We start from the raw sequence: 144,179 nt of genomic DNA on the forward strand, positions 1-144,179 counted from the left end.
GAGTAATTAGGAATGGTTTGGAGGCAGCGTAGCCTGGTAACTATGAACATGCACAGGGTATAAGACTGAGTCAGACTTCAGTGCTGCCAGATGGTTATGACAATTAAATAGACTGCCAACAGCCATTGCCGAATTACATCTTTGGGATCGGTTGTGTGCTGAGGGGCAATGGTAGCACGAGGGTAGCTACAATGGAACAAGCTGGTGATAGAATGCTACTGCAGTGGCTCTTATATTTATTGCAATAGCAGTCAACACCCAACGATGATTCATTGCAGTAACATACTAGGACCAGTGTGTATTGTGACAGGACCGCTGTGTAATATTAGCCTTTTATAGACAGTGCCAAGTTGTGTGGTGATTTAGTGATGTGCCCATATGACTGGATAATTTGAGACTTGAGCCAAACCCATAGTACCATTGACAATGCACCATCTTTCCCCAATGTATTTCCACTGTTTAGAGTTTGGAGTTTATTATTAAACGTTAAAATAGAACATTCATTCCTCTGGCTGTTTGTGTGACTCAAACCTCAACTAACTTGATTCATTATTTTGTCAGCAAAATTTTAATGAAAAAAAAAAAAAAAACCCTCGAAGGGATGTATACACAGTAGCCCACCTAGACCGGTACAAAGACAGGAGTGATATAGTAATATATCTTTAATATTTGTTTGATGACATTTGCAGGCGTAGATCGTGGTTTGTTTTCTTAAAAACTAAACAACCCGTTTTCTTATATGAACGCACACAAATACTAAACACACGTTTTATATAAAGTGATTATGAATCCGTGGGATACATTTCTCTCGCAATTCTCTATATTTTGCGGAAGAATGAGGCGTCAATTTAAATGTAGAGCAACAAGGGAGAGCAGAAGAGGTTTAGTTTAAATTGAATCTACCCGTACTGTTTATTGGGGACAATAACCAAATATATTTAAGCACGTAAAAAATTGGATATTAGAAAACTCGGTTTGACAAATCCAAGAGGGTGCAAATTCAAGCAATAGACGGCGCCTGAAACCTTCAGAAAAAACCCCCACAATTTTATTAAGCATGAAAAGAGAAGTCTCTAGAACACCAAGATCTCAAGACTTCCCATCCACTTCCTCCTCCCCCTTCTCTCTCCTTCGAATCGCGAATAGGAAAGATGTGTGATGCAGGAGACGAGCGCACCGTGACTGGGAGATGGCGACAGCGCGTCTCAATCTGTCACTGCACGTAACGGGGATTTCGATTAGTCACAGACGTGTTCTTTCAGGATTAGGACAATATTAAATTACTTTGAAAGGGATTAAATGTATTTTCTGTCGCTGAACTACGACAAGGGAGATAACACTTTAACAAGCGTGCTTTTTAATGACTGTAGACTATGCGTTTTAACGCATGAATATGCAAAGAAAACTAGTGGCTGTTACCGTATTTTGGACGCAGAAACTTTGCAGTGGGACAGCCTGCATAACATGTCCAAAATAACGTATTATAATACAGATTATTGCAGCGACACTGCAGATATCTTGGGGGAAAAAGTGATAAGAATCAATGTGATGATATTTCATAGAGATTTACACAAACGTATTTTAATTGCTGTTCTATAATTACTTGAACTTCAAATCGGCCACAAAATGCTTTATGAATGGGAAGGTTTTCAAAGTCAACCAGACAACCTCACCCACTAGGTTTATTTATTAGCTTTCATTTACCAATAGTGGAGTGAAATTGACGGGCGCCTCCACACAGGAGATCTCTGTGAATTGAAGTGCTGCCCCTGTATTGTTAGATATGACGAGCATTAACGTGGATATTGATCTTCTGATACTGTAAAACGTGTCCTCGTTTTTAATGCATGTGAAGAGGAGGGAAAGTGCAGTAGATATCACTTTACAGGTTTTAAGGGAAAGTGCATAATAGGCATATTTTGACGAAATGACATGTAATATAATCATAATCCTATTGGACAAAATAATAATAATAAAAAACCAAACCAAAACAAAAAACAAATGTCGTTCCGTTCTTAGAGAATTTTTGTAGGAAGCTGAATATATGATATTTGACCTTAAAGTACCGAAAACAGTGTTGGGCGTTCAATATAGAATACATGAGCCATTGAAGTCTTGAAACCTGGACTGTGTTTAAGTAAAACCAAAGTGTTCTAAATTCTAATTATGGAATCCCAAACGGATTCCTCACGGTTTAATTCCATGTGGGACCCCGTTTATAAACTACAAGTGTATATTATTTGGTATGTAAGCGTGAACGGTTCTGTAAAGCTAGAAGAAACCACACTGATCTATTATAAGCGCCCAGGAAACCACTTATTTTATTAAATCTTCCAAAGGTGAACAGAGGGCTGTCTGTTAGGCGGGTTGTGATGGAATCATATTGATTCGTGCGGATGATAAATATTGCGTCGCATGCAGTACACCGCCGACTATCCTTTTGCAAGGTTTGTGTGCATGACGTTCACCGCTCCTACTGCTAACACCAGAGCTTCATCCACAGCATGCATTCTGTTTAGAGTACTGTATACCAGCATGTGTCTAATATATTTGACATGCCCAGGTATTTTAGGAGCAGGTCCATCTGACCGCTTGATAAATGCAAACACCTTGAAAAGATAAAGTAAATCAAACGTCTGCTGCTATTCTGGCTACTGGCATTTAATGACCCTCCATTTAGGTTCCTGTTGTAAATGGCGCCGCTGCTTGTTGCAGGGAAAAAACAAATCGTCCTGCCTCTCTTTTGTTTATAGCTTTTGAGATACATGGTGCGACTATGACTCTTCCTTTCCCCCGGTTATCATTTAACGTTTGATGCTTTTGTATAGTTGTTTGGTTAGGACCCTCATCTCCAATATTCAAATCCCTTTACAGCTTATACATGCAGTAATTGCGATGGGAAGGCGTCCCGATGCATAGGAAGGCAGTCCAGATATTTTACCCATAGACAAAAAAAAATAAAAAATAAAAAATATTGTGCACAGTAGAGTTAATAAAGACCACAAGCTGTGCTCTTCGTGCGGCTGCACATCTACTGATCACTAACTTATACAAAGGGAAGAACGCTTCATTATGTCTATTTTTACTGTCTGATGGTCGTGTGGTGTTGCGTTTGGGGGATACGTCTATTATATGATAATGAGTGTTTTTTGCGTATGACTCCTCCCATGTGGATGATGTCTATATCTATCTCTCTATCTATCTATCTATCTATCTATCTATCTATATATATATATATATATATATATATATATATATATATATATATATATTATATATATACCTATATGCACCCAAATATGTGATGTAGTAAAAAAAAATAAACTATTTTAATACAAGCGCCGCAAGAAAGACTATTACTAGCCCGTGTTATCCAATTCCCAGGTGTCTTCTACATAATGGAAAAAAAAGAAAACACGGTTTTGAGCACTTTCAACAATTCAGTAGGTCATAATTCCCATGGTTGCGTTAGACAACCGAACGCATTCACGATTACTGTGTGGGTGGTGCCTCGTGTGTGTATTGCTGCTTGAATACAGGCGCAGACTGCAGGGCGAGCCCCCCACGCCACCCCCCCCCCCCCCCCCCCCCCCCCCCCCCCCACCACCCCACCCCCCCCCCCCCCCCCCCCCCCCCCCGCTCCCGCCCCCCCCCCCCCACCCCGCTCATCCCTCCCCCCCCCCCCCCCGACCCACTTCGAGGGGGAGGGGCACCGCTGATCCTCCCCAGACCCCCTCGAGCACAAGAGTGTTGCACTGGCTGATGAAAACAGAATTGCCCCTCGGAGACGCCACGAGTAGAATACTACTGGGCATACAGTGTAGTTAATTCAGTACAGAGGTTGTATGTGATCCGAGAGCACTATCGAGACACTGGCTTCCACCAATGCATACTGTCCAGATTACCTAGGGCTTGGTTTCCTCACCAACCAGCAGTTTTTCACAGCCGACACGGCAGCTGCATTATATCAGCGCTGTAACATCGTGAGCAGCAGCAGCTGCTTCGACACAGGGGCACTGCGAGTCTGCAGCTGCACGAGTGACTACGGAATCAGTGTGCTGGAAGCCGAAGCTTATCATTAAAAAAAAAAAAAAAAATTCTAAAGGATTCCAATTGTAGTTTTTTTTTATCCACCCACGGGACCTCCTTCATCAAGCTTTGTGTCGCTCGATTTCAGGTACACAAAATCTTCTGTAGAATTAGTAACAGTGCAATAGTATGTGTGTGCTTTCTTCAACTTAATCTATGCAGTAGCAACCGGCGCTGTTTCAAAGCAGCGATCAACCCCCCCCATATTGCAAAACAGACGGAAGGATACTCCGAATGCGCTTTGTAGCACACACCGGATCTAGATGCACACCTGTGGAACTACCACTGTATCTATATATAATGAAACGAAGCTCGGAATTCCAATTTCTCCACGGTGTACATTAATTTCTGGGGAACCGACTTCGGTGAAATTTCCATAAACTTTGATAAAAAAAAAAAAAAAAAAAAAAAAAAAACGGAATGTTAAAGGCTCAGGAAGAAAAACAAATCCTAAGCATCGTTTTTGAAACATATAGTTTGGATCTTCTCAACAATTCTGTTTTTTTCTTTCCGGCGGTGGCAGAGTGGAGTGTGAAGAACGGACTATTTTCACAAATCATTTGCAAGATGTGTGTGCATGATGTTCTCCGCTCCCACTTCTAGCACTAGAGCTACATTCTGGAATAACAGAAGTGGCAACAGGGCTTGAAGTACTGTATAACAGTATTGTACGTGTCTAATGCATTTGATTTGACATCGACATCTGCAGAGCTGAAACCAATGACTTACTAGTCTAGTTCAGCTTCAGCGGGGGAGTGCGCTCTGCTAACATCAATCATTTCTCACTGCCAGTCAATCTCAGCATTACAAGATTAAGTACAGCAGCTTGATAGAGGATTTCATATAGTAAACCGTAAAGGGCTAATTTTCAGCATCGTAAGCCAGGAGCTCTGAAGGAACGCTGCACTTAAAAAAAAAAAGAAACAACAGAACACGCTCATTTCAGTCGAGTTTCAGCACCACTGCTTCGTGGACAGCGCATCTCATTTTTGTTTTTTGTTGTTTTTCATTTTTTTCACAATAATCTCTGGCCCATTTTATAGCGGGATGTTCGTTTGGACATGCATTCAACTGGCTGACATAGAAGAGGGCAGAACGTATGACTGAAACAAAAGCATATACATTCAAACAAAGCCACAAGTTTTTCGCTTCAGCATCTTTCCGCATTGAGAAGGCAGAGGGGCACTGCAAACGGCTTGAGCAAGGCGGGCTTCTATACTGACTGGAACGCTGATGAATTGTAAGACGGGAGAGGGAACGTATTGTCAATGCATTCGCCCCAGTGCTGCTCATTCACGACTGTAGCATCATCCCTGGAATTTTGGATTGCCTGACATGACCCCCCCCCCCCCCCCCAAGGAATTCGTATCAGAGGTATGATATCATTCCCTTATTATATGCACTATACTTTATCAAAATGCATGACAAACTAATATGTAGCATATGTTCAAAATATTGCAGATTATCCTGATTAAATATATCGTTGCATTGCACATTTTGAAAAAGCAGTACGAGGCGTCTATTCTATATCATTGTGGAATGAGTATTTTAAGCAGTAATACAATAGTAAGAACAGCTATACAGCGGTGTTTATTAGCAGGATAGGAAACCCGCACCTGGGCTAGTCTGATGCACCGGTAAAGGATGCTAATTTATTTTCCTTCTGATTCTCGGAAACGCTGCATCACTTACATGCAGAGGTCTGCGGGTCCCCTGATACGAAGCAGCAGAGCATAATCTTTTAATTTGTGAATGCTCATAGTTTAAGCAGGCCATCGTATACTGCTGTTCAAGGATGTGATCCTGCATGGGATTACCTCAGCAGCGTTACATAATGTGAAACAACGTATCTATTGCATGGGATTAGTTGTGGATTAAGCAGTCTACATATCCAGCTTTTTTTAAAATTGATCTTTTGCCTTAGTCGAAACTTTTTCACTGGACCATTTCACAATGTTTGGAGTGTTTCCTTGCCAGTTAGCGTTTCCAATCCAGTTGTTCGTGTTCATTTGTAATTGTTTTTAAAATCAAATTGCACGCTGAACAGTTCTGGAAGTATATAACTGCGCGCGCTGTTGCAGAGACAATTGAAATCCTACAATGGAACTGAAGGCGCCCTGATAGTTTTTACTCAACACCAACCACCCCCCCTTCCCCCCCTCCCGGTTTGGATATATTCCGGCTATTTTTGATAAAGCAATTTAAAATTTTCATTTAGATGAGCTATTCCCGGGAACCCAATAGATTATTCTCCTCTTTCATTCTCTCCTTTTCAATTCGAGCTACTCCTATCGCCGCAATTAATCCGTGCACACACCAGCAAACCAGGCGAAGCAAAAGAACTGCATCTTTTCATTTTTAAACACACTGGTTTATCTCTGACAGAATAGCAGTATTCGCAGCCTCGTTTACCGCGGGGTATTCTTTGGTATGCAACATGCTTGGCTTGGCTTGCCAAAGCAACCGTAAGGAGCAGCACACCGTAAGTAATGAACACAGAAATCAACAGGAGCCAGTGGAGCACCGCTCACTTTCTCGCCCTCTGGAGTCAGAAATTGACTCAACAGTTTATTTATGTATTGTAAACATCTTGTTTAAAAAGTTGTTATTTTATTGCATTTGATTACCTCAGGTCTTCAGTCAGGTACTCGAGTTGGGGAAGCTGTTTATGTAAAATAATAATAATAATAATAATAATAATAATAATAATAATAATAATAATAATATAATAATAATAATAATAATAATAATAATAATAATAATAATAATGACATATTCATCATTCTTACTATTGCAAAATCGATGCATATATTCAGTCTTCACATTACGTTGTGCACGTATTATAGGCAGTGTGCTGGTAAACGCGCCAGTTCCCACCAGCATTTTGGTAATGAAGTGTAACACGTATATAAGTTTAATTTGCATTACCCCTGTTAAAAAAAAAAAAAAAAAAAAAACACTGGGACTTTACTATCAATTAAAAATGAAAGGGAAGCTTGTGGCAAATTTCTTTTAAAAAACCAGAGCAGTAAAAATAGAGTGCAAGAAAAAAATAAACCCTATATCTAGCAAAGCTGGGGTCACATATACTTATAATGCCAGTTAGTTTGTTCAATTACAATTACAATTACACAGGTGTAATTAATTACATTGTAACTGTGATAAATTACATTGTAACGGCAATGAATTACATTGTAACTGCAATGAATTACATTGTAACTGCAATGAATTACATTGTAACTGCAATGAATTACATTGTAACGTAAATTAATTACACTGTAACGTAAATTAATTACATTGTGCAGCTCAGGTGTGTCTTTCTAAACTCACAGTCAAACCAGCAATAGTTCAAACTGCAGTGCAGTGGGAGACTTGTTCTCACCCCTCTGCATGCACCTTGTTTAATAGACAGAGTGCAGCACTAATAGATGCTATCTTTGCAATCGCTGTTGAGTTCACAGCAGTGAACTGTAGTCACTTAGAGAGCTTCTGTCTCTCTCTCTCCCTCTCTCTCTCCCTCTCTCCCTCTCTCTCTTCCTCCCCCTCTCCATCCCCCTCTCTGTTTCTCTCTCTCTCCCTCTTCCTCCCTCCCTCCCTCTCACTCCCTTTCTTTCTCTGTTTTTCTCCCTCTCTGTTTCTCTCTGCATCTTTCTTTCTCTCTCTGTTTCTCTTTGAAGAGAGCTGATTCTTCACCAGCGAGTATATGCACGTACTGTATATATGGGCATCCACACCATCTGCTGGTATTACAGTGTTTCTGGACAATGCAGACAGTTATCAGAATTTACTGTTGGAATGCAAAGCCCATCATCTCTGTATTGGATCAGCTGTAGTCAGGGCAGTGCAGTCACTTCCAGGGCAGGCAGCATGCTTGCTATGTGCATAGCTGATCAATGCAACACAGCCCAGTGATCTCTGCAAATCATAGCTCGGTCACTCCAAATGGAGGTTTACATTCCAACTATGGGTACATTGTTACAGTAATCAGTTCCAAAGAGTAGCAGTGAATATATATTTAAAAACAATGAAGTGCATATGCCTTATCATAAACTTTTGGAAAGGATGGTTCCTCGTGTGTAATATCTATGTGGCTGGAGTAAACAACTCCTTTTTCTCTAAAGCATTTTCCTTTTCTTTAAAGTCTTTTTCTTAAAGCACCCGCCCCCCTTACTCATCATAAAAATACGTGTTTTAAGTTCATTTTGAGGCATTAAAGAAAGTTTGATAATCATAAACGGATTCTTGACTGTTTCTTCTCAGCCAATGTGCAAGTCGTGCTCTGTATTTGTGGTCCTAGAGATTTTGAAGCTCATCTCACCACCAGGGAACAGAATCTGTTACTGCAATGCATCTCACAGCACTGCCCAGCCACACCTGCAAGCCTTTATTTAAACTGTCAAGCAGAATAAGGCCCATGGGGTGTTTGAATGTGTTGGTTGTTGCGGTGTGTGTGTGTGTGTGTGTGTGTGTGTGTGTGTGTGTGTGTGTGTGTGTGTGTGTGTGTGTGTGTGTCTGTACACAGCACGGGAAACTCTGAGACACATCATGTCTTATTTTGTAAATGAGCTCCTCGGGGGCTGCAGGAATCTTGACTCCACTGCATCAGTCATCCTAACACCAGTTATTACCTGCGCTACAGCAGTTAACACTCAGCTATTTACAATAAAGAAACACATTGCTGAAGCAATCAGCTGATAATGAGACGGGCCATTGAGAACATTGAAGGAAAAAGGGTTTATATGTAAAACATTTTGAAAACCGGAACAATGAACAGACATATACAGCACATACAGGGCTGGACAGAAAATTAGACCCCCCCCCCCCATGGTCTGTAGCATGTACTTCAGTTTAAACACTGTGCCTCTGGTCTCCTGGTTCCATGACACCACGACTAACAGACACTTTTTGATAGAGGGCCAGTAGTGGCTTTTCAGTTGGCATATGCTTACGAATCAGGAAATGCAGAACATTTAGCAGTTCCAAAAACTCGTTGTAAACCAGCTGGAAAAGGAGCTTTTTGCTGTTGTGCTCCTCGTTTGTGGAACTCTAGTAGGCAGGTTGAAACACTGGATTCTTTTACGTCGAAATATTGAAAACGTTCTTTGCTTTAACATGCGTTTGTATAGCTGGCTGTAGCTGGAGTGTGTTGTACACGTGAGCTCTCTTGCCTTGTTTTTAATTTTGTACAGCGCTCTGAGATGCCATGGTGTGAAATGCGCTATATAAAAACACATTTGTATTGGATTGGCTTGTATCCATAGCTAAACAAATTACAGAGAAGAGGCCATTCAGCCCATCAAGGCTTGTCCCTCCTCAGCAGACAAATTGTCACTGCTAAGAGGTATCTAGTTTAATAGGAAAGGATCTTCTTGAGCATTGCTGGTGTTTTAGATGCTCCTTCTTCCCATCCATGCCTGGTGGCCATTGGTGGATCTCCACCCCAGTGACAGGATTGTGTCAAGGGTGTCCAGTATTGTGGACAAACTGTATCGTTCATTGCTGCACACGAACAGCCACCTCATTAAGTAAAATACTATATTGCACATTACATTTCAGAGAAGCCTAATTTCACACTTCATTATCTACATTCTGTTTTGCAAATCTACAGGAAGCAATGTGTTATAAATACATGTAGCATCAAAAAAACAAAAAACTATATATATATATAAATGTTAATTTAGTCAGAGTGAAATTATTTACAACTGTGTGCAAATTGTTTTTTTTTTTTTTAATTGATTTATTTTTAGCTCAGTCTGAGGATTGTTTTAGGCCAATTTCAGAAGCTGACTAATTTGTTTTCTATATTTGATTGGCTGTTTTCCTGTTTTCTGTGCTTAATTTGCTATGGTTTGTAGTTTACCGGGGAATAGCTGCGGGGTTTGTGATAACTGCAATAACGGAGACACAGAGTGAACGGGCACTAGACCTGCAATGAGCTAACAGTCCATTATTCTGTCCGTTCCACAATATTGGGATTATATGTCAGTTGCTGTTCTGGCATCCTTTTTAATTTTACGTGATCTTAGCTAACTATAAACTCAGACAGGAAGTAGCTCCTCTCCACCTGGAAATGCAACATAGAACAGCCTCTTGTAAATCTATTAAGAGCCTTAATCAATCTCCCGAGCCCAGCCAAACCTTATTATCAGGCCATACGGTAGGGAAATGTATCTTAAAAACGAATGGGGCTGCACAGGATTCGATATACTTGGAAAGTGTTCACCTGCACCATGGCAAAGCTGCCACCCTTCCCTGGCACGTCACCTCTGGCTGTGGAGCAGTAACCAGGCAGAAAATCCAGGGAAGGAAACATGGTTCCTCCTGTGCTCTCTGGCTCTGCTAGAGCTGATTCCCATTAATATTTCACAGTAGCACTGCACTGATTTTTATGCAAACATATTCTCTACTAACACAAATGGATGCAATATGCTGTGCTAGTATTTTGTAAGCAGCACAGCAGCTAAGGGGTGGGGTGGGAGGTGAGGTTCAATAACAGTCAAAATGAAATACAGCACTGCTATTTTATATATATATAAGTAAATCAACCAACATCTTTTATTTTGAAAAAAAAAAAATCAGAATAATTGTGACAGGTCCCTTGAGAATTACCATTGGAATAATATTTTAATACCAGTACGTTACCTTGAAGTATCCCAAGCAGAGTCCTAGGCTAGCGCTGTGTTACCTTTCTACTAAAGCACCCACGTGCTACTCTTGTCATTTAGTACAGAATGTGTGCCGTGGCACTTTCATTGAAGATAATTCCTTAAACATCATTTGGAGGTTATATTTGATTCCTGTTTGTTTTGAGGCTTATACACTACCCGTATTTAAAAAAAAAATACAAAAGTGTCTTTTTATCATCTTTGAAACCTCGACAAATCTTTTCTTTCTCTGTCAGATGCTCAGAAGTCACGTCAGGCTTTTGTTTAGTTTAGACTTGAGTATTGCAATGCTTTATTCGCTGGACTTCTGGGTCCTTCCTTGTCACGTATGCAGCTTGTTCAGAATGCAGCTGCTATGGGTCTCACTAGAGCACAGAAACAGGCTCATATGACTCCTGTACTGGCTTCCCTGCACCGGCTTCCAGTGCGTTTTAGAATTGATTTTAAAATCTTACTATTGACATATTAAGCACTGAATGATCTTGGCACTGGATTCCCTAAGAGAGATTCTGTCCTCATATAAAGCCCTGTGCACTTTAAGGTCAGCTAACTCTGAGCTTTTGTGCCTCCCAAAGATGAAATTGAATCGTACAGGAGAAAGCAGGTTTAGTTATACTGCCCCCAGATATTGGACCTCCCTGCCCTTTTCTATTAGAGACGTCTATTTTATATCCTTATCTCTGTGTTTTCAGACATTGTGTTTTATCTATCGTTCTTGTTAATTTCTTGTTTTCTTCAATTGTTTCGTTTAGATTTTTTTTCGTTGTTATAATAATGATTTACTATTCGATACTACTTCTTGATATGGCATAGTTTTGTATCTTTCCCTGACATGTAAAGCGCTTTGAGATGCTGTGGTATAAAATGTGCACTATAAATAAAACCCATTGAATTAAATTGAAAGTTGTCCGACTACCTTGGGATCTCCGAATTGTCACTACAATGCTCTTAACGTAATCCAGATCGGAAACAGGCAGATTAGGTTCCAGTTTTCAATGTAAGGAGAAATAAAGAGTTCAGGGTAATGGTCTTTATTTCCTGTTTTAATTTTGTTTTCTGTGTCTGTAGGAGTCAAGGAGAGCATCATTTATTGCCACTACAGCTGCTTCACAAAGACCTGCAAGAAGATCTATAGCAGCTCATTACATTTAAAAGCATGCATGTCCTGCCTCTGCTCCTTGCGACTTACAGATAATTAGATTTCATTATTTACTTATTAATCATGATTAATAATGGATGGTGGCAGCGCAGGCAAGTTCTTTACTAACGTCTGCCTGCAAGCAGGGGAATGGTAATTTTTATAGCCCACCACCACAAATAAATGAGCCCCAGTTTTTAATCACAGCGCACACCCTCGTCCTTTGAGGGTTCATTTAGGAAATGGATTAAGATGCACTTCAAAACCGCTGTCTCAGCCGAGAAGAAAGGAATGCTAAACAGGGACAAGCTTTTATTTTTGGCAATGTTTTTAAAAGTTTGTATTGGAATTCCATTGTACCGGAGCATCACAGGCAGATCCTTCATGCAATAAGGATAAGATTTCATTTGTAGCATTTCCCGTTAAGTTTTCAGACCCGTGGAATGTAAAGCACCTCTGTGTGGTCCCATTAGAGCTGTCAGAGTCATGTCTAACCCCTTAGTACATCTGCTACACCAGAGAAGCAGAGAGTTGCAGGGGGTGCAGATTAATTGTTACACTCTGGTGTACCCAGTGTACTTATGGTGCTAGACAAGATTTTGAGAGCACAATTATTAAGGGTACAGGGGTGCTGTGAAAGCCACTAAAAGTAATCTTGCAATTGTGCTCGTAGCGTTTTCATCTTATCCCGTGAGATTTTATAAGCAAGGTTGGACTAAATTGCACCTCTTCCAATTTCCCCAAAAATCGGCATTATAATCTGGGACGAAAAAATAACGAGCAGAGCTGTGATGTTTGCTGGTGCAAACTACGCTGCCGCCTTTCCATCTCTAGGGGGCGCTGTCTCACAGTAGCTGTAAAGCACCTTGAGACCGCTCATGTCATATAAAGTCAAGCTCTGCTTTACTTCTGCAGTGAAATATGAAATAATAATGGTAATGCAATATAAGCACAATGCAGTGCCGCTCGCAGATTTTAAATAAAACGCTGCGCCTGGGTAACAGTTGGTCACATGGCATGATTGCAGTGGGATCATTTGAATTGAGTTTGAACTAGGACATGTGAAGTGATTGAACAGCAGGAAACAGCTGCAAACTTCTCTTTGATAGCATTGCCTTTGAAATATCTGCAAATTCCAAGCATCAAATACAATCGAAATATCTTCGGAAGAAGAAAAGGAGGAACAGTAATGATATTACCTCTACTGAGAGCACTCCCGAACTCTCATTTAATAAGATGATCCATTCAGTAGGCTGCTTTATATTAGAAGTCGTTTCTTTCACAACGCAATTCATTATAAAACATTGTTAATATTTAATCTAGATTATATTAGCATGTGAATAAGGCTTGCTAATTTATTAATCATGCTGCGTGCCTGAAAATAAATAAGTCATGTTTGTAGATACACATTTACAAAGCAAATGGCACAGGCTGTGAATTATTTATTTAATAATTGCTAGTAAATCATCTGTAAATGATACCTCACTGTAATAGCGTCCTGTGGAGATATGTAGGCAGAGTAATTGTTCTGTCTGTTTACAAACTAAGACGCCCAGTGCTCAAGTTAGGATGAGCGGAGAGTGAATCTCAGTCAGCCTGGGTGGTGGGGTCCTCTACTGTTACACAGCTTGCTGTTAAGTTACTGTAGTCTTGCTGTGATGATTGCAGTCTTGCTGGATGATTCTTATTGCAATTATCCAAATATTGTACATTTGTATTTTTTAATAAGTCAGTATTATTGAGTTCAGGAGCTCTTTGGTTCTAGCTGCCTGCTATAAACATATGTAACATAGACCAGCCAAAACATCTTTCCTCTGTATTGCCAGAGAAGCAAAAGCAAACTTGGATCAAAGCAGCAGATGCTATCTAGCCAGTGGTGTAGCCATCGTTCCAGTGCTATTTCTATAGCAGCAGTGGTGTAGTTGAGGCTGAAATCGCAAAATAGGCAAGCTGAGTTGCTCACTTCTCCCGCACAACTGTCTCGTTCTTCTTGATGGAATGAAAGGAGCATTTGGAGCTTCTTGTATTGCAAACTACTTCTTCAGGAAGGCTGCAAATGCTGACGAAGGTGACAGCAGCAGAGCGTCGACTGCGACTCTGGACCACAAAAGCGAACGAAGCCACTGACACACACAGCCGCGGAAATAAAGCAAAGCGTTCAGACAAGATGGAGAAAGACACTTTGTTGAAATACTTGTAGAAATAAGCTAGATGGATTATTAGAGGTGTTACTAGGAGTTCAATGTAATACACAAATAAAATGAGAATTTGTTTAATAGTTCTTGTTTAAGAAATCTATATTTTAGTGGCGTTCCGGCATCTTCAGATTCAGGACTACACCACTGCATGTACAGTAATTAACTACTGATTTCAATTGGTACTGCTGGGGGAACGTAAACCAACTGCATAGTCAACAAAGTCTGGTATCTGAAGAGATAGCATTCACAGGAGGGTGGCAAATTGCCAGTGGTTCCTTGGGAACTGCCCATTGCATGCCTGCTGGCCTGCTGTTGAATTTGGTGTGGCAGGACCAATGAAATATGTCCCCAGGGGTGTACAGGCAGGCAATGATATAGAGGCCAGTCACGGCTGGAACAGCTGTTGATATTTCCTGACGGCTGACGCGCACACACCAGGAATCACTCTTCAATCCTCACTGTCCCCTCAGCTGCACCTTGCTGCTCAGGGGGCAGAGCGAAGTTAACATGATTAGTAACCAGGCGCTGCATCCCGCTGAAGTAATGAATGAATTGCTGGCCAAATATTTCCTTCTGATTTCTAAAAGGCTTGGATGCTAAGTGTTCAGTAAACAGCTTGTGCTGCGCTGAGTGGTTCACAGATATACTTGCACATCTTGTTCTGCTTTCAGCTTTTTATATAGTCAAGGACTTCTCCCTTTTCATTTTCAATACACCCTGTTGTTTACCAAGGTTACTGCAAAATGTCACATGGCGTAAGTCGGAGGAGTGCGGTTAAGCAAAGCCAATGCATAGGAAAAGCGAGGTAGTCTGCAAACAAACAGTGCAAACTGGACAATGGTTGACTTCACACTAGGGCAGGGTAAATAGTCTGCTTTTCTCACCCAGGAGAACAAAATCAATTCCTAATCTATCTGTATAGTAAATACAAATAAGGAAGTTTTTTTAAAAAGGAAATAATGCCAGTGTTGGGATCCTTTTGAGTAGATTCTCATTGGAGAAATGGTGACCCCTCTCACCCAGGCATTTCCTCAGTTCATTCATCTTCTGATCAATGGTCACACCAAAACTACTAACAGCTTGATAGAGTGCTTTGTTTGGCTGCCAATATGCAGTCTGCTCTGACATCAAACGCCAGATTACAGTGGTGCGAGAGAGAAGGTTATACTGCTGACATGGGCTCAAAGAGTTGCTATTTAATAGAGCAGACCATGCCTTTCAAATTGCATTTGGTAAATCTGCAGCCTGAGAGGGGAAAGTCTTCTGTGGAGGGGATTTCTCTCGCTCCCCCTCTCCTTTGCCATCTTCCTTCAACTCCCCTGTACATTTAGCTTTTTCTCCTCTCAAAGATTTCCATGGTTTACCACCCCTTCACTATTAGATACTAGAGTAGCATTGCTACTCTATTCTTTCACAGTGGAATCCATCAGGGTCAGTGAACATTCCCCAGTGAATTCCGGATTCCATTATGAGATCTGTGAGTTTATTACTGTGTAATATCAGTGCAACATACCATGTGTTTGCATGGGTAACACCACACCACAACCTCTGTGACACCAGTGTGAAACAGCTTTAACATGTTTTAAAGGTTAGCTATGAAAATGAGCACTACATGCCATACAGAATTGCAGTAGAATCTATTCTATTATTTAAAGCACAGGCCTCTCTGTTCTCCCAAACCACAGGTCATCGTGTCAGACTGGCATGATGGAGCTGCAGGACGTGCACACGATTGCATCAGCGTGTATGAGCTTGCATACAGATTTCATGAATAATTCATTCCTGGTACAGTACCACCATGCATTGTTTGTTTATCCATTATGCAATTCAAAAACAGTATGTAGCCCTGTAATGAACCATGCTGAATATATTGGTTGTAATAGGCTACTGTTGGAAAAATACAACATGCTGTAAGTTGCATGATGACAGCACGACCCAGGTGGCATTGATTAAGAGTGCATTAGAAACAGTCTGCACCCTAGTCAACTGAACTCTACCCCTAGAGGCTATAATAGCAACATACTAATGGTTTGCAAGGTGCCAAACATTCATTATCCATAGCTGATGATCCATAAAGCAATTGTATAGCTTTATATTGTGGTGCAGGCATGCCCATGCAATAACATTGGTTTTTTATAACTTTCCTGTTTCCTGCTCTGACATGGTAGCTAGTGGTGGACGCTTGTTATTACATGGGTATAGTCTGTAATTACATCTGGTAACAAGAGAGTTGCATTGGGAATTACAATGTAATGTAATGAGATGACCACTCCGTACCCTTTTTGCACACACTGCAGAAATGAAAGATTTGGTCAAGGAAAAATATCAAGAGGTGCATTTGCTGTGTTGATGACAAACGAGCAATTCCACTGCAAATGAGCCTTTGTGTTATAGTTATATGTTAATGACCCTGATTAGTGGTGGACACTCTAATCTTAGCTCATGTCAGGTAGTTTAAGATTAGTCATAACTGAGTTACTGGTTAGGGTTAGTATCAATTTTCATGAAAAATCTGCTCAAATGGTTGTAAGCTGCTTGCTAAATCTTTGCAATCCATCAGATGAAAAAAACTTCACTTGCTCAAACAAAGAAAAAGACTTGCCTTTTGTTTCATTCGATTAAATTGCATACCACTTCAGCTCCAGACTATTTCAAGTGTTGGAGCGGTGTGTGGAGGGTGCTGATTGGAAATGGATGCTGATTTAAAAGAAACATTTTAAATACATATTTGGGAGACTTGCAGAGTCTCTAGACCTGAGGTCAATTACGCTTGTAGTTGTGCAATTCGTAATTCATTGCAATTACAGTGTAATTCTAATTGTGATAGAACCTTGGCACACCTGGTATAATTCTAATTCTGATTCCAATTCTGATTCCAATTCTAATTGTACCGTATAAATTGATTGGTTACAGTTCAGTTATGCATTTGGTTATCATTTGATCATTATTCTTGCATTTTCAACCCCTTTTGGTGACCCCATTTCTTTGATAAAAATTATATCGACGTTTTTATATTTGTACCTGTGATTATTGGCTATTTAGAAAAACAGAGTAAACATGTTAATTGAGCTGCTTGTGTAACTTTTGTGTAACAAAGCAGATTTGTGATGTGCTCTAAACTTTCAACTTGAGCGTCAGAATTTTACAAACTGACATCTGTTTAGCGTTACCAAGCGCAGCACGACTGGGAAGAAAAAGCTGCCGTGACCTTCTTTTATTGAATATGCCCTGCCTCATTAACTGAGCTCCTTACACAGGCATCAATAATGTACGAGGAAATGTCAATGTGCTGCTTGACCCAGCATCTCTTTAAAGCACCGTTCATCAAACAGGTTAGGAAAACAAGTCTGGGGCAATGAACCTGCTTCTGCAGAAGGAAACAGCGATGGGGATCAGAGCCCAGAGTCCTGCTGTGCTGGGACTGGAAGGCTCAGTGAATGTCTTTGGAGCTGCAGAACAGCAGCAGACACTGTCTGTGTGAAACTGGATTACAAGCCAAATTAATATTGGACTGTGCTGCACCATAACACAGCTAGTGCAGTTAATGCAGGGGGCCGATGATAACACTTTTCATGAAGAGTCTCTAATTACCGTGTATTTACATTGTAGTTACTTAGTAAATACATGTGTGCTTGAACACAATTATAATGTTATTATGCATAGTTACAATGTACTTACTGTGTCAATCTTTTTGCACGATATAACCCTCATCCTAACTCTAACCCTAACCCTAACCCTAACCCGTATCCTAGCCCTTTTTTGATGTAATTATGCACTTACATATATTGTGCAGGCTGCAGCATTCCCTGGGTCTGTGCTGTGACGCAGTGGGGGTGAGTGGTTGTGCTGTGAGGGGATGATGTCTCTTTCCTCAGTACACGATTACACCCAGTGTCCTTGATCCTTTGGGCAATATAGGTCAACCATGCCCCCTGTGTGGACACAACAAGATCAAAGGCAATCTCTGAAGTAGGTCTTGTAGTTTGGGCATGCTTGTAGTGACCTTTCTTTCCTTTATTGATGATGATGCCAGATTTTGCTTGGTACCCTACAGCAACATCAACTTTGACAGACTACGCAAAGGGAATCCATTTTTTTTTGGCGTTAGCACCACTGTCGCTCCTGAGCTGAATCTGTTTTTCTCGTTTTCTTGTCATGTTCAGATTGTTCTAAGTTCCTGGTGTCACGCTGAATGTTGTGAGACACGTCTTGTAATATAACATACCCTAGCAATTCCATTTATATAGCAGCCTTCGTGCACAAGCAAAAAAGAAGCTCTATACTGCAAAAAATATATTGATTGACTTTCAAATAGAACCTGGAATGGAGTTCCTAAGGGAAGGATCTTGACAACGAAATGTTTTTAGCTTGTTAATCGAGCTCTTCCAATTGTCAAAAGACTGTTACTGGCAGATTTTAGAGCTGTTTATAAGTAAGAAGTAACTTGTGCAAACATGGAGGACCAACACCAGCGACAGCCTTATAAACAAGGATCAATGTTACAAATCAATGCAATAATTCAGTGGAAGAACATTGACCTTAAAGCTGTGACACATAGACTTGCTATGTGTAAACATCCTGGCTGCAGCATTTTTAGCCAACTGCAACCTATTCCACGAGACGTCTAGGAGGCCAACAAGGAATTACAATTGCCAACCCCTCAGATTAAAAAAAGAGCTAAACAGTGTGTTAATAAATCCTTTTAAAGACTTGGTTATCCCACCTTCAAAAGCTGAATTCAAAGAGGGAATTTCCAAAGCAGAAAACACACTTGCCAGCCTGGCGTACTGGCCCCTGTGACGGTGGATCAGATTCTGCAGCCCCTCTTTCATCACGACCTTGGATCGCTGCAGAAAGATAGGGGATCCCCTTAGGGGAGGGGAGAGGTCACAGGGCAAGAGGGCTGGCATGCAATCTGGGAGTGCAGGTGTGAAACTCAGCAATGAGAGCCTTGGAAAACAAACCTTTTATTTCCTTTTATTCTTTACTGACTGGAAACCGATTCTATATCCACTCTGGTACTGTACTTCACTGTACTGGACTTCATCTATATACCACCCCACCAAGGTCCTAATCTTTCTACAATCATATTTGAATGTTATACACTATAGAGCCCAATGCATGCTGGCAGCAAGCTGTATTTTACAACACATGACTACACCAGTTCAGTCGGCTCTGGGAATGTGTGCATAGCAATGTGTTTATACTATTTCAATATATTATTACTTTTATATAACAGATATGCTTAGATTCAGCACTAAAGCAAGCAGTCACAGCATAAACTGTGGAGAGAGAGAGAGAGAGAGAGAGAGAGAGAGAGAGAGAGAGAGAGAGAGAGAGAGAGAGAGAGAGACTAAATGATGATTAGGTTTAATACTTTTTTTTCCAAATTTGTACCGAAGATAACAAACCATTATAAAAACACAAGGAGATAATGTTTCTGAAAGTGATGGAAGAGGAAAAAAGGATTGTTTCTGGGATGTTATTGAATTATACACAGTTCAAAACTGCCTTGATACTGTTGCGAAGGCTGCTGAGGGAAATAAGAAACGCGCGTTTGAAATGAGAAACACTGAACCCTGTTCCTGCTGGTAATGATGTGCAGTCAAAGACAGGCTGCCCTGGAACAAGCTCAGGGATGGGCTGGGAATGCACAGACCTTTCTGACAGAGTAAAGAAAACCTCAGATTGAGGCTAAATTACAGAAGCCATAGCTGTGGGCTTGTAGTGACAATTTCACACTCTGAACAAAAGGGTTGAGCTGTTTTAAACAAGAACAGGCACAATGCAGAATGCAATTCCATTCAGTAAAGAAAAAATACAATTCCAAAAAGAGAAAGTAATACCCTGAAGAAACCGTGACCAGACCACTGCAACAACAAACAAGCGGCATTTTACAACATAGCTTGCCATAACACTGTGTTTACGAAATATCAGAATGTTACCACGTGATACACTTTTACCAACGGCTTAAAGCGTTTCACTTGAGTGCCTTCGTAATGCCACAGTCTCTGCACACACAAGAGAGAAAACTAGGACTAGAAATGCTGATTGGAAGGGCTTTTTGATTGCATGGAGATGATACAACCTTTGAGCGGTTACAACCCTAAAAATGCAATATGGTTGTATAACCCCCAAAGCCATAGAGTACAAACCATCCCTTTCTCCCATTCCACTGCCTGTGAGCATTTTTCACTTGTACGGTTTAATATTTCTCATTGTACAAATCAAATAAATGATTCAAGCTTCCAGCTCTCGCAAGTTTGAATTATTTATTGTAACTATTTGTAATTATAGCAGTGCTAGGGCATGTCGATGGCTTACACCCTAGCCAAGCCATGCAGGAGTCTAGCCTTGGACAACCCAATGTTTCCTCTGGTAAGGTAGGGTGGGTAACATTATTAAACTGTATTAAACAGAAAAAACCCCTATGCAGACTCATCAGCATTACCATCAATGGCATCGCGATATTGTGTACCGGCTCTGATATGATTACACGCTGGCTGCTTCTGATATGGAACCACAATAGACTACCAGTGTCAAAATATCACTTCATTTCTTTGTAGATACTTTGTAGAAAAAAAACAGCAAGTAACGTTGCATGAACCAAAAGGGTTGGGAACTTGCTTCCACGCTCCTTAGCGTTTTGCTTTGAAACTGTGCTTCAATCCTGAGATGCAAAAACCTCTTTTAGGCGTGTTGTTTACACTGTTGATCGCTCTGCAGACCCCTTGGATCTGTGTGTAATTTAGTACCCAGGATGCTTCCATAATAATGGAACAAGGGGAAGAACTGCAAGCCCGTTCTGAGCGTGCTTTTCTGATGTCTGCTCTCTTCGGCCCCTTATCAGAGGAGACAGGGGGAAGGAAATCTCAGGGGAGGAGCTGCAGGTATATTCAAATACTGGGTACAGAATTCTTCTGCGAGGAATAAGAGACTGCTTATTGTCTTGTTTTTGAGTGATCGTTAGGAGCAGTGTGACAGCGCCGGAGAGCTGAGGAGGGAGTGTTTAGATGAGCAGGCTGACTGTGCTTAAGGTTTCAGTAGCGCTCATAAAGGAAGTATTGGCGCTTGATGGAAGAGGACCACACCTCTCCGGTAGATTCATAGGATTTGAATTATTCTCAAACGCCAGCAGTAAACACAACCACATTTTGGTGAAGTGGATTTTTACCTGCCCTTGGGCTCACCCCTAACCCCTAATTTGTTATTTTATTGCAAGGTGAATCAATTCTGTTTCCATAATGATCACTCCCTTAGGGTTCAGAGTCTTTTAAAAAAAAAAAAAAAAAAAAAAAAGATGATCCATTGAATAATCGTTATTCAAAGACATAATAGAAATTCCCTAGGCTAATTGTGCCTAGAAAATGGAAAAATAATTGCAGCAGCTGCTACATTATTAACCTAATAATTAATTGGAGAAACTGATTTTTATTCCTAATTTTACTGTGCAGAAGATTCAGCAAAACTTTTTAAATATTTTATAAAGATGAACACATTTGTGGATTTTATATTTTCTTTATGAGAATATCATTTTTTTTTTATGAGTCTGAGACTTGTTTAATATTAATTTAAAATCACACATTATTAAGAATTATTCCATCACCACATAATTTTTTTTCCCCACATAATTAAAAAATCTTACAGCTGCTGCAATCTGGCAAAAAAAAAGTTTGTATTTCTCTAAATATCTGTATCCTGAGATTCCGTAAAGAATCTGGCATTCTAAAAGAACAGAGTTTCACCTGGTTTAGTGTTCCGGAATGCGTGCCAGTGCCTTCCATCTGGATAATGATTATCTATATAGAGCTGGTGTCTGTGACAATGTGCGTTTGACATACATCGCTTACCTTTATTTGCATAAAGTAAAATACAAATATAAAACTCTGGTGTAATAATAGAACGATAATAGAAAAAATAATAGAAACCTGGGTTTTTACTTGTCCCCAAAGATCTAGAGTAGGAAACAATGGTCTGGATCGACCCGGAGCTGGTGGGTGTGGGGTGGGGTGTGTGAGTGAGTGATGGAGGAGTGGCAGCTGCAGTGAATTACTGGCTGTGTGTTCCTCAACACAAGCACCCAGCAGAAATCTCCCCGCATGGGCCGCGAAGAGGCATTAGGGAGTCGCTTGACAAGCTAAACTGCAGTGCTTACCGTATTGCGCTTGAATTGGTTATGGGCATACAGTACAGTGCTGGCCGTGTATCGTGCAGAGGGACTATAATGTCTGTTGGCCTCTTTCAATGCTGCTTAAACAGAAGAGCTGTGAAACTTGGCCCCAAACGATGGTCAATAAGTTTCTTGGCTATAAGTGTCTCTACTGTGTATTTACATTGTAGTTACTTAGTAAATACACGTGTACTTACACATACAATGTTATTAAGCATAGTTACAATGTACTTAATGTGCACATTATTTTACATGATATAACCCTAATCCTAACCCTAACCCTGACTAACCCTAACTCGAAACCCCTTTTCTGATATGTCGCGCAAAAATATGTACACGTTAAACACATTGTAACTATGGATAATAACAATGTAATGATGTGTAACCGAGTTTTGGGTAATATTGGAAATCAGCCAGGGTTTATCTCAAAATATTCTGACCAGGATAGATGTAGTATTAATGAAAATACGACAGAAAAGCTTTACTTTCGCTGCTACCCCGTGTCAACGAGAATTATGTCTAGGAATTACAGTTTATTGAGGCATTGTATAGATTTTTCCTTTTTATATAATAAAATCTAATAGCTATAAAGATCACAGCACTATTCTACAAACAGCTTTAATACATTATAAGTGGAGACAATATAATGTTACTTTAATGACTTTCATTTTAGCACAGCTTTGCTGAGGTAGGAACATTTTCAATAGAATTTGTGTAAAGTCAGTGTCCCATTCCCGTTACTACTGTAGTGTTTCCACAATTCAACTGTGAAAGTTTTCTTTGGCAGCCTAGCTAATAGACTGTGGAGATCTTAGGGTCAAGCCTAGTCTTTGACTGGAGAGTCAGCTCAAGGCAAAGGATCTCCTTAAAGTACCTCCGCATTCCACCAAGCAGGGCAGAAGCTTCAGGGCCCCAGTGGGGCTCAGTGTTTGTACCTCGGCAGATGGGCTGTGTTCATTCAATAACACTTTACATGAAGAGCCTCGAATTGCTGTGCATTTACATAGTAGCTACTTAGCAAGCACATGTGTAAGTGCACATGATTGCAATGTTATTAAGTTATTATTATTATTATGTTATTAATCTTTTTGCATGATATATGTAAGTACAGAATTATATCAGAATAGGGATAGGGTTAGGATTAGGGTTAGGTTTAGGTTTAGGGTTATATCATGCAAACAGGTTTACACATTAAGTACACTGTAACTTTGCATAATAACATTGTAATTATGTGTACGTACACTTGTATTGACCATGTAACTACTTTGTATATACACAGTAATTAGAGACACTTCATGTAAAATGTTACCATTCATTTATTTCTTATAACAAGCTACCACTGGAAAACTCAATGTGATAGATACACACTTCTTGTTGCATCCTGTGGACGTTTACAACGCAATACAGTGCTGCAGCCTGCTGTTACAGTACACAGAGGAACAGATAAGCTGCATTGCTGCCAATCTTACTGTGCAGCTTGTCTGCCTCCCCTCCTGCCTCCCCTACAACTTCCACTAACAACTACATCTCCCAGAATGCAATGTCTTCAGTTACTAGGAAACTGTACACAGACACCCCAGCCCAGCTATAAACCCAACTGGAACCATGGTCAGAGGCAACGGCTAAAAAAGCCATCCCTATAACATCAAACTAACTGTTTTATAACTTAGTAATGCATTGCCTTATTTTGTTTAACTATATGTCTTAATGTCGAAGTTTTAACATGTTCACTAAGTTTAAGAATTTCATGTTAAAATATAAGTAATTAATTTGCAGAGCCAGTGTGCTGAGCCGATAAAGAACACACGCGTTCAGTAGTTCAAAGTATCACTGTAGTTAAAATGGAAGGCTCTTTTTTAATGCCTACCCCGTTACCGTTAAAGATTGCACAGTTTTTATCGAGATTACTCATGACTTCAAGGTTGCATTTTACCACCTGGAGATCCATTTTACTCTCTCTGTGTTAAAATTAGAGGGTCAGTTACACCCAAAATCTTATCTGGAGCGCTGCTTCTAACTGAAGATTTCTTGGGTCCTGAACTTATCAGATCCCTGAACTAAGGCAAGGTCAAGCCTGGTCAGAACTTGGCGATCTTCAAGGAAATCCTCTGACCTGAGAATCCGAAGGCCAGGCAGAATGAATAATTTCTAACATGGCAACGCTGGTACTGATAAGACTCTAACACTGCAGTGAATTGCTATACTGTAAGGAATGGCCCATCGCTGGAGTGCAATAGCGGGGAAAAAAAACCTGACATTTGTGTTTGTATTAAATGTAATTTACACTGTACTATACAACTTCTGTCCTGTATAGACACAAGACATGCTGGTGAGAATACAAATATCTTTCTCTATTAAAGTGTTAACTGATGTACAGATAGATTAAACCTATTTTACTGTTTCTCTGAGGGTACAGGCTTTCTTTCGCCCTATTTCTCTACTGCAGTGCAGTGCTATATTATAAATATGGCAGCTCAAACAAGGAATGCTTGAAAAAAAAAAAGTATTTGCGAACATGAATTTTAATAACCTGAACAACAGTAATGATCAATAGACTCCACCCCCTAGCGAGCCCTATTCCGGATTCAAAGCTGAGCAGAAGGACTAGTTCCGATTGGCTGCTGGAGGGCAGGACTTCTCCTGCTGTATCTTGTTGTAGAGGCAGGTAGGCAGTGGATTAGGAAGAGGGGCAGGAGAAGGAAGTGTGCGAGCGAGTGTGTGGAGAGGTGCTGCTTCCTGGAGAAAGCATAACCGCCTCTCCCTACTCTCGCCTTTGATCAGCAGCATCAAAGACAACGACGTTCCCTGCCCCATAAAGAACACACAGCTTCACTTTGATGTTGCCCTACTTATGCAAATTACAATCACCGCTGCCTTGATAAGCAAGGTTTCAGAAGAAAGGGGGGGCTGTTGTTTGAGCACTGCCCAGCCCAATACAAGTGCTCTTGGCATAGCGGGGGGAGGTTGCTTCGCCTTCTCTGTTGCACCCAGATACTACATCTAGTATGCTGAGATCAGCTTAACGTTGTCCAATACATTTCTGATGGGGCAGTGCTGGGTACATACAGGAAGCTGTGGCTCTATCGTGTAGAGCGCTGTAAAAAGGAGTCTGTCACCTAGCTGTGGCTCTATAGGCCAGTCTGAGAACACAGCTGATACCAGCAGAAAATGCCATGCCTCTTCACATTCACAGAACTGAGATTTCATATTTCCACCCAGTTTTACTGACCTTGGGAGTCCTTAGCAAGCCTCAATAAAAACAAGAAATGAGAGTGAAAAAAAAGCAAGTCGTCTCCTCACCATCCCCATAGGAACGAAATCAAAACCAATCTCATCGTGTCATCTTAAGTTCGTTTTTTGTTAACCTCTCTGTCACTTTCTCTCTCTCTCTCTCTCCCTCTTTTTTCTTTCAGGAATTAATTCACAACGGATGACAGCTGCTTTCTGACCGGCAAATAAAGAAGCAGTATTTGTTTTACAATAAAAACACAATACAAAAATAAGTAAATTCCTGACATTAAACTTTGGATGAAAGACAAGGAGATTATAAACACCTTTGTTCTTCCTAACTCCTCCACCAAGAGCTCTTAATGGATTGGCATGTGTTGTGCACCAGACACTGCTTTAATTGCTTTCATTTGCTTGTCACTGAGGGGAGAGAGAGAACAAACATCTAAAAAAAGGAATTAAACCATAAAAGGTGTGATATGAAAGTCGGCCGTCAGAGAAAGGGGTTGTTTTAGTGCCACTTTTTATCCGAAGGAATTGCTGGAGCTTTGAGAGGGCTAGAAAGGGCTAGTTACTAGAGTAGATGAAGAATCCAACCCTTTTACCGGCAGTCACCATGACGTTTCTTCTGGGCTGGTCGCAGGACTGGCCCTGCTACAGGAAGCGGTCTCTGGTCTTTGCACTTTTCCTGGTTTGCTGTCTTGTCCCGTCAGTTACCCCCAAGCCCAGATCTCCGGGGCACACTCACTTGAATTCAATCCGGATAGACGGAGATATCGCTCTGGGCGGGCTCTTCCCGGTCCATTCACGGGGCAGCGACGGGAAAGCCTGCGGAGAACTCAAAAAGGAGAAAGGGATTCACCGATTGGAAGCCATGCTTTACGCTGTGGATCGTATCAATAACGACCCAGAGCTGCTGCCCAACATCACTCTGGGAGCCCGGATCCTGGATACCTGCTCGCGGGACACTCACGCGCTGGAGCAGTCGCTCACCTTCGTGCAGGCACTCATCGAGAAGGACGGCACTGATGTCAAGTGCCTGAGCGGAGGACCGCCCATCATCACCAAGCCTGAGAGAGTGGTGGGAGTCATCGGGGCGTCTGCTAGCTCAGTCTCCATCATGGTGGCCAACATACTGCGTCTCTTTAAGGTAGTCTTCCCTCTTCCATTCACTCGTTCTAGGTTGGGCTGTTTTATTTTTTACAGATGGGTTGCATACAGCATGCCTGGCAGATACACTACAAGGTTAAATAATTGGGCTAATGGGGCAGGTGTAAGCAGTCTAGTTAACTAATTTTCTGGATAATTGACTCACACCGGGAAAGTAACAAAGACACTTTGCAACAGCTTCAACCACTGCAAGCACCTAGCTCTGCGTGCCTTAAAAGCACAACGCTGACGGATAAAGATTGCCATTGCACAGTGCATATTGTTTGAGTCTTTGCAGGTTTTTTTTTTTAATGCAGATATTGTTTATATATTGCAATCCTATTGTAGGTTGAGATGTTAAAATTCTCAGCACAGTGCAGTAGTGAGGTGGGGCACGGTGGTTTACTTTTACTTCTGCATAAACTGTATGCATCCTCATTCAGATTTTTAATCATGAAGTAGTGCGATCGCTCAGATACTTTTATATCTGATACATTTGTCATGAAAGCAGCTCCGATGACCATTAAATGCATGGCGCGTGACCTCTTTACCAAAGACGCAAAGGGCAGCGAATAAAACATGAAATGGCTTGCTGTGCAATCTCTCCCAGCCTGGTGTTGTGTGTTTAGTTTTCTGATTGATTTTTGTCAGATTGCATTGGTGCGGAACGCTATCTGAATATCCCATATTTATGATCTTGTTGTGCTCTTTTTGTGAATGTAATTTGTGATGCAGCTGCTTTGCAGGGAACTTCCGGTGTCAGGGAAACTCCGGGGAAATCATACCTAAACGTATACCGTATAATAATCTTAACTGGCAATAAGGAAAGAAAATTATTTATGAATCTGGATCTCCGACAGTTTCTGTCCCACGCTTCTTCCCTACGGCTTTTCTTGCTTGGGGTTCCCCAGTTCACTGGTAACATGTTGGTGTGTATTTTTCTAATGAGGATCACAGGAATTGCATCATTTTTCTGAATGCCTTTTCCTGTTATTTTTGTGCTTTTGTGAGTGACTGGCTCTGTACATGATAAAAGCCAAACATATACCTGCTTACATTAGGTCACATACCAGAGGGAGCAAATTGCCTCTTTAATTTGAGATAGAAATCTGTGCTACAGAAATCCGATTAGCAAATTCACTGCCTTTGAGCAGCGAAGTCAGCGGGTAGGTTTTAATGAACTCCACTGGCAGGGAAGTGTTTCGCGACGCCAATGGAAGTGGCCCAGGCTTATATTTAACAATGCGTCTTCTGCAAGCCAACTAGCACCCCTTCGGGGTTTTGAATGAATGGGGTTGAACTAATGAGCAATTCAGAAAAGACACATCTAAAGCAGCAGACAGAATGCACAGGAAACGAGCCGTTGCGTTTTAATGTGATACACATGTCATTGAAAACAGTGTTGTTATTGCGCTGTCTATAGCTTTACACTAGTTTCAATTTACCACAACGTCAAGTTCAAGATGACAATGAAACAATGCAGAGGAAAGCCAATGTATGGGGTCCCTGTTTTCTTTCTTATAACTACAGGACTGCTGCACTGCACAGAAATGCATTGCAATGCCTAAATCATCAGGCAGCAGCAATAGAAAACCCAGTGCTTTAAAAGGATTCAGCTAAATGGGTTTCCCTTTAGCAAGTGAGAACTGAAATCGATTCAGAGCATCCTGATTGCTCAGAAAATGCCTCCTCCTTATAATTATAGTAACATCTCAACACGGCAGTCATAAACGAATAGGCCTGGGTGCAGAATTGAAAAAAATAGCCTCCACAAATGAGCATCACAGCTACAAAATTAGGAGATAATCAGAGGTTAATTAAAAGCAATACAAAAGACATTTGAATCTACCGACTCAGTAAGCATATGTATTCAGGCACTCATCAACACACTAATTTGCTGTATGCATAATCAATGCCTTGCCTGTATTAGTGTCTGCAAAGATCGCACCTCATTTACTGTGACAGTTGTATCTGCAGTATAGACTTTACGTATTACCAGCACCAAAACCCTGCATGATTTTTGCTTAGCATAAAAAACATTTTCTATACAGTGTTTGGGGATTCTTTTAAAATATAATGCATTATATGCACATTATAATTATTTGGATCAGTGTAGGTACATATGGGATGATGGCAGAGCCATTATCCTACCCCCTTCACCGCTATACTTCACGTAATATCTTTTGACAATCTAAGGGTAAGCTTGCTGTTCATCGTGCTTTAACAACCCACTCACAAACGCAAAGTACAGTACAGAAAACACAGGGGCGGCACCCGTCCCAGCCATTGGTAGACAAGCTGACAGGTCCCACTGTGACATCATGTCCTTTGTTGTGTTTGATATTATAATAGAATAAATACTCCGACACCTCCTCCCCTCCTCTTGTAATAAAACATGTTTAATAAGGTAAATAAGGATGCCACATTAGTTTTAGCACAGTTGATTATGTTCGGCTTTCACTGTTTTAGCAAGTTTCAATTATTTTTGAATGATGGTTTTACATTTCAGCAACAGGAAATGCCCTTAATATCTATATGTTTTTGTCGGTTCTGAGCAATCAATCAACGTCACAGTTTTTTTTTTTTTGTTTTCTCGAGTTGCTCCCTCTTAATTTCACGAATCAAGGATTTGGTTACTTTTACATTTACAATGTAAGGACCCTTCACAAATTCACTGTCATCAATATTTCACATGTTTTCTCAACTGGCAAACGCTGTACGTCTTCATTTAAGTTAAAGCATGACGCTGACTGTGTTTTCAGTGAATGATGTTCCAGTGAGAGGGGAATCTACCGTGTTTGAGCTTGAGGTGTGTTCAGTTTGCTGGTGCAGTGGGAGGGACAGGGTTAACAGTAACACTTTGTATGATCTGATTACTGTGTATTTACATAGTACTTACTGAGTAAATACATGTGCACTTACACATAATTACAGTGTTATCATACATAGTTACAATGCACTTAATGTGTAAATCTTTTTGCACGATATATGTAAGTACACAGTTGTATCAGAAAAGGGTTAGGGTTAGGGTTAGGTTTAAAGTTAGGGATAGGGATAGGGTTAGGCTTAAGGTAATATTGTGCAAAAAGATGTATGCATTAAGTACATTGTATCTATGCATAATAACATTGTAATTGTGTATAAGTACACATGCATTTACTAAGTAACTTCTATGTAAATACACAGTAACTAGAGACACTTCATGTAAAGTGTTAACGGGTTAACAAGTCTGTTTTTTTCTGACACGCTTCGCTCATCAACCTCAAGGTTCGCTCTACTCGCTCATTACCTGGAGGGGTGCCTTAGAATGCCACAGTATTTTCTTCCTCTTGGCATCTGAAGATCCATAAAGCCAATGTCTTTGTATTAAACAGGGCACGATTATTTCAGCAGCAGCTATTAACGTCTGTGCTAAAACTGATTGGGACTCTGATACAGCAGCCCCCCCTCTCTCAGTACATTTAAAGATTTTTTTTTTTGCTGTAAGGGGTGATTTCGCTGGATTCTAGGCAGACTTCGCAATCTATCAATTTGATACCACAATGTTTTAAGAGGCAAAGCTTTACATTAAGTGTCGTGAACTGCATTGTAACGACACTGTAATAACATTGTAATAAAACTGCGATAACTCACTTGCTGTGGTGCAGTCATTACAAATGCTTAATTGCAGCATGAAAAAGGCTGCCGGTTGCTAGCTTCTCTTGTGCTAACACTGTATTTACACATGTTGTATATTCACAATGTAATTACTATGTAAGCACCCATTGCAATTACAATACAATTACATTAGTCAGATACACTCTATGTAAAGTAATATTTGAATAACTTGGCAGTTATGTTAGATCATTCATTTTCCATAGGCAGGATACAGCTGATTTATAACATTTGTACAGTTTTATGGCATCATTCAATCCATCTTCCACATACAAGAGGACCACATTGATCAGCGCTGTGTTTTTATTCTTTCATTTAACCCACCCTTGACTTCATATTCCTACCCGAGCCTCTCTTAGAAATTCATCATTGTGTGATTCACCATTGCGCCAATATAACTATCAACACTTTATACCCTTTGGTGGATAGAGTCCCTCTTTACAGCTCCTTACACAGTGGAAAAGCACCATTAGACTGAGATTAGTTTCACAGCGCACGGAGCTGGTCATGTGACACCCCTCAATAACTCCTGTCAGGGCTGTCGAGGTGGTTTATAATAAAGGAATAATGCATCGCTTTGGTGTCCTGTGATGACTAAGGGCTCTTGTTTTCTTTGCAGAGGTTTGCTGCTGTGCCCCGTTGTATAACAGAAGCACAGTGTGGCAAAGGCACACATGGTGCATCGCTGCCAAGTATAGTGAAGCATGACAAAAAAACAAAAAAAAACAGAGCATGGTATTTTGCAAGCACAGTAAAAGCAAGGCAAACTGCAAAAAGACTGCAAACATTGCCTATGGTTTATTTTTTAAAAGGGTTGTACTGGAGATCAGTTTGCTCGAGTGTTCTCAGTACAGGACTTTCAGATCAAGATGTTGAATGAAAAGTAATCTAACAGGATAGTTGATCACTGACTGATAAATATGATTTAAATTCACAAGTGCTCTCTTCTGTCCACCTTTAATATCTCTGTCTTACTGCATATTACTGTCAGCAGTCATGATTTAAAGATTGGTATTATATATATATTTTATCAGCGGTTTCTAAAGAGTGGGGATGTTGACATTAAGGACTCAGTAAAAGTGTGCTACTCTTTTAGGACCAATGGGCAATACTTGTTCCCAATCCATTGTGCTGCCTTGGCTTTTCTGCTAGGGTTTCTTCAGGGTAATAAACTGGTCTCTAAGTGGTATTTTTATGAGCCTACTATGCCCTTACTGGACTAGTGCATTACGGATATAACTTCAAATCATGCTCTGGGACAGATTCTTGAACCATGTTCTTCAATGCAAACCCCAAATAAATAAATAAAAAAAAGAATAAAAAGGTGCTTTTAATGTTTCAAAAATGCAACTTTGAAATCCATTTTTCCTCACTGTGTTCACTGCTGGGAGGTCCAGCCCTACAGCACAGCTCTTTCATCCATATTGATTCACAAGAGCCCTCTGAAGCTCCCTTCGCTTGACAGCAAGTAAATGTCCTGTGGAATTCAAGAATAAGTTCCAGCAGAGCATGATGGGACTGCACATATTAAAGTGCGGCAGAGGATTTCTGTAAAAAGAAGCCAGTCAGGCCAGTCACCTTGAAATGAAGCAGGCATGTTTTGTAATGTTTTTTTCTTACCTGTGGAGCATTGTTTATGGATCACCCTGCAAAACCGTAAGGCATTTAGCAACACTGAAATGAAAAGTAAGCTTGTATACATGTTTGATGAGCGGTGGTTTTGCCAGTGTCTTTTGTTTGATGCGTTTATTTGGTCTCTTTACTGTTTTAGCATTTTATTTGGTGCAAGCTTTCCACTGGAGCTTTGTCCTATACTCAGAGTCTCCTCTTGCTGCGATTATCTGGCAAGCTGAGCTCTTCAGCAAACGACAGGTACACAAAGGTAACAAGGATAGTAACCCCAACCAGGTAACACTTTACATGAAGTATCTTTCATTTCTGTGTATTTACAAAGCAGTTACTTAGTAAATACAGTTGTGCTTATACACAATTACAATGTTATCATGCATAGCTACAATGTACTTAGTGTGCAAATCTTTTTGCACAGCATTACCCTATCCCTAAACCTTTTCTGATACAATTGTGTACTTACATATATCTTGCAAAGAGAGTGACACATTAAGCACATTGTAACTATGCATAATAACATTGCAATTATGTGCAAGCACACGTGTATTTACTAAGTAACTACTATGTAAATACCCAGTAATTAGATAGACTTAATGTAACGTACCACCCTTAATCTTACACTACAGGATCAATTCTCACGGCTACGCTAATTAGCTTGCCAGACTGCTTAGGCGAGGGGAGACCAGGGTGATGTAGAGACCAGGGTGATGTAGAGACCAGGGTGATATAGAGACCAGGGCGATGTAGAGACCAGGGCGATGTAGAGACCAGGGTGATATAGAGACCAGGGTGATGTAGAGACCAGGGCTTTGTAGTGAATGGTAAATCTAGAAGGAGCTCTGAAAAACAAGTTTCTGTCAGGAGCATGACTCTTTTTCACAATAAGTAAAGAAAAAGTAAGTGTGTAATGTGATAATGGGAACACATATTAAGTTGAATTTGATTGCTATGTTGAATTTGATTGCGTTAATAAACCCATCAGAGTTGCTTTTATTCAACTCGCATTAAAACATTACCCCTTATTCTGTTTGTTCATTCCATTAAATTAATGTGTTCTTAAAATGATTTCCCCCTTTGTTAAAAAGTAAAGTGAACTTGGCAAGTCAATCTTTTGGCATTGCATTCCATTTTTCATTGGGTTCTTTTTGAAGGATGGCAGCGGCATTGTTTCAGTTTAATCCTGGGGTGGGTTTTTTATTTTGAATGCATTTTGTAACACCTCAGTTTGTTTAATAAAAAGGTATTGAAAAGGAAGCACTACAAAAAAAACAAAAGATAAATAAATAAACACACTTGCCATAACAGTTTTATAACAATCTTTATTTAAATTTTTTGTTCTAGTTCACAAAAAAACGACACAATTGCAGACAAATTCCCCTTTGGGTCCCTTTGATTGATTTATTCTCCGGGGGCAAACACACTTTTCTAGCACATTACCGACATGAACAAGACCCGCCACGCACTGCCGTAGATGGAGAAAAAACCCCTCTGGTTCTCCATTGGTGTCCATACAGTACAAACAAGTTGCATGTTGAGTTTCTGAAAACATACAGCATTGCAGTCACGTATCTGCCCAATGCCAAGACTCAGACTTGCTGCACTGAAGTGCTTTTAGTGCACTGAGCCATTGTGCAGCTCAAGGGCCTCGTTAAATGCAAAGCCCACTGTTTCACATACAGAGGGAGTCACGAGTACACGCTTTAATGCAAATGGTCCTATTTTTGGCGGCTGATTTCTCTCAATAACACGCAGACGTCGTTATTGTTTAAATTGAAGCGTAGGGATTAATTAAGCCACCTGTACTCGAGAGACAATGTTCATTTTATCACATGAGCATCTAGAACAGGGGAGAGAGTTTAAGATTTGGAGTTCCAGCTGTCAGATTGCTTAGCAACCCTTTGTCAGCCTTTCGGTACCAACAGAGCACTGTTGCTGAAATTACTTTTTTTTTTCAATTCTGTGACAGACGCCTTTCATTGCTTGCAACCCATTCCTTGCTTGTGGGGTCCCCCCCCCCCCGTAGTGCAACAGCCCATATGAGAAAGTGAAGGGTAACTGGCTTGTAGGTGTCATTTAATTGATTGCAGATGGTCACGGTTAGAAACAGAGTCTGTTGAGATCTACTGATTTAAAGAGTGACTAGGACTATCCAGCTGATGTAAACAGCGGTGCCAAGGGTATGACACACAAACATCTAAGAACAACAGGAGGCCATTCGGTCCAACAATTCTCATCTGGTCCAAGTAGCTGGTTGATCTAAAATGCTTCCAATCCTAGTTTTAAGGGATCCTAATGGTTCAGCTTTAACTACATGGCTTGTTAACCCATTCCATACCCTCACCACTCTGTGTGAAGAAGTATTTCCTACCTGTCCTACTTCACTGCAAGCTATGTTTCAGTGCTGCTTTAAAGACCCTGCCTTCACTTATTTGGTTTATTTCATAAGTGTTTGGCTGTGTAAAGAAACAGGCAGGTAACAATCGTACTTGGTGGCTGTGTGAGCCAGGTTCTTCAAAGCTGGCTCATAATTGGGTGTAATCAAGATTCTGATCAGAGGACTTTATTACCTTTATGCGATTCTCGGAGGAACTCAATAATAATCTCATCATCCTCTTTTAAATCCTCCATCAATTTGTATGCAAATGAATGAGAAGTCTACCCATCTGTTGAAGATAGTCTCTTAGGAATGGTGTTGTATTCTTGGAAGATTTGCCAGTGTCTTACGAACAATGAAGTTGTAATGTGTAAGTAGCTTGGACTTGTTGTATTGCACACATTATTTCCTTGTGTATTCCTTGTGTATGGTGAAAAACCCCCATAACACACACTGAGGGGCAATACAAGTGAAAACACTTCATTTATTGTCTCAAACTAAACAGTAACTAGACTGTAATAACACAGTAACTGCACATACGGCTGTGCTGTTAAAATGCAACAACGGGTTTAATTACAAGATAGAAACCGCTGGCACGTTACAACGTTGTTTGTAATCCCACTCTGTTTTTTGATTGCAGTGCAATTAGGGTTGAATGTATTAATCATTGTTTAATTCATATGGACATCTATTCAATGTGAATAAAAGAATATCATAGAGAACCAGGTGTATATTTCAGGCCAGTAGGGAGACTATTTACATCAACGCAAGGAAGATCTAATTATGGGTTTGCATATGCACCAAACAAGCTATTATGTTTAATAATGATATATTTGTTCAGTATAGTTTTTGCATTAGAGGGATCTGGAGTAAATGAACAGTTTATTACACTGCAGTCATAAATTACTGAGCGCGCTGCTGTTCTATTAAAAAACAAACTGAAACCACTCTGTTTCTACACCACAAATATATTCATAGAATACATATTTCATTTTCTATTTTAAATGTAATACCAGACCCGCTTTTGTTTTTTTTGTTTTTTTGGTCTCATTAATTTAACAATTTTCCTTCCAGGTATTTGTTCAGGGCCCCTATCGCTGGAAGCAGTGCTGTTGTGACAATACTTTTTGAGCAGTGCAGCTTTGATTGGAGTTGGAAAGTGGGCCACTGGCAATGGTGTGGTAATAATGGTTTCATAAAATTCTCGTGCACAGCATGTATCTAAAGCACAGCGCGCATGCCGAGACATTGTTTCTCGATACGTGTCTTAAGAGGCGAATCGGATCGTGTGTTTTCTGAAGATGTAATGGCCAGTCAAAAGTCTTTAAAATGTAGAATTAATGGGGCAGTGTTTCTGTAAGACACGAGATTTAAAGTTCTTTAGCTAATCAGAAATGAAGCTACGAAATGAAATCGCAGTCGCAAAAAGATCTGGGTCTTATCTCATGAGATAATCCTATCACATCATCCTTTTCTTTTTCACAAGACACATTTTACGAGCTATATCTTGTGAGAAGAAATCCTGCATGCTTTTGTATCCATTTCAGTCCTATTGTCTGTGGAACACATTCCTCAGATCTTTGTGTGTTTTATTTTGATGTTGATCAATTGCTGTGCTTCCAGGGTGGCGTCTGATCTTGACATTGAAGCTTTCAACAGGGTTCTTGTCATTTTAACAACAGCTGTTGATATTTTTACAAATGTGCTGAAGCAGAGACATTGCTTTCAATTTTATTCTCCCTGAACAAATGAATATCAATTCCCATTATCAATTCAGTGGAGGTGAATAACTCGGAAATAATGTTTGATGAATTTCTATTTAATGAATTGGTCTATTCTTAGCAATAATTGAATATGCAGGCACATCAGAGCTGATGCAGAATTGCATTTCGAGATAAACAATTAATAATCCTAATAAGTTTTATATTAAAATGTGATTCCTGCATGACTTTTTATAACACTCTTTCATAACTGATCCACCCCTGTTGGCACTGGAAATAAGCACTTAATTGGTCCAGTAATTTAGGGTACAGTTGGAACAAAAACCCAGAGGGACACCGACCCACCAGGACCTGGATTGCCCACCCTTGAGATAGATAGATAGATAGATAGATAGATAGATAGATAGATAGATAGATAGATAGATAGATAACCACATCAGATACAGGAGATATACAGCACATGATAATTCATAACACCACACAAGCAAAGCCTGATTTTTCATGCTGGATAGACCTACGTTGTTTTTTTAAGTCCTACAGTGCTCCTCCCTTGTTGTTTCACGGTATGATAATTCACGGTCAGACCAGAACTAACTTACTAGCATATCATGTTTGCATGTTTAAAGTTATGTACAATGTTTTCAGAACAAACAGCTGGTTTGCCTGCCCCAGTTTAGCACTAATCTTGGACTACCTGCTGTCACTTTAGGAATGAGAGTCTTTCTATTGCCTCTTTTTTAGGCTTCCTGATATATTTAGGTCTGTCTGTCTCTTGTAATCCCATCTATTTTTTTTTACCCAGTAAAACATCTAATTGCTTTTTAATAGAAAATTAAATGATGGTAATGCATCAACATGAAGCACTTTTAATGGGTATCTGAAAAATAATTAATACTTCTAATTCTTTGGCAGCCAACTTTTTAATAAGCATTATTAAAACATTAAAGAATTGTGGCTGATTCATAGCTTGGTTCATTAAAAGGTGTAGTCCCTGAGCAGTGAGGAGAGGGCTCCTGTCTGTGTGTGCCTCACTGACCAGGAGGGGAAGAGGACTGACCTCTGCATCCCTCACAATTACAGAAGACAAAAATACAAACAATCCCGACAGGAGACTCCTAATCCAAGGTCGGTTGACCCAGAGGCAAAAGAGCATTACATCTCTTCAATACAATAAGAAAAAATAAATCCCACGCCAAGCAATAATAGCCATCCCATTTTCCTTTTCTGCAAATTCAATCAGCTGTTCAGTTGAATTTTAAACACATCTCATCCTGTGAAGCCAAGTTACACCGATCAAAAGCACAGTGGAAAGCTTTCTAAGCACTGTGGCTGAGTGGTCTGAATAACACTGAGCATGTTCTGCTATTGCTGTTCATTCAGCAAGCTGTTTAACACTGGCCCAAACTGGCAGCGACTTATCAACAAATATATCTTCTGATTTGACTCCAAACGCCATCCTGCAGCCAACTGCAACCATATCACTTAATAGCCATGCCTAGCCTCTTGCATCTGTAAGATGAGGACTCAAATCGCCTGCTGACTCCAATTCCACTTATAAACCTGGAATATTTTTTTTTCCTGTAAATAAACCTAGTTAGACCTTTCAAGAACTTTTTTTTTTACCACATTCATGGGCCAATATATATAAATGGCTTATGAACATGCTGTAAAACTCTTGAAAAGGCCATTTTACCCATGGAGACTCCTTGCTACAGTGAGTTTCCTCCAAGGATGTGTGTAATTGCTTCTCAGATGACCCCAGTTCTTGAGCATCTATAATTTCTCCTGGTAGACTATTCCACACTTATTTATTGTTCTGTCAGTCATAAAGTGCTTCCTAATTTCTTGTCCTTCTCCCATTCAAGCCCCTCTTACAACACTCTTCCCAAAATCATCTCAACACTGTTTTAATTAATGGTAAGGCTCGCTTTTCACAGTTTTCATTGGTACTTTTTAATAGATACATTGATGTCCAGGTTCCGTGGCTGTTTTGGTATTTGTAGCTCTGCCATGTTAACTACTGGAATGGTCTATGACTCACTAGTAGATTGCAGCAATAATGAAAACCACATCGCCATTAATGCGGTATTTGAAAAACAAAATCTCTAAAATCTGATGCCGCATTATGCGTAGCATGCAAAAAGACACTGTTAATTAAAATGTAATCCTAGGGTATGTTTGCAACAGATTAGCAAAATTTGCATCCGTATTTAATCACCTTCAATTTTCCATCTGCACATCTTAACATATTCACATTGTAACAAAATGTATACTGCGTAACATTGCAAACACAACTGTACTGCAAGAAATCCTAACACTGATCTACATGTGGCATCATAAACTGTGTAGAGAATATCTAAGCCCATGACAAATCAAACAGACAGAGACATGCAATGATTAAGGGACCGGCCAAGACTAACCGTTACAGTAAGTAACATTTCGGCTTGAGCCCACGGCATTAGCCAAAATGTTTTATCATGTCATTTTGGATTGACAATGTGCACATTTTTTAATGCCTTAGATTGTATTCAAATAAATGGTTCTCACTGCTGATTATTCAATCCATATTTGATATGGTAATATCTAGGCGCACGATGTGATGTTTACCCTGTGACCTGGCATGCTCCCTTTTGACACTGATTCATACTTGTTGGCTGGCATGGGAATGTTGTGCTTTCACATTCACATCACTTGACAAGACAGTTGCTAAGAATGCTGGATTTCCCCGGGCACAATATTCAAAGACAATCCTGCTGTCAAACACAGGAAAGAAGGTCCTTCCTTGACTGGTGACGACTCAGTGCAACACAACATGCTGGAAAGCAAACTGTTTTCTTGACGTGACATGCACTGCGAAGACCCTTGTGTGTTTGTTGTGTCTGAGCTGATTTTATACTGCTTTACTGGAGACCTCCGGTCATGACCCCAAAACTGACACCCTTTGTCAGCTTGCTCGCCAATCCACCCTGACACTAAGTGCTGAACCGGCCCCTCGGCTTTCTCTATCAGCTGCAGAGCTCTCAGAACAGTCTTGTGACTTTGAGGAATTGGAATGCGCTGGAACCAACCACCAAACTCCATTCACAAGTGAAGAGCTATCGTTGGGGGGTATTGGGGTTGATTGTCAAAGGCACTTTTATAAGACCCACCAATGAGCTGCTAAGGCTCTGGGAAGCAATACAGTATGTGGAATGGATTTTGTTTTTAAATTCGCATACAGTTTCATGTATGCAAAACATTACTTGATCCATCGAAACAGACCAACGTGATGACCTCAGCTTTGTGAATAGGCCCCACAGAAGAGCATTTAGCAACCTGGAAAGTGTATCAACCCCTTGGCTGGAACACAACAGCTCCAGCACCTGCACATCTCCCAGCTGCCCTCCCCCCAAGTTTTTAATTGCAATATAATTAGAAGTTTCAAAGTGTAACATCATTCAAGTTATTGATGCTATTTCAATGAATGGGATTCCAAAGCTAGAGAACGATTAACGACTCCAGCTCCATCAATAACCTCTGCTTAAAAAGCCAGGAAACAAACCAGCACTGGGAGACAATGGCACACCTTGGAAAACAAGTACATTCAGTAACCAATGAGCAACTTGATGAACAATTAGAGCCGGAATTAGACCTGTTGTATAATCACTTCACATGGCTCTGAGAGGGAACGCTGGTAATTGGAAATATGAATTGTTTTTCTCTGCTGTCTATCTTTGGCTCCACAGTTTGAGTTGCGATAAGATGAGATTAGATCAACAAAAATGAAAATGAACAGCTGAAGTTTTAATATCCCAATATATTAAACTTGAATACAGTATCTGCTGCACAATCAGAATAGTAATGTAACTTAGGTCATGAGTTTTTATCGCTTCTCACATGAAGAAGATACTTTTGTGGTCTCAAAAGCGCATCTGCTTTATAGGCAGCGCATATTCAGTGGACCCCTTTGAAAGGTACGTATAAAATATATAAAACCGCAACTCACCCATCAAGTGCTTCTTCAGTTTTGGGGGAATTCTGCAGCTCTGATGTTCTTTCCTTTATAGTCAGCACTTTTAGCCAGGAGATTCCAAAAAAGGGAAAAGACGGTAACACATTTATTATGCATCATAACAATTCACTTAATGTGCAAATCTGTTTGCATGATATATGTAAGTACACAGCTGTGTCAGAAAATGGCTTAGGGTTATATCGTGGAAAAAAAAGATTTACACATTAAGCACATTGTAACTATGCATAATAATATTGTGATTATGTATAAGTACACATGCATTTACTAAGTAACTACAATGCAAATACACAGTAATTAGAGACACAATACAACGTTTCACCGAAAAGACAATAGGGTGAATCTATACGGCATGTTAAGTGTTAACGAGCCAACAACAGTACTTCAGAGAAGCGATTTGCCATTTACTCCTCAGCAATATTGATTTCTTTTGGTGCTTGAGAATGGGAGCGAGAGTTTCTCACACCTAGTGATGGCTTGAGCGAGTCGTTTCAGTGCGCCTGGGCTGAGGGAAGTGCTGAGTTCAGTTTAAAGTCTGTAGGAGTGTTTGTCATGTCATATATCAATTCGGTTTTATATTTGTCAGGGCTACGAGTCATCAATCTAACACTTGCAATTGCTTTCGACATGCCTGCTAATCTTGCACACTTGTTGCAAGGAATAATTGGATATTCCAGGGATAAAAGTTTCAATCCAGCCCTCCAATTATTTCTGATTACTTCCACAGCCTCCACTGATCTGTGATCTGCGTTAACATCCCATAATAGAATGTACATTGTTTTTAACGATTTCATCCCTGCTGCGGTTAATCAAAAAAGTATAATGGAATGTTTTTTTTTTTTTTTCCCTCTCCAGTAAATGTCATTAAACGTTCATTTCTGCTTTTCATTTGTGGTTGGGATATGAAATAATGCGAAATTACATTTTTTAAATGTTCTTTTTTAGTAGTTTTGTTTCCAAACTGTGTTTAATAGAAATGCACTTGTCTTCAATGCATGTTGCTTATTCTACTGTAAACACATTTAGTGCATTTTAATATATATGGCTGGAAATGAAAGACAGACATTTTTAAGTTTCCATCGCTAGCGCAATACATGGCTTATCCAATGTGAACAAGAGATATGAGGTTCTAATTAAAATGATGGCATCAAGGATGGCGATGTAGGAGGCAGAGGTTATAATACAACGTGCTGGTAATTGGCATGTTGTGTATTGGGGAGTGGTGGTTTTTCCAAACATCCATTGCCTGTTTCAATAGCAAAGTGTCATGGCTTGATTGAACTCCTCATCTCCTGCAGTTGGTATGCAGCGCAGTACAGTAGTCATATTTGCACAGAGATGTTTTTTTTTTTGACGCTGGGGTAAATCAAACTAATAGCGCTAGCTCCTGAACATCAGACTGTCACCTTTTCCATTTAACAGACAAAGCTTCTCGGATAATGGAATTTGAGCAGCCCTGTCTGTGAATCATCAGTTCTCTGTGATAACATTATAGGCACATTAAGTAGTGATTTCCACGAGACGGCTGTCCAGCTTTCGCTGACTTCTTTATGGAGAGTTTTGAAGCCACGGTGTGCCTGCATAAATTCAGTGGCCCTTAAAATAATATGGACCTGTAGTGGCAGCACAATGGGCAATGCAGTTCTGTTAAAGCAATTAAAACAATCTTGAGAGACTGAGAGGGTACAGACTGATGCCAGCGTGGTACCATAACTGGCGAGATCACAGCTATAGTGGTGATAAAGAAGGATAAACAGTCCGAAACAGGGCATGCTTGGACGGCCTTGTGTCTGGCTGTGTGATTACTGGTTCTAGGGGAAGCATGTGACACTCTGTAGGAACTTATGTAGAGCATTTGGGGTCAACTGACCTGAAAATGATCTAGTACCGGATTCAAACCATTCTAGGACTTTCTAACCATGTAGCTTTTCCATCAAATCCGAGACACACAGTCATCTGACAAAATGCTATACAAATACTGGGCCATTGTGTCGTTTTGTCATGATTTAGATAGATGTGGCTTAACCCTTTTGCTGGAATTGGTTTGGACATGTATTTATAATCCATAAAATATGAGAGATATGAAAAGTGAAAACCCTCAGCAGATAAATCACGCCTGCCTGCTTTCTACTGACACTTGTTAGGGCTGATGTTTTCAGTGAGTAATGCACAGTAATGTCTCTGCTTTGATTTTACAGCAGCCCAGCATATAAGCTACAGCATCCATGGCAAGAATAGATGCACATGCAGTCTATATGTGTGGCATAAATTGCGTCTTGTCAAATCATGGTGATAAAAATAAATACAAAAAAATCCATGTTATGTTTTATCACTGGTTACTGCTGTAATGTTATCTACAGATACAGTTCCTGTGCCTTTGAGTATGTTGTATATAAAATATATTGCATAGTTATGTATACCAAGCATCAAAAGAAACTTATCACTATTATAACACATTTATTTAAAAAACAAAAAAAAAGTATATAAATGATCGACATTGATTTTTGGTTTCTTTTTAATCACTCGATCGTTCATGCTTGACCAAGACATGCTTGAGTGACTGTGACTGAGCATGTGCACTTAATCAAGTGAGTGAGATAGTTGATTGGACACTGGATATGGAGTGATTTCGGGTGTTGAATTGCAAGCTTGATTAAAAGCAATTAAGAAAATCACAGAAAAAAAAAACAATATGCCACAATCTGTCAGGAGTGCAGCGCCTTCGTGCAATCGACATGCTGGAGGCTGGACTAGGGCAGCGCAATGTGGCTCGCCCTCTTGGGTGCTCACAGCCAGCAATTTCAAACCTGGCGAGACGGTATAACCAGACACACTCTGTCAGTGACCGGGACAACCAAGAGTCACAACACCTGCCCAAGATCGACAGATCATTCTGCAGCATCTTCAATGTCAATTGTTAATCAGCACAATAAAAAGTCATTGCACCTGCTCTAAAACAGAGTTTGTCATTTTTCGATCACATCTAGTGAATTTTATCCAAATATAAGTGATAACTTTCTTTGATGCTCAAGTATAAGTGATAAGTTTCTTTTGATGCTCAGTATATATTATGATATTTATTCTACACTTGGGGATGCCCTGCCATGCATATATAAAATAGCTCATTTATGTTGCATTTCTGATACTACAGAAGTGTCTGCATTTGAACCTGTGCAGGTGCTTATTTTTATGCACACAAAGTTGAAACCCAAACTTGTATACAGCTTTTTTATTCAGATACTTATTTATTCCCATTAGAAAAGGTGACTACAGAATTTGCGTATGCCTTATTAACAGTTACAAAGCACAGTTACAAAGCATTTCCCAAAAACAGAGAGAAAAACCCTCCCACTGTCAAATAATAGGTCTGACAGTATGAGCACAACCAATTGCAAGGGCACATCGTCATAGTTTACTGTCTGAGGCAGAAAAACACTGTTCTGTTTACTGCAACACTTAAGCTGTGTTCATTAATATGCAGTTCTGTATTAAATTAGCATTGAGCACAAACTAGGTTATAACAAGTCATTCAGTAAACAGACAGAACCACCAGCTTGATTTTTTATAAGTCATCATTAATTCAAGAACAAGTTGCTGCTATGAGGTTTAAATTTCTTGCATGTACAATCATTGCTTGTGCATTTTTATTAGCTTTCTGGTGCTAATCTGACACAGATATAGTTAGATGTTACAAGCAAGTCTACAAGCTGTTCCTTACAGATCGGATTATGAAAATACGACTCACGCACTTAGCAACTGATTTATGAATTTGTGCTCATTAGCAGACAGAGACATCAGGAATACTTTTTATTAAGGGTCAGATTTATGTCAATTTAATATGAATTGTTTTATCACAACACATTTTGAAAATTGTCTTTTTAATGACAATGAAGCCAGCAACTGCCAACCTTTTTTTAAATGTTGTAATCAAGCATGTTGTTACAATGTAACTACACAACCATGTGTGTTATTACTATGTTATTACAGTGAAATTACAGTGGGCAGGGTGTAGTGCTTATTTTATTCTTCTTAATTTATTAGTTTATGGAAGTTTATTTAGGTGTATCCTGGGCAAGACGGAAGGATTCCAAGAGGAATCCATAGCAACACATGGGCAAACAGACCAAACCATTCACAAATCAACACTCCAATTAACAGGGCACACCATGTTGGGAAAACACAGTTTTAAGCAAAGCATGTTACAGTTGGACTGTCATCAATTTGATACTCAGAAGAAGAATGTTCTTTTTTTTTAACCTGTTTTAGTGAGAACATTAAATTTTTTTTTTAACCTGTTCTAGTGAGAACATTAAATTCTCAAAACAGCCTGAAACGTAAGATGAAGACTGCTGGAAAATATCAATTAATGTGGCAATATACCCAAGATGACTCATAAACAAATATATGACAAATATATTGAATTTTGACCCTGGTACAAAAACATTATATACAGTGCTACACACACAGAGCTTTAGTTTAGACCCAGGACTAGGCAAGTATTTAAACAGTTGAGACGCCAAGTTAACCACTTTATAGAACAACTCCTGAGCCACTGTAGATATCATCTTTAAGTCATCTATATTAGCAGTGTTTAATTGATGATGAATCGCACCAGCATCCCAGACCCGGTACCTTTTTGTCTGACAGGTGAGAATTATACAGTTTGCAAATTAAAAAACCCTCTATGTACATAAAAGAACTCTATGTACCTAATATGTTCAATAAAAAAAAAACCTTTTCCTGTTCCATGAATTGAATGACAATTACAGAGTTCTGTAATGATACAGTGTAGGCTATATATTTTTTCACAACCCAAATGGCAAAACACCAGAAAAATAAAGTTTTTTGCTCCTGTTCATTAGATTTGTCAGCCCGCCACCGCTATTGTTCAGACTTGAAGATTGTTAAAAAATGGCTAAGCAGTGGAGAAGCATAGATGAAAGCTTCTGTAAATCAAGGGCAGTACATCAGGTCTAGAAACTAAAATACTTTCCCTGTTCCTTAATTATAAGATCTGGTACCTTTATGTTTGCATATCAACACTTGTGTAGTGTTATTTAGGGTCAGTGGCTTATGGGCTCCCTAAGCCCCCTTCACAAAGGGGAAACCATTTACACATATTCAGGTTTTGAAAGGAAAGGTTGCCCTCAGTCTCTAGTAGTATAGTCACAGACTATCTACCCACCATTGGGAGGATCGCATTCCATATTCCAGGCAGATCCCTTAAAACACGATTATCCTGCATTAAAAATTCAGCCTTGGCCTTTTAAAATATCAGAATATTGTTATTATTTTTTTTTACCTGAAGATCAGGATACTACGTCTAGTTGTTCAGTTTTGTCCTCCCTTGGGGGAATCTCTGTAAAGTTTACCAGCAGTCTTAACCTGCAAAGGAATGTTGTCAAAGCCTATAGACTCAGCCATGTTTAGTGGTTGATGTGTCTGGAAATGTATGCAGCTAGCGTATATACATTATACTGCGCAAAACTTTGATTGGCTGAATTCACAAACAACACAAACGCCTGGTTTCACAGACACTCATCAGCACTAATCTTGACTACCTTTCCTTCATTAACATATGGTTGTCCAAAATGTGTGCTAATCTCGGTTTGTGAAACCAGCAGTAAGAACTGCTTAAATTACATTAAGAAAGAAATCAATTGCATAAAAGATTTTGTTTTTTAAACAACCAAATGCCTGTTTTGTAGCTGTAGGAAAATCAAGCCTCTGTTTAAGACCACACATTTGCCATGTGGACGCACTGATGCAATGACCCCCTTATGGACATTTGTACCTGTGCATTGCTTCTTGCAAGCATGGTCTCACTGCAAGCCTTTCAGGACACATTTACAGGTTGTATTAACTGACCTTCACTGTGATCTTGGGCTCTTAACATGAGAGGCTGGAGTTCTGCCAAGCAGCATTTTACGATTGTGAAAGCAATATGATGTCATACGGGCAGCCCTGATCTCCGTGTGCACTGTCGAGTTGTTCACATGCTTTCTTCTGTGTTGAGAGTGCTTTTTGTACAACGGCCAGCGGGTGGAAATGTTTTTCACAAGCCTGTTAAGTACTGCACATCCCAGCTTTAAATGTACTTTTAGTCTTCAGTCAGTGACCACCCTTTTACAAGTTTACCATATTAAAAGCATAGAAGAGTGTAGTAAATACATAGTACTGTATAACCATGGGAAAGCATGGGAAAACTACAAAATGACTGTGATAAACTTTTAGACAACTACATTTTCAGACCGCATCTGCATGTATTTATTTAAATATGCATGTATGTATTTATGTATGTATGCATGCATGTATGTATGTATGTGTGTATGTATGTATGTATGTATGTGTGTATGTTTACATATATTTAAAGAACTGCTTATCTTTTTGTGGTAATCTTTTAGTATTATTTTTAAACAACTGTGTAAATACGAATGCAAACCATTATGAGATGTCTCAATTTATTTAAATGACAGCCTATTCTACTCTATTTATGTAGATATTTATTTACATTTAATAATACAAGGCTGTATTTTTAACAATACAATTGAAGCCTGTGGGATCACATGATTACTGCAACCCTGTAAATGACAGCCATTGTAAACTTTGAAAGGACACCCTGCCTCATGAATTGGACCCAAGAGAATATACAGGCAGCTTTGGTATCCACAGTGTTAGCAATAACCAGCCAGTGGTGTGACGTACCAAATGCTCTCAGCTGTCATCGTAAGAGAGGGATGGGGAGGATTATATAGACACAGCCTCTTTTAGCCTCAATAGTGCAACCTTCCATTTAACGTATTCTTTAATTAGTCTCTTGATTATTGACCCTGATTTGGACAGCTCAGGAATTTGGAAGAGCCTGTTTCGCATTACTTTCACTCATTTGTTTGCACTCCTCTACTTGTTGGAGCAAATTGCCCTCCTGATTTCATTACAGGTTCATTAAAAGTGCTACGGTTTCAGGGGTGCTGGAACTAGGGTTGCTGGGGGTGTGGCTGAGGGGGCTCGGCATGGCTTCCATCATATTCAGAGGTTACAGTTTTGTCCACTGGCTTTCAGCACCCCCACTTTTTAAAATTGTTCCAGTGCCACTGTACACTTTTTTAAGTTGACTAAATCATTGTGTCTCTGACTGAACTTTAATACTTGCTGACCCCAGCAGAGCCTGGAGAGGACAGAGATAAGAGCCCCCGGGGAAACTGCCAGCTGCCAGCCCTCGTCTCTCCCTTTCTCTCACTCAGCTCGGTGCCAGCTCTTCTACAAACAGCTCGGCACTTTTTCGCCTGCACCTGTCCTGAATCATCTGGACTGCTGCTCCCATTAGCTCTCCAGAGTGCTTTGATGAGAGGCAGCAAACAAGCTCCTTCTGACTTTAGTTTCCAATGGGTTTTTCTCAGGGGCTGGGGAAAAGACAGGCCCACTGGAATCTCTGCAGATTCAAAAATAAAACGACTGGCAGCCTATATCTTAAGGGTAGCGTCATGCAAATGAAACAGCGTGGAGGCTGGGCACGAGCCAGAAACCTTGCACACCACCAGCAGGCATCTTACCTACTATCTGACAGAGCTGGGCTCAGCTGCAACCCTTGTTATGGAGCTGTTAACCTTTACAGTAATGCCCCATACAAGTCCGTAGCATAATCAGGATTATATGGCGCTGCTGCAAATTCTTAGTAAATGTGTCTGTATAAAGTGGTATGAGTGGCTCAGTTGGGAGTTAGGATCTCTCTCCCCTCTAGATCTATGGCGTTTCCCTGCTCAGTGGGGTGGGGTAATAGAAGGTCAATTACCTTGCATAATGGCAATTCAAGAATTGCAACCAGAGATCTTTATTATGCGTTCATACATTAAATGAACAGAGGGCAATTGCTAAATATATCGTAAATTACAGACAATTATTACTTAGGATAACATGACAGGAGGTAGAAGAGAGACAGAAGGGTGCATAACTTCAGGCAAATAGAAAATGCTTGTACAATAAAACACATTTTCAGCCCGGGGAAAAAAACGTTTTAGAGATGCTGTAAAGTTCACTGCTGAATCTGCAGCCCAAATCTTGGTCTGAATTTATAAAATGTATTATGCTGCATTTTGAACGCAGGACTTCCAACACTTCATCAGAAGTTATTTGGTAATAGCAAGAAACAACTTGAAGACGGATCACTGTCGTTCACTCATTAGCTTCTAGCATGCTCTGAACTGTGAAAATCAATTTATGCCCCCTATAAAAATGCATATTTGCCTTCCCACTTGCTTCATAAAACAGCCCATGTTGGAGCAACGTAAGGTTAACAGCTCTGCTCTCCACATTACAACAGTAAAGCAATCTCTGTGCCGCCTTTGTGGGAGTGAAGGAGTTTTAGGATTATCCGCGCTCTCTGTTATCTTTCTGAAGAACTCTTGCTTACTTGTGTGTAGCCTCGCGATCTCCACCCATCTGGTACTTCCCGACCGCGTTTGTGTTTCAGCAAAGGGTTTGCTACTGTTTTTAACACACTATTGGTTGAAAGTGTTTGTAGCTGGTGAAATAATCATGCATCGTGCCAGTTGTGCACCTCTATTCACTACATAGGTCTCAATAGTGATATTTTGAAAGAATCCAATGTTATAGTAGCTATGTATGTTTATTTAATACCTATGTTTGCCTGCCATGCTTTCAGACAATGTTGCACTTCCTTGGTTATTTCACTGGAGAGTAAATAGTTCCCACCCCTTCAATGGTTTCTTTCCTGTCATTTACCAACCAGCTGCTTCCCCTATTGACTGACATGCTTTCAGCCAGTAATATGCGTTGACCCTCAACACACACCTGAGGTGTAAAGACAACTTGTAACTTATTTCTTTAACCCAATGCAATATCAGTTCTCTTACTTGCAAAACCATGTGTTTCTTTCAAAACTCTACATTTTAAACCTATTTAACTAAATGAAGTGCAAAAAGCAGGTAAGAGTTATGGAATTATTTTGTTTGCTACAACAGGGATTCCTATTGCATAGCAGTTTCACACATGCCAGGTTTTATAACAAGCTTGATTAGCCCCAGTATGCAGAGTAAAACCAGGAATGCAATGGGAGGCTTATGTCCATCCCTGTCCAATCACTAAGGCAGTCTAGGATAAGTGCTAATCAGGGTCTCTGAATCCAGCTGTACACTCTTGACTAAAGTGGAACTTGTTATCTCTGGCTGCAGTCCCCCCCCCTCACCACCAGTCTCTCCATGCATTTAATCAGAGTCTGTGTAATCTAGAAAATAGCTCGAAGTGCTGTGGAGGAGGAAGCCGAAGGACGGGTCCTGATACTTATCTCCCTAATTAATAATCCTGTTTGACCAATGGGCTGTGAAAGTGCCAGTCGCTAGATAAGAGAGAACCCGGAACCCCGGGGTTAGCAAAACATGTAAGGATGATGGGAAAGTGACGTGCCAGGCAGCCCGTGTCAAGCCTCTTTCAAACTGAGCTCCTTCTCCTAATAGCAGCTCCAGGCCAACTGTACTGCACCCAGCTGTCTGATGATTTGCCTGCATAGCTGTGTATTAAAAGGCTATTCGCTATGAAGGAATGCTGTCTTCTAGTGCAAAATGAATGTTTCATATGCCCTGCAGAATACTAACACACCAGATTTTGACAACGAATATTTTTTTTTATCAGTTCATTTTTCCACATCATCGTTTTCCTGTTTACAGTTGCGCTGGACTAGTTTTGCTTTTACTGCAAGCTAACATGCAACCCAGAACCCAGAAAGCCAAATGCGATTGTACAGGCATTGTGTTTTACTTGTGATTTAAGACTTTGTGAAAAGCGTCAAATGTCTAATTATTTTCCATTTGAAGGGGGGGGGATACAACACAACGTGATGAAGCAGAGATAACATTGCGAATGGAAATCAAAAAGAAAACATCTGGACATTTACTGCAGTATTTGGCTGTAGATGTGAATTTAGCTGAAAGTTAGTTATAAACAGCTATAGGGGAAAAATAAATACATAAATAAAAAGCATTTTTGGAGCAGCAGAAGACATAGAAATCTTCTTAAAAGGGAAGAGAAAGTGTGTGCTTTCTGGTAAGGAGACTTGGTTAAAACAAATACCAAGTGTTTAATTAGAAATGCCATTCGTATCAGTTCTAATAAAGAGCACTTCTCTCTCAGCACACCCCTCTTTCCTGTACCTAAGCAGCTTGTCAACATCTTCTTGAGTAGTTTCATTCCATGTTAAAACTCGATCATTGTCAGCAATGTGTACTGGTAGCCAACGTGGTGTGCTGTGGTTCGGTGGTAGTAAGCTGTAAGTGTTACATTATGGTACAGCACACGTCCCAGGAGACCATTTTCTGGATTTTCTGTTTTTTATCCTAAATGAGTATAGATCTGAAGGATGGATTTTTAATTTTTTCTATCTAAAGTTCGAGTCCAGCTGACCATTGTTTAGCGGCTTGCTTTGTTTCATCACAGTGGGGGGGGGGGGGGGGGGGGTGGGTCATGCCAGGAGGGTGTTGGCGCTCTTTTAATTTAGATCGACTGAAATCTTGATGATCTCAGTGAAGGTGGGGGTGGTGGGGGGCCTTGACAGCGGTGTCAGTTGGGGTTCTGACACTTCAGAGCGGAACAAACAGAGTATCGACTAAGAGTTTGAGTTGGCTAGCCAGCTGATTCATTACACTGCTTCTATTATTGGCGTGAGGGATGAGGGCTGTGTGGGAGGCGGCTTGCACAGATGAGAATCGATTGCCTGCTGGCTCCTTAAACAACTGCCTGCGAGTTTAATTCAACACTGATACCATGGGAAATTTTAGGAAAGAAAAAGAAAATCAAATTAATAGATGGAGGGTCGGGGCGGGATAAGTGTCTCAATGGAAGCGCAGGGATGGAAATATGCCCCCCATTGCATAGCGGATTGATCCAGTTCTGGTTTTAGTTTACTAGAACACTCCTGAGCTTGTTGCTGTACCTATGCACTGTGGTGAACCGAGCTTGAAGTAAACCCTGGAATTTGCTGAAACTACTGTGCAATTTCCATCCCTGAGGTATAATAATAATAATAATAATATTTATTATAAGCCCCCAGTGGCTGGCAGCTACAGTATATGGGCTCTACCGTGGGTTCTCAGCCGTGGCAGATCTATACTTTGCCACTATTTAAATGCATTATTAGCTGCCTGGGTACCGCTATGCATAGGATTATAGGCAAGGCTGCCGATCTGCCTTGACAGGGGGCTGACAGCGAGCACAGATCGCATCAGACAGTTTTTCTGGACATTGGATTAGACTGTCACAGCATTGCACTTTATTTGGTTGCTAACACTGGCTGGCGTGAAAGTGGATTTGATGTCCAGTGAAAGTGTCTCCTTCAATCTGTTTTACCCCCGAAGGCTTGGAGCTGTAAGTTGAGTTAGGTCTTGGCTAGAGGCGTGCTTTATAAAAGCTGCTGTGTTTTTCTACTCTTGTGATTGATGAACACAGATTAGCGTGTTTTTTTTCCCTTCTCTTTACGTAGGAGAGCATCCTGAGCTTTCTTTGATTCATTTGTACTTTCCAGATTTGCTGATCTCGGCAGCTGTTGTTTGTAGGAGAGGAATTATACAGAGCTAATGTGTATTGCCAAGGGATTGATCATTTATATATTATCTATGCAATAAGAGTATTTCCATCCATGGATCTGACAAATGTAAAGTGACCATTCAGCCTTCATTTCACACTGTTCCTTAGTTTATTCAAGTCCTTTACCTATGCATGGGCCCATTCTCTCAAGCAGTTTTGGCATCAGGCACTGCCGTGTTAATATGCCAGTGACGGAATCACTTCCTAATGTCTGAGACTGCCCAGATGACGCCAGATGAGCCCAGACTTTCACAGCTGGCATTGCCAGTACCATGGTTGCTCTTTCAGAGAAACAGCTGGTCAATTTCAGCAGTGGGGGCTGTTGATTGGCTCTGAATAATGCCCGCATCCCTCCCTCCCTCTGACTTTTCCCACCCCTTTCACATTCCATGCAAGTCCCCAGGCAGAGAGAGCGAGAGAGTGGGGCCATTCTGTCCCCCGCAGGCAAGAAGGGCAGATGGACTACAGTCCTGTGTTTGATTTTAGGAAAACAAGCAGAGCAGTTCCAGATGACTTTGCTTACTTTTAAATAGACATTTGAAATAAAGGAAAGCAATTAACTCCAAGTTCATTGCTGTAAGGGATTTTAGCTCTTCAGTGTTTGAGAGCTAAACAAAACAAAACAAAAAAGACTGTGAGTCATAATTAATTTATTTTCTTTGTTTCTGCACAAAATAAAAAAAGACAGCTTGTGAGCAAAAATGGATCTTAATCAGTGTAATGACATTGATTGGTCTCCCACCTGTTCCATGCTGTCTGTCTGCATTCTACACATCACACATGTCCAAGAACCTAAGAGCCTCTAAAGAGTTAAGTTGGAGTTGAAAAAACTAGTACCAAAAATGAAAAAAAGCCCCCTTGGATTGTGAAAAAGCATTGCAATTCCTCGCCGTGTCTGACTGTGTGCGTGCACCCTGAGGAGACAGAGAGCCTCTTTCTCTTCGAGGGTCCCTCACCTATCATGAGTGATCCAGATAAATACTCCAAGAAATTAAACAGAGCGACGTGAAACAGAGAGAGCGTGCCCTGTCCTGCCCAAACCAGGAGCTCCATTACCAGCCGGGCGAGAGAGAGGTGAACGGAGGTGGCCACTGGGATGAGCAAAAGGGATATTTAATGTGCACGCCTCCCAGCCGTCCTTAATTAAAGAGGCAGTATTTGTACTAGTCAACAAATTATGCATATCAGCAGCGTTCTCTTGGTCAGGGAAAACACACCTAAATAATTGATAGGAGCTGATATCAATTGTTAAATTAAATTAATTAAATAAGAAAAACCTAGTAAGAGCCTGTGTTGCTCTATTTGAAAAAAGAAAGAATGATCAAGTCTGAGGATATATCAATTGCACTGCTGGATTCACAAATCTTTTTAATCTCATCCAATAAGTTACCAAACTGAAATAAACCACTCTCAATCACAAATTGACTGTAGGAGGCTATAATGGTTTCCTTTTAGTTTTAGATTTGTATCAGAAAAGGGATGAGGAGGGTTACGGTTAGGGTTAGAGATACACATCAAGTACATTGTAACTATGCATAAACAGATTGTAATTATGTGTAAGTACACGTGTACTTACCGAGCAGCTGCTATATAAATACACAGTTATTGCAGCCAACCAGTGTGCTGCCCATGTTACCACTGTGAAAGGTAAGAGCTTCCCAAGGTGTAGCTTTGCACAGTCCCCTAGACTTATTTTAGTTTTTTATATATACATAACACCCCAGGGAGGCAATTACTTTACATTTCAGTCAGCAATCTGTGCCTCACAGTTTTGAAAAAGATCAGCAGTTTGCTTTCTTTTGGGTAATGCTTTAAGCTATCAGCTTGATGAGTTCAGCAGCTCATAGACTTGGTGTAAACAGACCCTCAGGTGCTGTATATTCAGATTCTATTATATATATATATATATATATATATATATATATATATATATATATATATATATATATATATATATATATATATATATATATATATACACACACACTGTGGTTACTTAATAAGTATCAAAGGTTTGTACCGTCACAATATGGCTGTGTTTGTTAATCACGACATGATAATGTATTACATTGACTTTCTAAGATGTATTGTATTACATTGACACTCTCTAGAAATGTTCGGAAAGGGTGAGCGTGCTGTTTTAAACGTGCCGCTGAGTGCTAGCTCCTGGGTTTCTCCAATGCCTTGCCCTTTAGCTGAAATAACAGGTGCAGGTTATCATTTAAACCAAAGAGCAAGTTTGTTTTTTCTTCTTCCCAAAGGCATATGTGCAAACATGTTAACTGCATCAGTCAAATTAATATGGACAAGTTTATTGAGCTCCTAAAAATATTTTGGGTGCCAGATTACTTAAAATGGTAACATATCCTAGGCATACAGTACAGTTGCTTTTGCACACATGCTACAAGTGGATTCTGCAAAATATAATGAGGTTGACTGCAGATTCAATTGGCTCATTCAGAGTACAGTATTTCTGAAGCAGGTTAGCACTTTCTGCCCCCCACATCATTGGTTCAGTAATTTCAAGGATTCTCCTGCGTTTGTATCTCCACACTGACCTAATCGACAGCCCTATTCAGATGGTAAAACATGTGGATCTTTTAACCCAGTTACTGTAAACAGGGCAATAAAACAACAACAGCCAGCAGCCTTTCAGTAAAATACAAAACCTGTCATTGGGGTGTCAATTCCAAACAGCTGTTGCTCTTAATATAGCATTTTTGGAGAAATGAAAATGGTACGTTGAAGTTTAATTTAGAATAAAAGCAGCTATCACAAACCAACAGGTCTTGCTGGGCTATCTCTTTGGGATAGCTGGTAAAAGGCTTAATTTGCATGCAGGTGAGATTGCTTTTTGCAATAAATCACTGAAGGGACGTTTTCTCCAGTGGAAAATCCTGTTTCGTGTTTAGTTTTTTTTGTAAAATAAGGAGAACTTCTTTCCTCTTTTTCGGAGAGAAATGTTTGAAATATTTATTAACTCTGTCTCAAATTGACTCTCATCTAAGATTCACGATTTAAAAATAAATAAATAAAATGATTCAAAGTCCGTGTTCAGCATTTATTAATTCCAAGCCATGTTTCATAAAAAAGTGTGCACCAGATTTAATAATACAAAAAAATGTATGCACAGAAAAAAATGCAATGCATTTTTTTCCAGTATTGTGTAGTTAATCTTTGCTGCATGTATATATGTCAGAGTAGAGGCTTGGTCTATTGATACAACATGTCCTATTCAAATTCAATTTGCAAAAACTTAAGCTTAATTAATTACTTCAGGCATTTGCTGGAACCCATTTTTGTGAATAGCGCATACTTTTGTGTGGAGATGATGTTCTTACAAACCTTAAACAATATTTAAGCCCCTGTAAAGTAGCCATTGGACTGGAAATTGGACATTGGACACACACACACACACACACACACACACACACACACACACACACACACACACACATATATATATATATAAATATAATCCATCTTCCCAACATTTCAGTATGATTACCATACCTTTGTCAAATGTGTTTGAAAACAAACAGTGGAGGTACTTTGTCTTTGAAACCATGGTAGCTTCACTCACTTATTTCTGTTTAACTCTATTTGTGTTTGTGATGTCATTTACTATATAATCAATGATGTAACGATCTGCAATTTCTTTCTGTTTGTATTCTCTATCTTCAATGCTCTCTGCATCCCTTAACAAGCCCAGCTCTATCGATCTATCCGGGAACAGCATAAGAACTGTCACCGTGGCAACGTAACAGAATTTCATCCCTCTTTGACAGGGGTTAAAAAACACCATTTAAACCATGCTTATGTTACAGAAGAAGGGGTTCTCTCTCTCTCTCTCTCTCTCTCTCTCTCTCTCTCTCTCTCTCTCTCTCTATCTCTCTCTCCATTTGTCACTGTTTTGAAGAGACCAAGAGAGATGATTAGGCTCCATGTTGCTGTTTTTCCATAAGAGGTCATTCATGTGACAAACTTTGAACACATCCCGTTTAAAATTCTGGTCATACAGTGCAACTGGTAAATTGTCCTTTTGCATTTTAATAAGAGGTAAAGTAAGACACTAGGGGGTCAGAGTAATGTTTGAGTGTAAATTGGTGGTAATACTGTACCAGTGTTACTGTATTTTAACAATGTCAGCCAGAAACTAAACTGAGCCTAAGGAAATAAAAGAGGCTTCTGAAGATACAATACTGTAAAGACAGACACACTTTTCAGGGAAGCTGTCCCTCTCAAAATGCAGAGGAGCAGCACTTGTCATATTGCAAAATAAATGTCTTGAGGGAAAGTTGGAAATGAAAGTCAGTCGCACTGTTTGGAAAGCAAAGTGGGTGAAAATGTCTTTCAATTGTCATGAGCAATAATGTCACAGTGCTATTCTAGCGATACAACACTGGGATTTATTTCTCTGACAGTCACTGATGCACAATTCCTGGAAATATTGGAAAATAAATAAAAGTCACCTGGTTGTCTTAAATGTATCATTGCAGCAAAGCTTGCTTTTCCGGTCTTCTGTTTCTATAGTGCAGGTTATTTCAAGACGCTCTTCTGAAATGGCGTACAAAACTGTGAGAATTCCACTTCTAGAATTTCGGGATTATTCCAAATCTGGAAAGCACCACCTCATCATACAATATCATGGCCTCAACACCAAAAGGTTTCCATTAATCTTAAGCTGGAAATAATGTTATTGTTGCATAGCTGTCAGATGCCATTCCAGGTTATACTTCAAGCCTAATAAACACTACACGAGATTGACGGCCATGCGTTTTATAATTAAAACTAAATAATTAGTAAGTCAATCTTGTCAAACGCCTAGTGATAGAGTTGCATTGATATCAGATTTTCCCATGTGAAATATAAACATGTCCCAGTAAAAGGTCCTTTGGTTTTTGAAATGGTCATTCATTTTTAAGGCGTTAGAGAAGAATATTTACTGAACTCACACTGCAGATATTTCAGTGCTGTGCTTCAGGGAAACTTCTTAAAATCGCATGCAGGAATGAAGTCGCCACTGAAGGCACGTCAGTCAAAGGACAAAGAGTGATTGGTACTGAGATGTGAGCCAATGTGTCTAACGAGTTTAAAAGCATGCAAGTTATATTCACCAATTTTATTGTTTATAAATGCAATGAAATACCTTTACACATCAAAATACATGTTTAACATTGTGTGCAACTTCCACTGCATAGCAGTTTTATTCCGTTCCAGGTTTTACTGTGAGTTTAATAAGACACATCAGAGCTTGTTACCTATACACTGGGGCTAATTAAGTACATGTTAAAACCTGGAATGGATGAAGCTGCTATGCAAAAGGAATCTTATTTCTATCCCTGAACCTACCTATATAGAAAAGCAACCCACTATGGTATCATGAAATACTGCACTTTGATTTGCCATCATATAATATTTTACAGAATGCAGACCTTATGAAGGGTGATAGATTGGGACCGCTGTTAGTCGCAGTGCACTATTTTAGCCATAGATCAGACAACTTGTTTGCAGCATATAACGCAGTGCTGAGCCTAATTGAACTCCTTCAGTGTCTGGATACTGCATCAAACCACCTCATGCTTGAAATATGTGTCTCAGTGCATGTGCGATGAATTGCAAAAGCGTATTTTGGGCTAAATCATTTTCATTGGTATTAAGATGGATATCTGTGGCCTGCCATTGCAGCACACCTGCTGTGCCACCCAGCCCCCAGAAAAAGACGTCAACGTGTTCACCTTAAAAAGCTGTGCAGTTTCAGAATTACTGTCTTGTCATTCCCTTATCAAATAGTTTGGAGCCAGTGCATTTGTCAAACGATTGAACCAAGGCTTTAGAAATAAAACTGTATTGCCTTGAGAATTACTCATAAATACTAAAACACTTAAGAATACAAAGTGGGTCAGATTCCAATTCTAAAACCTACTACTCTTTGTAGAAACTTCTGTGTTGAGCCATTTCACTCGAGGACAATCCAATCTCCTAAATCAGGTTTAAATTAATTCCTCTTGTAATGTTTAAACTTTTAAATTCCTGCTACATTTTGAGTAGATTTGACTCCCATGTTAGACACTGTAAGCATGCATGGAAGATTATGTGTTGAACCCCATTGCAACTTTCCCAGCACTAATATTAAATTACAACAATCGTCTTCTGATTTAATTGAGTCAGAGACTAATCTAGGTAATAGCTCAGGTATTGTGTATTAAACAGTTTTGCTGTTAATTGTTCTGATCAGAACCTAAAATAAATGTATCATCAGGGGTGATAGATGGAGTGATTCTTCATCAACACTAATTATCATTTCATAAATGTGTGACAGTATCTTGCAGTAAATAAATAACATTATCATAACTGAGTGCAAATCATTTATCTATGAAAAGATCTTTGACTTACATTCAATATTTCCCACATGCAACTTGAGGAACCATTGGACCTCTAAACGGTAATTAATCAAATTTGATGAAATCTCAGTTAATTAGTACACTGTCCCAGGAATCCTGACATTAGCTTGCAGCAGGAATGGTTAGGTGGCTAGCTGCCTATGGCTAGGGGATTGAGACGTTTCTCAAGAATAGTGCATGATAATTCTTCAATCTGGTATACTATGCGGTCATCTCCACATCTCCACATTTACAATCAAGCTTTGGGAAGATTTGAGATGCTGCTTCTACAAATTAACCAATACCAAATAGCAACACATTTCTTCTTCTGGTCTGCAGTGCATTTGTATCTTAGGGTGCTGAAATTGAAATTGGGATACCATGGGTTTCTCTTTATTGGGTTACTTTGAACCATGCTGACTTGGCATCAGATGTGGGTTCATGCAATATTCATGGCCCCTGCTGCACTGTGTGTGGTTTCTGGTGCTGAGCAATACTAATCCCTCCTCTCTTTTGTTGTTCAGCGTTCAGTTTTCACACTAGTGATTAATTGGTATGGTTCCCCTTTTTGCTTTTCTTTTCTACAATGGCATGGTAAGAGACAATAGTGGCACAAGAGCAACAACGATATTATTATAAGCCCATGTTAGAATTGTACACATTTTTTAGTTTGACATGCCGATTGCAAAAGATTGTTCTTTGGTATTACAATGCTAACCCACTGCTTTTCTTTTCAATTCTTTTTTATAAGGGTCATTTCGGCCGCATAATACTGGCACACACAATCGCTCATCCACCAGTAGCCTTTTCATATTTCCATTAGAAGCCCCTATCCCTGCTCAACGTGGGCCAACAACTAAAGACATTTGGATTCAAGATCAAAAGGGTACCCTTTTAAACAAAGAAAGTAGAATGGTGTTGTATAATGGAGCTGCAGAGATTATTCACTGCACAAAAACATCTTCTGAAACATTTTCTAGCTTCACACCAGTTGATTAATGGGCACGAGGAATCCCTGCTTCCTATTATTTTCATTTACAATATATCAAACCTATGAAATGATTCTCTAAAAGCCTCCATTGACAACTTTATACCTGTTATATCTTCTATATAGTTATTCTGTCAAGCCAGGCATTTACCTAAACGACTACAAAATTTTGGACAAATCACTATGAACTGTATATAGCAAATTGCCTGGTTTTATAGCATCAAGGGGAAGACTGATGTAATTAATAGCCTAATGTGGAAGTGTGGTTAAAAAGCTTGGTTCGAGAGGTAGCAAATAATGCAGGGATGCATTCTGATAGAGGTTTTGTGTTTTGTCCCGACAGACAGTCCAAGTAGTTGTTTTTTCTACTGAACAGAGTATAGGAGCAACACATGCAGTGTTCTTTTTCCAAGCTAAAGTCTGTGAAGCGGGATTCTTGCAGTGTTAGGTGGCAGAGATGCATAGACTCCCATGCCTGTGTCAGAAACTTCTCTGTTCCTCCTGACTTCACGACCAGCACGGAGAGACAGCAGCAAAGAAGAAGCTTTGTTATGCCGTTGACTGAGTTTTTAAAATTTTCTGAACCAATGGGTCCTCACGTCCCGTGCAGTCTCATCAGCGAGCCCTGGCTGATCTCTCGGTGGAACCCCATGGTATCTCTCTCTCTTTCTCTTTCTCTATTCCATCAGCCTGATTAGACAGCACTGGTCTGCCATGGCATTGGGGACCTAGTTATTTCACAGACTGTGTATTAGTAAATATTATTATTAAAGGTTTTCAAGATTATTACCAGGGAGTAACAGTTTTACGGTATTTTCAAGCTGGCCTCAGTTATTTTTGGAATGACATCTTGCCATGGAACACTTTTACCTTTTGACAAATTCACAATTCACTCCTCTCTAATATTTATGTGCTGTAATATGGAAAAGTCCCATGAAATTTTTATGTTAGTTCTGAATTGACCCCGTTTTTTAACATGGTTTCATAATTGCCAAGCTTCATAACATTTCCCCAAGCCTCTAGTGCTTTATCTTGCTGGTCTGTGCTTAATTCCAACACACTTTACTGCACTTGTACCTTTGCGTACTGCAGAAATCTTCAGTCTGAGCCATGGAAGACATCTGGAAGCCAGTCCAAAGTGCACATTCATTATTTCTACCTGTAGGAATTATTTGCAAGGTCGTCTTCAGTTGCATTATGCAGTACATCTGATGCACTTATTTGTGTATGAAAAGTACACATTCTGTTCAATTTAAGACTCATCTTCAGCATGAATCTGGGAAGCATGTGCTTCGGGGATCTTAGATTGGCATTACTGGAGCTGGATTGTACAGTGGGGTCCGTCAATATTGCATTGTCTGACATGTTACTGCTATGATTAACAAGTCTTCCTAGTTGCTACTTGAACTAAAACCATGATCAATTCAGGTCTTAAAGAATTCCCAATGATTCCGCATCAACAGCATGACTAGATAACCCATCCCATACCTTCACTACTCTCTAAATGAACATGGTCTTGGATATTTAATGACTTCATACCCAAATCAGATCTTCTACTGGAGATTTCTTTACTAGGTATATTTGCAATTCTTCAATTATCTAACCAGAATGGGCCATATTTTCAAAGCGTAATCCTTATTTGAAAGATGAAAATTCAACAGTGATGCTCATGCTGTATGAGACCGTCAGTCACATGACCTCGGTGTTTGATATTAGCATTGTAAAGTGAATGGGTGTATTTCTCCTTTCACAAAATTAGCAGTTAAAAGGCTGCAGTAGACTCTTTGAAAATATCAGCCCAATGTGTTTTACTATAAAACCTGTAACTGCTGTACAAAAAAAAAAACATAGTTTTGCCATTCTGTAATTATAGCGCAATTACCAGCTTTGGAGCATGTGTGGGATCTTTTTGTTTGCAATTGGGACAGAATACAGAGGAGAGAATTACTGACGTTAATTATAAACTGCAAGACTGTGTTAACTACCTCTTGTTTTTTATAACTCTGGAATGCTGTATTCACAGTGGTATCTGCAGCCACATTACACTTGCCAGACTTCAGAGAGGAATTCTGGGTTATGTTTGGTTTGTTTCCAGTGCTAGTAATTAAGGCACAGGCTTCCATTGAACTCAGGGTGGAAGGAAGACATGTTGAGGCGAGTTGGTTTATGTGAACAGAGTCTGATTGGAACCGACAATCTGAGTTTCTGAAAGTGAAGAAGTCTCCGATGTTATTTGCTTTCTGGAGGCTTTGCAAGAAGGTGTGGTATTTACTTTTTTCAACTGAGACTGACATTCCCGTGCGAGGGTTATTTACAAACACTACAGAGGTAAATGCAACATGATGACATGATTCTAGGACTTCCATGGGTTTTATTGCATTCATTGACTAAGGAAGCTAAACATGTCTTGCCTTTTTATGATTCATTCTGAATGAGTTGTGTTTCTCTGCTATTGAGATTTGTCTGACATATAACCATCTGGTATAACAAACTGTAAAAATGTATATCAAACCTCCGCAATTTCAGGGTCTTATTGAAGCGCAAACATTTCATCTTTGCAGTTCATGCGAAGTTAAACTAAATTCAATATTAACTAAGATAGTACCCTTGAGGTGCGCAATTAATGTCCAGGTGGTGCCTGGAGCTCCACTGAGCACGCTGCAAGCACACAACAGTCAAAAAATAGCAAATTGGGTTATAAATCATTAGGCTGTCAAAGTGGCTCAACAGCGGGTACATCTCCTCCCATTCTAAGCTTTCGATAATGATGGGCTAAAAAATCTAAACCCTGTCCAAGATTTTTTCCTAACAAACCACTATTCTATGGCTTGATTTAAATCTGCTGCAAATTCACTCGAACGCCAAAGAAATATCTGCTAATCCCATGATATTCCATTGCCATTTACTATAACTTTGAGGCCGTTGTTTTCTAGAATATATAAGCTACTGTATTAGAAATCTTAGTGTTACTAATTCACAACCATCTTTTAGAGCGCTATATCTTTGATGCACCTTTATAATGTACTATGATGTTATTGGAAAGATGAAGCCATATTGATGGTGGGTTGCTGTAACTTCTCCCCAGTGCCGCCTCTCTTGCTCCCATTCTGCCCCCTGTAGCTCATATTTCCAATACTGATCGAAGCAAAGTGGTGATTGTGGGAAAGGTTGGATGTGTGGAGGGTTTGACCTTTGTCTTTTCTTTGTACAGGAGCCAATCTCTTTGCTCACGCCTCACTGCCTGGAATCAAAACATATGATTGATTTTCTTTTCTTTCGATGGTTCTGCAAGGCCTCTGGTCACCTGCCACACAGGTCACAGTGTGCACAGTGACAAAAGGCTGTGGTTTCAGCCTGGCTTTGTTTGAACACAGAAGGGACTTTCGATTCAGGGGCTCTCTCTCATGCGAGCAGTTCTAAAGACTGTCTCTTTAAAACAAAACTAATTATGTTGGATCTCTGACACAAAAAATAGTATCTTACTGCAAGACACAAAAAAAGTCTGAAATACATTGCAAATGTATTTGCCTATATTTCAGGTATATTTAGGTCCTGATATGCAGAATATGAAGCATACAGGTGATTCTCTTCCATATCACTTACATATATGGTATTACATTTCAATATTAAGATGTTGGCGTGATTCTTTGCTATAATTTATGGGACACGTTTTTAGCATTGCTTTCACTTCAGTTATTTAACCCACTATGAATAAGCCAGGTCTTGGTTTTAATGCAAAGGTATTACATGAAATGAAATAGTAACCCCTGCCAATAAAAAAACAGTGTTTAGAGGGCAAAGGAGTGATTTCCTACCGCTGCATGCAATAAATTCCAAATATCTTACGCAGACAAAACATACCTCCTGCACTAATAAAAAGCACCGGTGTCTCGAAATAATTTAATACCGCAGAAACTGTAAGTACTAACTCTCAAGCTAAACTGGACCAAGTGTGTAGGATAAGTGAAATCCACAGCAGCAGCATGCATTGCTTGTAACCAGGAGGTCGCCCCCCCCCCCCCCCCCCCCCCCCCCCCCCCAAACAATATATTGAGATTTCATTGGGTGTTTTAAAAAGAGGTACATTATGAGACTTCATCATGCAAATATATGCTAGATAGCCTTCTGCATTATTCATGTTATCCTGAATCTTGCCTTTGTGCAATCTGTATTTAAATAACACAACAAATCCATACCAAACATCTTAACCAGGGCTTTTGAGAAGAGCCCATTGTCTCTTGTTTTATTATTTACAAGTAATTTAATTTTGTTGGTAGTTTTTTTTTTTTTTTTATGGGTACTCGTTATGTTTGGTTCACAATTCTTGTCACATGCTGTGCTGCTAGGATTCAGTGATACAAGACGATATGCACCCCAAGAGCACACCACTAACTATACGAGACATAGGAGAACAATGACAGACTTTCTTTTTCACAGGGATGCCTTGATAGACTTAGGAATGCTCTCTGTATTCTTTCTGCCTGTTGAGACTCAAATGGAATAAACCCAGTGCTTTTGAAGGCTCGCTATAGATCTAAGAGTGAGGCTTCAGCCTCCTTCACTGAAACCCCTGGACCTCATTTGAGGGACTCATACATTCATTTATGTTTACATAAATCTAGTCCTTGGTAACACTTTACATTAAGTGTCTCTAATTACAAATGCATGTGTACTTACACATAGTTACAATGTAATTAACGTGGACATCTTTTTGCACAGTATATGTTACAGTATAGGCTTAATATTTTCATAACCAATGTCTTTAAAGCCATGTGAGGGATTGCAGTGTTCCAATAGATTTATATATTCTATATTGCACTCACAAAGTAATTACCAGCGACTAGTAAAGGGTGGGAGCCCTGCCTTTGGTGTGCTCTGGAAGCCATGCAACAAAATACAAAATGAGATATAATATTTCTACAGACCAGCACCGAATGGCTCTTTACAGGAGTCAATAAAACATTAGAAGTCGTGGAAAAAATGTCTTAATGGGATCCCTAAGCCTCTCTGGCCCAGATCTGACACCTATAAACTAATAAAAAATATGAGCCATTGTTTTCTCTAGCAATGCAAACTGGTACAGTAGGTACACTTGGATTTTCCATCCAATTCATACTTGACTTAACCAGATCTGAAAACTGTCATTTTCTCTCAATGAGACAAATTGATAATCTGTCTCCTTCGAGAGTCTGACCTGATTACATTTTATGGAATCCCATCTGACGGTAGTTTTTCTGCTGCCTATCGCTTTACGGGCCAGCTTCCTGAGAGCATAAATATGGAAACGGTAATACTTTTTTATCTGCTGAATTATATTTCACAGTACTTTCTCATTAACGTAATTGTATTTGGGTTGGCAATTTCTCAGATTTACACCATGGTGTTTTTTAGTATTCATTTCTGCTTAAATTGGTCACCCACATCTGAGAAGCAGATACACATTGACATATTGTATGTGTCTGAGGTTCACACATTACAAAGTGAAACGATATCTTTGGTGCAATTTTGTATGTGTAACTGTTTGAGTGTATGATAAGTTGTTCTGCCAAGACTTAAAAATACATGCATTATAAAATAGAGCAGAGATTGGAAACTTAACACTGAACACACAGGAGCCTATGAACAAAAGTGCTTTGCGCATATGTAAAATTGCGACCTGTACGAAAGGGAAATGCCCAGTGCATCTCGAAAAACGTGCATGCGCAATCGTAAGGGCAACGTTACGACTCTGCAGCAAGATGCTCCAGGGAATATGCAGACAGGTCATTAGCACCTCACTGACCTCTGAGATGCTCCTGATTACATATGCAGACCAGATGCGCCTCTGCATAATGATATGTACCAAAGTGAGCCTCTAATCACTCCATTACTTGCACATGCTTAACTTGGTGCCACTTTGGGCTTGGTGTAAATTAGTTGTGCTTGTGTGAGCGTGTTCTCCAGACAGTGATATTTTTGTCATGGGCACATGTGGCAATAAATGCCATATGCCATGGGCTTTAATGAGATTTCATCTTTATACCAAGAATGCATGCATCAGTAATATACTGTATATACAAATTTTGTTTTGTTTTAAACACATGCCTTTGGGGAAAAAAAATGACTCAGCGCCTGCATTTGTTTGGCTTAATTCGTTTATTTGTTAGGGCTATATTAAAAATACATTGTACATTTTATTGTAATGCGGTCTGTGTTTCTACAGTCGCTCATATTCTGAGAGCCACAATGGTTGCAAGCAGCAAGAAGTAGCAAGTGAAATGCAAAAAGCAATTAAGCTACTCAGTTATAAATCCGGATGAAGTCTAGACGGTCAAACTTAAAGGCTCTTCTGAAGCATGTTGTTTTTCCCCCTCTCTTTGTGCTCCTCAGATCCCCCAGGTCAGCTATGCATCGACAGCCCCCGAGCTGAGTGACAACACGCGCTATGATTTCTTCTCTCGGGTGGTCCCGCCCGATACCTATCAGGCTCAGGCCATGGTGGACATTGTCAAGGAGATGCGCTGGAACTACGTCTCCACTGTGGCGTCTGAAGGCAACTATGGAGAGAGCGGCGTCGATGCCTTCATCCAGAAATCCCGCGAGGACGGTGAGTCTCAGCTGCTGCTTTAGCAAGGCTTTTCCCAGGATGGTAAACATTAGTGCTGCCTGATCTTATTCCATTGATTGCTCCTTTGATCATTCGAATTAGAGCACTCCGCCAGCCACAAGGTGAAATAATACTCGTTCCAGTTAAGAAGATTTTAAGAGCAGGGCAGTGTGGAGTGAAGTTAATAAAATATATGTTCAAAGCTCCCTCTAAATCTTTACAGAAATATCATTCAAGGTCACTACCAAGTTGTTTGTCTCCGAGTTGTATATAATTTAGTGTGGAATTCTCAGAGTAAAGCATGGATACGTGATTTATTTGTGAATAATGGATCTGTTAACAGTTCCCAATCCATCAGCAATGGTAAATGTCGAGGTCTAAAAGGCAGATAAGCAAGGTGACACTGAAACAACACATGCATTTACAGAACTGAGATGGAAAAAGAACAAATGCAAATGTGACATTTCCTGTACAAAAATGTGAGTTACAGCCGGGCCGTTCAACTGATCACTTTAAATGAATAGCGCTGTGAGAATTAGAAGGGGCAAGGTGATCTTGCGAATATATACCTGAGGCAGCGGAGTGTCAGTGCTGCCCTCTAATTAACTAATCAAATGCTCAGTGCAGAGTGGAGCTCATTATAAACCACAATTCAAAACGAAACGTACCATGCCGCTGTAAATCCAGTCTCCTTTGTGTACTAGATTCTGGGATTCATTCCTCTTGACCGCATCGACAGTCAATTCAGCGTGACGGTACTGTCTGCTGGACAGCAGTGATGCTGGTGGTTGATATACGTCTATTTCTACTCATGTGGATAGTTTTTCGGAGCGAAGTGTGAATCATTGACATCTGATTCTCATTACATGTTGAAATACACGAAAAACAAAACAAAAAAATCTGCTAATGTGATTCTGTTGTCTGTGCCACAACATAAAAGAGATTGACAGCAGTGGTTAAAGGAGCTCTGGCAGACAGAAAGCTTGTGAAGGGCTGCGTCAAAACGTTTGTTTTAAAGGACATGCTAAATGCGATAAAAATGTGTTTGTTTGAAAAGAGCCAAAGCACTCGTAGAATTAACATACGGTTCGTCTTGACTGAGGTAAAAGAAAGAAGCGTCTGGTTTATTAAAAGTTTATTATGCTAAACTGTTAAGATAACGTTTTCAGTACAACACTGGAGATCTCACTGGTGTCTTTCCCTAAGCTTTAGCATTACAGTTGTGCAAATAAAGACCTGATTTTCTGTTTAACCCTTTTTACTCTTGTTACTGTATGGCAGCGCTTCTAGTTGCTTGCTGTTATACTCACTTTGTGATGGTGGTCCACTAAAGAAGGCGCTATATAAAATAAATATTGATTGATTGATTGATATAACCATTTGCAATGTGCACATTTCCCTAATTTGCCTTCGAGAGGAACTATTACAGAAAGCGCGACTTCATTTTTTTTTTATCACCAAATGTAAGCTATTTGAGTTATATTAAATGTCACTACTGTGTCTCTATTCTACCACTGGCTTATACCACCATGGCTCCATTTCCCCAAAGCAGAGGCATTACTTTTCCATTAAAAATAATTCGGTAAGGTCTTTCAGTTCATAAAAACTACAACCTTTCAATGCAAGCACACAGGCCTTACAGCAGTGTTACTGCAGGCTGCAGCCAGCTGCTATTATTGCCGTGTTCAGTCCTTCCATATCGAATATATCTTTTCAGATATATCGCTGCAACTAAATGCTTTTCTGTATGAGCACTGGCAGAGCATAAATAGACTAAGCTGGGGCTGAATAAACATGAAGGACAATTACACCTCCTTTGAAAGATAGTAAATTAAAATGACTAGCATTACTGCACTGTGGGTAGCTACAACGCTAGGGCAGAACACAGCAGAGCGGCTGTAATTTTAACCAAAAGGGGGGAAAAAAACAATAATAATAATAGAGTCGATGACTATAGCAATTAATCATGAGTAAATTACTATAGTTTTACAAGTTTTTTTTCTCCCTTGTCTTATGCAGCTGAGCACTGTAAAGCAGTGGAATGTAGCAATTAAGAGAGTGGTGTGTGTGGCAGTGAGTTTAGCAGGCTGTGTTTGTCTGCTCAGGTCTGCCGGTTGGAGCAGTGGGCGATAGACTCTCTTTACTCCCACTGTATTCACAATATGCAGTTCATACCTGTTGTTTTTCTGAAAGAATGGTCTGCCTTTGAGAAGGATGCTTTGTCTACATTTCCATAATATATAATTTCTTCCATGTTTAATACCTTGTTAAGCATATTATTAATCTCTATTATTGTTTCTGTGTAGATTATTATTTACAATGCCAAGTTTATTAAGAGTTCCAGCTGAATTTCTGTGATCTGAAAATAAAAAAACAGACCCGTGCAACTGTAATTTCAGTCCCCCTCTGATTCTGTGATTTCATATAGATGTTTGCCATTCACAAATTACTAATTTATAGATGCCTCAGTTTCAGAGGGATCAGAAATTATAGTTGCACACCCCTAGTGGTCATTTCAGTAACTACCAGACTTCAGAATTCTGCTTTTCTGTTGAAAAATGACACTTTTCGCCAGGATATTTTTAAGCTTGGCAAAGGATCGTAACTTGTGAACACAATGCAGAATGGTTGAGAACATGCCCGACAGGATATCACCTCATAGTATATATTCTGACAATACAAGTGATGTAAAGTATTCCTTTAAGTAGTCACTTCCCCCATGGTATTGTACCCTGGTCTAATAAAATTAAAAAGCAAAGGCATGACTCTGAGGTGACTGTGGAGCACTTGGTGATGGAAGGTTCTTTAAAGGTTAATTGCTTCTAGGAATTTGATTCTATTGTTTTTGTATGAAATGTCACGCACTGCCTGTACAAATAGCCTCTTGGCATTATCATTTTGGTAAATTAGCAAATCATTTATATAAAAAAAAAATCTATAATAGGAGGGAAGAGGTTTATCAAGTCATAGGTTTGCGATGGAATACCCAGCGATCTGCTTTGTATCAGAACTGTTTTATACAGTCTCCTTGCGAAGAGACTCATCAATATTTGTTTGTATACCAAATGTCCTCGGCAGTAAGAAACAATTGTAAATGCACTCACTGCTAGCGTTTATAATTTTATATATATATTACATATGATAATGAGTGTTTGAGTGTATGTGTGTTTTTATGCAAAACAAACCGTTGACTCCTGACTGTGATAAGATTCCATCACTGCTCTGTTAATAATTCCATTGCTTGGGAATGTTTTCCTGGACTCTATGAATTACAATGATTTCCTAGCTGGGATTGATGTAAAGAATACAGTTTCAGGACAGTGGCCCCAGGCAGTAAGGTGCTCTGTTTATACACCATCCTGGTGTTCATGATTATTATTGCAGGGAACTGAAATCAGTCACAGTAATGTGGGTGCAGTGAGTAATGGGGTCTGACTGAAAGATAGGTGGAATGAAAAGAGCTAGATTAATACATTCAAGCTACATGGCTCTCCATAAAGCAGGCGTCGCATGTTCTTCCGATAAGGATGTGCTCTGTTAAATAGGGCGGCCGCACCCCTACAGAGAAAATAATATGAATTCGTTCCACTTTGTTTAAAGACACCTGAAAGAAATACAGAGACAACCAATACTGAAAGGCTGACTTATAGGACACCCTGCACAGTGATGGTTGACTATTAAGAAACCCTAAACATCAATAGACTATAGATCAGACAATCAACTTTTCAGAATTCACTCTGTTTACTACCTACTGTGTATAACCATGCAATTCAGTAAATATAATGCACTAAATATAAATATGGCAATATGAGCTAGCACAAAGATGTATTGCTGTGTGTGGATACAGACCATCAGCAAGCAGCAAGCCAGCATCAAACCATTGAATTCCAGTTTCAGATCTAGCCTCACAGCTGTGATTTAAAGAAACGCGGTGCTGCTGATGAGGGTCCTAATGTTAATAAGTAATACTGTACACTCCTACACAAGATAAATCCTGGAGGCAAACATTAATTTACACAAAGCAAGATTAGATTTATTAACGGGAACCAATTTAATTCTTTCCCTGTCAGACAAGTCCTAATGTGAAGCTTTCCAGTCTCAAGGGGACCCATGCAAGCGGATAATAGGGAGTTATACATTATAAACCTTTAGAAAATCGGAGTGGTGACCCCATCTCTTCAGGAAAAATAAAAGAGATAAATCACAGCTGGGATACAGGGAACCTGCGACAGGCAAGGCTGCAGCGACCAGGAGAGGAGGGGGCTTAAAGGGGGTTTGTGAGGGTATTGGTCAGAATGAAAGGGGATTCAGAGCGAAATTCAAACCAGAAAACTAGAGAGATGTCCTGTTGGTGAATTACCCTTGTACACCCTCACAAAAGTACAGTGTCTTACCCCCACAAATTAGAAGCCGATTCATATTTATGTCTGAAACAATGCCAAATGTGATAAAATCTGACAGTGGGAAGGAAGTAGTAGCCTTTTAATAAAAGATTATTTGAATATGAATTTCGATGCCTTTCACAGCTGTCACCATGGCAACTCAATCTGCAGCCGACTTTGGATGGTTATTTTTTTTTCTGTGTCATTGGTATATGTATATCTGCATTCTTACCAACAGACAAAGCAGTGGCACCGCAATGACAGTACAATGGCTCTGTTCAAAAGGGGGATTATTACACAAGGCAGATACCATGGCATGATCCACTGGTGATGTCACTTTTGCATTATAGTATTGCAATATGAACACAAGCCTATACACTGGTAACATTGGGCAGTCCCATGCTATTATAGAAGGGTCACTGTGCAAACCCGCTGCTATGTCAAATGCTTGTTGTTCTATATAGTTCAAAGAAGCAGCAGACACTTGAAAAAGCTGAAGAATAAACTGCTGAAAGAGAAGTTTGAGTCAAGATTCAATGACTTTTTTTTATAGGCAAGTTGCGAAATGCATTTTTAAATGTTTGGGGAATGAACTTCATTGTAGCATTTTGATTGAAGGTTAATGACCTAATATAATACTTCACAATAGTAGCAGGTACAGAAGCTCCTCTGTTCTTGAGGCACTCTTTTTGTAACTAAGGTTGCATTGCACCAAGGCTGTAGAACGGATTGAATGAGCGGTCTAGTCGTCCGAGGGTAATTATGTAATCAGCTTCACGGCAGTGGTCAGCTGACTTAAAAGACCACAGCCATTATCATTTACAATCCTTATTAATGACTTAGCCCCTAGCTTGGAATGAGTTATATTCTTCTCTGTGCAGACAACACAAGACAGTAGCTCACTTGATTGGTTTCCATTGATTGTTCCTGTCCTGGTCTCAATGAAACTCAAGAGAGATTTATATTAAAAACACCCTCTCAGAACCAAACTGATGCCTACCCCTTCTATAGAGCTGTGTGTGTTCTGTAACCCACTGATCCTTCACACAAGAGCCATCACTTTCGTGAACTTTCCCTGGAGCAATCTGAGTGCAGCAGTTGTTAAGGAATGCTCACGCATTCCTCCAGAACAATTTCAATCCTTGCCATGTGATTGGTGCATTCCTGGCTGAACGCTGTGACCCCAGCCCCTATTGAAACTGTTACGGCTGTTTTCTCTGGTCCAAGACCTGCACGTTGTATCATTAAATCTTTAATGGTCTTTCAAAATGAGTGTTCTTCACTTCCTGATGGCATTAAATATTAACCTCCCATCTTGCTCCTCAGCCAGTGATAGTAACGGCGCATTAGCTAAGAGGAATTTTCTCTTGCTCTGCAAGCAATCCGACAGGTTATAGCAATCATTGCATTTCTATTGTTGGGAATGCAGGACTGCAAGCTCCAGATGCACTGTGGAAAGTATTCCCAGGGATCTCATACTCTTTACTAAATGCTATCGAAGGCTGGGGGTAGGGGGCTATTGGTGAGTTACTGGCAGCCATTAACCCGGTGTCTGGGTGCACACAGCAACGGGGTGCCCAAGGAAACTTACATATGGGAGCCACACGCACATCACATTACTGAAATGCTGTAACATAAACCCCAGTCTCATTTGAAGCCAAGCAGTATCAAGTCATTCTGAAATACAGTGAGGGTTAGACTTACACTGAAAAAACAAGTAAGTTGATCAGCTGAGTACCCCACTGGGTTCTGTTAGTTAATGAATCAGGAGGAAGTTGAGGAATTAGCTAGTGGGAAAGAAATGCTTTGGATGGGTTCTCGCCATTATAGACCAACATATCGCCATTATAGACCAACATATCGCCATTATAGACCAACATATCGCCATTATAGACCAGCATATCGCCATTATAGACCAGCATATCGCCATTATAGACCAACATATCGCCATTATAGACCAACATATCGCCATTATAGACCAGCATATCGCCATTATAGACCAACATATCGCCATTATAGACCAACATATCGCCATTATAGACCAGCATATCGCCATTATAGACCAGCATATCGCCATTATAGACCAACATATCGCCATTATAGACCAACATATCGCCATTATAGACCAGCATATCGCTATTATAGACCAACATATCGCCATTATAGACCAGCATATCGCTATTATAGACCAGCATATCGCCATTATAGACCAGCATATCGCCATTATAGACCAACATATCGCCATTATAGACCAGCATATCGCCATTATAGACCAGCATATCGCTATTATTGTAAGAGTATAGCTTGAGTAAGGGCATCTTACATACACATTCAATTACTGAGGAAGGACTGCACTTTTTAGTTTCCCAAACAAGAATTAATGCCACATTGGTGGGTTCTACAAGGACAATCAATGGTATGCATGCTGTGCTATTATAATTATCTAAGGCAGGATTATATGCGATATATTCATATATATCTGTATGGCTGTTTGTAGGTAATACACTTTGTACTGCGATTTAGTCTGACTCAAGTAAAACACTCCTCGTTTCAGAATACCAGGACAAGAGCATTGAACTGCCAGTCTACGTTATCCTGGTTTAATAATTCAATAGACAGAATCGATTTGAACTGCAATCTCAACAGGCTTTACCATTGAAAATATATGATTTTATAGGATGTATAATGTGTAGAATACTGACGTGAGTTTGTTTCCATTCATTTCATTTCAGCAGTTTAGCAATGGTGCATCCTGCTGCTGCTTGGTCAGGATTCCTGGCACTTCCACTAATTGCTCTTATTCCTGAAGTGAAAGTCCTCGTGAAGTTTTCCAAAGCCCGTTCCCCCTCTCTTTGGCTGGCTTTCAGCACCAGTGCTGTAAGCAGTGTTTGTTTCTGTGGTCCTGACGTGACCGGTTTCACAACCATCTCCCTTTTGACAATTTAGTTCCTCTACACAGCTTATGCCAGGAAATTCCTAAACTGACTTAGCTGAGCAACTCACCCATGGCGTGAGTGAGTTTTTAAGCTTTGGAAAGTGGTGTTCCGCTACAGGAACTCTAGACAAGACAAAGTGTTGGACTACAGAATCATCTATAGGAATGCAACTCATTCAGACATCAACAGAAAGTAAGGGATCACTGTTTTCCAAAGCTTGGTTGGCAGTCCAATTTGTTGCCAGAATTTCTAACAAAGAATCCAATGCACTTGATTAATTACTGCATTGCGCTGCCAGTTCTACTACAGTACTACAAGGCTAATGATAAATGATACAGTATACCCAGGGTAAGAATAGGTTATCGGTAGGTAACTAATTTATTTCAATATTGATACATTCCCCAACAACAGTATTAAACCCATCATTTAACGTTGGCACATCGTGAATCGTGCGGCTTATACAATTATCTTTTTTTTTATTATTAGAACGAATAAAGCTTGCAGTGTCTCAACACAAAGTTTGTTGCTGTCGTTTTGTAAGTAATTCAGTATTCAGGTGCAGAGTGGGCTTCATCAGGCCCCCCTTTCCTTTCCCTGGCCGATGAAGTCCTGTTAAAAATGAACTTTTAAACAGGGTGTTATTTATTCATCTGTCATGCGGAATAACAAATCGTTGCTGGTTCAGCCTGTAATTTCTGATGCCCTTAACCCTTAATGATTCCTTTCCGCATCAGTCTGCTCTCTCAGTCATGGCAGTGATTTCCTTCTTTGCCTGGGAAACTCTGTCCGATGTGCTTCCCAGTCGCCAGATCCTGCAATCTGAACACCAAAGAGCAGCGTCATCTTAAATAGGTCTGCAGGCAGGGCTCTCCTCCGCTGCTTGAAAGCAGGCTAAAGAGATTAAGAGAATGGAAGAATTTGTTAAACCACTCTTGGGTCCTAAATGTTTGATAAGTCCAGGAATTACAAGAGCTGCTGATGCTAATTCCTAGAAGGGGAGAAGGGAAAGAGCTAAGTGCTACTGCCAAGTATTAAGACTAGGGGGTGTGCTGACACTTTTTTTTCTGAGCAATTGCCTTTAAGAAATATTTGTCAGCAGGTGTTAAATAAATCGAAACACACCTATTTATAAATGTGTTGATTTCAAAACAAGAAAAACCTTTACGACTGAGTATCAGTCAATGGCAATTGACGTAGGCATTGAGGGGTACTAAGATGGGTCAGTCGCAGCGCAAAATATGTTAATGAGGAGAGCTGCAAGATACTCATTTAAATATTTGTTGAATCCTCTTAGCGAGATCTCTGGCATTGCGAGAGTCGGGCTGCATTGTTTCAAATAAATAGTGGGAGTTGAGTTGTGGTTTGCTGCGGCAGAGGGTGCCTGAAGGAGAGTAACTATACGCTAACTTTGTTACATGGCTACTACATTTGTGATTAGTAACTGTGAATCACAAACCACTTGCACAGTAATATAATAGGTGTGTTTCCTATTCCTATACAGATGCTCAGAATGAGCTGGAGGGGTTAGCGGCACACGTGTGCAGTCTATTGCTCCCAACACACTGGGGAAACCAGAAATGTCATATTAATAATTTTCAAGGTTTGTAACTATAACCTGCTTTTAGGGAAAAAAAACATATTTGGGTGTTCGCCTTAAAAATACATTGAGCACAACTGGCAACACACGAGAAAAAGCGACTGGGAAAGGACCTTTCCAAAGCGGGCAATAGTTTGACCACTGCAGGGCTTCTTTGGGTGTGAGGCTTCAGGTCATCTTTTAAATCAGTCAGCAGCTCAAGAATAATGTGGCTGCCGAAACTGAACCTGTGCTTAATTTGGATTTCGTTTAAATAGAAGAGGGTAATGCGGGTTCGAAATACCCTCTTCTCTTCACATCCTACAAATCGCTCATTCTTGCTGAAGACAATATCTCCTTCTTGCTGCAATGACAGCTTCCATGATTAGGCGATAGGGTTTTTCATATGCCTTTTAGAGGTTTTCTATTTATGACTGTTTAAAACGTGCTTTCAGAAGTTCTCAACAAATTGGTGTAACTGTTAGTGTCACAATTGCCGGCAGCTTTAGTACATCTTTAGTACATCTCATTATAATATTTGATAACCCTCATTTGCATATCCACCACATTTTTGCAAATGTATGCAGGAACGCCCATAATTACATGTTCATCTACTAAGGTTGAACCACAAAGAAAAACCGCTGTCACAAAGCAGTCCCTAAAAGGTTGCTAACAGGCATTGCAATTGTTTAGTACATTTCACCCTAGACTTCCGACTCGTTTGCAACTGGTTTGCGACAGACGCAACACTTTTCAGGTTTTCTGTACTACATGAACAGGATCTATAGGATATATTTAGACAGAATGTTTGTGAAAGGGAGACCAGATCTGGAAGATCTATCTGCTGCTGAATCAATACAGTCCAATTTCACAAATTGTGTGTGACTTTTTGTTATGGCGCAAGCTTAACTATAGACTCTTGCAGTGCAGTCCAGTTTTTCCTACAGCATTATTAGAGCCTACAGAATTAATGCAACCTTCCTTTGTTTCATGTGTGGCTAGATAAGGTCAAGTTCTTTTACATTTCATTCTACTGCATTCTATTGCATGAACCCTTCTATATAAAGAAAGCAATGCATTTCCAGGGGCTTCGTTCCGAAGGAAATGGAACCTAGATCTCACTGATTTCCATAAAAAAAAGAAGGAATTTTCTGTGTATGACTCCAGAATCAATTATCAGCTACCGGCAGGGAGCTGAGGATTTGAGTAATCAGCAGTTAAAATCACAGAGAGGGCCAGGAGCAAACTGTGTTTGGATTAGCAGGGAGGCAAAGCTGTCTGCAATGTATTGTGCTGCTGCTGGTTGAGAAGCGTTTGGAAATACAATTCGGCTAGGCTGCCATTACCCAAACTCTGAATCCATTTGTGTTGGCTGCACTGTACAAAAAGCAGGGTTATCAATTTTTAATTTTTTTTATTAAAAAGTCATATATATATATATATATATATATATATATATATATATATATATATATATATATAATTTTTATATAGCGCCTTTCATAGTGGACCACAATCTCAAAGTGCTTTACAGAGGTTGGCTGTTAACTATGCATTAGATGCAAAGTCACTTACAATTAGGGTTCCCACCTCTGATTTACAAAAAAACAGGACTTTAACTTAAACTTTAATTTAATATCTTATCCGCAGGATGGAGCACAAGGAGGTTAAGTGACTTGCTCAGGGTCACACAGTGAAGAGCAAGGAGGACCCAAGAAGAGAGTATTTTTTTTTGTATTCCTCATTAGGTTGCAGGCTGACAGTGCTATAGAGCTGAGAATGGATTGTTTAGACTAGTGCTTATTATTAAGGTGCAGGGTAATGACTGCTCTGGGGAGCGGAGAATGGAAGTGTTTGTGTACTCTGTACCTGAGAGCATTTTACGGCACTTAAGAGGTGTAACTGGTGTCATTTTAAAAGCCATTTCCTACTTTTCAATAGCTTTAACAGCATTTCACTTCTACCCTGATCACTGCGCAGAGATCAAGATCAGATATCTAGCAGCAGTCTCGGTGGCAGCACTGCACCCCTCCACTTTGCATATTCAGCCATCGTGTACGTGAATGATCCAGTGCTGGGCTGACACTCGGAACATGCTTTAATGAGAGCTCCTACCCACTCGCCCACACCACAGTAACTCAGTGTCAGTGCTGTGATCCAGCACGCATGGCACAGCATGCCCACAGTGATGTTTTCTCTGATCGCCTGGAGCATGTTCCAGACATAGGGAACCTGTCATTCCCACTTGGAGTCCCACTGCTCTGATAGCGGGACAACTGAGGAAAACTGACTGGAACCACACGCACACACACACACACACACACACACACACACACACACACACACACACACACACACACACACACACACACACACACACACACACACACACACACACACACACACACACACACACACACACACACACACAACACACACACACACACACACACACACACACACACTTCCACACACACACACACACACACACACACCACACACACACACACACACACACACACACACACACACACACACACACACACACACACACACACACACACACACACAACACACACACACACACACACACACACACACACACACACACACACACACACACACACACACACACACACACACACACACACACACACACACACACACACACACACACACACACACACACCACACACACAACATTAACATTTGTATACATGTCTGCCTCTTTACCAGCGAGCAGGTTTTTTATGGAAGCAGCCAGCCTGTGTCTGCTCACAGCGGTCAGACTGTGTCAGCTCGTCATGGTTCGTTATGTCACAGCAGGGCTGCTCGGGAGGAGTGTATCAGCGTTTCAGCTCAGATTCTTTTCATCCGCTCAGCGGTGAGGGCCTTAAATAGCTTAGAGTCCCCCTCTAATGTGGCATGAAGGATCTTTATGAAGTGTGTCCAGACCTGGCCTTCAGAGGACAGATATACATATTCAATAAGGTCTTTCCATTCTAGATTTCACTCCAATTGGAGTCGACTGGTTAAAATACAGAACACCGTAGACACTACCCATGATGAAAGGGATGCTTCATACCTTCTGCATTTTATTTGAATGTAATATCTGATTTCTTTCTTGTTTAATATCATAATACGCATGTTTTGTATAATCTGTCTGTTGCTGTTTCTGTTCAGATTTGTTTATTTTTTATTTTTTACCACGATTACTTACGAATGTTTTATTTCAACCACTGGGGTCTGCTTCTGAAAAGACTCCCAACAGCTAAATCTTACAAATGACCACTAGCTGGGCACAACTGCGATGTCTGCTTCTTCTGCGACTGTGGCAACTGTCGCTTCATAATCTACCACTGCTGCAGCGGGAATGCAATCAAACTGGACTTCTAATGTGGTCTGGTTTCTGCTGAGGTTAAGTTTTCTTATCAGCACAAGTGTATTTGGTATAATGTCCTATTAAATTTGAATCACACACTGATTACATATTTTTGTAATCATGTTTTTTTTTTACTTGACATTTTAATTAAATAAATCATTATTTAATACAGTTTCACCCAATATGACTTTATGAAGACTGCATGCAGCACTTCTCAAATCTTGTTTAAGAAGGTGAAAATGTAAATTACTTTACAGGTGTTTTAGTTTTGCAAAATTAGCTGAGGTGTCGTACTTTTAACATCTAGCCCCATATTTCCTAATAGGCAATCATGTTCGGATTCTTGTCATCTACTTTAAAACTTTACAGATTTGTATTTATTAATTCATGTTTAGTTTGGTTTTTAATGTCCTTATGTCTATAACATCATGTGAACTTTTGGAATGCAGCAATTAATAACTGGTCAATTCTGTGCTTTTTGTAGATGACACAGTAAATGAGCGCAAAACTATCAAAAAAGGCCTAGTTTTTTAAATTTTTTTTTAACTAAAACACAGGGGCAAAGCAGAATGATTTTGAAAGGGCAGATAAATTTAAGGATCTGAGGGATTTAGATGTAGAAATTATCAATACAGGCAGTGGTTACTAATTATACTGATTGTCAAGCATTACCTTGGTGGTTGACCTTGTCTGTACTCTTTCCCTCCCTATGCGGAGAATTGCTGTAACAGACAGGGTTCTGTTGCTTGATTAACAGTTGGTTTCACAGACCCTGATTAGCACCAATCTTGTGTCTCGTTTCCAAGCACCACTCAGCCTGGAATTGAAAACCCTGCTGCCCCTGGTGCTGCGTTTCCATGTTCGTTTAGCCGACCCCCATTGGCAGCCAATCTGAGCTGCCCCTGATTTTCTCTGACCCTTTCCCAAAGCGGATAGACAGACGTAATGTTAAAAATGTGTTTCTTTCAAAACTCCACAATGGCAGTGCACAACAGGTAAGATTGATGGAATTATTTTGTTAGCGCTGATCTCTTTAAGTGTCCTGGTATGCACACACCTTATGCACCGTCTCTGTTATTTGCCACGGTATTCCAGCTTTAGGCAGATATTTCAAGAACTCATATTTTAGTTTTTCTACAACATCTGGTGTACATGGACCCCCCCCCCCCAGCTGATCAACACCACCCCATGCTGTTATTATTGGGGCCCCTGGGGGCAGCGCAAGGCTATGAGATCTCAGATTAGACATTTTAATTGTCTCTCCAACAGTCAAGTGCGTCTTTTTTCGTTTGCATCTTACCTTTCTTGACACTGTTTACAATTCAAGGGCTTCTAAATAACTAGTTATGCAGCTGGAGAGAGAGAAAAAAGTATCGGTCTTGTTTTTTGCAAGCAAGGAGTGCACAGAAATCCACTAAAAGATATCTATTTTTAGCCTTTTATATATATATATATATATATATATATATATATATATATATATATATATATATATATATATATATATATATATATATATATATATATATATATATATAGGGGTTTGTATCTTAATTGTTGCTGTAGAATGAAACGTACAGAATTACAAGGTTCTTTCATTACCAGTGCAGTCATTTTCAATAATTAAAGCAAAAACTGCTGTACTGATAATACATAATATGCTGTGCTCTACCCATATAGATAATACAGCATACAGTACAGTGTTCTTATAGGATACTTACTGTAGTATATATAATGATTTTATATGGATAGGTTTGCGCCCAATGTTATGAAAATCAAATATCTAACTGTACAGAATGTTAGTGTAGCCCTGTCTGTAAAAACAGCAGCATTTATGTTTGCCGCAGATCAGCTGAGTGTTTACCGTTTATGCATTCTGCCAGATTTACTGCAGTTAAATCATTAGACCAGCACCCTTTTAGGGACTGGAAAAGTCAAGGTGGCTGTCAGCTTGGCCTCTCCAAACCAATGTATTCACTGGATAGACGTGAAGGGTGATTGTGGTGCTGCGGATTAATCTCTCGGGACTCGGAGGCTGCAGTTCAGGGTGACTCTGGCGTGGGGATAGGGGATGGAAGGTGCTCTGGATAGTGTAGGTGTGTTTCTATAATGAGCACTTTGTTTCTTAACTTCCTCCTTCAGCCTGTTAGTCAGTAAAAAAGGTCTGCGTTCTAGTTCTCCTGACCCCTACTCTTCACACTGTACCAGGAGACGTGGACCTGCCTCAGAGAAAGAGCCGCTGTTAAATTTAACAAGTGTGTTTTGTAATGAGTTGGTTCAAAGCCCAGCTTGAGTAATAAAACGGCAGCTATCTGGTTTAGGAGCCCTCTGATTTATGGCATGGTTGGATTTTGCTGATTTGTAACTGCAGATATTTTTGTGCCATGGCATATGGGTTTCGATGTGCCTGAACAGCATTTCTCTTTGAAACCAGGGGCTGGCTCAGTGTCATCCTGAAACCAGGCAGACTACGTTGAAAAGCAGTGCAGGATTTTTAAAAAGCGTCTGATCCCAGTGGATCAGCCAAAAAATGGAACCAACTGCCGTAACACTGAAGTCATGATGTTTCAGGGCCATGATGACACTAAACGAAGGTAAGAGTTTTCAAGATGTGCAAACGAGTCTGAATTGATATTCAGCCATTCCTTAACAACAATGAACCTCTAATTCCTTTTCTTACTAAATATCTTTGGATCTCTGAATAGATAATCTGCTTCTCAGATGCATTTTAACGAGCTTGCCACCTCACAACGTTCCTATAGTTTTATCTTTGTCTGCAAGAATAGAGTAAGGTGATATATTCATGATTGTACAGTATATGCTTTGGAAATGCAAAACAAAGCCAGATTGATGAGCACACAGAAGAAGAGCACACACTCTTCAGAGACACCTGTCTCTCTGCTGGAGTTTCAAACAATATCTTTAGGGCTCTCAGACTGATCCATGCTTTTCTTATTTGAAAGACAGGACCAGGAAGAAATATGAATAGTTAAAGAGTGGACTCCCTGTTAAAGGATTCAAATAGCTCATTAGAGTAAACCACTTGGAGCAGAGGTTGAATTGCAGTGGATCGCATTGGGAACCCAGGTCCGGAACGCTTTTGTCTGACGACGAGAACTATTCAGTTTACAAATGAAACATGCGACATCTCTCTTGACAACAACAGTGTCGCCACTCCTGTTCCACTGCTATTGCTCAGACCTAAAGGTTATGTTAAAACACGGCTAGGCAAAGGTGGGCATGCAGCTACCGACGCCAGCAATAAGAAACAAAACCCACAAGCAGATGAGAACTTGAAGCATGTGTGGAAGCTGCTGTAAATCCAGGTCAGTACATTAGGTCTAAAACCTATTGCACTTCCTTAGTACACATTAATATAATGTAAAGGGGCCCTCTGAATCTGGAGAACAGGAGAACACTCTGTGAATGAACCAAATGCTTCTCAGCACACTATTTGCCCCTATTAAGAGGTATAATTTATTAAGACAGAATTAGATAGTTTTTATTACTATACGTGCTTCCTTCTGTTTTAAACTCTCATTCAGTTATGCCCCCTTTGTCCTGTTCTGAAGCTGTGACTTGGATTAGCCTTATCCAGACCATTTAGGACTTTCTAAAGTTCAATTAAATTTCCACTTAGTTTTTTTTATAAGAGGTTGCATTATTCTATTATAGCCACTGGCAGGTGTGTGCTATAATATAAATGTTTTAGTGCCTAAAACTGGGACATAGTATTCCAGGTGGGGTCAAAGTAGAGCATTATAAAAGTGATAAGGGAATGGAGGATAACCAGTTAGGTTGAGCTGAACAATCTCATTCCATACACAGAGAGCTATAGGTGAGGTACAGAGATGGCAGTTAATAAAAAAAAGAACAAAAACAACATGAAAGCATTGATTTTTCTTTGTCAGTGGTACTGTACAGTCGATACAGCCACAAAGAAAATATAATTAAGTTTCGGAACTGCTCTTTCCCTCTTGGAAAAAAGAATACAGTAAAAATTTCTATTATACACCAGTACATATTCTCCAGTGCTGTCACCATGCTAATAATGGGAACTCAGCACTCTGCACTCAAAGCTATTCCAGCACTGTCATTACACCAAAATAAAGAGCACTGGAATGCAGCTTTTGAGTGATATCATGTTGCAGCTCAACCACCGCTGAGCCAAAAATCCATTCCCAGGTTTTCCCCCATGCATTTAAAATAATACCATGATGAGCTCTGTCGTGTTGTCAGTACAGATCTTTTAAAACACCTTTAAAGAGCAGTGTACAGCGCTGGAGTTTAACGAGAGAGAGAGAGAGTAAGGGGAGTCATCACACTCGCGTCCCCTATCGTCGTTCGACTGCCGAGGACACAGCAAGTCGGTGTGCTGGAATGGGGAGGGGGAGGAGGCAGGCGCTTCACAAGCCATGTAGGTCACTCACAGGTCTGCTGTCTGCTCCTCACACACGTCCGTACAAAAACAAAGACTAAACCCTGTCTCTTTTCCAGTCCCACCACAGTTCCACAGATCCATCAGATTCAAAACTACATATGTAATCTTAATGACCCCCATTGCTTAAACGATTTTTCTTCTTTTTCTTTTTTGCTTTTTATGCTGTGGGGGGGAACAAAAAACACATTACAACCCTAAACTTAATGCGCCTCCTCACGTACAGGAACATATTACACAATATTTAAGTAATTGCATTCTAAGAGGCAGGCATTAGCAACGAACATAGTGGAGTTTAAAAGCACAGGATGCTTAATGGACCCAGTAGTACGGCCATTATTGAGTGACAGAGCTCCTGGGGTGGCAGGCAGCTCATAAGCCATCTCAAACTTGTTGTATAATGTTCTTTTATTTGAGCTGGTTTTATCTGGACTGCAAAAAAACAAAACAAAACAAAACAAAGAAAAGAAACAGATTCAAAGCAAGACTGAAAACTTATTTGTTGTTATGTTGTTTTTTGCTGACAGGAACTGCTCTTAATTACCTCTGGAAAGCTTGTTTATGATAGATTGCTGGCCTTATTTGAAGTCTCCCATTGAGTAGCAATTAAAGCCATCCAAATTTTTTGGTGTGAGTCAACAATACACACCTGGGCTTAATTAGACCCACCCACTAATATCCAGACTTTTCAACTTACTCTCGAGCATTAAATACGTTTCCATTCTGCGGATAAAAATGACTCACTCTTCCTGGTGCGTAATGCATGTGGTCAGGAAATCAGTCTGAGCAGTGCTGGTATCCAGCGCACAGCAAGTTTACTCACTCTGGTACAATCCAGCTCTTCTCTTGCATGTTCTTTCCTTCTCAGTCCTCTAAGTTTCCGTTTTGCGGGTGGATTTTCACAATGCATCCTGACACGTTAAGCAAATGTTACAAATGTTAATGTCCTGTCATAATACAAAACGATCCTAATGCGTACTAATTCTATACAAAAAATTTGGAAACATCTTTAAGCAAGTTGCAAAATGTAATGGGGCGATTTTGATGTGATTTTCCCATAGGGGAAACCTGTCCAGTATATGATGCTTACTTATCATATTGAGCCATTGGAGATCCCGTTGCCACGAACAGTTTTAGTTCCACTGTGCATTATGATTGACTGTATATGAGCAAGATGCTTCATACCGTGCCACTTCAGATTTAAGAGGAAATGGAATGCAGCATATGAAGGTAATTGAGATGTTGGAAAAGCAAGTCTACTGAACACACAAAAGCACAGATTATTTAACAGAAGTGCTAAATCCCCCTCAAGATAAATGAAGAAAACCCTCAGAGCAGCTTCTGCTTGACAACAGTGTCTCCTCTCCCTGTAGTAGTGTGTTAGTCTTTCTCTAATGCAGTATAAATATTTTAGAGAACAGATGTCATGCAATGAATCCATACACTGCTGTTTGTTTTATCCAGCATTAATAACACATTTTTTAAACCTGTGCATTATTGCACTAATAGCACAAACACTTTCAGATTAGAGAGAAAACATATCCGTGAGCAGTGTTCAGATTCAAAACCTGTCTGTGCACAATGAGAAAAAAAAGGTGTAGCTGTGAGTCATCACATGGCAAGATATTAATGAGTCGATCATTGCGGTTTAACTGTTTCTGACTCCTTTTTAAACTGGTGCTCATACATGTTCCCTTGCTTTAATACATATGGGATATGATTTATGCAAATATTGCACCATGTCCTAATGTGGGAGTAGAGTAAAATTAGCATGCTAGTACAACAGCAGGCTGGTGCGACCAGGCATTCTGCAAGTAGGCTTGACTGCATTCAAGCTCTTCACCTTAATGGCAGCGGTCAGGATCCATGATGGCACTGCAACCGATTGCATGGCACTGCAATGTAGGCTACTAGTCCAGTGTGTATTGATTGATGCTGTTGTGGTACCAGGTAGTGATATATTAAAAATAACTAAATGTGACCACCATTGTACAGTCTCACGCACCTTTGTGCACAAGCTGCCCTGGTGCTGACATTATTAAATCACTGAATTGTCATTGTGGTGCCGTCCCATTCCCATCTGTTAAGGTTTGTCATTAACTAGCAAACATTTCAGCCCATACATAATATATATAATACAGCTGTAAGGGAATACTATGGTATAAATGTATTAGTCTCTTACTGGAAGGATTTCATTGTGTTTATTGTACATGATGCAAAATACAACAGAATACCAGAACGGCCATGAAACCCAGTTCAGCACAAGCCAAAAGCAGCACAGAACAGTATAGTAAATGTCATTAAAACCGCATTGATTAATTCTGTTTTCTTTTATGCATTACGAGCATAATTATTCAAAAAGGAAAACAACCACATTCCTGACCTATACTTCCTGGCAGCACCGCAAGTCACCCGCAAGTCACAAGAAAGAAATCACTTACCTTCCTTACGATGAACTCGGAGCGCAATTATTTATTCATTTTTCTGAAAACTGCTTCGCCAGGGAAATCATTGACAGATGTCACAGCTTGTTATAAGGAGTGTAGTGAAAAGGGAGTTCAAGCAACATACAAATCACTCCACATACAGGACCTGGTTTCATGAAATTCTGAGAGCAGGATACCATGTGTGAAGATGCTGTCCAATTATTTTTCCTGTGTGAAATCAGCAGAAGACAGGAGAAATGATTTTTCTATGCTACTGTAAATCTATGTGCTGTAGTTAAATGGAATATCACTTTTTTGCTCCATTTGTTGATTTGATACAGTAGTTATATACAGCTGCAGTGCAGGGGCACTGCCCAGTATTGCCTGTCGAGACACAAACACAAAGATAATACAAATGGACTCGTCGGGATATTAGTTCATAACCTTGGTGCTGGTTCCTACACTGTCCTATTTAAGACTCATGTACATTTGAATCTTGTTTTTAAGAACAGCCAAAGAGAGGTTCAACTATTTTATAAAAAAATTAAACAAAAAAAAAAAAAATTGTTTCTCAATTTATGCTGAATGCACATAGATAGACAGCTGTAGTTTTAGAACTCCTAAATAAACCCTGCGGTGATACAGTGTGAGACAATGTCAGATGACACTGTGCTCAATTGGTTTCAGATTGATACACTAATCTATTTTCCCCTCAACCCTTGTAAATAAAGCAGTGCACAGCAACTCAACGCTGCTCGGCTCAAAGATCAGTACCTGAGCCACCAACCTTTCTTCAGTTCCTTATAAGACACGACACAGAGCTGTTTCAGACCGTGGAGCTGCCTGCTAGCACCCAGCATGGGCCTACAAGAGAGCTGTCAGCCTTTATTATGTTGTATCTCTTTTATAAGCCTCGTCTCTATCAGAAACTATGAGTGCCAACTATACAAAAAATAAAAATGTCCCTTGACCTCCAATTACTAGAGATCCCAGCTCAAGCAGGAAATCCTTGACTGCATATTTTATAATGAACACGTTTCCTCCTGGAGACAGTCTGTCAGGAGAATTTATAAATATATATATATATATAATATATATATATATATATAATTTCAAATATGCTGTATATCGTTTGGACGGTTGACTTGTTTTACACAATGTGATTGGTTCTTCTTTTCAGTGGCGATACACACGAGAGATGACTGTATGCGTTCTGCTTGGCCCCCCCCCCCCCCCCCCCCCCCCCCCATTAGGGCTGTGATACTTCGGTCCACACACGCACAAATGATGTTATAATAACCATTGCACACATAGAAAAGCCATGATAGCGTATTTTCTAGATAAGTGTTTTTCTAAAGTTGCACAAGTACCATTAACACGATGAATTACCAACGTGAACGAAAGGGTAAATAAATAGCAACTTCTTGGTTTCCTATTACTTCCTGTGTTGACCTCACTGTTCAAGGTCCAGCAGAGAGAGACCAGACCATGGAGTTGACCATCAGCACAAGGACCGATATGGTAACAGGATGCAGAATGCAGATCTTGAAGAACGCGGGGCAAATAACTATTAACGTTTGGAATCGCTAGCATCTGAACCTTCAGTATCTAAAAACCAGTCGCTCAGTGGTTAATGACTGAATAACTGTCTTCACAGCAGGCCAATGAGAGATCATGAAAATGAATGACAAGTTCAGCCCCCTCATGAATCAGGAGAAAAAAAATGATGTTCCTTTGAAACACATTCTCAGAAAAAGTCAAATAACGGATAACGCAATTTCCTTAACCCACTGAGCCTAACAGAAACGCAGCAATCTTTCTATATAAAAAACAAGGTGACTGGTGAGGAGGGCAGAGACCTCCATCCTACAAACAGGCAAACGTTTTTTTTTTTTTTTGGTTAAAACGCTTCTAACTTATTGACTGCCCCATAAACTGTATTGATGGTCCCATCAATGTTTTAGCTTCGCTGCCTGTGGCCAGCTCACTGCAGAGAATGTGTTATACCGAGGGTTTGCAAATCTATGAAATACTGCCCTGCTGCATTTTGAAATCATGGATTTGGAGTCAAAAAAAAGGTGGGTGGTAGGATGGTTTAAGAACGGTGAACTGATCCGGGCCTCATAAAACAACTTCAGACCACTATGATTTCTATGGCCATAGGGTTGCCTAACAGAGAAGATACATCCTATAATAACTGTGTCCTGAAGAAGTAATAGCTGTGTCATTAACTCACCAACAATTATAATCCAGTGGATTAGGCATAGCTATTGTACACTGGCGCTGTGGTACTGTATTACCAGTGTGTATTCTTTAATTACAAATGTTTCAACAAGCAGTCTGATTCAGTGCACACACATCCCTCTTAATAGGACCATTAGAGTCACATTGATCAATCCACAATATCAATCTTAATCAATCCAAATACTCATTTCAGCATTGAGGATATTGTGTCAATAATGTATTTATTGTATTGTATTTTTAGTTTATTTTAGTGTGTTTGTTAATATCATTCTGATACCATTTGATATGTAAATGATTCCACTTTATACAATGGTAGCTGCCCTCTATTTGAATGTAACACTGTACAGTCATTGTAATTCCACATGTGGTCAAACGTACATTGCAAATATACCTCCACAGGCAATTCGAAATACAGTGTAATGTATGTAAAAAAAGGTGTTAGCAATTTCTATTTTGTACATCGAAACGTTTGGAACTACTGTGTATTATCTGTGCAATTATATGTAGTTTAGAGAAGTGTACTTTTCCTTTCCCAGTCCTGAAGATAAGCTGCAATTAGTCGATGAGATGTTGTTAAAAGCTTTCTAACTGTGAATGAGAATGTGCTTTTCTCTTTTGTGCTGTTGTTAAGATGCTTGCGTGTGGTCACCAGTTCCTGCCCTGCCTCCACCCTGTTGCACAGGCTCTGTCTGACTCTTTCTGCTTTCTCTCTCTTCCCCAGGGGGTGTGTGCATCTTCACGTCTGTGAAGATCCCGCGGGAGCCCAAAGCCGGAGAGTTCGACAAAGTCATCAAACGGCTGCTGGAGAACTCCAACGCCAGGGTCGTTATCATGTTCGCAAACGAGGACGACATCAGGTGAGACGGGCGTCTCCCTACTGCACATACATATGGCACTTTTTTTTTTTAGATGAAGTTGAAAGTCCTCCACTTCAATGAGCACAAAACAAAACTCACAACAATTTAAAAAATCCAATAGAAGACAATAATTTGTAGCAGCACATTCAGAGAATCTACTGAACAATTCGGATTTGAACTGTCAGAATGATATAAAAAGAATCGGACAACCTTTTTGAGCCAATGTTCTGTTTCAATTACATTCTGAATGCCTGGGAAGTTAGATTGTTGTTCTACTCTGGTAATTAAATAGCAGATCATTTTCCATTCTCATTGCTATGACATTATTACTGTTGTGTTGTGAGTACCAGTATGAAATAAAGGCTCTATTTGGGTTCCATCTGCTTCAGCTTGACAGTGGAGAGCATTTTCAGTTTAAGACTGATGTAATTAGGGATGAAAAAATTCTAGTCTAACATTTCCAAAAATGGACCAGCAGTATAAACATGTGCAGAGGCCTGTACTCCCATTGGCGGGGGGGACGGGTTAGTTTTTAAAGCTTCACACATCTATGTGTAGGAATTAAACATGAAAGCACATCTGCAAGGCTTCGGTTGACTCAGGCTGACCCTGTTAGGCTCACAGAGAGTTAGCTTCTCACCCTAGCTAACCTGACTTGTGTAAGATCTGGCGAATCCTTGCACAGTTCAGTGACATGCTTTTTATAATAAGACTACTGTAGACCTGCAACAAATTGGTCCTCTACTTTCTGTGAAAGATAGCAAATCCCATTGGGCTGCATGTACTTTTACAGCAGTTCTGTGCATCATATGGTTGGGGACCAGTATGCAAATGCTAGCTATTCCCTGTACAGCACAACTGATATTGCAAAATTACCATAGCAATCCTGTTGGGGAAAGTGTTGGAGCTTTTAAAGAACTGGCCTTCCTGTGTTTTGAAAAGTGTTTAATTCCAGAAAAAAAAACTATTTACTGAACCCTTGCTGACTTGGCATCTTAGTAACCTGCCAATTATGTTATTAAATATAATAAGCAATGCTAGAACATTCAGGGATGAAGCACAAAAGGCTGACTGAGCTGAACCGACAACGTGAAGCAGCTGAAAAATAAGGAAAACAAAAAACCCTCCTCCTACTATTGCTCTCCCACTCTTCATTCTAGAACTTGTAACTCTCTTCTTTTCTACTGACAAGGGACCAGAGCACAATGTTTGTTTTAAAATCACTTTCAGTTTTCTATTACAACCGGCCCCAGCTTGTTAGGAAAGCTTATTCCATTTCACCCTGTTTCTAAACACTTCATATCGGAGTCTTTAGCTTTTTAAGCAAGGCAGTGACCGCTCGCATGGCCTGTGGATAAAGGAGAGTCAGCACTCCTCACTCCTGTTCAGAATTCTGTGCTGTTCAGAATTCCACATTCCAGTCTAGACCATTGGCACAGAGGACAATGCTGCTCACAAGATTCAACTAGGCGTAACTCAGCTGCAGCCATTTGCTAATGAGCTCAATTACCTTAGAGGCATCGTCTACTTGTGAATTTGACAACAGAGAAAAACACCTGTAGGATTTTTCTTGGCGCTAGTGAATTTAGTGCTGAGGGACAGTGGCGTTGACCACAATGGGGCACAGTGTGGACAGGCTTCAAGAGTGTTTCTCCGCTGTCTGTGTGCACACCTCAATCCTGACTTAACTGTAAAGTGGTTTTGACTTATGGACGAATAAGTTAAGATAAGCGACCCTTAGCGATGAGCCGGTTTGACGGCTGGGGGCTTCCTGTTCTTGTGTTCGCAGGCGGGTCCTGGATGCAGCCAAGAAAGCCAACCAGACAGGTCACTTCCTGTGGGTGGGGTCTGACAGTTGGGGCTCCAAGATCTCCCCAGTGCTGCACCAGGAAGTTGTGGCAGAGGGTGCTATCACCATCCTGCCCAAGAGGATGACTGTCAGAGGTAAGGCGACACTTGGGCACCTTGGTGCTGTTTGTTTTATTTCAATAAGATTTTGTTAAACCTGATAAGGCAAATGTTTCTTTTGAGTAGTGGAAATGAGTCATTGTCTATGGCCTAGATTTTCAATTTTTATTTTATTAAGTCCTCATTCAAGTTGAAAAAAGCTAGTTTAAGCCTAAGAGTAAAAAAACTAAACATGAAACAGGTGTACATAATTAAAGAAAGTGTGACCTTACTAAATAATTCATGGCATCACTATTATAGCACAGTGGAACATAACGCATCTTTGTGTACAATATGTGCAAAGTAGCATTAGGGGCTCTTCACATACTGAATCTCAGTATGCCTGTCTCGCTAAAATATTTATAAATGCTGTCATTTAGAAATATCAAATAGTAGTCCTTTGTGTGCGCATCATTTTTACAGAAAAAAGAGCAATTATGACAGTATAAAACTCAGCTAAAGCACCACCACTTCTAAACACATATCACCTGGTTGATATCTGCAGGTTTTGACCGGTATTTTTCCAGCCGTACTCTGGACAACAACAGGAGAAACATCTGGTTTGCAGAGTTCTGGGAGAACAATTTCCATTGCAAACTCAGCCGACATGCGCTGAGAAAAGGCTCCAGCATCAAGAAGTGCACAAGTAAGTGTCTTTGGGGCATTATATGGTCCACCTGCACTCATCATCTTAGCCATGGAAACCATGCCTGACTAAGCTTCTGCCCTGCCTCTGGAAATCAGATTACACTAAAGTCTGGATTTTCTGACTCGTCACCTTAGGATCAGGTACATTGCCCTCAAAATGTATCTCTCGAGATCAGCTTCCATTTTCCTATACACATGGAGTCTAGCAGTCTTCTTGATCCCTCCCCCACAAACTACCTTGGCAAACATTGGCAAAAAAACTACTATAGGTTTGACAACCAATTAATATTGTGCATCTGTTGCAGTAATATTGTATCTGATTTATCTAACTCAATTTATGGTACAGGCATTTGGTGTCCTGGGATAGCATATTTAATTCCCAGGATGCGTTCCTCAAAACTGGGACGATCTAGGGAAACCAGGAACAGGTGGCAACCCTGAGTACTGATCATAATGTTTTTAACACATTTCAAGTTAGTTAAAAAAAGAGGAAAGTAGAATCACTTGCTCTTACTTGGGCTGTTTTTTCTTTACACAGGACACATATTGTCTTACCTCTTATCAGCCCAACATCACCACAGGTCCTGCATCCTTTTTAACATGTGTTACATCTTGGCTATTACACCAATACACATTCAAGCACTTCAACAAAAGTAACTGAAAAATAATTAGCGACAAAACAGGAGGGCTGCTGATTGCAAAGAAGTGTAGCTTTCCTATTCCCCAGCTAAATGAAAATAAAACAACTAAGTTTCTCTCTCCCTTCCTGACTGTTAGTGGACAAACCCGGAGAAAACGTGGAGACAGACGGTGGGATTAGTTCTGGGACTCTAGTGGAGCATGATTCCTGTAAAAAATAAAAAAAAGAAAAAAGAAATAAATGAATTGAATGAAATATCAAAATGCCATCGCTCATTCTGATGGACACTGGATTAAATAGCAATGGTCTAATTCACTCAGGAAGTAAATTCCGTCTGCTAACGATCTTGTAAAATTGCTGTCTGGTAATTTATGCATGGGTGGTAATGGACAATTCCGGGCTGTCACAGTCTGTTCTGATGGAGCTGACGGCTTTATGAGGGCAGCCGAGACGCTGCCACAAGTCTTGCTGCTCAGAGAACGGTTTGATTATTTTGCTTGGCACAGAGGTAATTTTGCAATTTTCACGCTAATGAAAGTTGTAAAAGTAAGATGCAAACCAGAACCACAGTTTTATTCAGGGTCCAGGAAGTCTCCATTCACATGAACACCAGGGTTTGCTCATGCAGTGGCAGCAAATACTATTCAGACTGTTATAAAGTTTCGATATTCATAGTTGCATGTTTTATAGTTTAATTGTGGAAACGATATAACTAAACTGATGTGAAAGATCACAGTGTTCTAGCTGGTTCTTACTCCCTCTCTCACTTATTTTTTACCTGGAATATCACATTCCATTATCCAGCACTTTGGACAGCATCTAATAGAAACTATATATATATATATATATATATATATATATATATATATATATATATATATATATATATATATATATATATATATATATATATATATGTGTGTGTGTGTGTGTGTGTGTGTGTGTGTGTGTGTGTGTGTGTGTGTGTATATTGAAATGATCTGTGTGGAGTTTGCATGTTCTCCCCGTGTTCGCGTGGGTTTTCTCCCGGTTCTCCGGTTTCCTCCCACAGTCCAAAGACATGCTGTTCAGGTTTATTGGTCACTCTAAATTGCCCTGTGTGTGAGTGAATGAGTGTGTGTGTGTGGTGCCCTGCGATGGACTGGCGTCCCGTCCAGGGTGTAGTCCTGTCTTGCGCCCTGTGTCTGCTGGGTTAGGCTCCGGCTCACTGCGACCCTGTAAAGGATTAAGCAGTTAATGATAATGGATGGATGGATGGATTTTCTGAGGTATTTTGTTGATTGCAAAGCTCTCTTTAGATTTATGCTACCAGGTCCACGTCATAAAAAGAAATGTGTCCGTGTATGAATTATTTATTTACAGTAGAGTATGCCATCAGTAATGCATTTAAGTGTTTGCATACATGTTGTGGGCTCCACTGTATTTAACATTATTACTGCAAGCTATGCAGTTCTGTTATAGTTCTTGCTGCATTTGGGGCATTTTCGACCCTTTATCTGACCCATACCTGACCTATTGATCTCTCTGACTGGGAGGCTTGAGAATGAGAGAGAGAGAGAGAGAGAGAGAGAGAGAGAGAGAGAGAGAGAGAGAGAGAGAGAGAGAGAGAGAGAGAGAGAGAGAGAGAGAGAGAGAGATATGGACAGAACTCTGCCCATGGAGGGAGTGCGGGGAAGCAGAGTGACAGAGGCATCTAGTTTATTGGTGAATGAATGAGACTTGCAATTGATATTGATTAATGGAGAGAGAAGCCAATAGGGGTCAGTGTTTGATTTATTGGGGGAGGGCCCCAGCTGTCTAATTTCATTCAGGTGAGAATGCAGAATGCAGAAATCCATTGGGAACATCAGCTCTAGGAGCAGCTACACACACACTGAACACAGGGTCCGTATTTAAACTGCCTGCTCCCCATCTACACACACACTGAACACAGGGTCCGTATTTAAACCCGCTCCAATAAGAATCAATGGAAAAGGCATCCTATGTTAGTATGTGTTTTTGTAAGCATACCTGTAGATTGCAGCAACAGCGTGTTAAGAGGCACAGACTTTGAGAATTTTTTTTTATTTATGTTCCCATAGAAGATAAAGCCAGTTTTATGAGACGCTTCTGCACAGCAGGTCTGATTTCTACAGGGGCATGTATTTATTGGCTTGTTTTTCTTTGCAGTCCTTCTCCTGGGAGGAATTCCTCTGTCTGTAAACATCCCTCTAGGGAGCTCTAGAAGAAGAAAACAGCACTGAAATCCTCTAACCAATTACCTTTGACTGATTTACAGATAAATCCACACTAGAATAAAACAATTGCACATGAGTTTGATCTCTTGCAAACATTTTCAGTTGCTACAAGTAACTGAAATGTAAAAACAGAAGACTTGTGCATGGTTAATAAACAAATATACATTGCTTATGAAATAGAAACACAGCAGGGATGGAAATAAGACTCCCATCTCATAGTGGTATGAGCCATTCCTGGTTTTACTGTGAGCTTATTAAAACACACCTGAGCCTGTTACCTATAGCTAATCAAGCTTGTAGTAAAATCTGGAAAGGGTGAAACTGCTATGCACTAGGAGTCTTATTTCCATCCCTGCACATACTATATTTTATTGTACTGGTGACAGACTAGGTGAGACACATATGCCACCTAGAAGAAAGTGGGGCCGACTTGCTTCACACTCCAGTACCGCACAGTTATTTCGCTAACTTCTCCGTCATTAAGACCTGCCTGAGCTTAGCTTTATCTGAAAGAGAAACGAGATGCCTGTTTACACAGGTGTGCTTCGAAGCTGTCCTGGATTACACAGGAGAACGGGCAGAGCAGATTCTATTTTATCTGCAATTCCTGTCGTCTGGGATGAGCTTTATTAATAGTGAACAGAGCTGTCTGACAGCTGTAATGAATTAGACCGAGGGAGGAGATGAGCTACAGTCTCTCTGGAGCAACACTGCAGAGCGCTGCAATGTATACCTGTTTTGTATACCAGTTGGACCAGGGGTATTGTGAAGCTCCAGCATAGCGAGGCTGGTATAGCTTTTGGTCATCAGTGACTTGCTTGTGGGGAGTACAGGGTGAGTCATGTGTGGGTGGTTTGAATCATATTGCCTGGGCTGGGGCGCCGAAGGGAGTTCTGCACTGGCATTTGTGCTGTGTTAGGGAGGATGATTGGATGGGGATAGCTCACCTCATCATGCAGGCAGAGACTACACAGGGTGATCTCCAGGGCTCAGCAGCTTGGAAAAACTAATTGCATACGTTCAGCAGCTAAACAGAGGTGACTGACTTGACAGTGGAAACAGAGGTTGATCTTCAGTCCTGATCAATAAGTGGGTTACAGCAGTGATGCAATGTTCGAATTGGACCTTTCCAGTCGTTAAAATATTTAGTCAGGGAGCTCTTTCTAAAGAACTAGACAATGGAGCATCAGGGAAATGTAACTGTAAACTGTTGTGATGTGCTTTTAATACCCAATGATGTTAATAAGTTATTCACTGAGGTTTACCTATATATATATACACACACACACACACACACACACACACACACACACTGTATGTATATACAACAAATGCAATATACTACATAGAACTAGGGGATCTGAGCAAACAATAAACAGTGCTACAGCCTGCAAATTCAATGCAGTGAATTAGGTAATGTAAATTTAACAGAGCAGTCACCATTGGGATCACAAGAGCCAGCAAATTGAAAACGGAGAGCTGCAGTAAAGCTAATACAGCAGCAGTAAAGCTCGGTGCTTCTAGATTGAGTAATTCTGCATTCTTCCTTCTTATTTCAGACCTGCTTCTCTTTCCTCAGAAAGAAACAAGGACCAGGGGTCACAAATGGAGTTTAGACAAAGGGGCATTCAGAACAGAAAATAGGAGGCACTTCTTTACACAGAGAATTGTGAGGGTCTGGAATCAACTCCCCAGTAATGTTGTTGAAGCTGACACCCTGGGATCCTTCAAGAAGCTGCTTGATGAGATTTTGGGATCAATAAGCTACTAACAACCAAACGAACAAGATGGGCCGAATGGCCTCCTCTCGTTTGTAAACTTTCTTATGTTCTTATGTTCTTATAAAAATGTATCTTGCCTTTAAATCAGTCATTAAATCCGCAGACATACAGAGAAGGGCAGGCAGGGGGGTGGGGTCTTTTGAGGCTGCGGACCCTCGGTATACGACACAAGGGTTTTCATTTTTACTGTTCAGCCCTGCATCACTTGAGCATGCTGTGTAATTTCCCTCAATTCTCAGATACTACCAAACTACGCACACATTGTGCCAACCCCAAAGAAAAATAGTAATAACACCCCAGACAGGGTGAAGGGGAAATGAGCAAACATGGTTATCTAATACATTAAATGCCACTTGAGATGCACGGGTAGAATCACACACACACGCACACACACATGCACAAAAATACGCTCTGATGGACATGTCTGCTGAGAATATCACACACTGAAATGGTCCCGTCAGCTTAAAGTGTTCCCAGGTGGCAATATGACCCCACCGGTTTGGGGTTCATTGTGGCTAAATAAATATGACTCTATCAGCTCTGGTTTAAGGTGAAGGTTATTCCATTTTAATTGTCTTCTATGGGTTCTGCGTCAGTGAGGTTATATTTCTTCTTGCAATCCTAACAAATTAACCTGTAGCCCTATGCTAGTGCTTATCAAGGTTCATATGGAAAACAACTGCAGTTAATGTAGCTTTAAACTGTTTTGCCGTCCTTAGGTCTGCAAAAAAAAAAAAAACGCTACCATAAAAACTGCAATTGAGAGAGAGAGAGAAAACATATAATATGTCAGAATTTTTATTATAAACCTGAACCTCTATATAGAAACAAATCTGTATAACTTTTATTCAAAATGGTCACGTCCTTTCTCAAGAGGTGACAGGTTGTCCTTTTTCGTTTAATTGTCATCCGAGCCCCTCTGGGTGCCATGCGTCAGTTGCCTCCCCCCCCCGAACCCCTCCAGATCTCCTCTTTATCTCATCAAACCACCCGGCCCAAGCTGCTGCTGGGGTAGCAGAGTGTGCAGAGCTGTCAGCTCCAGATCTTTGATGTGGAGATGATCAGAGATTTGAAGAGAACACCTTCCCGGTGCTGCTCGGAAATCCAAGCGAGATTAATAAGGATTAATATCATTGCAAAGGCCAGGGAGCGTGGTTGCGTGAGAGTGTGTATTTTGTTGCCGTCGTTCCTTCAAACCCTCCTGGGCTGTCGATGGAATTTCACTTCATGGGTCTCCTGGGGTTACACTTGCAACCAGATTCATTATCCAACCAGTGGGACCTTTTCACATTGCTTTTACATGCTAATGTGACTTGGAATGTGAAAATTCCACTATGAATACAATAATTCCATCAGTCTTGGCTGCAGTGCACTTCCATCGCTATATTTGTCTGAAATGTGCAGTTTTGAAAGAAACCCGTTATAGGAAACGCGTTCACTTTAATTCATGATTTCTGATAATACCCGAGGTTTCAGTTAGTCTTGTGCTTCAGAGGTCATTTCAACGTCTTCTTTCCATTAGTCAATCAACCAGCTGCTTCCTCTATTGACTGACATGCTGTACAGCCAGCAGCTTGCTTTGACCTCTGAAAACGCTGTCGAGGTAAAACGACAAAGTGGTGGTGGGGCAGTAGCAAACTGAGAGGCAAGAAAGCTGAGAACTTTCTTTAAGACCGTTTTCAAAAATGAAAATGCATGCTTGGTATTGCTTTCAAAACTGCTCAAACCCTCATAGACAATGAATGTGAAAGACGGGTAAGTTGTACGAAGTTATTCTGCTAGCAGTCGTCTTTTTAATTTCAGTGCTCTGCTTTTTCCCCATGTCCCAAAAAAATATTTGGTTTTCATTAAGTATTCCAAACCCCCCTCTAGGGAAGGTAGAAATCTAAATAGTTGGGACAGGCCTACTGGAGAATATGCCCAGTGTAATGCGTTCATCATTTCTGTCACATATACTAAGATAGGCCACTCTTGGTGGCTGGGTATTATTAATCTTCGTCTGTTGAGAGAGATGTCAAAAATACGTTTAAATATGTATGGGTCTTTGGGGGAGGGGGGATGATGCACAATGTGTCAATTTTGATTTACAGAAAACATGCTTTCCCCTGCAAAAATTCAAAGGTTGAGGCTAAGATTTTTAACTCAACATGATTTGAAGTTTGCAGTCCGTCACATTATAATTGTGATTAGCTCAATGATTTAAACTGTAGGCATTGAATGTATAAGTTAAAAAATGTACACTGTGGGCTCAAATCTGAGGCGATAGAGAACTAAAAAAATCTTTCTGGCGCCGCTGTCCCGTCATATCATTGACAGACAGTCACACCGGGGAACGCCGGCAGGGTGAATCATCTCAGAATGCAAAGCGTTCGGGCGCAAAAATAACAAAAGGAAAAACAGTAACAAAAAGTATTTTTGTGAGCCTAAAGCCTTTTGCATTACAATTCCCCTTTATGTAGTAGAGGGGGGAATATTGGTTCCATGCAGAGTGGAGATGTTAGCATACATGTTAAATACAATACGCAGTAGAGAGGTACTATCAGGAAGAGTCTTTTATACAGCGATAAGTTTTTATGATACTTTTTAAAGTTATATATGATACTGTAATGTATGCAGGTAGCTCATCCTGTCAAAAGCACCTCTGAACTCAGTGGAAAGAGTCCCTGAAATCCACACAGCCTTACAAAGGGCCTGTCGGCTGATAGACACCTCCTAATTGCTGGAGCGAGGTGTTAATTGAAACCTTGCTTTGTAATTAACTTGTTTTAAAACCATTAGAACAACCTTGGTCATGATTAATATACACCTGTCATAATTAATTACATTAGTTATGAGAAATATTATTAGTCTATTCTTCTTCTGACTCAATCTCTCTCTATCTCTCTTGCTCTCTCTCCCATTACTTAATGTATAAACCTAATGTCTATAAAGTTACATTCATTTAAATGAATGCTGTAGAATCTTCAGCGTAGATAAATAAAGGGATTATACGGTATCTCTGGTGAAAGTAGGAGAATACAGCCAGTAGGCAAAATATTCATATTTCTCTGCACTTATATCTCTTCTGAAATGTATTTATTCCATGCTTTGTTCGAGATAGAAATTGGTGTCAACCACGTTTAACGCATTTGGTAACTGTTAAACAGCTTACCACATTTTTTAAAATGGGTAGTAGAAATGTCATGCAACAGTCACAGATACACAGTGTACTGATTTCTGAACTTACTGCCTGTATATAGATGTATTTTAAGAAACAACTGGTTTGTAAATTGCTCCTGACCTGTGATGTTCTCACCCCTTGGCAGACCACGAGCGGATTGGCAAGGACTCATCGTACGAGCAGGAGGGCAAGGTGCAGTTCGTGATCGACGCGGTCTACGCCATGGCGCATGCCCTTCACAACATGCACACGCTGCTGTGCCCGGGCAAAGTGGGACTCTGCCCCAAGATGAACCCCATCAACGGCACCATGCTGCTCAAGTTCATCCGAGATGTCAACATCACGGGTGAGTGGTAGCGGGCATTGTCTGCTTCTGTTAAATACGTTTTCTTGATAATGAATAGAACACAATTTTAGCTTTACCAAATCTATCCTCCTTTAAGAAAGGTACGCAGGATGTGGCTAGGATTGTTGGTGGCCATGGCTACAGTACAGCACAAAAGAAACAGGTGTGTACCTAACCCACCTAACCCACAAGACATTGAAACAGACAGACTTGACATCTGTCAGCTGCTTAATGTATTCAGATTTCATCAATGAATGCTATTATGCATCATTGCAATGTACTTAATGTGCAAATCTTTTTTTTTTTTTTGCACGATATATGCAGCTGCACAATTGTATCAGAAAAGGGTTATATCGTGCAAAAAGATTTACACATTATGCCTCATGCACCGGAATCAGTCGACTGGCTAGTGGAAGGTGGGTAATATCAGAACCAAATAAAAAGCTGATATATACTTACAGTTGTCCCCATGGTATCAGAAGATCATCTTACTGTGTTAACTGATACTTCACGATCCTCATGATAAGACCCATACTCTCATACTAGAAGAGACACTATCAACTCAATCATGGTTGAAGGGTTTTCCTTTTCCTCCTACAGGGATAGTGGCACTTTAATTAAACATCAACCACAGTCCAGGCGTCAAAGTGGTTCCAGAATGTAAGGCTTACAAATACGCTGCTGTTTTAAAGAAGTGACAGTAGATGCCTCACAGATCGAGAGCTTCTTTGTCAATTTCAGCAGCAGTCACAGGGAGGTCTTGACCCTTAATGTGAAGGCACCCTGCATATAATTTTAATCTTGTGCTCTTGCTGCTCCTGGCTATTGATGAGAAAGGGAGTTTTAGACTTTAATACAACAGATCTTCACCCATTGTGAGCAAGATGAAAGAGAGAATCTGATGCCGCCACTTTTGAAATTTGTTTTTAAACAAACTGCCAGTCCAGCGAAAGTGTAGCTATTTTTGAGACACATTTCTGATAACATAATTTTAAGTACATTCAGAAGCACAACGCAATTGTTTTTAGCTGTTGATATACTGAGGGTAAGGCTCGTCTTTACTCATGTTTTTCTTTGAACCTTGCTGTCAGCAAGATTAATGCAAAATGGCAATCTGTTATTAAAGGCAGCTTTCTTCAACATTTACAGCTTGGAAAAGCATAGTATAAAACATATAGGTCTTTAAACTGTCAATTACCATTGTCTTGTGCAATTTCTGGGAGCGGCAATGTTATTGTGCATAGTTACAATGCACTTAATGTGTAAATTTGTTAGCATGATACAGTATAACCCTAACCCTCTTCCTAGCCTTTTTTTCTGATACAATTGTGTACTTTAATAACATTGCAATTATGTGTAAGTACACATGTATTTACTATGCAACTACCAACTAAATACACAGTAACTAGAGGCACTTCATGTAAAGCCTTACCTACATTTGTCTGCTTCACTTAGGTATTTGTCAGCCGCCAAATAGTGCTTACAGCTGCATAGTGCTGTAATACCATATCGGTTCTGCAATGGCAGCTCATCAAAATTGCAACTTGGGTCATTGGCTGAGTTCTGACCCAGAGGAGGAATGCCCCTACTAATCCCTTAACACCTGCACTGAATTCACTGCAGCGCCAGATTTCCTCGGGGGTCACCCATCCAATTTCATTTCAGGTTGAGGACAGAATCCAAGTTGCTATGGCGGCTGACAACTTTGTTTTTTTTTCTTTCTTCCTGCAGCTAACTTTTTCAATTCTCCAGCAACAAATGCCCTCGGAGAAAACACTTCATGATCTTTGACTGACAAGGATGCCCATGTAACAGTTTTTCTCTTTGTATTGCTTACAGTTCATGCTGGGTTCCTTGTTCCAGTGCTAATTCCAGTAATTATAGCTAGCTTGAAATGATTCAGATCGACATAAAGGGTTTGCATTTTTTCAATAGGTGTAATTAGGCATACAGAGAACACAAGGTTATTCCACTGTTACTCTTATCCCGGTGCACTGCCCCTGCTGCCTGGGTTTCTAATAGGTGCTAATGACTGGGGAAGGTGGGTGGTTATCTTGGAAGGGCTGCTTAGCCAATGAGGTGGAAACTGCTGTATATTGTATCTATCTATAGAACATCCAAATGATGGGTTCCCTGTTAATCTTCTTTGGCAAGTATGTATGCAGGGATGATGTGTGGTGGGTGGAAAGTTATTCATTTATTGATAATCCTTCACAGGAGATAAACCCCTGAGATGAAATGTCTTGTTTTTAAAAAGGTTCCCCCTCAAAAGTTACTGGAGTGGAGTGCAGCGTTTGCAAAGCCTGTCTAACCAATATATATATATATATATATATATATATATATATATATATATATATATATATATATATATAGTGGTAAAGTGGGTAGGAAGTTAGGAAGGAAGTTATGTTAGCCTGAGGTTATCCAAAGCTCTGTTCCTGGAGGAAACTAAATAGACTGCAGTACCAGCAGACTGACCACTAGGTGTCCTCGGTCTGCTAAAATCAGGAAGCGCAGACTGGTACCTGAGGCAAGGTAACATTGTAACAAGGTAAGGAAACACAATTAAGGGTTAAGCAATTAGGGGTTGGTATAAAAAGCCGCCATTTTGTAGCTCTGGGTGGGGAGTAAGAAGGAGAAAGACAGGAGTGGAGTGGAGTGGAGTGGAGTGGAGCGGAGCGGAGCAGAGCAGAGCAGAGCGGAGTGGAGTGACAGTGACAGTGAAACAGGTAAAAAAGATAAAGATTAACAAACTTAGCCGTGCTGTGGTAGGTAGCGGCATAATCAAAAAGTATACTTAGTTCTCCAACTGATGCACAGTACACACACCTTGGTCTTGTATCTTGTAAAGCGCTTTGTGATGGTGGTCCACTATGAAAGGCGCTATATAAAAATAAAGAATGTATATCTACACACACAGATATGACACAGCACTGTCATTAATAGCTCTATGCAAGTAGGAACATGTTTAAAGATGTATCTTTTTGGGGTTCAGGGTTTATTTCAGTTTCTTTTTTTTTTGTTTTACCTCAAGTCTATACAGACACACATCCTTACTGTAAGGCATATGCACACGTGAAAGGTACTGTGGGTTTCGGTAGAGCCCTGTGGAATTAGTACAGATAGCAGCAGGCTTTCAAATACAAGCTTTACTACACACTTCACTGTGGCCGACTGCAAAAAACAATTCATTTACTTGAGATTTGTTGTTCTATTTCTAAAGATATGAGAATTCTGAAATACTCCCTTGTTGTTCAGATTAACTCCTATTCCCCCCCCCCCCCCCCCCCCCCGTGTCAGGAACAGATCTGTATTTTATATTTATAATAGAACTGTAAAAACAGGATACTCTGCCCTACTGCTATGGTTTGTCCTTCAGAACATGTTGCCTTACTGTGCATTTTTGTACTTCTACCATTTTCTTCAACACTTTATCAACTGATGTGAAAACAAGTGAGATGAGGAAAAAAAAAATTCATTATAACCCTCTGAGACAACGGCAGTACGAAGAAGAAAGCAACGCGATTTTAATTGAACATCCAGGATTCTGACACAGCAATTAATGTACCAGCCTTGACCTGTGCCAATCAAATTATCAGCTCTCACAAGTGCCACTCGGAATTTAACACGCTGGTGTTATCAGTGTTTGCACAGAGCCAATCAAATTATCGAGGCTTATTCTGGAAACGCTTCCATGATAATTATTAAAACTGCCCATTTGCTAAAAAAAAAAAAAGATGATTTTGCAGTGCTTCAAACAATTATCTTCTGCACAGAAATGCCAGGGGAAAGAATTAATGACAGGGTGCAGCTAGCCTGGGAAACTTACTGATACAAACCTAGAGTAGCAGGAACAGGTGCACACACACACACACACACACACACACACACACACACACACACACACACACACACGCACGCACGCACGGTGAATCTCGTAAGCTGGCTAGGAATCTATAATAACACTATGTAACACAATTTTTGTTCCTGGGTAGTAAGTGTTATTTCCTAATTGCTTATGCCTCAAAAGTATAGAAAATGGCTATTTTTCTCCACAGACTTTGCTTTTGTGACCAGGACAGTGATATTTCAAAATATCACTATTTCCAATGGGAAAACAGGCAAATGTGTGTCTTTTCGTTCACATAAAGTCAGAAAAAAACAACATATGACTTAAAATTAACATGTATTTATACTAAAGTAATAATAAAAAAATGACTACAAAAGATTTAGAAGCGAGTAGTTTTTCGAGATTTACGATTATATTGTAAATACCACATTAGACTGTAGGTTCTAATGGTCAGATTATTTTAAATAAAAAATGAATTAACCACCCACAGGTTCACACATTAAACAGATTATTTTAAATAAAAAATGCACCCACACATACACACAATTAAACAGCCCACCCACCCCACAAACACATGTGCACGGTTACACCCACACACTCTCTTTCTCTCTCCCCTCTCCCTCCCTCTCTCTCCCTCTCTCTCCCCCCCCTCTCTCTCTCCCTCTCCCCCTCCCCCCACCCCCCCTCTCTCTCTCTCTCTGTCTCTCCCTCTATTACTCGCTCTCTTCCCATCACTCTAATTCTTTAATTTTTTGGCCATCGCTTGTAGTCAAAATTCCCAAATTTGCTTTGAAATTTTAATGAGAGTGTAATGTATGTATGTAAGCTTGTTTACCTCTTCCTACTGTACATCGATTGTATGTAATGGTAAAGGTGTTAATAAAACACTTTTGAGGGTGAGACAACACCAGCAGAATCAATGTAGGTGCTTGTAAAATCTGTAGTTGTTTAGATGGTTAAAGTCATGGTTTTGGACTCATGTGTCACCCCAAATTGCTGTGTAAAAAATACTGTGAGCTTAAAGTGACCCGATGTCAGGTAAATTCATGAGAATATGTTTGAAGATGGGGCGTTCTTTGGCTCTAGTGACACAAGCTGGGAAGATATTTAAATCTCCTGCACATTCTTTGTGATGTTCCTTCAATGAACTTGGCATGCTGACTTATTTTAGATTGCTGGGGATGGACTGTGTGTGACAGCATGGCATTGCTTTCAGATAAAGGGACAGTAATAATGGGTCCAGCAAGAAATCATGCAAGAGTAGGGTGATCAGGGGTTTTACTATGCCCTGCTGGCTGTGACACTGCCAGAAAATATTGAGGAAATGCTTTGCAAATGAGCTGAATCATGCAGTTTTCACGTACGCACCTTCATACACGTTTGAGTGGGGTTAGGCATGCTACTCTTTTAAAGAAGAATACAAATTTGTAACTCCAGAGCGCCACAGAAAGAACAAACGGATGGGTCAAAGCAATGTCACATTTAATAAATTCAGGTCTTTTAGATCCTAAGCCTTCCTCATCAGCATTCTGTTTGGTAGATCACTACACTAGCTCAAGTTCCATTAATACAGTTTACTGCACAGGTCACAGCGAAAGGGTTGAGGCGAGAAAATCCTTCACTAACTGCATCATTAAATAGGAAGCCTGCAGCCATTCCTACTATTTATTCTCGAAGTGAAAAGTGAATCACACACGACTGCTATAAAAGCTAGAACCACGCACAGTGACTGAAGCACATTCACTTGTTTTGTGCTGTTATCTTCATGGGTTTCTGTTAGACCCCCCCACCCCACATCCCACATACACTAATCCATGATTTAACAATGTCACATGTATTGGAGAAAGTCCCCTTTCACATATATGCTGCTGTTAAGGGTTTGAGCTTTCCCTGACCATGAAGAATCCACTTATAGTGTTTAAAGTGATAGACATTTCCCTTAGAATCCTTTTCTGCCAATGGTGTCAAACTTGAAAGAGTTTCTAAAGGCAGAGCGGGGAGCAGATGCAGTATTCGTTCAAGTGAGAAGAAATTCTGGATACCTATTTTTTTTTCTTCATCAAACACTAAATTAACACCTTGAATGCCTGTCGAAATGCGTTTGCTCTTGATGAGTGAAATGAATTTAATCCTGGTGCATGGATCCTCATTCTTGTCCTCGTCAGCCTGATGCCTGTGTGGTACCCCCATGCACAGAGCTGTGGCACCCCGACAGTCAACAGTGGTAGAGAGGGAGAGACGGGCTCCTTTAATTATACTCTGGGTTCTTGTTAACCGGCTGTCGAATAGAGGACTTTGGGGGCCACCTGTATAAGAACAGCAAGCAGAACTAAAGACTGTGAAATTAAATCAGAGCAACATCAGACAGCGCTCGCTTTGTGAAGGAGCACATCCCACATGGCTGTCAACATCCATTTTCTCCTCTCATTAATAGCTTAGTAACAAACCCATTTTATAACCCGCGGCTGTTAGCTGCCATTATTCAGATCGGGTGAAAGCGTTTGAAAAGCCTGGAGTAAAACAAAAAGGTGTTTGGCAGCCCGATTTAAAATAATGTATATATATATATATATATATATATATATATATATATATATATATATATATATATATATATATATATATATATATAAGTAACACACTGCACAGCACAGGCTTGTTATAATCTGCTCTTCTCGTGGAACGCATTTTAAATCTCTCTCTCACTCTCTCGGAGAGGGTTCTAATTTTGCAAATTCCCTAGATTTTGCTCTTGCTGTTTTTTTTTTTTTTAAATGCTGCCGCACAGGCAAGCCTGCAGCCATACAAACAGGGATTCTGGTGTAGTCAGTTCTCAGAAGCTCAGGTCAGTAGATGGGCGCTATTCCCCTATGCCAACGCTCAAGCAACACCCTAGAATGGTGTAAGCAAGCACTGTGCAGCATGAAAGTCATAAGCAGGGCTCTACTTTTTTCCCCTAAGACTCTTGTGAAAAAGAGCAAGGGTGTTGCATGTGTTCGCCAGTAAAATGCATACAGACTTGTGAGACTGTTCTTACAAGAACATAAGAAAGTTTGAGAACGAGAAATTCAGCCAATCAAGGCTCGTCCCATGTTAGCACCCTAATTTACCCCTACTGGGGAAAACTTATTTAAAAGCACAGAATCTAGTCTTATTTGACAGGTCCCCAGTGTTGTAGATCTGAGTACTTCACCTGGTAGGCTACCCCATACGTTTATAACTCTCTGTGTATAAAATTGCTACTTTCCTTCTGCTTTAAACCTACTTTTAGTCGTCTTCCACTTTTATGTCCTCTGAATTTAAAGTGGTGTCTTGGGTTTACTTTACCATTTTAAAGACATCACTCAAGTGCCCTCTTTCCCTTTTTTTCTAGGCTGAAGAGATTTATAAGAACATAATTCATCTTATGCTAACGATAGGCAAGACAAACTTTGGTCAATACATCTTTAAAGCAGTGTGTTGTACTGGTTGAGACTATAGCTGCCACTAAACCCCAGTCCGGAGAATTTCTTACCCTCTCAAGTGCGTCAGCCAGTGATCTTTGCCTCTAATTCATCTTTATAAGAAAGAAGACTGTGGGAGTCGGTGGCGAGTGAGTCATCTTAGTCTTAGGGTTGTGTCTGTGTTTCTGTGTTTCAGGCATTGCTGGAAACCCAGTGCTGTTTAATGAAAACGGCGATGCCCCGGGACGCTACAATATCTACCAGTATCAGATCAAGAACAACACCGCAGAGTACAAAGTCATCGGGCAGTGGACCAACCATCTGCATTTAAATGTAAGTCTCATCTACAGCTCCATTGAATCCATCCCAATGTACTATACATCATACTGCATGTTTCCAAAATCATTTACACGCTAAGTACTTTGCATAATAACATCTGGATTATGTGTAAGTACACAGCTATTTATTATGTAGCTACTATATAATACACAGTAATTAGAGACACTTAAAGTGTTACAAAAATGTTACAGATCCCATATGAAATATATATGATATATATAAAATATATTTTACTACTGTAAAAATATATTTGATATACAGGTATAGTGATTTACCCAATCATGACAAAATCATATTGAAATAGTCCCATATTTACATACAATGAAAGCTATGAATAAGGATAAAGTAGAGGCACTGTGGCTTGATAGCCTTTAGTACAGCTGTCTCTAGGATTATGTCAGGGGAATTAAAAGCAGGAGTTTCCATAAGGTGATGTTTCATTAAGCCTGAGGACAGAGGGATTGAGATATGGTGAACCAAGCTTTGGGATATGGAGTAGAGTATACACTATATAACTACAGGACTGAAGGGAGTTAAGCTACCAGGCTAGACCTAGTTAACCTTTCATATAAAGTTCCCACGAACCAGGCAAGGTCTGCTGGAGGCGATGAAGTATTGTTATTTCCAGAGTAGTACTGTACTGCACTTTGTGATTGCAACTCTTCGCTCTGTGTGAACTGCTATTATTGGATTGCATTGTTGGAAACTCAATGGAAGGGATGTATTTTGTACGAACCAGGCAAGGTCTGCTGGAGGCAAAGAAGTGTTGCTTTACAGTCCCTTGTAAAGGTTTCCCATAGTAACAGCATAGCAAAGTGTACTGAAGCACAAATCGCAGTAAAGAATGGGTAAGCGTTGTAAAGACCAGAGAGGTATGGTAAAGCATTTTAAACAACATGCATTGTGTAACCCTGGGAAAAGCAGGATAAAACTGTAAAAATACTGTGCAACACTGGATAAATAAAACCCATCTTCAGGTTAAAGCATGACTCAGTCCCTTGCTCTGTATATATCAAACACCCGTACAATTACTTTTCATTTGAATAACTGGAGGAACGCTAATTGAGTTCCACTTCATTAGAGTTCTTGATGAGTGAAAAACAATTATGAAATGGTGTTTACTGTTCATAAAAAACGTTTAATAATTTCTCTAAAAGGTTAGTTCAATAATGTAAATCTAATGTTTTGGAAGACAAATCCAATCGTATAGAGCCAAATACTGATGCTCTTGTTTTTTTTCTGCACAGCGTTTATTTTTTGACTTGTTGTTGAATATATTAACACATGATGTTATTTCACTAGAATAAAAATAGTTTCCCATCACTGAGTAATACTTACAGCTATTCTCATTATTACTTCCAGATATCACATGGCGTCTTGCTAGATGGTTTTTAAATCCACCTAGGTCAGGAGTTCAGACTTGTTACTTCACACAAATGCTTTAGACTAGACCTTATTCTGTGAATAGAAGAATCCTGGTTAGCATATTTTAGGTAGCTGTGCGGTTGGATGACACCTTGGTAGTGAATTGTTAAATGTAATTGCTAAATATAGCCATATAGCCACTAATTACAGTACTTGAATACCTCAATATACCCAATTCATCAAAATATTTATTAAACCCCTTTCCAAATGTGCCCAGGGTGTTGTACAAAAACATACTATAGATTACAGTTAGCCTCCTTGAGGGTGATTAAGCAAAAAACAATACTGGAAAAATGCAGTTACTGCATTTAAATAATACATATATATACAGTTCTCATTTTGGCTGCCTCCTCTTAAAGCAGGGCTCCTTGAGTACCAACACCTCTAACAGTGCATGACTGTCTCTTAGTGTGGTTTTATGTCTGAAAGTAGAGGGGGTATATAAAGCTGTCTCTAGATTATTACAATTAAAATCTCAGATAATAACACAGGTTGCTGTTCTACCCCCCTCTCTCTAGACTCATGCAATGCAGTGGCCAGGTGGTACCCATCAAGTGCCACTCTCTACTTGCAGCCGGCCATGTGGCCCTGGGGAGCGCATGAAGGTGGTAAAGGGCACCCCCTGCTGCTGGCACTGCGAACGTTGTGAGGGGTACCAGTTCAGGGCAGATCGCTACACCTGCAAGATGTGTCCCTTTGGCCAACGCCCCAACGAGAACCACATGTACTGCCAGGACATCCCCATCGTCCAGCTGGAGTGGACCTCCCCCTGGGCAGTCATCCCGGTCTTCCTTGCTATCATCGGAATCCTGGCCACGCTGTTCGTGGTGGTCACGTTTGTCCGCTATAATGACACGCCCATTGTTAAGGCTTCTGGGCGCGAGCTGAGCTACGTTCTCCTGACAGGGATCTTTCTGTGCTATGCCACCACTTTCCTCATGATCTCCAAGCCTAACGTGGGCATCTGCTCGCTGCGGCGCATCTTCCTGGGCTTGGGTATGAGCATCAGCTACGCGGCTTTGCTGACCAAGACCAACCGCATCTACCGTATCTTTGAGCAGGGCAAGAAATCAGTCTCCGCTCCGCGCTTAATCAGCCCAGCCTCCCAGCTTGTGATCACCTTCAGCCTGATTTCTCTGCAGTTAATGGGGGTCTGCATTTGGTTCTTGGTGGACCCCCCCCAAGCCATCACTGACTACCACGACCAGCGCACGTCCAACCCGGTCTTAGCCCGCGGGGTGCGCAAGTGTGATATCTCGGACCTGTCCCTCATCTGCCTCCTTGGCTACAGCATGCTGCTGATGGTCACCTGCACCGTGTACGCGATCAAGACCCGCGGGGTCCCAGAGACCTTCAACGAGGCCAAGCCCATCGGCTTCACCATGTACACCACCTGCATCATCTGGCTAGCCTTCATCCCCATCTTCTTTGGGACCTCACAATCCAACGAGAAGGTAAAGCAGAGTGACACTACTGGGGTTCTGAGGGGTGAGGGATGGAGAGGGTTAGGAGTTTTCTTGTACGGTATTTTTATTAATGAAAAAGAAATGCACAAACAATCCTGCTGGTTGTTTAGAGTTTTGTTCAGTGGAACCCATACTGCTGTTCAGAAAAACAGTGATTGAATTTCGCCTGTAGAAAAGGGGAATGATGGTTTGTCTAAAAAAAAAAGAAATATAAATCTAAATAATGGAATCTCACATAATCCTCTGCTATATCCAATATTGATGTCTGTAGGGAATGATGGGAAGACTGATGATGCAGCTTCATGGTAAATTACCTTCCTGATCCTTGAGAACAGAGCTATTAACAGCTGGAGGACACACTACAGACATAATTAAGGATCTTTCCATCCCACAAATTAGAGCCTTTTGTTATGTGTTATCAACCACAAATGGATTAAACACCAGAATCTGGTCCACTTGACTGGGAACTTGGTAAACTTTTATATAGGTACGTGCTGCAAGCCTAAGTAGGACAGGACAGATCTAAGCACTCCGAGCTGTCAGCCGAAGCTTACTGAAGTCTCTCCCCTGTGACTGAGCACATGTAGGGTTCCAGTTAGCCAGGCAAAACATCCCTGTTCCCTTGTGCTCCAAAGAACAAGCAGAAAAAAACATGCTTTGCGACATTACGAAGGACATTGTGCTCATATTTATAGAAAAAAAAATATGATTTTTTTTTTTTTTTTATTTCCCTTTAGGATTTTGTTTTTCTGAGCGTAGACTGCCTTTTGCAAATGCAATCTCTGGGGTTTACTCCATTCCAGCGATGCCCGAGGCATTCATAAACCATTAACAATACACCTCCTTGAGATTCAAATATCTTAATAATTTTATACATTGCATTGAGCAGACAGAATAGATATATTAAGAGCTTAAGCTAACATGCAGATTCTTTCTGCAGGTTTATTGGAGTCACTATTACCCAGTTCTCCCAAGTACTAGTGCCTGGGGCTGTTTGTTACTTAAACACATGCAAACACGCAAGTATCTGAGCACGAGCGCACTCAAATGACCTGTTCCAGCGTTTCTCAACTGTGGCCACGAGAATGATTATGTGAGGTCCCATTATCCCTAAAGGGCACAGGCTGGTAATGGAAACAGCTGTGTTGCTTTCTATAAGTCAATTTAATTTCTGTTGCCGTGGTCTTCATCCGCCTACTGCTTCCCTGTATGCTACCCCAGCTGTAATAAATTGGGCGTTAGTTCTAGTTGTCAAAATGAATCGGATTATTTTGTACAGAGGATAAGATAGGATGCTCGCCTGCAGGAGCTCGGGACTGCCTGTTCAATCTAGAACTTTTTATTTTGCATAGTCTTTTCCACCAAGTTAACTGGATCTGATTCTGAGTGGGGGTGGCGGTTGTTTAGTGGCCCATACAGAATGCTGGCAGGTTGTGTAGCTGTACCTTCTCTTAGCTCCTATGCCGTTCCAATACCATCCCAGGCAGCAGCAGCATTGGTGGTGCTAGTAACTTGCTGACAGGCATGACGCCTTTTTTCCAATTCCCCATCACCACCTTAATAGAGGTTTGTCTTGTTTAAAAAATACATAAATACATAAATAAAACAGGCTTTGCGTCTTTGCTGGCCATCCTGCTGCACTGCCAGTGCTTGTAATGCAAAATTGATCTGCGTTGCAAATGAAACGAATAGAGTGGAACACGAGCCTGCCAGGTAGCGATAGTATAGCATTAATTGTACCTTTGTCCCGTGCAATGGGAAACAAGGCCAGGAATGTCTGTTCTTGGTGTTCAGATAAAACACAGTACGTGGTTGGCGTGCAGCTGCACAGAGCAGAGGCGCTATCTTGACATGCATTTTGACACCCGCTGCTCTCTCTTTCTGAGTGTGATGAGGTGGGGGTGGATGAAGCAGCCAGTAGGAACAACGATCACACAATCACTGGAGATTTCTTTTCTCTTATTCCTGCAGAGTGATCGAATTGCTATATGGACTGATTTTATGTACATTACAGTATTTTTTGTTTTACTGTCACTATATGGTTTGTATTTGACTCGAGTCAACAGAGCAGTATTTATTTAATAGATAATTTGCTTATGATTAGTGGTTTCCAAAAATAGAAACATATATAATTTTTTTAAAATATTATTTTTATTAACTACAGATCCCATTTTCCTCCATCCGTTCTGTTTGGTCTTATCTCTACAAACTATGTTTTAGAAAAGAGATACTGATAAAGACCTGGGTGGTCGTTGTTATTTTTTCCTTACTCTAATTTGCATGTTGATCTGACATATTTTAGTTTAGTGATAGACAGATGCTGGGTTGTTCTTGACAAATGGAGACGTTGCACAAGCACAGACACATTGATGTGACATATAAACTGCCTATCTGTATTAGACAGATAGGCCATCATATTAGCAAGCACACAGATATGTACTGCAGGCATGTGGTCTTTTATGGCACTTGTTGGGTAATGTAATGACCCATTGAGTGAATAGCACCTCAGCGGTAACTTTCTTACATTTTTACATACCAAACAGTATCATAATGTTCTTAACCATACCGTTAACCACTGTGTCAGAGCTACTGTTTGTTACAAACCCAGTGAGTTTCCATTACGGGCAATGCTAAGGTCTGCTAACAGTGCTGCTAGGATTTCCAAGCAATACACTCGCTCATGCTTTGATACTCACTGGCATTTTTTTTATAGTGTCTGTAAGGTAAGACCCCTTTAGACAGAAAGGGCCTGAATCTTAAAGCTTTTTTTTTTTTTTTTATCCAAATAATTATTAGGTAGCACATTTGTTTTTTTTTTCTGATTCAAATTACAATTCTAAAATCGGAGTTATTCATTTCTGGTTTGCTAGCTTTACTGTTTTTTTTCATTCTAAAGATTTCTCAGCATGCGTGATCTGAACTGTCCAGTGGAGCAGTGCATCGTGGGATATTGACGTGGAGACTGGTGGGGCGTGCAGATTATTTAGCTAACTTCATCAAGTATTTTAGCTGAATTAGATCACTGTAATGTGAATTATGCATGGTTCCTAACTTGGCAGTGTATTGATAAAAGTAGAGTATACTGGACTACCTGCAAACCTGGTGTGGATCTCTTCCTTGCTTCCCTGATCCTGGCTAAGTAGGTCATTATTTCCTGCAAAAAAAAAAAAAAAAAAAGCCACAAAGATTGGAATAGCTATTAATTCATAAATAAATGCATGAATCTATCATACTTCTGTGATTGTCAGGGTATTATTAGATTAATGTATTATTATGTGTGTTTTTTTTTGCATTACAGGCTTTGAAACATAGTTTTAAATGATCTCTCTGTGCTCATCATCCTGAGATTATGTCGTAGTAAAAGCCTGACAGTTGTAATCATCCCTTTTGCAGGATCTCATTAGATGTACTCTCTGAGATTGAAAGGTGTATAATTAAACATGACTGTGTGAAAAGAGACAGAGGTGAGGCGTGAGGCTCTGACACATAGTATTATCAAGCCCCTGGCCGGCCCACACTTTCAATGGGGTTACTTTATCCTGATATATAAGATAACTAAATATGCTCTATGATATTGGGGGGGGGGGATGCTGGAAAGAGTTATTTGAACATTTTATTGACAATAAACCGGTTGTATTCACTGAGAAAAAAATTTCTGTTTATTTTTACAGTATTTTAGAAACCTTGCCTGGCACCTTCTACAACATACCCAAGGTGTATATATTTAGAACAACTGGACACATGTTGAAACTTATTATATACAGGAACAGGTCTTGGTCAAGTTTGCTTCATTGGGATAGAAATAGAAAATGCATACCATCTGTAGAACACACGTCCGTGTTCTGACCTTTACGTGACCCACAGACTGATAGAGGGGTTGGCAGGTGCTTCTGTATCCATTAATAACTGATGTTCCACAAGGACTAGAATCCACATTCTGGAGAACTGGACCAACATTCTAGAGAACTGTATAAACATTCTGGAGAACAGACTTTACTGTAGATTTCTCTGAAGGAATTAGAAGCAGTAATCATTGAGGAATTATTTTGGATCCCCCAGAACCATGTGTAGTACATACAGAGTTATTTAATAAAATACAGTGTGAGTTTCTGCCTTTTAAACTGTCACAAACATAGGTTCTGAGTACAGCCATAATAATGTTTCTGTCTGTCAGCCGGTCTCTCTATACCTATGATAGATGTTAATACAAGCTTTATATATAAGTAATCACAGTCATACGGACACAAGAGAGCCCGCTCGTATAGCTTAATAAAGTGTATCGGAGTCAAGCTGACATCTGCAGACTCAGAGAGGTGATCTAAATCAGATGCTTTTATTACACTGTCAAACAAGAAGAGGTTCTGAGAAAAAAATAAAAAAATAAATAGCGTTTCATTTTTGCAATCCCCTTCTGGTTCTCTTTCCAAGTAAACCCAAACTGTGTTAGAGCCAATTATGCCTCTGTCTGCTTTCTGCCGGGTTAATGGGCAAATCCATTCTCATGTTTACGAATGATATTGAAACAAAAAATCTATCCCGTCTTGCCTTGCTGAAGCTGCAGTGTCGCGTGTATGGGTCTGTGTTCCTTGTGAACCTGTAGACTTAACAAGGAAAAGGCTGCTCTGTATTGCTGGAACCTCAGTGATGTTTCAGAGTAGAGGACAAGCTGATAAGGGAACACAGTGACTAAGAGCAGGCAAGTGGATTTCAAAACTGTAGTTCAAACACCCTTCTGAATTTTAATTTGGCACTGATTTAATATCGTATCATTATCTTTTATTTTGGGAGAATACTTTCTCTCACTGCACTCTTTCACTGCCCATAGCTTGAGATTGCCTGTAGCGTCCCACAGTCCAGCCTAAACAGATTGAGAGAACATTGGAGAATGCTGGGTACCTGCTGATCCCAAGAACACGGTGATTGTGTGCATACTACTATGGTGTAGAGATTACCCTAACTAAATGATCTCTGATTGCATTGGCATTAGTACTGGACCATTCCATGACTCTGTAACAGGACAGACCTACCGCTACTTGCATGCCATTTGTCTGATATTGACTTATCAGTTGTACAGCACAACGTTAATATGACACTACAGTGGTAACACAATGTTTTGATCAATGGTATGGATACCATGGTACCTTATCGGTACCACTGTGCAATATATTTCCTGTCGATTATGTTACCATAGCTGTAGGACCATTGTTCTGCTTGGGTTTCTTCAGGGAAATGCACTGGTATAGTCTGGTCTTTTTCAAATTGTTCTGTAAGGTTAAGGTCCAAGAAGACATCATTGTGCCTACCTCCCCCCCCAGAAAAATAAATAAATAAATACATAGACAGCATGGTTTATAAAACAGCTGTGATGTAACACAACCACTCAAGCCAAAGCTTGATTTCTAATCTCAGGCTTTTGCTCTTCCATCATTACAAGGTTTAATCACACCCACTTGTCTGCAGTGATGTATCACATCTGCAGACAACAGCACTTCTGAGTGGACCGAGAAACACAAAGAGCTTCCTTTCAGGCAATAAAACTTCAAGCAAGTGCTCTGAAATTCTAACCCCAGCACTCGCTTTACCTTGCCCCTTAAGGGTGTTTAAATACAGGATGAATTGCTTACTGAACCCTAATGATTCAAATACAGTGTAAATTATCTGTGGGATGGTGGGTGACCAACTTGAGCACCTCACGCTGCAAGAAGGGACTTTGATTAACGTCTCTAAAGAATGCAAAGGTGATTTCTGAAACATGCACAATAACAGAAACTCTGGTGCAGGTAATGAGCAAGCAGTAGTGACCATGTAAGGAGTTAAATGGATTTTCACCATCGTCTTCTGAATAAAGCAACCAAACCTTGAAAAAGTCCTTGAAAGCTAGCTGTCACCATACTTACCCTGCAACAGGGTGTTGCCAGAATAGAATACAAGTAAAACCATCGCAGCCTAGATTTGTAGTGCCTTGTGGAGTATTAAATATCTAGTTGCAGGGGGCTGTATGATGTGTCAGGCTGCTATAACAGCAGACAGGTTGTTTGTCACTGTTATTATTTCTCAGAGAACGAATGCCCCCACCCCTACTTGCTCTTAATAAACCATCTAGTTACTGTGACTTTGTTCTGTAAATGCAGGGGACTAACTGGGAGAGCAAACAAACAGCAGCAATAAATACCCCCCAGCTTCGAAGTGTTCTGTGAAACACAAAGTTTTCATAAGATTATTTGTTTTTATGGGGATGCTTCAAGCGATGCAGAACGAGAATCCACAGCGAGTTAAATAATTGACTAGACCGGGGGAAAGTGTTTTTAGGTTGACGAAGCAACGATATTAAACCCAGCATTGCAGAAAATGAACAAGCAAGAGGTGGTCCCAACTGCACGGACACACGTGTGTGTGAGCAGGGGGGGGTTTTGATTACGACAAGCCCTGATCTCGGATCTCAGGAGGAATTAACAGCAATATCTGCAAACAGGCTACTCCCGTCGCTGCCTGTGTGTTTCAGAAATCAAGCGCTGGTTCTTCAGGTACAATAGAAGTAGCTTCGAGCCAAGTACAGGGTCATTCAAATCACAAGGTGCAGGTTGCTTGGGCAAAGTGGGCTGAAGTTTACCACAGAGCTAATGTACTTGTACTAGTGCTAATAATACAGCCTGAAGTTTGTGGCTAAGTACTATACTGTATGGAGGGGTAGTTTTAGTAAGGTGGGCCAGTCACAGCACCAAAGTACCGCAGTTAGCAATTTGGTTGCAACTCTTAACAAAGTAAATATATTGTATGTACTAAGAGAACATATGTTAATGAAGACAGCCGCAATGTACTCATTTAAGTATTTCTTGCGTCTTCTTAACAAAATCTCTAGCATTATCCAAAGCGAGAGTCGTGCGACACTGTTCTAATAGACAGTGGGAGTTGAGTTGTGGTTTGCTGCAGCAGAGGGAGCCCGAAGGAGAACGTCTACACATGCAAGGGTGCAAGAATCAAAATAACATTGCTTTCGTTAAATGTAATCTGTTCAATGCATCCTGTTCAATCTTCATTTGACCTATTTTAATACTGTTATATATATATATATATATATATATATATATATATATATATATATATATATATATATATATATATATAAAATGAAAGGCAGTGTTTAATCCTATCAGAATCTATAGTGGAGCCCCCACCTTCACCTTATATTGCTCAATGTATTTTAAATGTATAAATCATTGCGCTGAAATAACACTAATGTACTTTTGGTAGGCTATACATTACATTATGTAAAAAAAGATATACATCTGTACAGTAGGCCTATACTGTATACCGTACGTAGTACAATCAAATTAACAACACCTAGAGCACTGTCTTTTTACTTTAGACTGTAGGCTACTGGTTTGGTAACACAAAATAAATCATGCTGCTGCATTGCACAATTTGGTGTGCAATGCAAGTAAAAGATTATTTTAAATTGAAACAATGATTTTAGCTTTTTTTTAAATTATTGTTAAGTATTATTATTATTAACATGGCAACCTAGACAATTAACACACATATTGGTGCTACGATACTTACAGGAGGACAGTGAATTCTCATTAATAGAGATTTCATGAGTAACCTAGAAGCCAACTGTATACTGTCTGTTTTTATTTAAGTTAGTCAGTGCTTCAGTGCTAAACTGTGCACATTCACAAAACACCTGCACATTAATAGAACAGCTGTGTTTCCTATTCCTATACAGATGCTCAGAATGAGCTGGAGGGGTTAGCGGCACATGTGTGCTGTTTACTGCTTCCATCATGCTGGGGAAACCAGAAATGTCATAGAAATTTGTTGTCAAGGCTTGTAAGTACACCTTGCTTTTAGAGAAAGGTATTTGTCTGTTCACCTAAAGAATACATTGAGCACAACTGGCAATGCATGAGAAAAGGCAGAATGGGAAATGCCGGCAACAATTGTGACTGCTTAAACATCCACCTCCTATTTTCAAATATATGCAGGAGCGCCCATAATTACATATTCATCTGCGCCTGATCCTCAAACAGAAACTACAGCCGCAAAGCATTCCCTAAAAACTTGTTAAAATAGCATTGATACAGCGTTGCCGTTATTTTCCCATTTTAAAGGCGTGCTGGTTTGTTTTTCTCCAGTTGTACATCCAGACGACCACGCTGACGATCTCAGTGAGCCTGAGTGCCTCTGTCTCGCTGGGGATGCTCTACATGCCCAAGGTGTACGTCGTGCTCTTCCATCCCGAGCAGAACGTGCCCAAGCGCAAGCGCAGCCTGAAAGCTGTGGTCACGGCCACCACCATGTCCAACAAGTTCACGCAGAAGGGCAGCTTCAGACCCAACGGGGAGGCCAAGTCAGAGGTGTGCGAGAGCCTGGAGACGCAAGGTGGGCTGCCCTTGGAGGTTATGATACATGGGAGTAGGCTGTATGTGAATAGCGGAGACAGAAAGCAATGTAGTGCAGGTTTAGCAGGTTTGGATCTAGTCAGCTGATCTAAACAGTGGCAGACCTAAATCCATGGAAGCAAGAGTGGAGCAGAGGAGGAATATGGGGAACTGAAATGGGAGGAAATTGCTAGTGACTCAGAAAAGAGGACAAGGTCTGCCCTTGGCTTGCCATTCTAAATACTGCTGGTAAATATACACAATAGTCATGGACTGCAAGATGTTTGATTTTCATAACCAAAATGCCCTATATTGATCATCCACTGCTGTTTAGATCAATTCAAAAGATCCCATTAACCTGAAAAGCTTTGTCTCTATTTATGTGTATAATTTAGATTTATAATCAACTTATCCTTGATATAGTTTTTCATTTCATCAGTTTAATTGCATGGAACATGTAAAGGCATTAGTGCAGCAATGCATAGCAACAGTAAGATAAAGTGTGGACATATCAGAAACACCAGAAAATTATGGAACTGAAAACAAAATACCATGGTATATTATATATGGGCTTTTATAAGAGCCACTGAGTACAGGTATACCAGCCTCCATGGCTTCCGCTGCTGCATGGAGAGAGAACAGGTGTCCTTGCAACATGCTACCACACTTTCCAGTGATCTCTGATGGGGCTGGCACACTTCGTTAGTTAGCAGAGGACAGACGCAGATGTTTCGACTTTGCATAACTCCACAGCCTGACCTCTTTAGAAGACTGATCAAGGAAAATAATTCTGAATTCTGGACGTGTAGTGCCGCTTGGTCGGTGGTAGAAATTGCTTCATTTTTTTTTTTGTTTTTTGTTTTTGTTTCCGTAAATTGAGGGACGATTGATAACAAGCTTTCAGCCTCAATTTGTTGCTCTCATTGACAAACATGAAGAATCCTCTGCAATAAGGCTCGCAACCACAATAAGAGAGCAAAGTGAAAGACAGATGGGACTGCCAGATACAATTCTTTCTGGACCATCTATTTTTTTTTATCTGGAGTTTGCAGCACATACATATTTAAATAAGGTTCATTTATCACTGACGCTGGGGGCCCGGAGCAGGGTAATATAAAAAGCTATATATATATAATATGGAAATGGCTGTATTAAAATGTCTTGGCAGGGATGGGCATGTGGGCAGACGGCTCCCATGAAGTAGCCACTGAGCATGTCTTTATTCTTGTAATTGTTTAATTTTGCTTTATGTTCTCCTTCTCATTTCACAGCATTGGCTTCCAAGCAAACTTACATCAGCTACAGCAACCATGCAATCTAACCAAGAGCCTCTGGCAGTGCCTGCCATCCCTATGAAGAGTTCACTACGCTGAAACAAGATGAACTGAAAAAAGAGGGAGAAACTAAAGAAAAATGCAAACAAAAACCGAAAAGGATTCTGAGTACCAGGCATGACCCTTTAATGCCCGCTAGGTTACAAGGACGGGTCCTTGGAGGTCACTATGGACGGGGTTGTGTCCTCATGATCAAACGGCAGCAACGGAGATGTTTCCAAGGTAATAGCAGCAGATCACTTCAGAACTGAGCCTGTTTTCCTTCTTGTGTTGATGACACCCTTTGTCTTTTGTTTTCTTGATGTTTCCATGACACCCCGTGAGCTTCATTTTAGAGAGACAGACCAGCTGCTTCTGGGGGGTAGGGGGGTATGTGTGTGTGTGTGTGTGTGTGTGTGTGTGTGTGTGCGTGTGTGACTGAGCGACAAGCAGCAAGAGAGACTTCCACATAGGACTCTTCTGAAAAACCCTGCAGTATAGCTGAAATATTAATACACGGTTACTTTTTAAATCACACAAAATATCCCTTGAAAAAGTACTACAGCATACGACTGCGTCCAAATTCTGGGTTAAATGCCCTCCAGATCCTTAGCTCTTATCCCTAGACTCCACTGCCTCCCAGTAGTCAGCTTTTACAGCTAACCCACACTGCCATCAAGTCTAAACACCAGGCAACCTAGGGCTGTCAAATACGCTCATGTGAACACCCGTAGTCGTTGCACTGCTTTCCGAAATACCACCCTTACCGTATCTCTGTGAATCTGAAACAAACTAAAGATTCACCCTGAAAACTACCACTCAGTTTGTGTTTATGTTACATCTGCAGTTTTGCTAGGCTGTTGATTTAAATGTATACATTTTTTTTTTTTTTACCTTAACCTGGAAATTTGATTTAACGTCTCCACAGAAAATGTAAGTAAGGTGGTTTTCATTTTTTTTTGATTGAATCGCTTACCTCCAGGATACTTTAGGGTGCCAAGCGGTATATTTACAGTGATGGTAGACAGTTCCAGAAACGCACTGTTGCGAATTTCATTACATGAAGCATCAGGGGTCTAACAAAGTTTTAGAAACTCCAGAAGGTAAACCACTAAAAAAACCACAATGGATGGCAAAGTCTGTTCTAGAATCCTCAGCTCTTGCAACTCACAAAATCAGCCGACAATACATCAGATCAAGGAAATGTTTCCTTTTTTTTTTTTTTTTTTAAATAACAAAAAATAAATAAAAAATCTATATATATATATATATTTGTGGGATTGTTTGTGATTGTGTCTAAAAAAATGTTTCTGCTTTTTGTTTTGTTCCCTCTGTTTTATTCCTTTCAACACTGTCGGTGTTGCAAAGATAGAGTATGTTCAAATGTTGACCAAATGAAATGGTGAGTTCATGTATGTTAATAAAATGGATTGATCATGTCTGCTTTATGTACTGACCAATTTAAAAAAAAAAAAAAAAGAAAGTACAGTGCCTGGATATTTGACTTTAATCTGTATTAAAAAAAGGTGTAGAGCATGTTCATTTTTATATTAAAAAAAGATATTTCTAATAAAAATACTGTTTTGCAAATATTTCAGTGATGCTTTGTTCCTCAATTTCCTGCAGACATTTAGAATAGCAGCTCACAATCCTTCAATAGATTATAACAGACACAGGCTATTCCCCCCCCTTTCCTCAGTTCTAGTTAGCATCTCCGACAGGCATATTTATCAATCCTCTTCCTCTCTTGGGCCTCCACTGTCTATTTATCTTATTACTTTAATTATATTAGATGCTGTTTCCTATCCTTATTCCAAGTGCTCTCCAAGTCAACAAAGCGTTCTGCAAGAAGATCCGAATCCCCCCACGGATATTTCCTGGGTAAATAAAGAGACAAGAAAAGCAGCTGAGGTGCACTGAGCTGACAGAGGGCACGCAAGCATTCAGCAAACCTGCAGCTTGCAGAGGGGAAGCAACGGCATTCCAGCAGTTTGTTTAAACAATCAATGAATGAAAGCAAACTGTAGGTCTTTTTTCAACTCCAGCACAGAGAATTGCTTTCTTTGCTGATATAGATCCCCCCCCTCCCACCCCCTTTTCAGTTTCAAAAAGAAGTCAATTACTTTTTTTAATCTGAATGAATCGAAAGTATTACAGGAGTTCTTTCATCTGAGCTCAAATAAATAGCTGAAAAAAAAAATCTCAAGACTTGCATGAAGCCGGTTAGCCGTGCAATTGCGTTATATTTTATTGTTTGACTGCCCTTGCCCTGTTAACGTTTACTGGCCTGGTTTGTGTGTCAGTGCATATTGATTTAACCGCAACTTCAATTTTTACATGTTGTTTTTCAATTTCAGTTGTTGCTGGTGTCTGAAGTCAGACAGCACTGGACCAAGCACCATGTTTGCATTCACAATTTTGATTAGTATTTCATATAGAGCATATGCAGCATACTTATGCAGAATATAACATCCGTATAAACTTCATATTCCAGATATGATTGGCTGTATTATAAATGTGATGCCACTAGTACATTATGCAGGATACTAAAAGCCTCTTTTGCAATATGTAGCATTGCAAAGGGATTTTCATTTAATTTGTTTAAATGGGATTTATGCCCACACCCGGAACGGCATATCCCAAATTACAATATGCAAAATACTTCAGTATGCAGAATAATAAATGCATGTAAACGTAATGTGAGATTCTCCAAGCTGCAGTGACTATAAAAAGAAACTAGCTCATAGAATAAAATGATGCAAACGAGCACTGTGACAAGTAGTTGCTGTCTTCCTTAACTGTGCTGCCAATGCGCGCCTAGCTTTTCCTAAGAACAGAAACGCTGCCGGCAATTAGGCTTAGCAAAGCATGTTTAAAATAAACACGGTAAAGCGTGCAGGGAAGGAAAATCAGTACACTGCGCTGGTAAATGTAACATATGCTAAACCTTTACATGGATACCTGTGTGTTTCAGGATTCCAAATTCTTCATTTTAAGAAAATACTGTACAATCAAAAGATTCAGGACAAAATTCAAATGAATCAATCTCTATCTACTATGTAACATAGACCATTCTGTTTGCTGAACTCAAACGAGAAAAATAATATATTTATTTATAAAAAGGCAAATTGTTGTATATTCAAAAAAAAAAAAAAAAAGCAATCAGCAGATATATATTTAATAATATATATATATATATATATATATATATATATATATATATATACATTGGGTTATCAACAAGGACCACTTTAAACCAGATAAAAGTACATAATAAAATCACAGTTTGTACTGGTCTCTAGGCTAGTAAAAAAAGAAAATTCTTTGATTAGCTCACCACTCATATTTTACCACTCATATGACCCGCCCACTCCCTCTCCAAATCAGCAAAATAATTTTCGACAGGAATTTCATGAAGTTGTGCTTTTATTTTGGTCTGTTTCACACACTAGCTAATGTGGATTTTCTGAAATAGGCAGATTAGATCTGATCTTGTCTGTTCCATGAGAAGGGAGAAGGCTGGACACGAACCGACGACCCTGCACACTGCAAGTGGGTGTCTGAACCGCTATTCAAAAGATCTGGATCGTCTGCATCCATGGTTATAGAGCGTTTAACCTCATCGTCATCTATCTCAATCCATAACGGCATCCCACGGCCCTGCCAGCTGCATATGCAATGCTAGAAATACAACCTAACATCTAGTTCATACCGCTCTGTGAATCTTCACATGAATGAGTGCTCGAGTTCAATGGTACTGCATGTCTGTACCAGCAGTGGGATGGAACCAGTGAAACCCTGGTAAACAGCAAAGTGGCAGGTCAGTGCGGAGAGCAGTGAGAGCAGAGGTCTTGGATTTGATTCCCCTCTCAGGTCATGTAATTCTCCTTCCCAGTAATGAAGCCTAAAGAAAGCTGGCTGACTGAACACCTGTAATCCTTACAATGTTCCTGCAGCCCTGCAGAAGCAACCACTATAATTCCAATTGATCCCAGTGAAGGGGCCAGACAGAGATTACAGTGCAAGGCTAGTCAGATAGCAGCTTCAGAAATGTGTTTTTTAATGTATTATGAGAAAAACTAAGAAGAAACTACCTACTGTTACTGTTACAATTGTTTTATAAAATGCTTTAGCCTTTGCACTTTCTTCAAATAGGACTGATAAAGGAAATACAGTATGTCTTCAAAGAAGATCACAGTATATATAATGGGATACCGTATGTAGTTGACCATTGTCTCCACTGGAGCACTTGGGCAGACAAGAGCTGATGAAGACTGGAGATGAGGCCCAGGCTAGGGAGCCTGCACCTGGACTGACCAGTACGGGTTTAGGTGACCTACCGCTCGCATTTTCAAAAGCCAACTCAAAGCAAACAGTATGTGAGCCACGCTCAATATCACATCTTGATATGGCTGATCCCTTTTTGTACAAGAACGTGTTGTTTGATTTGATATCTTAATGCATGTCAGAGATGTCATTTGTGTCACGGGCTATTTACAAAAAAGTGTGTACTACATAGTGCAGGTGTACACAACAGTGTGTAACCTCTGTAATACCTGTTTTCAATACTTTCCAGACCAAAATAAGTTAAGTGAAAAAATAAAAAAAAGATTACTGCAAAAAAAATAAAAAAATTGAGAAAATGATGTATGTTGCTGACAGAATTACTTCGCTGTTACGCGCCACAAGCAGCGGATTCTATTTGAGTTTGGTAACAACAATTTAAATAGTGTCTGTTTTTCCCATTTTAAACGCCAGTCAATATGCATCTGTGTTATGCTCGGAATGAGGGAAATCAATTTCTTATGTGCTTACTGCCAGAGCATGCTGGTCAATAATACAAAGGCCATCTCGAAAATCACATCAAATATGAAGGCGTTCCCCCTGAGAAACTGCTCTATAATACATTTGTCCTCGTTGTGTCTGTCAGTGCCTGTCTCTTAAACAGAGCTTCCCAGGTTCGGTGAAGTCAGCAGTGAGACAGAAAGAAAATTAGCAAGTCTGAAATTGAGAGCTTTAGCTGCCACTGTCTGTTTGTTCACAGGGGCTGTGTTTTCTGACCCCCCCCCCCCCCCCCCCCCCCCCCCCCCCCCACCCCCACACCCCACCCACACACACCCACCCGGCCACCACCCACCCCCCCCACACACACACACACACACACACACACCACAGCGAATTAGGCTTTCCTACATTTTCAATACATTTGTTTTGACTGAAGGAAGTTACTGTAGGCACAATTATACATGATCAATCCATCTTTGCCAAAAAATAATAAAACAAAACAAAACAAAAAGGCATCTAGCTTTGCCTAGGCCTTTGGGGCACTGAAAGTTTATTCACAATCTATGGCAGTCCCTAAACTCCAGCAGCCCAGCACAGTCACATGCAGTGTTGAGATGTAAGTTGATACATTATTACAGGTATGCATAATTCTCTTGAAGGGGTAACTTTATGCCACTGATGTTCTCATTACAAATTAATTTATTAACAACTCTGAATCGGGTAATGCTTGTTTAAGGGAGTGTCTGGTGTGCTGCCTGCAGAGAGTATAAGAACCTGCTTTTAGATCTCGTTATGAATCAAGAGCGAGACAACAGGGATGAGACAAATACACAATTGGATTAGATGGGTCGTCATTTTCTTTATGCAGCATTGTTAAAAAAGAATGGACTTTTCCTATATATTTTACCGAGAGATCTAAATGCACAATGTTACTTCAGTAGTTGCAGCACAGACACAAAAGACAAAAGGGGTGTGATAACATCAAGAAAGTTGGAGCAACATTTCTCTCTTATATTAATCTATATGTTTCCCAATCAAAGTGAGATTCTCAAGGGCTCAGAATGACACACACACACACACACACACACACACACACATACTGCATGCTCTAAGTTGGGTAACCAGTAGATGCAGTAAATCAACACTATTTCTCAGTCGAAAACGAAACACAGTTCCTCCACACACCACTCTAAGTATCTCACTCAGAACCTGAGCCTTAACCTCAAGTCTCCTTATCCTTTGGCCAGCCATCAAGCAAACCCTACAGCTACCGTACAAAGCCACAAGAGACTTTGAAGGATCAGCTGAAAATGTAATTGCATGCAGTGCCAGTGCTAGGCTAGCTCCTGAAGGCACTGCTAACAGTTTTTCTTTCCCTGCACCAATGAGGAAAGTTTTTATTTATTTATTTATTTATTTATTATTTATTTTGTATTTCCCAGAAGGGTTTCTGTACGATAGCCTTTCAGACAGGAGAGCTGTGATTAAATTCTACTGAGTGACGGCCGCCCAGGACCCAGTCTCAGTGCTTCAATGAGGTGTAATTACTGAGCTACGTCACCTGTGAGCACAGCCTTCCATGACCAGAGCCATTGGCTAAAGTCAATTTATAATTTTCTGCTGAAAAAAGTCTTTGCAACAAGCTTTAATGCTGGGACACCAGAATCACCGACGAGCCCTCCTGAGGTGTTGTGGGCTAGTCGACGAAACACTGAGGATGGAAGGTGCCCACTTGAAGACCCCAGAGAAGTACCCTACTTAGCTCAATCCAGACGGTTGTCATGCTGATGCGCTGGGGAGACCGCGCTGTGGTTGATCCCTGGAGCCAGTATCGCAGCTGTTGTGTGCGCTGATGTTCTGGGTAAGCAAAATAAACTGATCCCTGGAGCCTCCGTTACACTTCAGCCATCAACACCAGGCAGAAGGATATCTACATCATCAGATGGACGGAAACACAAATGGATGGAGATGCACACGGATCACATTAGTTTACTGTAAAGTTACGTCTTAGTTGGTGCTTATCTCGGCGAGAGAGGAGTTCAAATCAGCATGATGTTTTAACATCTGCTCTCATGCAATGGAAATCATTAATTGTCATTTTTACTTCTACAACCCTTTTCTTCATTAAATGTTGTTTATGTAACTTCAAATAGAGGGAACACCTCCACAGAACTCCGGTCCTCTTAAGCTGGAACAACACAACAGCATGAGCAAGAACATTCTTAATACAGCAATGATCCACAACACAGCATTAAGATCCATAGTACTATAGCAAGACCCCTTTGGAGTAGTTGTTCCACTAGTGGCTAGTAACGCTTTGCTAATGGTTCTGCTAGGGTTCCTGCAGGCTAATACACTGGTATATAACATCATTCCTATTGTAGTTTCCAGGGGTTTCTTTGCTTTTCGAGTTCTGCCATTCTCAATATGTTTTACCATCACATGGTGGTTGAACTAAAGAGTTTTTTTTTTTTTTTATCTTCCTAAGAATTCAATAAACTGCACCAGCTGCCTGAGCCATTTCCCTCTTTAGTGCAACTGATAATGCATCGAATCAGGTGTAATGGATACAAAGTGCCTACATGTGCAGTATTACTGTATCACCAGAACTCATAATACATTCCACACCCATCACTGCTAAATAGATACAAGCATAACAATGCATTACACTCACGTACATTCATTTTTAGAACGTTCTTTATAAATAAATCTAAATGGTTTAAGCATAAGTTTATACCCGTATTTTAATTTGGTCGGTTTTTATTTGAATGCAGTGCTATTTGCTGTGTTTGCCTACATAGTTTTTGAACAAAGCTCAAGCCATGAAAGCATTAGATTTGTTAAAATAATATTTTATAGTAAGAGTGATTTTTTTATAACTATATAAAGCTTTCTTTGAGGAACTGTTTTTGTGCATCCCCTTGCTTTGTCTCAGATATCCTCATTGCTGAATTCGCAGGAGAACAATAATCATACTTCTAGGTTAATCAACGATTGGAAGGGAGTTCTTATGGACTGACAAGCAACCAGAAATCACATGTGACTCTCCCATAATCAGAAATCAGAGACAAAGTATGGGAACCCAGACTAAAAACATTTCCTTGAATGACGCTGACCATAGATTGCTATCATTGTCACCAACTGTCTGATAACCTTTATAACACATCTAAAGTATATGTGCATTATTGCATCGTTAAACTAAGACCTAGTTAAACAAAAACTTACCAGACCGACTAAAGCTAATAACAACACTACATCTAATTTCAATCACCAATATTTTTTAAACAGAGAAAACAATAAACATGCTGCCAGTGACAAAAGCACACAGCAATGGCGTTCAGGCTGGAAGTTCGAGGTTTTACTGCTGTGAGACAGTGAGGCTGTTGGGAAGAAAAATAATTTGTCATGTCTCAGCTGATTAATGGCTAATAACTATGAACAAAATAAAATGGCAACTGTGTGTAGAAAGCCATTTGGAACAGCATGTCGTTGAAAGGAGGGAGTGGCAGAACAACATGAGAAGGCTGTTCGAGTCACAGTGTGTTCTTTAATGGTCTGAGGGTTTTAAAATCAATTCTGAAAACACCAGGAAGCCAGTGGATTTCATGGAAAGTCAGAAGGAGCTTAAAATGCTGTAAACCTGCTAAGATGACAAATTTTTTCAAAGGCGTCCTGGGAGTAATGCTTCGAGACTGGGTCAGAAATGTGTGCTCCTGAATTATTTAGAAAAAAAAAAAAAGCAATATTGTTTTTACAAACAATACCTGAAGTAGGACAGTTCTTCTGAGGACACAAAGCCAGGCAGAATGAAATATACGGGCCAGTATACAGACACTCCCTGTCTGGAAGTCACTTATATAACATCAGTAAGGGGAATAAACTTCCCAGTGGGCAGAAAAATGGCCCATACCCTAGAAAAGAATTGAAGAGTCCCAGTAATTAGCCCTTTAACCCACAGTCGTAATTCACTAGACTAATTAATGCACCACAGGTCCTCATTGCCTTCACACTAGGGAACTTAGGGAATATTTTTGCACACTGTTTTAAACAATGCAGTCAGTCCTATTTGATCTGTGCATGCGTACATGTTTTTGTAATGCAGATAAAGTAATGCTGTACTGTTACTCTTCTTACCTTCACAATTACCACTTCAGGATTGTAGTTTCTTTCTCGTTGTTTTTTTTTTTTACTTGAATTAATGCTGTATTTAATCTACCTCTAGGGGTAGGATTAATTAATTCCAGATTTCGTGGAAACCCACTCTCCGATTTCCCCTCTCGTTTGAAGGTGAACAGCAGTGAGCCCCGTTGTCAATAGCCTATTAAAACCTAGCGTGAAAACGGTATTAGAGACGGCAGCTGAAATGAGAAAGCCAAGCAAACTGAGTTGCAAAGCAAAGCTTGCAACAACATTAAGAGTATTGATTCTACATGCTTTCAAAGAGCACGTTCAAATTTCTTTTCAAATACTTGACTTCAGAAGCTTGTCATCTCTGCCGCGTAATTGAACACCTTGAGGTTAAAAATCTTTGTTTTATCATTTTACAACCGAATAACACTAACATACTGATATAATATAAAAGAACAAACTTCAGTACATATAAAACCCATCTCCAGATGGGGGCAGTGGTGCTAATTTGAAAGGGGTTGTGAAATTCGGAGCAGCTGAAAATGACTTATTGCACACATTAGATATAATATGTTTTTTGTATTAGTTTTTTATTTAAAGGTTAGACAAAAATAATAGGATCCTGAAAAACATCTAAAACATCTCCATCTCTGCAAACTGCTGTAGGGAGGGGGGTACAGCATCTACATTATTTTTCTGTTTTATTCCAGCAAACAGTCAATCATTAGTGGCTTGTTTGGTTGATGTCCTTCTATGACTGTAAATTATTTACAGTTATAGCCCACAAAAATGAGAAATAACATCATAAAGGAGCCCAATAGATCCCGATGTGTTTTTTTCCCCTAAAGGAATTGGCCTATACAGAAAAGGATAATGTAAAAACAATCAACAGAAATAGGCGTGAGCTGCACAATCTATCACGTTGCACTTCCATCAGTGCATTGCTGGGAACACAGCCATCGGTCTATTATTCTTTATGCTATACATTGGTCACCCATGTAACGATCTCGATTCCCACAGGCAGGGGTTTCTCACAGGTGGAGGTGGGGTGTGAACCTGAGACCTCCCGCACTGAAGCATAGCGCCATTACCGCTGTAGAAAAGAGCCGGCTCCCTTCCAGGAGCTCATGTCTTCATATTTGATTGCGTCACCTACCAACATCCAGTTCTAAAGACCACTAAGGCAATGTAAGTTTTGCATATAAATCCTAATAACTAGTTTTCCCCTAAGCCCAATACAGATGATTGTTATTTTAATGAGTTTGCAACTCCAACACCATAACCATTTGAACAGCTTTTGTCACTGCAATGTCAAACAGGACAGCCTGTACTTGCAGTGTTGTCTGTTCTCACGTTTACTGTGTAATGAGAAAAGGTTATCGCATGTTATATTACGTGCTGTCGTACCTGTTTAATCAAATACTCACCAGAGGGGATAGCTTTGGCAGTGTGCCTCGAGCCTGAAATGAACAAATTGAACTTCCTTTTAACTTCAGGTATTCAGAACATCTGTATTCATGACGAGGACATTAGCATAACCGTGAAGAGGTTATCAGTGTTAATATTAGCTTTATTATTATTATTATTATTATTATTATTATTATTATGCATGGTGAGTTTTTATTCCTCCGAATGGAAAGTACAGGCGTGACTGAGGATCGATTCCTGGTCTCCAGGTTGAGAAACCTGCTGGGATAAAAGAGACTCCATTTGTGGAGCAGGCGCACATATCTTGCTGTTACTACAGTCACTCAGGATCTGCATGAGAGGGAGTTCATTACAAGATGCTAGAGGGTATTAGCCCTCTTTATTACTGGCGATCAAGCCTTGTGCTCCAATGAATTCATGTCCACCTGGCAGTTAATATTGTTCTGCAAATTTCAAACAGGAAAAAAAAAAAGGAATATGTTTTTCGGTTCAACACCTGTGGTTTTAAGCATGCTCTTGTTGTCTGTTGGATATTCATGTGTATGTTGTTATCCTACCACCCACTCCTTAGCTATCAAAGGTGATTTCCATGCGATGGTTTACCAATCAGAGCATGCCAGAAGTCTAGATAAGGAGATGCCTGTGTGGGTTACCTTGAGAAAGCTGTCTGTTTGGGTGTGTTTTTTGACCCAGCCTCAAAAAGGGCCAGCACTTTGTTTTTTATTTCTTTTGAAAATAAAAGTGACTGCTGTTTTCCTTCCTGCTCTTCGACTTGCCTGTCACAGTTTTGATCCGGTCACTGGATTAATCTCCAAAACCTTCAATGTTTCATAATAGGTATAAAGGAATAACTCAATTTAAGTATATGCTATCATCCTGAGAATTACCACTGTCGCACAGAAAGATAAGTGAAAGTCGTATTTATTAAAGGAAAGCTATTCATTAACATTTTAATTATACACTTTGTAGATCATGCAGTTACAGCTCACAAATTAGACTCCCTGTTTCAGCATTAATGTTATCTGCAATGCATGCAAATTCTGATGAAGCACCAATTCCTGAATGATCATTGTTAATATAGCCATCCTCTCCTCTTTTGAAAATAAAAATACCTTTTCAATCTGAACTATTCCTCTGCAGAATGCTTTGCTTTTTTTATGGAGTGCTATATTATTTACTACTGTTTTGCAGGTAAAGTGTGCAAAGTGTTAGAGGGGCCAGGCTAATGGTAACACTCCAGTGTTCCGGTTGTTTTTAGAGGGAATACATAGTTGAGAGCTCTATAGAGGCCAGATGGGTAAAAAGACACCAGGATGTAATGACTGAAACTCCCAAACGATATACAAAGTGAATGGAAACACTATTGTCGAGTTTGTAAACTAAATTTTGACCCTCAATTGCTGCTCACTTTCCAGTCAAGGCTAATTTAAAATGTCAAGAAAAAAAAACAAAAACAAAACCCAGCATGCATTCAAATATGAATAGAGCGGTCCAATAAAAGGAGGTTATCAAGCAGAGATTAAAAAAAAAAAAGTCTGCAACAGTGACTTAACTCTTTTGCCCACACAAGAATCAATCAATATATTCCACCGCCTTACAGGGAAAAAGGAGCTTAATCTCATTTATCAAAACCTGTCGGGTGTGTATCAGAGATCAGAGTGTTCTGCACTGCCTCGCTGCTGCTAATCTAATAGTGTATAGCAGCAGCAGACCTTATCATAAAGATCGATGGGAAGACAGCATCAGCGGGCCTCTCAGATAGAGCTCTGTTCTGGCAGACAAAGAGAAAAGCAGAGGAATCACGGTGGTGGTCAAAGGTATTTATTTATTTATTTGTTTATTTATTTATTTCCCAAAAACACAATTTCTGTTGAAATGTGCAGATCAAACCCGCACAAGAAAAGCTCACCACGTTTAGCAGGTTTGTTTTGTTTGTTTTTTTTCTAAAGAAATGCACCACCTATCGGTTGGGTATTTTTCACAAATGTGATAAAAAAAAAAAAGTGTATCCATGGTAACTGACCAGTTACCCCCCCCCCCCCCCCCCCCCCCCCCCCCCCCCCCCAGCACACCTCAGTATGGAAGCCACTGTACCCCAAGCCTATATTGTCTCCCTGCCCAGACAGGCACTGCAGGCAGCGAGAAGGCCAACAGCCTCTCGGAAATCATATAGAAGCAAATCAATGTTGAAATAAAGGTTTACATCTCGTAAGTAGTATTCGTCAAAGTATATTGAGCTGATAAAATGCTTAAGAATGGCTGAGAGATTTCAGGGAATGCAATATTCATGGGCAAATTGACACCATTACTGTAATTTAGCACAGCAGGTGGCCTTATTTCATTCAGGGAATAGATTTGCAATTGTAATAATAATAATAGTAATAATAATAAAGGAAAAAGATATTAATGAAACAGAAATTGTTAAAATATCCTGTGGTCTAAGTACTGCAGTACAGTATCGACTGTAATTCACAGCTACATTTCCAGATGGACAAGAATGTTTAGATGGCAACATTTCTCTTTCCCTCGCCACATGCATCCCATTATTTCATTATTTGGCAGGGGTGGGACTAAATCTTCCAGTTCAATTTTGCTCGCCCTGCACAAGCAAGCTCCTGCAGCGTTGTTAATTTACTGCCTTGTCCCTGTTGGGCAACATATTGAGGTTGCATTACCTCTGCCAGTGTGCCAACCACTGCAGTGATCAGTGCCTCTCTTATTGTAGAAAAAAAAAGCAGAAACCTGAGTCTGGTGGGTTATGACTTGTACTGGGGACTGTTTATAACTTTAAGAATATCAAAGCAATCTGTAAGCCTTTGTGAAACAAAGTGAGCTATTCAATTACTGGCAGCTCCCAGGGCCCGACAGTGGAGATGGTTAATATTCGCCTGCTGGATTATTGCAACAAGCCGCTCAGTAATGAAGTTCTTGTGCTCTAGTACCTGGGGGACCTGTGCGACTCTGATATTTTAATAGGGACAACCTCACCTCCTATAGATCACACAGAGGGCTCTTGCAGCCTGTGCCGCAGCACATCAGAGTTCGCAAAGGTCTGGGGGAAAAAGAACCATGCCTGTCTGTCGTGTTTGAAACTGGAGCTTTCCAGGGTCTGCATAACAAGCACTTCAGAGCTACAGCAGACACTCATGATTTGAATTTCACTATTACCATTGTACTGCCATCAAGCAACAATTAGTAACTCATTTCAGTTTTAGAAATATGTAAAGGAAAGCGAAACATGCCGGTTTATTAACACTCTATTATGTAGTTATTAAGTATCTAGTATATATTTATAAACCACCAATAAGCAGTTATGATGCCTGTATTCTGCTTAGAAATCAATAATACAAAATAATAATAAAAAAAAAAAAAAAAAAAAAAAACACAGTAATAATTCTTTTTTCCATCATTAAATGTGTGTTGTTTGAATCCAGGCCTCCAGATCTAAAAGTTCCAAAAGGCAAATGAAGGAGCCCACTGCGCCACCCAGCTCCCACGACAATTGTTTTGCAGAAATATGCTAAGAATTACTGCACAATGTAGTGATGCAATATTCATAGATACTGCTGTTCACCTTGGGGAAATCGCAAATCAAAAATGAATTGAGAAAATGTATTCAAATTCTATTAGCATGCTATTGCAATACAGAGCAGAAACAGTCACACATTAAAATGAGAACCAGAAAAAGTTAAATAAATAAGATCAGTTATGTTTTTGGATGATAAATCTTTTTGTGGCGATTGCTGTCAGAAAAGTAACAGCAAAGAAAGTGCCCCAAGGCTTTTAGTTATTTGGTTGAACAGTGAAATACTGGGTAACACAAGAAAGACTGTGGGTTGGGAAGGAAGAGTCAGTTGGCAATTGTTAACGTCATTCAACAAAGCGCCCCATTCTGGTCAGTAAGACTCCAAGCAGAGACTTCCCAAGCTGGGCAAGCAAGCATCTTAACCACCATGCAAAACAGAGGTCAGTACCGGTCTCTACCCCTAACGGCAGTGCGTCACACAACACTGCCCATTATCCGTGGTTAAACCATTGCCACGTGGGGACTCATGATAAACTATGGCACTTCATATAACAAACTGTTTCTTTAAATGGTTTGCAGAATCTGCTACTTGGCAAATCTGTCAGGTAGACACGAAGAACTCCAAGCTGAGATCAATAAGCAGTTGAACTTCTGCTTGTCAAATACAGTACAAATGTTTGATGTTTGGTAAAACGGCAGGGGTGCAGGTCTATCAACCCAAGCTTTGCATTCTCATGCAGACGATTTATCCGCAGGGTTTGTCAAAATAAAATAATAATAAAACACATTAATGTACCAGTTCATTGCTGGTAAGAAAATCCCTTTTTTTGCAGAAGCAGCTGGGAGCTTGGAGCTATCTATTTTGGGAATTATCTGGACTAAAACCCCTTATTTATGAACTGGTATAATATTGCTCACTTCAATTGCTGCAACTTGTTTCCCAGTTGCCAGTTTTATTGCTTGGCATGGGGCTGTAATGGGGGGAGTATCTAAAAATGTTATACATTAGAAAAGCTTAAAAAATATTTTTGTGTCTGTCTGGCATAATCTGCTAAAATACAGGAGAGATGATATTTGTAGCCCTTTTGCTTAGGTTCCTTGCAAATGGTATTTGAGGAAGGGTGATCCTTTATGCTGTACATAATGCTCAATATACAGGTTATACTAACCTCTGAAATTAAAGCAGTCCCTGTCAGTCTGAAGACCATAGCGATCCTCTATTCGTAATGTAGAAGTCATTAGAGAGGGTTTTCACTCTGGTTTAGTACAGAGTCTATACCATTTGTTTGTATACCATGTCACTGTGTTCAGTGAAAACACCTGCTCTGGAAATCAATCAATTAACCTCCAGTAGTTACACACAATCTTAACCCATTGTGTGCTGGCAATTCTGTGTTCTGCTAATTGGTTAACTCGGTCAGCCTCTGTAAGAACACATAGTATTGACGACGACAGTGTTCTGAGATGCTAATGCCTATGATATATTTCTTCCATCGATGAATTAACTAATGGAAATAGAAAGAGCGATCGCCTGGAAGCAGAGGAGAACTATTTTATCTTGTGAAGATAGTGGACAGTGGAAGAGCCCTGGGCACTCCCATACAGACAGCCGGAGCTGAAGCCACCCTTATCCTTGGTGTTTTCTGTGTTCTGTACTTTCTGTTATCTTGGGAGCGGTGTGACCGCTGGACTGTTATTTATGTGTCCTCTTCAGGATATGCAAGCAGTGCATTGCGTTAGATGCTTCATCTTGAGCAGAGAGGGGACACAGGTTCAACCCTCAGAGCAGAAAAAAGTTAATTCTTTGTCGAACCTCATGGAAATTGAAGTTGCACTGATTCAGGAAACAAATAAAACACAAATGTTTTCCTGAAGCTGTTTGCACGATTTCAAACATATTCGGATACACCCTCACAGGGTTAAAAGTTTAAACTACTAATTCCTGGTTCCAGCAGTCTTCCGTGTTCAATGCCAGCAATGATGTAGCTAATCACAATACAGTAAAATATGAGAATATCCTCTTAGGTCACACATTTGTTATTACATTTTCAGAAATGTTAAAACAGTCGAACGCTATGGAGTTCTAGATATTGACCTGTCAGAACTTTGAAAAAAAATAAGCATTATAAAATAGATACATAGTATAGCGTAGTGTTGGTAATTAATAAAGACTCCAGTGTAGGTTGCTTATCGATGCAGAGGGCTTATCGATGCATAGGCTTTTCCTATTGTGCAGTCACCGTATCTTGCAGCAGTCCAGGTTTACAGACACATCGCCATCGTAACTCTCTCCTCCCCGAACCAAAACAGGAAAAGGAAATAACGCCTTGCATATGTAATGCAGTGAACTAATAACAGGTCTACTAGTGTGGTTCTCTTGTGTATAAAATATACAAATAGCAACACAATAGATGTGGTTCGTCTATTGAACGTTAACACTGCTGCTGTGCATTATTAAACCATGAAATGATGAAGTAGCTGCTATCCAATAGGAAACTAACATGGTGCAATTGTGCACACAACGGATGAAGGGGATACTCAGAAGCACTTTAGATCACAGGGTATATGTACATGGTAATAACTAGGTAACTACCAAGTGTCTTGTTATTGCATGGTAACTATTAGTGAAATAAGCATGTAATTACATAGCAATGTACTACAGTGCAACCATGTAGTTAAATTAGGCAACACAATCAGTTTTTACAGGCCTATTACATTGTAGTTACCTGGCAGTTTCCTTGCATTTGTCGGAATTAAGGGGTATTACCCAGGTATGACAACTGCTAGCGGAAATGTGTGGTAATCAGTCTGGTAAAATAGGCTTAGCTAGGAACAGTAGGCCTTGAGCACAAACACTTAAAAACAAAACAAAACAGTTTCTCAATTCACCACACGGGAGGCAGAAGCCTCACAGCAGAAATATTTAATTCAATTACTATAAAAGAACATTACTTATGGTTCGTTTAGTACAAATAGTCTATATTATATATATATATAGATATATCACGGTATATATATATATATATATATATATATATATATATATATATAACTACCTCAAGATTAAACAACGTATTCGAGATATCTCTCATGGTAAGACGCCAAGGCCTGATTTGTGTAAATCAATCATTAAAAGTCATTAATTTTGACGTGAATCTATAAGGAACTAAAACAATTTCAGCTAATGCCTTCATCAGTGTAAATATGTCTGTTTACTTGACATAGTTCTTCCCGTTTCACTTCATGTAAATTGAACACACATTGACCCCAACTGATTATTTAAGCAGAGTTTGGGTTAATGTTAATGGAACACAAGCTGCTTCCAGATGATTCCAGGGTCATTAAGGCAAGGGCTGTTGACAATGCAGCTCATCTGTAACCCTTCAGGGATTGGCTGGTTTGTGATGAAATGACCTGAATGATCTGTTATTGCCTCACAACATCGAGACAGAGAGGGCTTTCTTATTAAAGGGCCTGGCCATAATCAGCTTGCTCATCTCATTGAGGTTTTGTAATTAGATTCCAGGCTCTCGGGTGGGGGGGTTCACAGGACAATTACCTCTCCATGAAACAGATTCTTATCGTCTTAACAATACAAACTGCTGTCGCTCAAGTTTCCAAAATTAAATCATTCACTTCATGTCGTTTGATGGCAGTACAGAGAAGCAATAGTGCTGTAAGGATTTCGGATTCAAATCACGTCAATATTAAGTGCTTTTAGCCCTGAGAGGCTGAGAAAAGAGAAAATGAGAACAACAAAGTTCAATAATTACTTCAAGAAACCAATGTGTAATAATGACACCTCAATTAACAGAACCTACAGTTCCACTGCACTAGGCTGTTTCAGCTGCAGTAAAATTTGTTTTGATTTCATGATATCACTAAAATGCCATATTGAATAAATAAAGCAAACCCTTTGTAGAAACAAAGGCATTGTGTTGAAAAGCCTTGCAGACAGTCTTTTTGATCTATAGTCAAGTTTCGCTGTTGTGTACAGTTGCAGGAGTCAGATTAACATGGGACCAGGGATTTTGTCTGATGTTTTTTTGTTTTTTTTCACGATGGAGAAAAAAGCCACAGAATGAAGGTAGGCTTTTTCTTTTTTTCTTTTGGAGAAACCTGTCATGTTAAAAAGAATTAAACTGTAATATTCTGACGTATTCGTCATCACGATCCTCTGTCTGTGCACCAATCGCGTGAAATGTGAATGGCTGAATGGATAAAAACATCCTTTGAGACACCTTCCAACATCTTGTGGATAAAATGCCATGTTGTGTCAAAACAGGGGTTCAACCTGATATTTGGTGCACCCTAATAAAGTGGCCAGACTGTACATATAAATAAATACAGTATTTATCTGCTCCAATATGAGTCAAATAAGGAAAATATGAGACACTCAGATCTGTTGTACACACTTGCAGTTAAATCGCTTGATCACGCTCACCTAAAACAAATCTGGATAGCACAGAAACACAAGGGCTGATGAGTTCACTATGCTAGCCCTACAGTGGAGTATGCTGCTGTTTAAATTAGGTGTATTAGTTTTTGTCCTGCGTCTAGCTGCTTACTGACCTGCAAAACCTGTGCTGTAATAGTGAGACTGAAGGGGGTAAATGTGTCTTAATTAACAACCATCACTAACTCACTGAACCACAGTGCCCTGCTAACCTTTACAAGCTTCAGTAGGAGAAATCAGCTGTAAGATTTGGAGTTAAAAAGTTACTTTTGCTGCAACCAACAGGGGAGACATACTCTTGAATCCACAAAGCTTAATATTACCAACAAACAAAAAAGCTTACAGTTCAGATAGAGTTCCGATGCTTTTGCATAACATCACCTCCTGATGCAATCAATCGGAGGACTGAAGGTAATCTAATAAATGACTAGACACATTTAGACTGTCAGCGCACAAGAATAGAGCCACCCCCAGGTGGAGAAAGCTTTTTGAAAAAGCTTCCCTGCATCTCACATAATGGAGACATTTGCTCTTTTAATGCTATAAGCCGAGGTGAAAACCCCATTAAACCCCTTAATGATGGCATCGCATTTGTGAAAATGGAAAGTGCCAGGCAGAGAAGGATGGGGGGGGTCTGTCTCCGAGCGACCCCTTGGGAAGCAAATTGACCAGGATAATCAGATATCTTTTTAGTAAAGCTATCACATTTCAAAGGCACAAACAAAGGGAAAAGGTTCCCAAAAAACTAACCATCATGCGGAGTTCTCTTTTCAAAACTACTGTTCTTTCTGCATCTTTCAAACAAGGGAATTGCGCTTCTGAATGCGATTCTGAATGATTTACAGATGCATCTTGCAGGTGAGGCTACAGGGCTATTGGCAGAGATGCGCAACAACAGTTTTACAGCCTCCTGTGTGTGGCCAGCATTGCCCTTATAGAGCAACAGCATACCCCCTGGGTACAGCATACCCGGAAGAAGCATCAGCACAATGGTGACTAGACCAGTACTCTGAATCTGATATGGTGGCACGGCACTGCAATACATTACAAGTGTGTATTGGTTCATACTATTGTGATACAATTGATGTATCAAAAATACAAGGACAGCAACACAGTGGTGCCCTTCAACCAATAGCTTTGACCATTATCCTTGGGCTGGCTCTGAGGGTCAGTGCTATTACTTTTCGTCTGGTATTGGCTTTGAATCAAACAGATCATCTGACACTGTACAATGCCTCAACCTCCACAACATGATGGCTATTTGCAAGCAGTTGCCCAACTTCTTGTTTGGAGGAGCAGAGCAGGGTTGAAAAAGCCAGTGCGTGTCTCATCCTTGCTTTTCAAGTTATCTGCTGTTTGGCTCTTGTGACACATTGGCTTCCTAACGACCTTTTCAAACTTAGGTCAGAGATTGTGCCTATATGGGGGTTCACAATGTCTGTACAGCAGTCACAGCAATACTGGCACGCACATGGGGTCGAGAGCCAGAGAGCCTGGAATCAAGGCTGTCTGTGTTCGAGCAGGCACCATCTGCACCACCACAATATAACACAGTGAGGAGGAAAATAAGCAGTAATAATAAAAGGGGAGCAAACGCAGGAGGCAAAAGATCGATGCAGGTTTTTAGGACTGGCGTCTGTGGCTCGTTAACTGTCTCTGCGGAGACTCTATCAGTGTAGCCCGAGGTGAGTTGGTTCTGTTTGGAATGACAATATCTTACAAGATTTATTTTATATAATAGGTAACATTTTATATAATAGGTAACATCCCACGTTTATTGTATTATATTTTCTAAGCCAACACTGATTCATTGACTCTAATTGAGCCCTGTGGAACTGGAGCTCAGCATGGGTATATCTCAGCAGAGATAGAGCCACTGATTACAGGTAGGGCTGATGCCTACAGGGAAACCGATTGAGACAGAAGCAAACTGAGGACCTCTGGGGGAAGCACCCTCTAAAATAAAACAGCAACCATCAACATAACCTAGAGCAGTACTGAGCCATGTTATGACTTGCTATTTTATAGTACTGTTTTATGCCTTAAAAAAAAAACTAAAATAAAAATCCTCTTACTTAAAATAGTATCCAGGCTGAACTTGAAAATAAAATTAAAAATGCTGGCGGAGAAATGGATATTAAATACTATGAAAACACTGACGTTTGTAATACGCAGCAAACTTGTTAGGACTCTACCTTACTCCAGTTGTAGTGACACAGTGCAAGATTCCTAGGGTCAAACATATTGGAGCCCTACGGCTCGAGCAGTCGGTTGTGTCAATTGGCGATCAGTTTTCAAATCTAACCAGATAATTAAGTACACTGCTGCCCAACACTGTCCCACTCCCAGACGATGTGCACTGTATACCCTTCTGTCATGGAAGGCTGGTGGGTGACGTCAGACCAGGAAGTTGACACAGGCTCAGTACCGCGGGTCAGTAGCAAAACAAAACTTTAAATGAGAAACAAAATGGCACGAGGGCCGAACCAACAAACGCACACAAAATAAAACAAGCGCTGATTTAGAAGTCCAACACGCTGAGACATTGTCTTTGTTTATTTCCTCTTTCTCTCCACTCTCTCGTTCCAGCTACCCACTCGCAACCCAGGTCAGCAAAAGCTGCTGGTTTTTACAGTGGTCGAGGGATGTACTGGTTATCAATGACCTCGTTTATCCCTCGACCACGGTCTGCACGGAATTTCTAAAAAGCGCGGTCGACAGCCAATTTGTCAATAAATGATTAGCTGCCGACCACTCATTCTCACGGGATGTAGTTGAGATTGCTAACCAGTATTTACTCCCGATGCATTGTGTTACCATCGCTAGTCTTTAGGCTAATAAACTGGCATTGTAGTTGCATACCAATGGTATTTTTTATTTATTCGTAAATGTTTTAATAAGGATACAATACAGTCTTTAAATGTAACAGGATATAGGATGTAATTAAATCAGTTCTCTATCAAGATACACAGAAAGGACCCATTTACTCTCTTGCACAGAACACTCACTGCTATATTTAACATGCAATGCAATGACACCTCAATAATTCATCGCTGCATAAATAATTAACAAGATTGTGGCTGTGCTGATATTAACACAGGTTTCACTGTAAATCTGATTAGGCGGAGCAAGGTCTATGCTGCAGGAATATCAAGCAACGAGAAGAGGTTTTCAAGAGCCGCTAACTACTCTTTGCTCTACAGAGGACCTGCACAGAGAGTGGAATTCCGGGATCGTTTCCAAGATAAAGCCTTAACCCATTCATGGAGGCGGAAGTGCCCTTATAATGAAGAACAACAGAATATCACATGCACTTTCTGGAGCAATTCATTTTGAATTCAGCCCTGTTAATTCATGTGGATTTAATTACTTGTATTCATTCCGTGTTCACATGTATAAGCAGTGTTCCGAGTTTGTGGTTTATTCCAAATTTTACTGAAAAATTACAGGATTTTACTGATTTATACTCGATTTTTGTCTATTCAACATTTTCCCGGTACTTATTTCTAGGAAATACACAATATTTTGATAAAAATGCTGTTTTATTTTGACTCTGACATTGTAATAAGCAGCCCTGCACTGTATCCTAGGATACAGCTGGCATTTCTATGAAAGAGGAACAAATAACGTTCAAACGTGGTTCTCTATCACTTCACAAACACATTATCACCTGATTATGTCGGCCAATCAAAGTGTGATTATTGTGGCAATTGCTGGGCGCAGTAACTACTAGCTTGATCAAAAACTAAATTGAAATACTTAATATAACGAAAATATAATATTTTTAGTGGATGAAGAATGGGGAGAAAATTTAAACCCCCTCTCGATCGATTTTTCAATTAAAAAATACTTTTTACCGATTTTATCCCTATTTTAATATATGTAAAATAAATTCCTCAACCAAAAACGTGGAACACTATGTATAAGACATGCACTCATGCCAGAATGAATGCTTCCCATAATCCCCTGGAGTAAGAGGGTGCCTTATAAATGTGATCAACATCTGTTTTTCTTGACTGTGTAAAGTCTTTTCTCTTCCAGTTTCACAACAATGGATACAATTGCATAGGCTTCCATTCATCTTTGGGGGAAAAAAAAACAAAACAACAACTCTCAATTAGATTGTTCTTGGCAAGAGATTCAAACAAAGTCATTACCGTCTATCTCTTCCTTCCTTTCAAAGCAGCCGCTACAGGTTTTTCTGCTCAGCCCAGTGAAATATATTAAGGCTAAATACCACATGACACAACAAGCTAATAAATAAGAAGCCTCGCTTAACCAAGGCTGCAGAAGCAAGCACACACGAGAAAGCTTTTCAATTTATCATTCGCGCCTTTGATGAAGAGTCGCGGTTCTTATATATGGAGCCTCCTTGGAAAGCTGAACAGCTTCACAAAAAAACAGAGTTAGTAAAGCTTCGTTGTCTCTGGCGTGCAGCTGTTTATCGTAACAGATCAATGCGGTTAATTAGTGACTTTCCAAATGGGTCTCATTTTATAAACAACTTCTAAAAAAATGGGGAGGACCCTTCAGTTTCACATGGTATGCTTGCTGCTTTTCTATGCATTTCCCAGGCTTATAGAATGCATTCACCACAGTTTCCCCTGGTGTGCCATATTTATTAATATGTTTACCATACCATGCTATTTTACAATGCTTACCTATGCTGTACAATGCTTTATTACACTATGCCCCCACCACCACAATGTAAAACAAATCCATAACTTTACTATGGCCTTGCAATTAATTGGGGTCATGCTACTTGCCCCCTTCTTATTGTTGAACCTCATTTGGGACCCTCTCCAGCCCCACACCCAGCACTGGGTTTCAGAACTTCCCAGGTTTAGGTCTGTGTTTGAAATGACCAGGTACCAGGATTTTCAACAATCAGTCCCCTGCTAAATCTGCTCTGCACTGATAGCACTTATCACAGAGTAAATCACTCCTCATTCTGAATGTTTACTAATAGGACTTGTTCATGCAGCTATTAAGAAGGAACAGTAGTTCTGAAACCCAGGACTGGCTGCAGGGCTTGAGAAAGCATGATCAAGCACAATGACAAAGCGTAGTAAAAGCATGCCATACTTAAAGAGCAGTACAGAAACCACTGTAAACTGCAAAATGTGCAGGTTGAGCATTGTAAACGTCTATAAGCAAGTACAGGACTGACACTGAAAACAGCACCCTGTATTGTAGTCCACTACACTGTGTATATCTAAACACAGATCTCTTAGATGGAGAGCTCTCTTTACTGTACTATAGATGGAAAGATTGAGATAGAATGGGGCTGATATGCACATTCACAAATACACACAAATGGCTGATTAACACAGAACAGATTACAGCTGTTTTGCACAATGTTTTTTTTTGTCTGGAGAAGAACTGCCAGTGCGCTCTGCTGTGCTGTGCTAAAGCTCCATAAACACTATAATTATGAAAAGAATAATTATGACTCAGTTACATTATACTAACAAATGGCAGGGGTACAGTATGTAGATATAATAACAGAGCAGCGCATTTCAATACTGCAAACTTGACTTGCCTATTTAAGCCAATTTTGGAGACTAGAAAACACGTTCAGCGCAGCATTGATTTGCATATCAAGATTTATTTATTTTTTCTTTCTGCATTAAGTATATTTGTAATTAATTTGGCTCTCAAAAACATAGTATTTCATTTTAACTCTTTGGAAGCCTCTGACAGCTTCCAACTGATTGCTACAAATCCCTCAGCAATATTCCCCTTAAACCACTGCTATTACCTTTGCTACATTTACAATGCTTTCCAAAAGATCTCTAATACAATGACACACAGCGAGTGTGCACTGAGGGGTATTGTTAGCGAAAGAGGAGCTAGAATGTGCTGTAGGAGTGTGCTGAGTAATAAGTAAAAATGAGGATTTGTAACAAGTAAAAATTATATAATAAAATAGTAGAAAGCCTATTACTTCTACCCACTTCCAGGGCGGTGGGGGGTAAAAAAATACACTATACTTGTGAAATGACATTAAAGCACTGTCTGATCACTTTCTGAGTACCAGACAGTCGTTTTTTTTCCCTTGCGAATGTGAGAATGAGTAATAAGTCCTCTATACTCTCCTTTTAATATACCAATAGTATCACAAATACATTAATCAATTGGGGTCCTCAGTGGTTCACCTAATAAAAACACTGCTGTGTGGAGTGCAGGGTGTCATGCAAATGTGGCTCGAATCCTGTTTGTACCAAGCAGCCATTCTCGGTAGGGGATCTACAGAGAGCGTTTTATTGGCCTTTGCACTACGGCAGAAGGAGAATTAGCTGGATATAGTTTGCCTCATTGTGGTTCAGCTTTCCCTACAGGTCAGGTTCCCAACAAATTCAGGAGGAGATTCTGTTGAAAACTGCCCAGTCTCCCTGACTCTGGCTTCCTAAGAAAAGTCATAAGTTGCAACTCTAAAGCTAGTGGATGTTCTACTTCAGTCTTTATGCTCAGACCACTAAATAAGAAAGAACATACAGAAAAGAAATAACACAGACCAAAGTTACAAAGCAAGATACAAAAAGGAGTAGTAAAGCTGCCAAGCACAAACTTAAACAACACTAAATGAACAACCTTCCAAATAATATTGGAACTTCCCGTGCCTCAATGCTTGGTAATCCACTGCAGTGCCGTGGTACTATATAGGACTCCTGTGAAATATTGGTATCAAACCTTGGTCATTGCAAATGCTAAGGTCCATTTCTAAAAGCTTGCCTCTAATCACGTGGAGAGTGCTTCCTAGGCATTATTTGCTGAAACTAAATGAAGGAGGACTGGAAATGTAGCAGGGCAGTTGCTGTAACTGCAGTGGTTCAAAGCACTGGTAGAATGGCACAAGAGCACTAATAGCACTTGCATTTGGACAAAGGCGTCTGCCAAATAAAAAAAATAAAAAACTGATTTGCCGTTCAATAGGTGTCACAATAACATGTCAGTACCAGAAGGTTTGCACGACCACATCAATAACGCTGTGCAACACCGCTTCCAAACCCAATGTGCTGTCATTGCTAACGCGATGGTCTGCTAGATGCTATTATAA

At 40.1% G+C, this 144,179-nt stretch overlaps 1 protein-coding gene across 1 annotated transcript; it reads left to right on the forward strand.

Moving 5' to 3' along the window:
• The first annotated feature begins 3,774 nt into the window (after positions 1-3,774).
• grm4 (glutamate receptor, metabotropic 4) lies at positions 3,775-120,058 on the forward strand. Its single transcript, XM_041228958.1, has 11 exons — positions 3,775-5,463; positions 25,674-26,638; positions 65,360-65,576; positions 87,682-87,817; positions 89,607-89,761; positions 90,270-90,410; positions 98,376-98,576; positions 106,069-106,205; positions 108,155-109,090; positions 117,238-117,484; positions 118,755-120,058. The coding sequence occupies exons 2-11, from the start codon at positions 26,072-26,074 to the stop codon at positions 118,802-118,804; spliced, it is 2,787 nt and encodes a 928-aa protein (XP_041084892.1). The 5' UTR covers positions 3,775-5,463; positions 25,674-26,071; the 3' UTR covers positions 118,805-120,058.
• Positions 120,059-144,179: the final 24,121 nt, after the last annotated feature.

This window comes from Polyodon spathula, chromosome 25 (genome assembly GCF_017654505.1).
Source record: "Polyodon spathula isolate WHYD16114869_AA chromosome 25, ASM1765450v1, whole genome shotgun sequence".
Taxonomy (NCBI): domain Eukaryota; kingdom Metazoa; phylum Chordata; class Actinopteri; order Acipenseriformes; family Polyodontidae; genus Polyodon; species Polyodon spathula.

Coding starts and splice junctions, on each gene's coding strand:
- grm4 (XM_041228958.1), top strand. CDS start 26,072: ATGAAGAATCCAACCCTTTTACCGGCAGTCACCATGACGTTTCTTCTG. Junction 98,577..106,068: donor CCGAGATGTCAACATCACGG/GTGAGTGGTAGC, acceptor TCTGTGTTTCAG/GCATTGCTGGAAACCCAGTG. Junction 109,091..117,237: donor CCTCACAATCCAACGAGAAG/GTAAAGCAGAGT, acceptor GTTTTTCTCCAG/TTGTACATCCAGACGACCAC.